The sequence below is a fragment of the Diospyros lotus genome, chromosome 1 (assembly GCF_014633365.1).
Source record: "Diospyros lotus cultivar Yz01 chromosome 1, ASM1463336v1, whole genome shotgun sequence".
NCBI classification, from domain to species: domain Eukaryota; kingdom Viridiplantae; phylum Streptophyta; class Magnoliopsida; order Ericales; family Ebenaceae; genus Diospyros; species Diospyros lotus.
This window is the reverse complement of record NC_068338.1, coordinates 30,074,905-30,201,714: the sequence shown is the minus strand read 5'-3', so window position 1 is coordinate 30,201,714 and position 126,810 is coordinate 30,074,905. Positions and strand designations below refer to the sequence as shown.

Genomic DNA, 126,810 nt, shown 5'->3' with positions numbered 1-126,810 from the left:
ACGAGCTCAATTTGGTGCTTCTTTCTCGGCCGAATACCTTCGGTATTTATAGGTAAAAACGACCCCCACGTGGCCGATTTCCAGCTATTTCTTCCCCTTCACGCCACCAGGATTGTCCTCTGCCATCTCTTGACAAGATTTGGCTGCCAAATGGCCGGATTTTCTGGCCAAAACTCGCGGCTAGACTGCCATTTCTGAGCAATTTTCTGAAAATTGCAGTTTGGCCTCCTAAATTTTTTCCTTTGCATTTTGGCCCCTAACCTCAAGCCCCTGACCTTTCTAATACCCTCACTAAGACCCTCAAGATTAGTACTTCTCATTTCTCCCTTGAAACCTTTGAAAATTTTCCGTTTAGACCTTCCTCGGGCAATTTTAGAAAATTACACTTAGGCCCGATTGATTTATTTGACCTTAAATCCACTCGATTCAACCTGAAAACACTTAAGGGTTGTTCTATACATCGAATACTAGTCCTTGACACTCTCTGTTAACTTTTTGGACGTCGTTTACAGCAATTCGGTAATACGACCTAATTGGCAGTTGTATTTTTGCTGTTCCGAAAACTGTTCTCGATCTCATTTCTTTTATCACTAAAAATCATAATTTTAATTGCTCGTCGATACTATACCATTTTTCTTGGCTATATAGGGTCCGAGGTACTCCCTTTGATTAATTCGGTCGTCCAAAACTGTGTTAGTGTGCCCTATAGTCTTATTTTTCCCCAAATTCCAATTATGCCCTTTATCAAATATCATTTTTATTCTCAAAATTATTCTCGGGTGTTACATCCTCCCCCCCTTAAAGAAATTTCGTCCTCAAAATTTGGTCCGTGATACTTGCTAATGACTCTTAATTGAAATGTCCTAAGTACCACTCATTATCCTTAGCAATTATTCATAGCTTCTATCTCCTTATGATCCGAGCTTACCAGACATGTTTTTATTTTCCAGAATATCCCGTTGTAGCTTTGAACAGGCAGTTACACGAATCCCAAAATAATTCATAACACTTATTATTATTTCCAACTGTGTCCTCGAAATACATTTCATTGACTCCCAACCAACTCTAATGCTAATGCCATGATGACACCGAAATTGATAACATTGAACTTTAACTCATCTACCAAGATGGCACAAAAATTGATAACATTGAATTAACTCGGCATATCTTTGGTCATTGTCGGATGGGTTTCTTCGTCATCTCTTGCCAAGCCAGGGTAAACCTCTTCATTTTCTCTTGTTAGGCAAAAGACTCGTCCGGTACGAGGTCCTGGCGTCATGTTTATCTTTCCGTGTTGATCAATCTTTTGTCTTTTCGGGCATTCACTAGCGTAGTGACCGGGTTGATTGCACGAGTAGCATGTGATCCCCGTTCGATTCCCAATTGGAGGTACATCTTTCTTCTTAGGGCAGTCCTTTTCCTTATGTCCTTTTTTTCCTCATGAAAAACACGTGATATGCCCTTGAGAACAATTTCTTCCTAGGTGTTCTTTATTGCATCGAGGACACGGTTTGCTATCTTTGAAATTTTTTCCTCCTGACTTATGCTATGGGGCTTTCAAATCTCTTTTCTTTTCATCGGATCTTATCAATCCTACACGCAGTAGATTCATCTCGGTGGTCAGAGCCCTATCCAGCGCCTCGTTGTAAGTGTTGATGGTACATGAGCTGAGAACTTGTTGTAGATCCACTTTTAATCCACTCATGAATTTCTGCGCCTTCTGCCTTTCGTCTGTTTCGTACATAGGCATGTATCTGATCAGTTGGGTGAACTTGACATCGTATTGGGTTACTGACATTTCGTTAGTCTGCTTTAAGTTCATGAATTCCCAAGTTCTCTCTTCCTTCCAGCTTTGGGGAAAGTACTTAGCATTGAAAACTTCCTTAAATGCTTCCCAGGTTATCGCCTGAGCTTGTCTCGGCCTTAGATCTTGTGCTGCCTGCCTGGGTGTCCTTTGTAGGGCTCGTTGGGCTGATTGCCACCATCGTGCAGCCTCTTCCTCGAGCATGAATGTAGCGTAGTTAACCTTCTCTTCGTTACTGCACTGCAGATGTTGGAGTAGCTTCTTAGTTTGCTCCATCCAGTACTCGGCTGTACTGGGGTCGTCTCCCGCTTTTCCTCTAAACACCGGGGGTCTTTGCCAGCAATACTGATCCAGCATATGGGGGGTGCGCCTTGGCGGCTCGTTCCTTGTTACATGTGTCAGCACGCCCTCTAAGATCCGCTCTATTCGATCAAGTCTACTCTCACTAGGACCTGATTGCTCTTCTTGTCACCTACTGCTCGCGGCACGATTCATGGAGCGACTACGGTGATTACTCATAGCAGAATTCGCAGAGCGACTATGGCGACTGCTTGTGGCGTGACTCACTGAGCGACCACGATGACTGCTACTACCATTTTCCTCATCTTGCTCATTGAGATCCAGGATTCTTCGAGTCCTCTCCATCTGGAAAAGAAAACATCAACACTTGAACCATAATGATTCTAATACTCGAATCCTCGATAAATACCAAATCATTCTAATACTTGAATCTTAATGATTCATATCACTTACTTACAAACCTAACTTGATAGCTAGATTACGTCACATCAGACTAACCGTTACTGACTGAATCATTCTCTATTTCCACTAGTACCCATGAGTCTCCAATCGGGGTTTTTTGCTAATTCGCTCTGATACCAAATGTAACGCCCCGTTTTCCCACAACGAGCGTTAACTCGAGATTTCGAAATATTTTTTTTTCCAAAATCAAACACAGCATAAATCTCTTGATATTCATGCTCTCATCATAATCATTTCCCGACAATCCCGATCGTACCTTCTCAGTATATTAAAGTTTAATAATAGACTAAGACAGGCATTATCAATCACATCAGCGGAAGCAAGACCGAAACCTCAAATATATACAACTGATAATTCCATTTACATTAACCAAATCAATGTTTCACATGAAAATATCAAAATATTACATAATTTCTGAACATCGTAATCATAGACAAAACCCTACGATGACTAAACATAACAGTTACATCTCGATGACATTCTTTCCCTTGGCGCCACTGCTTTTACCTGGAATGTTTGAATATTCCAGGGACATAGTCCAAATTAGATGCTGAATCATCTAAGTGAGAGTTCAAAAACTTTTTCATGAATGTATGCAAAGTCATGTTCCAAAATCGATAAATCCCACATGCACCAGCGTAAGAGAATCCCACACAACATTTAGCCCTAACCGGGGAAAATGCAATCTCTCTAAAGGCGACACGACCACATCGACCCATTGGCAAACCGATCCTGCTTAAGAGGGACAACCTCGGCATATGAACTTGGGAATCACCCTATTGTCATTGTTAGGCTTTACGCTCCCACTCAAAAGCATTCCAAAATTTAACGCAACCCTAGCCCCAAGAGTGTCACATCAGCATTATCCTCGAAATCGATGTCACCTCGACATTAATGCTATTGCTCAAAGGAACCTGGGGTGGTGTCCACTCGCAGCCCCGCCACTTGAGCCAACAACCGGGATGGTGTCCACTCTCAGCCCCGCCACTTGGGTCCCGTAGGGTGAAGTCCATCTCAGCCCCGTCCCAAATGGGTCACCTAGCATTAATCCTAGGTACGCATCCCGAGTGCTTTTACTCTGGGCTACGTCACAGGTTACCAACCCACGTCCCACATGGACGACACAAAACAAACCAATGCCGAAAAATCATAACATGCATAAAAATCAACATCTCAATGTATGCAATTTACTATACAAAATTCATTGCATGTGTAAATAACTGTTTGGACAACCATAATAAACCAAGTCATAGGGATGAACATTCACAGTAACCATTCACATGTCACTTAAAGTCTTTTCAGGTAGAACCACTCACAAGTCAAAACAAAGTTGGGGGCGAACACTCACCTTGTAACTCAACTTTCTTGAAGAGCGCGAGTCACCTCGATTTGCGTGCCTGACCTTGATTCTTGTGCTCGACGCTCTTATACTTCAATCTCGAGCTTCAACGATACCCTAGTCACCACGTTTATTCAAAATCATATCAATATCTATTTTTCCATTTTTTCCATAATTTCTTCCTAATTTCTTTATATTTCTCCTCAAAAATTCTAATAAATACCTACTCAAGATTTTTCCTCGATAACAATTCATAAATAAATAATTCCTAACTCCCAAAATTTTCTAAGGATTTTCCAATACCTCTTCCTATTTTTCATAAGCCTTATTTACTTTGAAAATTACAAAATGACCATTTTCTCCAATATTTTTCTAAATTTTCTTCCACCATAATTCATAATTTATTTTTCTTAAAATAATAAAAAAAAATTCAAAATTACTTGAGGCCTCACGCGCCCTCACGCGCGGGCGAGTGGCTGACTGGTTTGAACTGGCGCGTGGCAGTCACGCCCCGATCATCTTCTACCTTGAGCCGGTCACCGGCGACTGCTCCGATGGCCCCAAAATCGGTTCCGTTCGAAAGCCCTTGGAGAATCGATCACGATGCCACAAAAATCAGGCCGAAAGGCCACCAGAAAATGGCCCAAATGGCCGGTTATAGGTCCGGCTAGGCGGACCGCCTCAAACCCTCGGCCGAACTCGAAACCCTCTCAAAAGCTCACCAAAATGCTTCAAAACACTCCCAAAATGATCATTGATTCCTAGAGACCAAAAGTCCTCTATCAAAGCTCCAAAAATCGTTCAAGAACAAGTTCGATTTGGTGCTTCTTTCTCGGCCGAATACCTTCGGTATTTATAGGTAAAAACGACCCTCACGTGGCCGATTTTCGGCCATTTCTTCCCATTCACGCCACCAGGACTGTCCTCGGCCATCTCTTGACAAGATTTGGCTTCCAAATGGCCGGATTTTCTGGCCAAAACTCGCGGCCAGACTGTCATCTCTGAGCAATTTTCTGAAAATTGCAGTTTGGCCCCCTGAAATGTTTCCTTTGCATTTTGGCCCCTAATCTCAAGCCCTTGACTTTTCTAATACCCTCACTAAGACCCTCAAGATTAGTACTTCTCATTTCTCCCTTGAAACCTTTGAAAATTTTCCGTTTAGACCTTCCTCGGGCAATTTTAGAAAATTACACTTAGGCCCGATTGATTTATTTGACCTTAAATCCACTCGATTCAACCTGAAACCACTTAAGGGTTGTTCTATACATCGAATAATAGTCCTTGACACTCTCCGTTAACTTTTTGGACGTCGTTTACAGCAATTCGGTAATACGACCTAATTGGCAGCTGTATTTTTGCTGTACCGAAAACTGTTCCCGATCTCATTTCTTTTATCACTAAAAATCATAATTTTAATTGCTCGTTGATACTATACCATTTTCCTTGGCTATCTAGGGTCCGAGGTACTCCATCTGATTAATTCGGTCGTCCAAAGCTGTGTTAGTGTGCCCTATAGTCTTATTTTTCCCAAAATTCCAATTATGCCCTTTATCAAATATCATTTTTATCCTCAAAATTATTCTCGGGTGTTACACTTTAGGCCAAGAAGTTAACGTTTGACCTGTCAATCCCTGAGATGTTTTGGATGCAAGATGTGGTTATCAGAAGTGACACTATATGGCGTATGACTTCTTAAATTCACTACATGTTAGTAATCAGATAGCATTGAAATCTCTTTTAGTATCGATCAACTCCTTGACCCATCACCAGATTCTTTCCATATGCCTATGACGATCCAAGAGTTCCTAAATAGTGACTAGTTGCGGTTTAAGACAATATAAGTGGTATTAAAGTCTTTACTTCAAGTGAATCTATTACGGCTAACGATTATCGTGTGCTATAATCATTCCATTATTTAACGTCACAATTGAGTGAGAGTCATGGAATGATAAATTCACAAACTCAATAATTATGTGTCTGACCTCATCAATATAAATAGATGACACATCAAGAAACTCATTTCCTAATATTTAATTTACCTTGACCAAGGACTATCATGTCACATTAATAGTAAATCACATAAGACGTTCACCCCATCTATTATTGACGAGGGTGACATATCCTATTCTCAACACCTGTCTTCATATACCAATAATACAGAACCACATAAATGAACATCTCTACCTCTCAATTGGATGATTTAGCTCATTAGCAAATCTTGTACACTAATATACAAAACAACCATGCTGGTTCAAGTTCAAAGATCAACACACTATCACAGTCTGACAATAAGATCATTATCCACCATGCCATGTAATATGTCATCAACATCACATTCGGTTGGTTATTCCCCAACAACCACCCACAAGTCTATTAGCAACATCCCATGTCATGTGGTTTGTGACACACCACCATTCCCTCAGCATCCATACTGAACGAGGCAGTAACTCTTATGCTAATTCATACTCGACTAATCGAAGTCCTCATGTAAAGAATTTAAGAATTATGAATAGTTTAAGACATCATATTACCAAAGAATCCTATCATACAATCTCAATACCTTGAAAATAGGATTCTCAAATAGAATATCCAGAAATTCATTCATGTGTTAAATTAGAGAACTCATGAATGATGAAACTTATTTTTTATAAATATATATATATATAAAGATACAATAGATGTGATCAGTTACACACTTGTTAGATGTTATCCAAATCTAGTATTATGGCACATAATACTAAAATACATACTTGAATTATGTATTTTTAAATTAATTTAACCCATTCTCAAGAGTAATGTTCTGTGTAATTGGTATATCTAACACTTATATTGATTAGACACGTAATAAAATACATAAATACATAAGTGTTATATTAAATATCACTTTAAAGTGTTCAAATATCATTTTTTTTATAAATTATTATTTTAAATATGTTTTGCAAAGTTAAAAATTAATAAATAATTATATAATACTAACTTTTTCAAATATAATTAAAAATAAAGCACTAAAATACTAACAAAAAATTAGAGAAAAATTTAAAAATAAATCTACATATAATAAAATTGAAATTTCAAACCAAATGAAAGAATTGAATGCAAATATGATATCACTGTAAAATATAACAAGCTCTCATTTGGTTTGAAGTTTCAATTTTATTATATGTAGATTTTTTTTTAAATTTTCTCTAATTTTCTGTTGATATTTTAATGTTTTATTCTTTAATTATATATGAAAAAAGTTTGTATTATATAATTATTTATTTAATTTATAAGTTTGAAAAATATATTTAAAATAATAATTTATAAAAAATGATATTTGAACACTTTAAAGTGACATTTAATATAAGACTTATATATTTGTGTATTTTATTATGTGTCTAATCAATATAAGTGTTAGATATATCAATTACACATATTATTACTTTTAAAAATGAATTAAATTGATTCGAAAATGCATAGTTCATGAGTGTAATTGAAATAACAAAAAGTTCAACAATTTATATTAAAAAATGTCAAAATAAATGAATTAAATTGACTTAAAATTGCATATTTCAAAATACAATTAAAATAATAAAAAATTCTAGTGTCTAAATAAAAAAAATATAAATATAAAAACAAAAATATGTATTTAGCCAATAATATTTGTACACTTAATTTTGACACCTATAAAGATATAAAATATAAACATTGAGTGTCAATAAAAACATCAAAATTGAGTATTCAATTAACATTTTCGTATAAATAAAATATTTCGATACTAAGAATGAAAATAAGACATTTATTGTCAAAAAAATAAAAATGAGTTGGTCTCATTTGACATCTGTATTGGACTATACGAATCTCAAGGGGCAGCCTTTTTCCAAGAGAATCCAAAAGAAGAAAGAAAGAACGGCGGCGGCTGTACAGAAAACAGCAATTCGATACTCTCAGGCCCCTCTTCTATCGAACGAAAAATCTTTCAAGCCGATCTCCTTTTGCGGCAGCGGAGCCACCTGCCCGCTCGAGCTCGGCGCGTTAAATCCGCCATCCTCCTCCTCTATATAATCCTGGAGATCGACGTGGTGGTGGTGGGACGGCGAGCCCTCGGTGTCCCACTGCTGGTCGGCGTCGAAATTCGATTTCCTCGGCGACGTCTGAACGCTGTCCATCTCTCTCCGGTAAAAGCGGAAGAGGTGCACCGGCGAGGTGTGGTGGGATGGCGTTGCCGGCCGGCTTGACATCGGTGTCACTGAGCCGGACTGCTTGGTCAGCTCCTTGACGTGTTTCTTGGCCGTCCGGTGCCAGTTCCGAAGGGCGGCCGCCACTCTCTCGTTGAATATGGTTGGCTTCATCGTCGAACCCATCTGCTCATATCAAACATCTAATTCAAATTTCAATATTGTTGTTTCCTAGCTAGTTCGAGTTTTATATTTAATCAGGTTTGAATTAACCTGATATTTTGGAGTTAAAATCAATTTAGTCTAAATCCATTAACAGTACCCCCAATTAAAGTATAGGTTCTCTGATAACAAACTATTTTTAATTGGTATAGTGTTCGTACGTTCTTACCTGAGTTACAAGAGCATAGAGAGGGAGAGTGACATAACTGCACAGAATTTCTATCAGAATCCTGAGATCAAATGGCCACCAATCAAAGAAATATTTAGGAGATTTGAATTAATTAATGGTCAAGAAATTAAGAGAGGACGGAGAAATTTAATAATTAATTAAGCTGTACACATACCCCATGGAGATCCTGATGATCACATCATCCAAGTGCTCATGGAAACACGACCGCAGTCCAAATTCAAACTGGAAAACCAAAAAATGCATTATATTTTGCATGAGATTTATATGTTACACAAAAAATATTACTTCAAATGAAAAGTTTGGTGGCTTACGTACCCAAGTCCATGCAAAGAAGGCCAGCTGAAAGGCATTCTGCATCACAGAAATCACATACTTAACGATTTTGAGCACTTGCTTTATTAGAATTGGGTTGTGGCAGTCTTCTTTTTATTTGTATATGTTAATATATATAATAAAGAGACTGTTTTCAACCATTTGAACAATGTAGAAAAGTTTTGACATGATTTTGGGTGGGTACAAACCTGAAAGAGGACGAAGTTGATGAGGTAGAGAATGAGGCTAGGACGGTTGAACCAGAAAAGATCGTCGCGGGGCTGAACCACCGGAACTCCCCTCACCACCTCCCCTCTCTCTATCATTCTCAGCCCCATTTTGCTTATTATCACTTGCAGCTTGGTCCCCACCAGCAGTATGATCTGCAAGAATTAATCGCCAGCCCCAGCTTAATTAATTTGACTTTATTTATTCGAACAACACAGAGGTGCATGTGAAGACAATTAACACACACACACACACACACACACACACATGTGCATATTCAAGCTGCTTACAATTAAGGGGATGAATGGCAGCCAAAAATAGGAGTACAAGCCTGATACCCACAAAAGCGATTACAAGATTTTAGTCAAAAAAAGGCGACCCAAATCATGGATAATTACTGTACTTTAGTTTGAGCTGCTTAGTGCTTACCATGGGTGTTGAGTAGCAGGAATACCATAGCAAACAACCAGATTGGCGGGCTGTCGTAATATACACGCACACACACACCAAGAGAAAAGAAGGTTGTCAGTACAGCACAGATTAATTAAAAGTTTTTCTTAATTTTGTACTGAATTTGCATGCATGCAAGCATGAACGAACGTCTAACTGATTAATTAAGCACTGACCTGATGCCCACCACCACCTTGAAATCCTCCTCCAGTGACCTGTTTATGTACTTCTGGAAGTTGAACTTTGTATGGCTATGAGGTGACAAGTGTGCCTGAATTGACAAAAACAGCATTTTTAATGCATGTATTGAATTCCTTTTCTAGATGCTATTATTGTCACGCTTTCTGTACAAATATTAAATGATAAAGTGAACAATAATGATCTGATTTAGTTTGATATAATAGACATTTGTTGGACTAAGTGGGCGAAATGCTTAATCCAAGTGATCTAACAAAAGTAAAGTACATATTTTACCATGATAAACCCATGGCGGAGGGTGAGGTAATCAACTTTTGGAACCGATCTCACAAATTGCCTGAAGAAGCAGACCTGAAAATTTGAGAACTTAGTGTGAATCCACAGCTAGCTTTAATCAATTAGTTCCACACGGCAATTATTGGGGGAAGGAAAATACAGAAAGGGGCAAGTGAGAATTGAATTTCTGAACTTTAATTTTCTAGAAAGGATAAGAAGGACAGAGTCGTCATTTTGGACTTGGCAAGTCAAATATGGTGCGTTAAGGAAAAGTAGAGGCCCTCCCTTGCGCCAACGTCCCTTTCTCAACCGCCGTTCGAACGCGACCGTTATTTCAAATTTTCCCAAACTTCTAGTTGGTCTCAGCGTTGCGGAGATCAAAATTAGCTCGCTTCCAATCACAAGACCCAGCGTTCCAATCACCTCTGTCAATCTCTAAATAATGGTCGTATTGGGTTGATTTAATACACCTTTGCTAAACTATCATTTGTAATTATTGGGTTGTGACAATTTCTTTCCTTTTTTTTTTTTTACAAAGTTAGTTAGTATTTTGGGTAATAAAGTAAAAACTTTAGTATTGTTGCTAAGGTTTGACTTTACTTAAAACGAGTATTAGAACAGTAACCAAATGGACACCAATTTCCACTCAGTCGGTGTCAATTTGGTTATCGAAATCAAGTGCGGTTCGTTTAATCAACAAATACATTATTTGATACTTGCCCATAAGGAAATTAAAATACGATGCCAAGAATATAAGAGACAGCACAATGAAAGCATTAACTAATTCCAGCCTGTCACATGTGAAGGAGATAGCAGCGTGCCATTAATAATAAAGCTTCCAACTTGCAAACCGAATTGACATAACAAAATTGAATTTGACAGTACATGGTTTGAAAATGGCATTTCTCTAGTAAGAATTTGGGGCGCAATAGTTGCAGAATATGTGATGGCCCAAACAAGAAAACGAAAATATTTCTTATATATTTTGTTTGACGTCGTCGACACTCAGTATTAATGATCAGTTAATCGTCGATATAATTTTGTCTTAAAAGTATCATTTTTGAAGGTATAAAAGTGTCGACACTCAGTATTTCGAGATTTGATTCATACATGGTAATAAATCTAAAGAGAGAGAGAGAAGGGGGATAGAGGAGAGGAGACCTACAATCCAGAGGAGAAGAGGCTTGTTTGTCCAGAAGCTCAAGTGCCTTCTCCCAAATGAAGTGTCTCTTGCAAATCTAAACCTCTCCGGATCTGAAAAATTAATGGAAAACTTTATTTAACCGAAGATTCATAAAAATATTCAAAATTTATATACCATATATATATATATATAAATGTGTCCATTAAAATGACTAATTTGGGTAAAGTTTATTTGTATTTATTAATTTATAATAAAAAGAACTAGCTAGATATATACGTGAACTAACCGTGTGAGAATTGGTATTCGGCTGTTCTTGTCTCTTTTTCCCAGGCCTTCCAACTTCTCATCTGGAACCCAACAACAGTCAATACACACGCCCTTAACTATAAGATATTGTTATTTTTTTTTTTTTTGTAAAGTTAAGGTTAAAGGTGAGGCAGTCTATAAGGAGTTTTTTACTATAATTAATTAAAACAATATCCAATTTGTGATACAATTACTGTCGAAAATGAGTCTACTACAATAGCTTTCCCTAACGTACATAATAATAAATTCTATATATATTGGACACCACGATTAGCTTAATTTTAAGGGTGATTTTGAAAACTGAGATACCTTGGCTCGGCCAAAAGCCATGGTGAAAACGCAGCAAATGACGTGAAAGATGGCCAGCACGAAGATGAAGATGTGAAGCTGGTGAATCCCCTCGGCCGACACGAACGCCACTTTGCCCTGTAAGATTAATCATCGCATTAATTACACGAAATTACATTAATTTCTCAAAAAATGAATCAAAATTTGGTGCTAACTAGTGTAATCACTCACCCTCTCGGCGCATTTGTCCGTGCCAGTCGAGGCCAGAACGCGCCGGAAACTTCCGCCAGGGCTTGAAACAATCGCCTGCAGAAGCTTCCGGCGGTGTCCTTCTCCTTCGCCATTTTTCGTGCTCTCTTCTTCTTGGCTCTTGTCACATGGATGCCACGTGTTCCCCGCGCCCTTTGATATGCATATGTTCGAAATCAGGCTTTGTCCCACTGTTAGCAGCAGCGATATGAATCCCAACAACATAAGCTCTGCAACAAATTAATTAAGCCAAACCCCAAAAGAAATTAGCAACCTTAAATATATATATATATATAGTCTGTGAAAAACTAGAAGAAATTAATACCCGATTTGATCTTCTCAAGCGCTTCGTAAAGGGCTCTCTTATGTTTCCTCCTCAGCCACTGTAAATGGCCAATTAATTAAACAGCAGTTCAAAGCTACGAGAAAGTCCTAGCCATGGCAGATTTATATATACACACACACACACACACACACACACACACACGGACCTTTCCTATAAGATGGATGATGTGCTCGATGAAGATGGAAATCGCAACCAAACAAAAGCAAACAGCAGCGACGGCCCACGTCGGAGTCTGCTCCAAAGACCTTCCTCCGGTACCAGCCGCCATGGAGCTCCGCAGGAATTAGTTAAAATCTCCGACTAAGTCCCCCCAGTCTTGAAGACGACGATGAAGCAGCTCCCTCAGACGGGAAGATAAGAGATTAAACCTCCTATAAACATTCACAGTAACATATTTACACACACACACACATATATATATATATATATATCACGCACACTAGTAGACGAGGAAAGAAGGGAAAAAGAATGACGTTCACGGAAAGGGCAGAAGGGGGCGACTTTGACTTTTTCTGCCGCGTAGGATTTGATCAGATTCGACGGATGGATTGACTGATACAACTTTTTTGACTTTATATAACATTCATGAGCTAATTCTGTATGAAACTATGAATTTCATGTTTTCTCAGGCTACCATTACGTGTTCTTAGTGTTTTTTTTTTTTCTTTTAATGATTTGAATGATCTTCGAGTTTCCCCCGATTATGACTTTTTCCCTTGATATCAAAGGAATGTCCTTATTTAATTCAAACGAAAAAAATAAGGTTATTTATATAATAATATAAATGGTGCCCATTTTAACTTCATTAATTTTAATTATAACGTGATATATATTGAACGCATGTAGTTAGACTAATTAAATTTTAAACTCATATGATTAAATTAGTTCAATTTGAATATAGACTCCCTTAGTTATGAAATGGTATAAAGGCATAAACATTTGAAACTATCAATAAGAGTGTGTTTGATTGTACATATTTATCATAAAAAAAATGTAATTATTATACATTTTTTATAAAAAATAATCAAATACTCTTAACTTTTTTACGAAAAAATATGTATGGTACAAGCATTTAAAGATTTTTTTCTATAAAATTCATTTTTCAAGGGGGTAGGGTGGTTTTTGTTTTCTAGGCAATATTATCTAGAATTAAATTCTAAATAATGCAATCAAACACATCTTAAATGTACTTATGAGTATAGAGGAAATAATTTTTTTTTTTTAAAAACCTAACCAAGGACAAACAATTTTTTTTTGGCTAAAGACATACCCAGCCCCTTCACATTTCACCATTTAACCATTTTACCTCCTTAACTTAAACAAGGACCTATTAGGTCCCTCAACTTCCAATTTTAAACCTATTATGTACCTTAACTATTAATTTTGTAATAGTTGCATACCTTAGTGCAGCAAGCATTGCTGCGTGAGTTGCACATGCCGTCTGATGTGGGGCCCACATTGATCAAGCCAATGGAAGTGTGCCACTTGTCTTGATCTGCAAGAGAGGAAGAAGGCCGGCGACGGCTGATAGCCGCCTGAAACGACAAAGAGATAGGGAGAGCGAGAAATACAGAGAGAGCGATGGATACAAAGAGCAAAAGCGAGAGATATAGAGCGAGAGATACAGAGAGAAAGAACGAAAGATACAGACAGGGAGAGAGGGAGAGCGAGAACGAGAGATATAGAGAGCGAGAGTGAGAGATACAGACAGAGAGATAGCGAGAGATACAGACAGAGAGATAGCGAGAGCGAGAGCGAGAGAGACCCACAAGGAGAAAGCGAGAGAGAGAGAGACAGAGAGAGGAAAAAGACGACCGCGGAAGAGGAAGATGCTATCGTCGCCCCCTGACCCCAATCGACGCCATTGCTCTCTGCCCGCTGCTATCGACGACCCCCAACCTCAATCGACGCCTCGGACGCTGCTGGCGACCATCGACAGAGAGAGCGAGAGCGAGAGAGGCAGCGAGCGGGAGGAGGTCGTCGGAGACAACAAAGAAGAAGGAGGTGATGTGTTGCACGCGCCTCAATCGCGTGTGTAATACACGCGTTGACCCAGGTGTGTGTAAGATTCAAAATTAGAAGTTGAGGGGGCTAATAGCTCTTTGTTTAAGTTAATGTGACAAAATAATTAAATGGTTAAAGGTGAAAGGGCTCGCTATGCCTTTAGCCAAAAAATTTTAGTACATGCATGTATGGCGGTGATATGCTAATTTATGCTTATTAAATGGTGATAAATGTAAGTTACAGGGAACTTGTGCAATTTGAGCGAAAGCAAAAGGCATATGCATGGTAAACAAAGTATATAGTGGGTATAAGTGCAATACCCTAAAATTTTGGGGTAGAAATGTCATCTCAAAAACTTTAAAGTTTCAAATTTTACTCTAGCGTTCTCCTTTCTTTTTTGTCAGGCTGCCCACCATCAACTAGTCATCTCTTGCCCTTTGGCCACCTGGAACCACTTTGTTTCATGTTGGAAACTTCTTGCCATCAGTTGCCTTTTGCCATTTTGCAATTTCCACAGAGGAGGGAAGAGTATTTGGAAAGTTACAGTGTCGTTGCCACCCACCCACGATGGACTAGTTGCCAAACTAGTTTTCACACCCACCGAAAGCTCTTGTTTTCCCTCGTTCACACTCTCGCGCTTGCGGAGAATTTATAATTAATTTAAAATAAATATACATAATTATTTTAAAAAAAAAATATTTTCAATCACTCAAATAAACTAATTACATTTTTTTATTTTTTTGAAAAGATACTTAAACTGAAATAAAATGACAAATTAAAAAAATTAGTTGATAGAGTCAAAACTAGTACAATGGTTATACAGTGTAATTAATTTATTTAAATCGCTGAAAATATTTTTTTAAATGATTAAAAATATGTATATATATTTTAAACATGATTAGTTGTTACAATTTCCTGGGCTTGTGCATCTAAAACTAAAGAAGTCCTTGGCTTTAATAGCAAAATTTGGAGACCCCAACAAGACATCATGCCCCCATCAGTTACCTATGTTATTACTTGTTATTACCGGTTGCTGCCTGACACCTCTATCATTGTTCCTTTTGGGCCAAAACAGGTGGTCGGGCATGAGCTTACAGTAACAAAGAATAGACTTCTGAGATCGATTCTATAACAACCCGTTCCTACCTACGAGCGTTATCGATGAATAATCAATCGAATTACTCATGCACAACACCAAACTAATGAAAAGATAGACTATGTTTTATCGGAAAACGTCATGGGTGGAGACTAAGGTTCGTTATTCCTTTCGATCCACTCGAGGAGTCGGTCCCGAAACATAAAAAGAACCACAGCGGACATGACTCGAAACCCGAGTACGCTTCATCTTTCTTCAGTTCGTCTCACCACAAGGCAAATGTGACTCAGGCACAAAACTAGTATATCAAATATCTACTGAGTACTAGAAATTTATGGGAAGTATCTCTTTGATCTTTTACCTGATCCTAAAACTTGGCTCCACCAACAAGCCACTAACAACTAGAAGTCTACACAATCATATACTAAGTTATACAGATTATAACAAACTGGATACCATTCAGCACCCAACAACATACACATTCACCTACAAGAATATATATACATACCACCACATGAATACATACAAGAGATAATACAATTCACTACATGGGCAACAACGCTAGTCGCCACTTCAACCTTCTGACATCATCCTTGCTTGCATCTCGACTCGCAACATCTACAACACGAGATAAAACCTCATGAGTCATAAAAACTCAGTAAGAGTGCAAATGAATATAAACAAGATAATATATGCAATGCAATGACAAATAAATATGCATGAATGGCGAGGCATCACTGCCCTCTGAACCCACTTGTTCGAGGCACTTACCTCCCATATTACCCCTCGCATGCATCTAGTCTACCTCATGGCCATAGGACTCCACTAGACCACCTATAGAACATGCACAACCAGTACTGCAAACAACATATATTCAACCATATTACCAAACATTTGCAAGGTCGTCGCCCTTGGGGCTATCCTTTACCTAGCTTGAAACCTTATCTCTATCACGGGAGAAAATGCTAACTCGAACTTCAAACTCTTCTAGGATCACCACCTCCTCGGTCGACCCTAGATACAATCACAAAACCCAACAATAAAAATTAAACCAAAATCTATATTTTTGTCATACACCGTAAAATCATCCATCAACGACTTCCAACCAACCCCAATCGAGGGTCTAATCCAATCAACAATTCACATTACATCATCTCATATAATGCAAATAATTAGAAAGAATTAATTATTTCACCTCATCAAATCTGGAAGAGAAAATCGACCAAAGGCTCACACCAACGTCATCTCACGGGACATTTCCTTACGCTTAAAACCCCATTTTAGCCTTGGTACGCTCCTCGAGCTCCAAAATAATATCCAGAGTTTTTTTTATTTTTTACTATTTTTTTCCCTATCTTTCTCCATTTCCATATTTTCTTTTTATTTTATTTTCTTATTATTATTTTTTCTTTTTATTTTTTTCTTTCTTCTCCATTTCTTCTTCTCCCGCGCGCGACCTGCAACTTCTTCCTCAGCGCGACCTACGCAGCAACCACCAGCCTCCACTTGATCTCCGCCTGCACCGCCTCCGATGACGGCCACCAGCTGCCGCGCCACCACCGCCATCGGCTGTCTCCACTGCGAGCAGCCATGGCCGGTCTCCTCTGCGCGCAGCAGCTGCGCGTTGCACGCCCCCTACAGTCGCTGGCCACCGACGCCCTTGGCCTCCTCTTCGATGCCACTGCCGCTTCCCACACATCTAGCCCGCGCGCCTCAGCCCTGCATCGTCTTCGGCCACCGCAACCATGGCCGCTTGCCTCGCTGCTGCTCGTCGATCGGTCACCACCGCCATTCCATGATCGGCCATCTCTCTCGATCCCTGATCTCTCTCTCGCGATCTCGGTTTCTCTCATCCCTCATGGCCAAAAGCTCTGCCTGAGCTCCCTCTTTCTCTGCCTCGGATTCCATTGCTTTTGAGAGAATGGGCAATGCTGGAAGCTTGCCCAGCGCATCCAATGTATATATATATATCACATTTAATCCCCCAAAAATCATTAATTCCACTAGAGAAATTATTAATTACACTTGGGAATTTTTTTTATTGCACTTGGACCCTCCAAGGCATTAAATTGAGTATCCTCAAACCACTAAAAATCTTGTTTTCTTCAAAAATTAATAATCTCGATAAAGTCGATTTCATCCATACACCTGTACGAGACCTTTATTCCACCAAAAAACACTTTAAGGTTGTCTCACTCGTAAAATCAGACCACCCTTAAAGAGAGGTTCCTTACTACCATTCGATACAGACATCTATTTGGGGCTTATATAGAATTTATTTCAGAAATTATTCCCGATCAGACTGCTTTTAGCGTCATTAGTCTCATCTCGAGACACTCATTAATCTCATGCCCTCTTTCTTGGACATCCAAGTCTTGGGGCTTTCCTTGTCATCAATTCAATAAATTTTATTAATTAATTCCTTGAAATCAACTTCCGAACTTCCGAAACCACTCGAAGTCCGTTTAAAATAACTGAAAATTATATCTTTTCCATCACCATGTAATACCGGGTATTACAGGTCCGGCGGATGGTGTCTAGTTGGCACCTGCAAGTACTTCGACCTTCAAGTAAGTAAGATGTTAGAGTGATAGAGTATCAGTAGGCTAGAAATAACATACATTGGCTCTTGATAGAGCTGGTTTATATAGAATGAGGAGAAGTCCTCATTCATGCATGCTTGCATCAGGAGTTAAGGGTGATGGGACTGGATATCCTGCTCTAACGGGCTCTCTGATGGTGGCATAAGGCTGATGGGACTTTCATTAAATGCAGATGAAATTTGTCATTAATGAGGACAAGATCTAGAGTGGATGCAAAAGTGTTACAGGTACAAAGATAATGATGATCATTGCTGACAAGTAAAAAGGGGCCGAAATTAGGCCAAGAGGCCGGTAGAGGTCTTGGGCTTTTATCAAGTCGAGCTCGATCGGGTTAGAACGATTCACAACCCCCCAGGTCGGTTGGTCGCAAAACGAGCATTCGAGCTTGAGGATATGTGGTTAGGTGACGTTTTTCAATCGTCTGTTGCTGGGATGAGGTCGAGATATAATCCCTTGGGTCAAAGTGTTTTGACTGAGATGGTATCTAGACATACTCGGTGTGACATTATGACTCGGTTACTTGAGAGCTTCTTAAGCTTGGCACACTTGGTCAAGCCAGTGATGTCACCAAGTTGTTGAGAGCATCCCCCTATAAGGGTGGCTTTGAAGACGCACAAATTTGCAAGGAGCTCGGAAGGCAGTCTTGTCCATGATTGGTTGTCCATATCTCGGAATCTAGAAAGTCGATGCATGCTCAGAGGATAGTTGGCTCACTACTCGATGCGGGCACTTTGTCAGCACATTAATTGCTTGATAGGTGGTGTGATACGGGGGTTGACTCGGTGACGAATAGTTTCCGGCCATTAGATGATTCTGGCGATTCCTATGAACAATCATCATGACCAATCACCTTTACCAGTAGTTATGTTCTTATTTTGCCACCCAACCTCATATGTATGCATCGCTTCCTTTCCTCAAATTAATTTTCTAATTTTGCTTACATATATAACATGCGTCCTCCAATTTTTTAACGAATCTTTTCAATTTTTAGCCTAACTTATTTAGATTTCTCATGAATTTCTTCATCATTCCAAATTTTCAATTAGATGTAATCGAATCCAAACAATTTTTAACTCAAATTTGGCTAATTCTTACATTCTCCAGTGGTTTAGTTAGTGACTTTCTTTGATTTATTCCATCGACTTTGTAACACCCTATGTTGATATAAAAAAGGGTATTATTATCTGAAAGTCTAATTAGGGGGGAAAACCGATCTCCTCCAGGACTAGGCGGGTGGAGTTTGGACACCTAGATCATAAAAAAAAGAAGAAGGTATTATTAATTATTTTTATTTTCTATATAATTATACTACAAAAATACTAATAATTTACCTAAAAATAAGATAAAAAGACACGAAGCGTGAAAGATCAAACCTATCTAAATATTTCAAATAAGGACAATATAACCAAATCATAAGAAAGGTAAATCCATGCAGTGGCTAAATTACATAATATAACATAAAGAAATCATCTTGAGTTTGGTAAATGACCAAATTATCCTTACTTACTAAAATGATATAAATGCTATCAGAATTTGTTATATTGTTGTATTTTTTGTTATATTGTATTGTTATTATATATAGTTTTGTTGTATTAGATTGTTTTGTTATATTGTGCAATGTCAATGCCAGATTTGTAATTAGAGGATGAATTAATTCTAGGGTATCTAAGGCTGAGATCTGATTAATGAACAGATCGATGAGGCTATTATCTCCTTCTTATTTCCTTCTCGTTTCTTTATTGTTTGATATGGTATCAAAGCAAAAATTGAAACCCTAGGCTCGTCTCTTCCATCCGTCGACCTTTTGTTGATCCTTTAGCCTTATCTTGGGTTTTCTTTTGACGTCGAGAGCCCTAGGAATTTTCATCGATTCGATTCGTGAGGCTCTTTCGAAGGTCTTTTGTTGGTCTTCCATTGATTCGTTCAAGTTTATCTTGTTTTGAGATTCTTCTTATGGCAGCGAGTATATCTGATTCGAATCCTGCGTCAATGAGCAACTCCGTCATTGACGATAGATCCAGTTCGTATTTTCTTCACCATTTTGACAACCCTGGGTTGGTTCTGGTTTCTGAACCATTAACTGGAGAAAATTATGTATCGTGGAGTCGCGCAATGATGATTGCTCTGTCCATGAAGAATAAGCTCGATTTTATCAATGGTGACATTCCACAACTTACAGGTGATATTTCATTTATTAATGCTTGGATTAGAAACAACAACATTGTTATTGTTAGTCTTGTGTGCCATAATGCTAGATTTGGATGACATCTAGTGGGCTTGTTTTAATGCATTAATTGTGTTTTTGTATAAATTTATAAAAAAATAAAGTTTTCTTCATTCATATTTTCTCCAATCAATTATATGAGTGAGTTCCTAGATCTTGTGTGTGAGAATCTTATTCTCAAGTTGATGAAACTGTGTGATAGGATTCTCTGGTAATATAACTTCTTAAACTATTCTTAGTTCTTAGATTCTTTGGATAGGGACTCCGATTATTCGAGTATGGACTAGCACTCAGGTTACTATCTCGTTTAGTATGGGGATACTGATGGGAGGATGGTGTGTCACGAGCTATATGACATAAAATGTCACTAGTAAACTTGTTGGTGGTCATTGGGGAACAATCAGTCGAATGTGACGCCGATGACTGACCATATAGCATGGTTGATAATGGTCATGTCATTAGGTTGCGATGATATATTGATTCTTAGATTTAAACCGGCATGGTTGTTTTATGTATTAGTGTGTGGGATTTGTTAATCAGCCAAACCATCCAATTGGGAGGTAAAAACGTTCATCTATGTGGTTTCGTATTATTGGTATATGGGGACGGGTGTTTGGAATAGGTTTCATTGCCCTTGTTAGTATTTGATTGGGGTAAACGTCCTATGTGATATACTATTGATGTGATAGGACAGTCCTTGACCAGGGCAAATTGAAAATCAGGAAATGTGTTTCTTGAGGTGTCATTTAGTCACATTAATGAGGTCTGACACATAGTTGCTGAGCTTATGAGTTTGTCACTCTATGGCTATCGCTCAGTTAAGATATTAAGTGATGAAAGGTTATAGCACATGGTAATCGTCAACTATAATAGGTTCACTTGAAGTGAGATTTCACTGTCACCTATATTGTCTTGAACCACTACTAGGCGTTTTTCAAGAACTCTCAGAATATTGTTGGGATTTGGAGAAATTCCGGTGATAGATCAAGGGGTTGATCGATACCGAAAAGAGTTTCAATGTGTTGCGTTTGGTATCGATATCATATAACCGAAATGTCTCTAAAATTAATTGGTCAAAAGTTGACCATTAGCTCCAATATGCCAATAGTGCATAGTTGAAATGCATAGTGTATAGTGCATAGTAACCTTGAATTATTGAATTGCATTATTGGAGGTGGGGGAGGGCTGCGAACATTAGAGAGAAATTCAATTCGGGGAGGGAGAGGAAGAAAATGGAAGGAAAGGGGAATTGTTTAAAAAAAAAGAAAAAAGGTAGAGCCCTTTGCCTCTTCTTTGATTCTCTCTCTATGATTTTCTCACGTAGTTCTTCTCTTTTTCTTTATGTTTCCTTTGAATAGTCATATAAATTATACGTGTAATTGTTACGCGTATAATTTTGAGTTACGGGCATCGGTGATACACAGATCATCTGTGTTTAGCACAAGAAAAGGTGATCAGGATGATACCCTACTGCATATTACATGTGGACCGACTAGGGCCACCACATCTTGAGGTGGACTTTGTCTCAATACAAAAATTGATTCTGTATTTCATCTCTACATTGGGTAACAAGTATGCATTTATTTATGTATTCAATTGTTGAATATGCGTGTTGTTTAAATACCCAAACCATGTATAGTGTGTATATTATATTCCGCTACGTGTATCTGATATACAGTAAAAAAATTATTTTTATCTATACTATCGTACTAGTAATTCCCTTAAGTTATATCATGGATTCTTAATTCTGTTTTGAAAGATATTTATAAAAATGTTATTTACTATGAATCGACATATGACATGTGGATTAATCTTAAAGAAAAATATCAACAAAAGTAATGGACCTAGGATTTTTCAGTTAAGATGTGAATTGATGAATCTAAATCAGGGGAATTTATCTGTCAGTGCCTATTTTACTAAACTAAAGACCATTTGGGATAAATTAGGTAACTTTAGACCTATGTGTACATGTCAAAATGTTCTTATGGGGGAAATAGAGCACTGGTGACTACACTCTCACCCTGCAATTAAAACACAAAACAAAACACAATAAAAATTTTATATTTTATTTATTTATTTAGGCGAGAGGTTTATACTCGTCAGTGTACGAGTGCAGTTGTAGTTCAAATTTAAATTTATACTTTATGGATAAGTCCAGGTCGTCCACTGAGAGATTTATTTATGGCAAAAGAAAAAAAGAATGTCACACACACGCACACGCATTTAGATGGATTGATAACATGATTTTTTATGAATTTTTTAGATAACAAATACTAGAAAATAAAGCAAGACAGAAGTTGAAATAAATACTAAACGTGAGAATATGAAATTGGAAAGTACTTGAGTTAAGACAATTTCAGTGCCAACCCGTTGATTCCCAAATATTAGCATAAAAGATTAGCAACATTAATTTAATTTCAGATATGAGGATTTGTTATTAAATGCAATTAAAGATAATGATAGCTCTAGTTTAAGTAATCCCCATACATGATATGCGGGATTCTAATTTAAGAAACTACCATAAATTCAATTACAATTAATACACAAAACAACTAAATTAATCATCCGGGTTTGGGTATGATAGCGTTTTCAGTTCTAGTAACTCTCATGCGTGACATGAAAGCTCTAAGTTAGGCTTATGCTCCAATCCAAACCTAGTGATTTTTCAATAATCAAAACACACTCATATTGAAGTTTAAACCAATGTTACTCATTTAAAGCGTAGCTTTCTTTGGGAATCATTGGCGTTGGACACTGTTCTTGCCTTAACCCAAGATTAGATTTAGCTACTCATCTCTATTAAATTAATTGACAGCAATTTAAATGACATAATTTAAATAACAGAATTTAAATGACATGAATTAAAATAGAAGAAACTAACCGGCCATTTAGGCGGTAGATAATTAAAATACAAGAATTAAAATTGCAAGAATTTAAAGGCATAAACTAACCGTCCATTTAGGCGGTGAACAATTAAATGACAAGAATGAAAATTGCAGAAATTTAAAGGCACAAATTAACCGGCCATTTAGGCGGTGAATAATAAAGTAATAATAAATGACATAAGAATTTAAAAGAAGAAAGAAAGGAAGTAAGATCACAAGAGATAATACTAAAGAAAAGGGGAAAGAACAAGAACAATTCTCAAAGAGAGAATTATAAGGAAACAACTAAACTTTGATTCAAGAATAATAATCACACTTACAAATGCAATCAAGTGATCTATTTATAGGCCACAAGATGTAATACAAACCACACAATTTCAATTATTCAACTAGACATAATTATATCTAATGGGCACTCACACACTTAAAGTTAAATGGATTTTAGTTATAATACACACCTAATATTAAATGGATTTTAGCTAAAATACATACCTAATAAAGCACTCATAAAGTTAAATGGATTTTAGCTATAATATCCACCTAATAGTTAAATGAATTTTAGCTAAAAAACACACCTAATAAAGCTCTAACATAAAAAATAAAAATAGATTTCTATAAATTGGTTTTTAATCTTTATTAGGATTAAAAATAATTCTTGGGCCTTCTCCAAATAATATCTTCCATGGGTTGCTCAAATTGGGCCTTAATTCTTCATGGGCTTGAATTCTTCATGGACTTGAATTCTTCATGGACTTTAATTTTTCATGAGCTTGATTTCTTCATGGGTTTGATTTCTTCATGGATTTGAATTCTTCATGGACTTTAAGTCTTCATGGGCTTGATTTCTTCATGCCTAAAAAAATAATAATAATAATACTTTAATGTTATTAATAAATTATTATATATATGTATTACACATGGCACATATATATATATTATATTATATTATATATATATATATATTACATGTATGCATATAATGATGTATATGTATTATATATAATTTTATATATTATTATTATTATTATTATTAAATTTTACTTTAAAATTTCATTTCATTCATTTTTCAATTTAAACTTGCATATAACCATAAAATATATATTAATATCTAATTTAAACTATTTTTAAGATCAAAAGAAGGGTATAATTATAACAAAATTTTTATAAAATTAACCACTAATCAACTGGTAGATCACTATCAACTGGAATGTGTAATGTCTTTTCTAATGGGGTTAAATGATTTGTTTTCTCAAGTTAGAGATCAATTGCTTCTCATGGACCCTATCCCACCAATTAACAAGGTCTTTGCCTTAATTTCTCAAGAAGAAAAACATAAAAGTGTTGTGAATTATTTGGTTGGACGACAATCAGATAAAATGACTGATAATGATATCTTAGAGAAGGTCCTTGGACGACAATCTATCCACTTATTTGGTTGGGGGCGATCTCTTAGTACTTTCGGGACAACATGCACTAGTGAGGAGTTCATTCATCCAACCTACAAACAATTGATTGAAGATTTGAACCAATATAAGTGTAAGCACCCCCGCCCGGATATCTCAACCGCTCGGTCTATCCGAACGAAAGCGCTTACATAGAGGAAAGAGAAATAGACAAAAAACAAAAATGCCCTAGCATGTATACATACGAAAAATACAACAGCAGAAGCAAAACAATATACATGCACGCCCACAAGTACCCTGCTAGAACAGCAGTCAAGGAGTATATAAAAATATACAGACACTTGTGCCAACAAATAAAAGATACAAGGAACAACTAGGCATAATCAAAACTCCTAACAAAACATCAGAGAAGACGGGGGCAACAAACTGTACACCCTACCGACATGGCTGGCTGCTAGGTGGCGCGGTCCTCGCCCTCGACTTTTGCTTTACCCTTACCTGGAATGATGGAAAGCAAGGTGAGTCGCAAGACTCAGCAAGTTTATATGAAAAGGAAGGCTATAAATGAAACAGAAGAGGAGATCATCCCAAATATAAACCCACATGTACACACAAGCCATGTGACGCAACAACGCAACAGTGTCGCATAAGAAAAGCACATACCGATCCTTGGGGCCCACATAAAACACCTGGCACCCAAGTCTCATACCAACCTGCCGCTGCCCTGAAAGACAACATAGATCTCCAACAAACCTATGGGCACTGTCCCGGGTCGGTACTCCCGTCACCCGTATCACTGCCAATACTCCCGACAGCCGAGCCATAGGCTTCCTCGGAACGGTACTCCCGTCCGAGAACTAAATACTACCAGTAACCATGCAATGCATATAAAATGCAATGGCGTAATGAGCATCAACGTGATACAAGACGCTCATACATCCAGGCATCAGGCCACGCTCTGCCAATATAGTAAATCACACGCGATGCATATGCCCATGCTGGATGCAACTTGACCAAGCTAGAATGTCCATGATCAAGCATAACCAAAACATGATAAATCCCAGCATGCAGCCTGTACCCATGTACATATCAAACCATGCTACAAGAATAAAATGATACCAGATCATACTATAATCACGTAACGGCAGAGCCAGTCAACAGTGCTTGGCACCGGTCAATGGTCAATGACCAGGAGATACCATCTGACGGCCTAAGATAGACCGTACGATAGTCACTCCGTCACCGAACAGCCGATTCTTACCCCCACTGCACAACCGCTCTAGCCAATAAATAACCAAAAATCCATATTAATACCCAAACAGCTAAGAACCTAGCCTCGGATGAGTACGACATCATTCTCATAGGCTTGGGGGTGGCACAAACCCCCGTAGGCAACCAACGAATAAAACCCTCGAGACCGGTTTAATAAATTAAATTTTAAAACACACCGTTTTAAATTCCATAATTTATTAACAGCCAAAATCAACGAAGGGAGGTCAAATAAATTGACATCAAAAAAATCGACAATGAGGGTATAAAGAACTTGCCTTTTCGAAGATAGTCTTAGGCTCGCTTTGACCAAACGCGGTCAAAGTTATACAAACTGCAATATTCCAATTATTGACAAAATTAATAAAATTGGGCTCCAAATAAAATTTTGACCGCAGAAAATATTAATTACTAGCTTAGGAACATACCTGGAATATTAAATCAGGGATTAAACGGGATTTTATCAGAATTTTGAAGCCCAAATTCCTCAATTTCACGCCGGGAGCTCACTGAAATTTTCTGTAAAATTTTTACTGTTTGCCTTCTCAAATTCACGCCCGAAATCGAGCTAAAATTCGGCCTTAAATTGGCCAAAATGAGTGGCCAGAATGCGGCCACGTGGCAGCGCTGGGGCGGCCACCGCCTCCTAACGAAACGACGTCGTTTTGATGTCTAGGGGCTGAATTAAATCAGCCAAAATCCTCAGCCTCGCGCGCCTGCCCGCAGATTCGAAGCTGCGTCCACCGCGCGACCCCTCGCACCCGCACGCTCACCTTAACCTATATGGGATTTAAGTTATATTTAAGGTGACTTTTTCCCTCTTTCGCGATTCACGCCAGCACCCCTAACTTTCCATTAATTACACTAACACCCACTTAATTAATCACATTAACACCCGAAATTTCTGAAAATCTCACAATTGAATTTATTTTAATTTTTCTCTAATTCCAGAAATTCCTAAATAACAAAATTAATTATCTTAATTTCTTATTTCCTTAAAATCACATAATTTAATTTTATTTAATAACCACAAATTATTTTAATATTTCTTTTAAATCAAATACCCTTAAATTAAATTAAATTGCTATTTACGGGGCGTTACAATAAGTCTCCTTTTCTAGAGCTTTAGAGACATAAACATGCTACGACAAGTTTTGATTGAGAAAAATATTATACCTCCTCCGTCTACTTCACATGTACCATCGGATCATAGTTCAGAACGATCCTGCCTCAATCCATCCTGCCTTGACCCATCCAGCTCTAACCCTTCCTTCCATTCTCCTGAACAACAGTTTGGCGACTAGATTTAATAATTTGTTTATGTTTTTTTTTTCAATAATGTTTGAACTTTTTAGATGATTTTATGATTTTTATACTTATTTTGTGACTTTATGACTTTTTATGTGCGTATATGTTTGCACTAGATTGTAATAGATGTTACAACAATTGAAATTTTAAATATAAAATTTTAGCTTTGTCCACACATAATATGTTTTTTAGCCACACATATGGAAATTATCATCTCATACGGGAATTATTTTTTATAGTATTGCCTACATATAATTTGTTTGTGGGTACATTATATTTTTTTTACCCACATATTCAAAATCTTTTTATATTATTACCCACATATAATATTTTTTTTACCTACATATAACGTTTTTACCCACACATATAAAAATTATTTTTAATATTATTACCCACACATAATCTTAACTTTACCTACACATAAACAAATACACTTGTCATGTCACATAATCATCCAATTAAAGCCATATCATCAGCCACATCATTAGCCACATCATCAGCGACGTCACAATTACAACTTCCTAACATAAAATTATCTACACATACAGAAATATTTACCTATACATATATGTGTGGGTAATATATTAAGTTTTACCCACACATCAATATATATGTGGGTAAAACTTATTTTCTAATCCCCCTTTACCCACACATCTAGACATTTTTCTTATGTGTAAAGAAAAATTATAGTTGACACATAAGGTAATTTTTACCTACATTTACGTGTGTGGGTAAATCCCTCTAATTCTTGTAGTGAATCTCGATTGATAATTCTACACCATATAATATAAGTATTTATTAGTTGTCTATCCCAATGTGACATCATCACAATGTGACATCTTTATTGTGAATGTTGTTAGTTTAGGATAAATAGAGTTTAAATAAGTTACAACTCATTTTGAATCACCAAATAAAATTTAAGAAAGAAAATAACCATTCAGTTTATGGAGCAAATTCATCATTATTTTAAAATAAATAATTTATCAGAGCCCTTAAAACTTTACAAATATCATTACTTTTTTCTTCTAATAAATCATATTTCTATTTAGTGTTTAATGTTTAAGTTTAAGAACAAAACTCTATATAAATGTTAGAGTTTCGTAGCGAGTTGGACCAATGACAATTATAAAATAATTTTTAAAAAAAAAATACTACAAATTTTCATATTATTTAACAAATATTACACTTTTTAAAACTATTTAACATATTACTATAATTTTTTCAACTAAGCAATCCATGTCGTAATGCAAGTGCTAACTAAGAATTTGGGTGAACAAAATTTGTCAATGTTGTCAATGTGCTATTGTCAACGACGAGTTTTGTTTATTTCAAGTTTTTTCTTTAATCATTGTTTAAATAACCTTCTCACCACATAAGACTCTATTAGTAATGATATCTAGAATGTCAATACCAGGTTAAGTATAGAACATTTAATATAATGCAAAACGTAAGACAAGAAATATTACTATTGTTGCTAGTAATTTATTTCAAGATTCACTATTCTCATAGTAGTGATATTCGAAATTTTTATGTAAAACGAAAAAGATGTAAGGAGATGATGGTTAGAGGCAATAATACCAATAGTGAATGTAAATCGTGGTCTAAGCCAAGCCAAACAAGAAAATTGGGGACAATTGAAACTTGCTATTAGCAATGGCAAGTTTGAGAGAAACAAGTTATTGGGAGTAACGTGTTTTGCTTGTCGTAGATATTGCTAGTGAGCTTGTATGGCTCACTCAATTGTTACTTGAATTTCATTTTAATTCTACCAATGCTGCCCTTCTTTTCTGTGATAGTCGAGCAACAGTTCATGATATTTTATATTTTACTTTTGTATTTAGTTTTGATGATAAAGAACATCAAATGGTTTTATACTCTAAATCAAAGTATATGAGTTGGAAATAAAAATCAATTTCAGGTGTTTTGTTAGAATGAAAATCAAATGATTTATAATTTTCTATAGATGGAGATTTGCACAAATAAGTATTATGATAAAATCTCCTAAATGATTTTTTAAATATTAGTTTTGAATCGTTGGTCAAAACAAAGTTGAAATTTTCCAAAAGCAAAAGACCAACTAAAATATATTCTCTTTATGGATTGATATTTTTGTCTTTGACATGATTTTAATGATGAAATTCAATTATATTTTATGTTGGAATTACTTTACTAATTTTCATTCATTTGGTGCTCTAAATTTTTTTTACATGATTTATTAAAATTCAAAATTAATTTCATCATACAATTAAATATCAAAAATCTTGTTATAAATTTCTTGATAACAATTGAAATATTATGTCTCTATTTGATCAAAATTGTTGAATGAAAATTAAATCTAATGTCCAAATATCTTGTCATAAATTTCTTATGACATTTTGGAATATTATGTTTTTAATTGATTGAAAAATATTGAATGAAAATTAGTTTCACGAATCTAATGCCAAAAATCTTATGATAAATTTCTTAATGCCATTTGGTATATTATGTTTTTTTTTTTTTTAGTTTATTTGGTTAAAAAATGTTGTATTAAAAATATTTTGAAAGAGCAAAAAATTTAAACTCCCCCAAGGAATCAAGCCCAGGCCACCACCAAACCCAAGCAGCTAAAGGTGCATGTACTACCACTCCTTTTACGTCTTCCCATATTTTTTTAAGTGCGCAAACTAATATATATAAGCAATATGTCGACTAAATGCTTTGAATCTGTAGACTAATTCATTGTCATCTGTCGACTAATGCCTTCAATCTGTCGACTAACAATAGCTATATATAAACTCAATCTGTCAACCGATTTAAGTTATCTATCAACCTATTAATTTGTAGAAAACTTTCAACGGCTAGTTTTTCAAATTCTAACGATTTAAAACGGCTAGTTTTCTTTTAAAGCTCTTGGAATGTCTATAAGTACAAATCAATGATGATCTAGAAAAGGTTAATGGATTAGAATGAAGTGATTTGAGTTTACATCTTATACTCATTTATATTTATATTGATTGTGCTTTATTTTTCTCTCTTCAAGGTTTTGATTTTAATTTGTATCAATTCATTCAAACCTTGTTTGTATTTTAAGAGATCTTGTAATTAAAAGATTTATCGCTTAGATCTTCTCTTTATTATTCAATTCTTATATTTCATAATTTGTATAGCTAAAGGGTCTACTTTTATAAGTAGAAGGTTGATTTTCTAACAAGTGTGCTAGATAGCCTACTTTAAGTGTAGGAGATTGTATATCCTAGTCTTGGGCTAAATGGTCTATTTGGGTTCAAGTAAAAGGTTTTAGTGAATTGATTTAAAATCCTTACTGAGAAACTAAAATAGTGAATTAGGCTTGGTTTAAGCCGAATCACTATAAATCATTTGCTTTATATTTGTCACTTTATATATTTTATGTTTTAAATCACTAAAATCTAAATTAGATCCAAAAAAAATTCAAGGTCTATCATATTTTTTAAATTACCCAATTCAACCTCCTCTTGAGTGTATGCCATAGAATTTTAAACCTATCAGTTCCCATTGCCACTAATCCCATCTTTCATAAGTGCTCAAAACACATTGAGTTGAATTGTCACTTTGTTCATGAAAAAAATACTGCTATAGTACTATTAAGTTGATGCGTATAAGCACTCAACATCAGCTTGCCGATATGCTTACTAAACCTTTGCCTCCACTCAACTATTTCCACTTTTATCCAAGATGGTTGTCCTTGACATACATGATCCATCTTGAGGGGGAGTATCATAATTTGTTATATTGTTGTATTTTTGTTATATTGTACTGTTATCATATAGTTTTGGTTTGTATTGTTATATTGTGTATTGTCAGTGGTATTTTTGTAATTAAATGATGAATTAGTTCTAAGGTATTTAAGGCTAAGATCTGATTAATGAAGAGATCAATGTGGCTATTATCTCCTTCTCGTTTTTATACTATTTGATAAATACCTTCAACCAAAAAAATTTAATAATAAATCTTATCTGTTCCTTTACTATCTTCAAGAGTGTCTGAAAATGTTAAATATACCAAATTAAATGTTAAATCATTTAGTAAAGGTTCAAAAAAATATAACAGGCACTTATAGACATGACCACACAAGACATGTTAACACTAAAAGTCAAGTTATTTTTTCTTTTTCAACCTTTCACATTTAAGTTGAGATATAATAATATTAAATTTATCCAAATGAAATGACAACAAACCTTAGGTGTCAGTCACTATCAAATGCATATCAAGGGTCATGTGAGCATGGATAATTATCCCATTGCAATGGTATGTACATAATTTTTGCATCCTAAGCATATCATCACATATGTAAGCAAAATGAAAAAGTATTTTAGGGGAAGATCTTTTTTTTTTTTTGAATTTTTGTCTTATTATTTGTATGTGAAGACAAATATTTCAAATTTAAATATCACAAAAGTTCTGCGTGTGATTATTTATTTTCCATACCTATATTATTATATTCATATTTATTTATTATTATTTATTATTTATTATATTAATTTATCTATTTTTTAAAAAAATTGAACTTACCACCCATCTACTATTGTTGCCTAGCACTTTGCACTGGTTAATTTCCTTTTTCTATCATGTGTCTCTCACTCGTAAAAGAATTCTTTTGGTCTTGGATTTTTTTTTGTCTCTTTGTCTTCTTCTTTCCCTCTTTTACTTTATCATGCCCTCAGAAATGGTTGAAATTTCATAGATCTGGTTGAGACTTTTTGAGTCAGCGAGTTAAAATTTCTAGTGAACCTCAATTTTTCCATCAAATCTCACTAAAATATCCTCTTTTTTTTTTCTAGTGTAGCTTGAGTGTTCTTGCTATCTAGAACAATAAAAATACTTATATTCGACCAAATCACACTAAAATGACTTGATTTCTTTCTAAAAACCCTAAAGTGTTTGGCTATGGCGATGCCACTTTTATACACTATACTATATCTGACAGCCCAATCTCCCAAATTAATTCGACCAATGAAAGGCTAAGAATTTGCAAGAGGTAGTACTTATTCATATTGTGGTTAATTAGTGTGCAGGGAATTCGCTTTTTTGAGAACTTTGAATTCTTACTTTGACTTTTAGGTTTTATCTTAAATTATCATGTACCCTCTATCTCTTTTAAGATTATGCCTAAGCTCCCTCCCTTTCTTTAAGTTATTAGCTTGGTGTTTCTTAAAAATTGCATTTTAGTCCTTGTCAGCATTTTAGTTCCTCTACAACCCTCTAAATTTGCAGATTCTCTTGTTTGGCTTTGTTTTAATTTACAGTTTTGAATTTCTTTTATAAAAAATTACCACGATGCCATTATATATATATATATATACATTTCAAAAATTTGTGAAAACTTTTCTAGTACATGTTTCTGACTTCAAGATCTTACTTATTTGTGATCTTAAATTGGTGTCGGAAGCACCAACATGTTCTCTTCCATGTCATATTTGAGTATCATAAAATGGTTTGATCTGATTGATTCATACTCGTATTCTTGAAATTTTAGGTTAAAGTGACTTACTCAAATTATTTGTCATGTCTTGGACAACTTTTTTGAAATCTTCCAAACTTGATTATTTCCAATTTGGTGGCCACTTGTGAAATCTAGAAGCACCAACGTGTTCTCCATCATGCTTACTTCAGAACCCATCTAGATCTTTTGATTCATTTCAACCCAAAGCTCATTAATTTGGATTTTATTCTGTTTTTAAAGTTGACTATTCAACCAACTTATTGTGGATTTTAACCATTTTCATACTCAAAAAACTTTTAATCTACTTTATGATTTTCCAATGGACTTGAATTACACAAATTTGCCAAACCTTGTATTAGCCTTAACCTAATTTGATTCAATTTGATCAAATTTTTTGCTCAAAGTCAACTCCTTTCAACGTGGTGGAAATGCTTATTTGAGCAATTTTTAAGAATTAATTTTGCTTAGCTCCTATTTTTTTTATAAATTCGCTTTTAGCTCTCTTAAATTCCTATCGAATCCTGCTAATTTCTCAAATATTGTCAAGTCTCAATTTTTCAATTAAATCAATATATCTTTTTTTTTTTGAGAAATTAATATAAATATAAAATAAACCCAAAAAAATTGATTAGACATGAGTACCCATCTTATTACCAGCATCCATTTATTCTAATGGAATGGCGACATATATAGATTAAGTATATATATTACTTTATATGTACTAACATAAACAATATATATACATTGCTTTTCAAGTGTTGTAATTTAGGCTTTGTACGTTGTACCACAATATTACCCACCTAACACCAGGTGGCTCAAAAATGATGGAACATACATTTTGATTGTCGATCACTGAAAATAATTAATTTATTAAATTAAATTAAATTAGGAACCAATTAATTAAAGAGAACAGATACTATGAACGACCAAAATTCAACTATTGACTTGCACTGGATGGATTCAGTACTAGTACGGACGCCTAAATGATGACGTGGTTGATCGAGGCACTTGCCGGAAACGTGAAGAAACGGACACAGACAGTACGTACGGACGGCCACCGGAAGCAGTCAATCTTTGCGACATAATTTGCATCCGCATGTCTTACCCTCCCTCTGTCATATTTTAATTATTAATTAATTTTAACACTTAATAAGTAACAGTTGCTTGAGCTCTGGGGCGGAGCCGATGTAGGCAAGTGAGGGCCTTGGCCTGTCATTAATTTGGCCTACACTCATGCCCAAATATAAAATCAAAACCCTCTCTTCTCCTTCTCTCGCTCAAGCTGTCGCCGCCTGCCCCCCTAGCCTCTGTCCTTCTCCTTCTCTCGCTCTTGCTAGCTACCGGTTGCGGACTTCCTTTCTGTCGCTCTCACTCACTCTGGCCTCTGTCCGGTGACTCAGACCATCCGACCATCGCTGAGGTGAGGTTTCTGACTCGCTCCGCTCGCCCTCCCCTCGTCTCCTCAGTCTATGATCGCTCTTTCTCGCCTTGCTCAGTCCGTCACCGTCAATCACTTTTGCTTGCTAGTTGCTGCCTCTCTTCGGGCCTCTGGCTCCATCGCTCGCCGGCGTCACCACCTCGGCCTCGCCCTCACCAGCTCGCCCCTTAAGGCTCTGGCCCTCCGTCGCTGATTGCTCGCTGGAGCTGGACGGTGCCTGCCTTTTCGACTCCAGCTCTCTCTCCCTCTTACTTAATCAGCGAGCAGTAAGGCCTCACCAATTTTTGTCTCAAAAAGGTTTTTTTTTTTTTGAATTAAAGTGTTAATTAAATTATGTTAATTTTTTGTATATTTATATTATTATATTATTATATTTTTAATTTTTCTTTAATAAATTTTGCCCTCACTAAAAAATATTGCTGGCTGCGCCCCTGCTTGAGCTCCAAGTTATGGATCCGTTAGGCTCTCTATTTCCATAGTATTATTATTAGTTTGATCAAGTAATTAAGAAGCCATTGTTAATATAAATTGATAAAGTCAAGTGGTTGATAATTTTACAGTTATTTTGTCAACTTTTTAGCCCCTGGAGGCCAAATATCGCCAGCTATGACGAGGTGGGAGGAGATAATAAAAAAAGAATTAACTGAGTGTCTCGAATTGTGCCATTAATTAGGTCAATTATTAAGAAGAATAGAAAGTTATTTTAAACATGTTATGTCATTTTAATAACTGTTTATGATATTAAAACCACACGATAGTAAGGGTCATTGTGTTTAGTCAATCACTCGTTCCGTAAGATGATTGTAGAGTCTTTTTTATTGTTTATCATGATAGTAAGTATCTCTTCTGTATATAAAATAATTTTAATTTGTGATGACTTCTATCGATAATTTTGTACCATATAATATAAGTATTTATTGTTTGTCTATCACAATATGATATCATCATTGTGAATGTTGTCGGTTTATGATAAGTAGAATTTAAAAAATTACAACTACTCTTGAATAACCTAATAAAATTTAAGTAAGAAAAGAACCATTAATTTGAGCAAATTCATCATTATTTCAAAATAAATAATTTATCAGAATGCTTAAAATTTTACAAATATCATTATTTTTTTTTCTGATAAATCATATTTCTATTTAGTGTTTAATGTTTAACTTTAAGAACAAAATTCTATATGAATGTTAGCGTTTAGTAGCGAGTTGGACTAATGAAAATTATAAGATGATTTTTTTAAAAAAAAAAACTACAACTTTTCATATTTTTTAATAAATATTACACTTTTTAAAATTATTTAACATGTTACTATAATTTTTCCAACTAGGCAACCCGTGTCGGAATGCAAGTGCTAACTAATAATTTCGGTGAGCAAAATTTGTCACTATCATGCGCTATTGTCAACGACAAGTTTTGCTTATCTCAAGTTTTTCTTTAATTTTTGTTTAAATAACTTTCTCTGTGTTAATAAAGATATCTAGTGAGTCAATAACAGGTTAAGTATGGAAGCATTTAATATAATGCAAAACAAAAGAGAAGAAATATTACTATTGTTGCTAGTAATTTATTTCATGATTCGCTACTCTCATAGTAGTGATATTCGAAATTTTTACGTATAACAAAAAAGATATAAGGAGATGATGGTCAGAGGCAATAATACTAATAGTGGATGTAAATGGTGGTCTAAGCCAAGCAAAAAAAGAAAATTAGGGACAATTGGAACTTGCTGTTGGCAATGGAAAGTTTGAGAAAAGCAAGTTATTAAGAATAATGTGTTTTGCTCGTCGTAGATATTGCTAGTGAGATTGTATGGCTCACTCACTTGTTGCTAGAATTTCATTTTAATTATACTAATGTTTCCTTTCTTTTTTGTGATAATCAAGTGGCAGTTCATGATATCTTATATTTTACTCTTGTATTTAGTTTTGATGATGAAGAATATCAAATGGTTTTATACTCTAAATCAAAATATATGATTTGAAAACAAAATCAATTTCAAGTTATTTGTTAAAATGAAAATCAAATGATCTATAATTTTCTATAAATAGAGATTTGCACAAATAAGTATAATGATGAAATCTCCTAAATGATTTTTCAAATATTAGTTTTGAACCGTTGGTTAAAATAAAGCTAAAACTTTTCAAAGACAAAAAAAACCAACTAGAATATGTATTCTCTTTATAGATTGATATTTTTGTCTTTGACATGATTTTAATGATGAAATTCAATTATATTTTATGATGAAATTACTTTATTAATTTTCATTCACTTGGTGCTCTAAATTTATTTTATATGATTTATTAAGCACCAAAATTAATTTTATCATACAATTAAATATCAAAAATCTTGTTATAAATTTTTTGATAACAATTGAAATATTATGTCTCCATTTGATCAAAATTGTTGAATGAAAATTAATCCAGTATCAAAATGTCTTGTGATAAATTTCTTATGACATTTTAGAATATTATGTTTTTAATTGATTAAAAAATGTTGAATGAAAATTAATTTCAACAATCTAATGCCAAAAATCTTATGATAAATTTTTTGATCGCATTTGATATATTATGTTTTTTTTTTTACTTTATTTGATTAAAAATATTGTATTAAAAATATTTTCAAAGAACACAAAATTTAAATTCTCTCAAGGAATCAAACCCAGGCCACCACCATACCCAAGCACCTCAAGGTGCATGCATTGCCACTCTTCTTGCGCCTTCCCTTATTTTTTTAAGCATGCAAACTAATATATATAAACAATCTGTCAATTAATTCATTATCATCAGTCAACTAACCTCTGTATCTGTCAACTAATGCTTTCAATCTATCGATTAACAATAGCTATAAACTTAATTTGTCGACCGATTTAAGTCATATGTCGATCAATTAATTTGTAGAAAACTTTCAATGGCTAGTTTTTCAAACTTTAACGGCTCAAAACAATTAGTTTTCTCTTGAAACTCTTGAAATATTTATAAATACAAATCAATAATGATCTAGAAGAAGCTAATGGATGGGAATAAAGTGATTTGAGTTTACATCTTATACTCATTTGTATTTATATTGATTGTGTTTCATTTTTATCTTTTCAAGACTTTGATTTTAATTTGTATAAATTTATTCAAACATTGTTTGTATTTTGAGAGATCTTATAACTAAGAAATATCTCTTATATCATCTCTTTATTATTCAATTCTTATATTTCCTATAGTTTGTATAGATAAAGGGCTACTTTTGTAAGTAGGAGGCTGATTTCCTACTAAGTGTGCTAAAAGGCCTACCACCTACCTTAAGTGTATGAGGTTGTATATCCTAATCTTGGACTAGAAGAGTTACTTGGGTTCAAGTAGGAGATTTTAGTGAATTGGTTTAAAATCATTAATGAGAAAGTAAGGTAGTGGATTAGGCTTGATTTAAGCCGAACCACTATAAATCATTTGTGACATTTATCTTTCTTGTTTTACATTCTTTAAGGTTTACATTTGTCATTTTATATGTTTTATGTTTTAAATCACTAAAACCTAAATTGGATAAAAAACAAAAATTCAAGTTTTATTATATTTTTTAAATGATCCAATTTACCTCCCTTAGGTATGTGCTATAGAATTTTAAACCTATCAATTCACATTGCCACTAATCCTATCTTCCATGGGCGCACAAAACACATTGAGTTGGATTGTCACTTTGTTTGTGAAAAGATTACTGCTAGTACTATTAAGTTGATGCTTATAAGCACTTAGCATCAGCATGTCGATATGTTTACTAAACTTTTGCCTGTCGCTCAACTATTTTCACTTTTATCTAAGATGGTCGTCCTTGACATACATGGTCCATCTTGAGTGGGAGTATCAGAATTTTTTATATTGTTGTATTTTTATTACATTGTATTGTTGGGATTATTGCTCTCGCATGGTCTCCTGTTACTCGTGTCCTTGATTTCAGCAAATGAGGTAAATCGTAGGTGGAGACTTTGCCTCACTACGCACTCATGACCTATTGATACGAATTTCAGCTTATCATGGCCTAACCACTCAACATGTACCTTGAATCCTATTGTATTATTATCATATAGTTTTGTTGTATTGATTTGTTTTGTTATCTTGTTTACTGTCAATGGTATTTTTATAATTAGATGATGAATTAATTATAGAGTATTTAAAGGCTGAGATCTGATTAATGAAAAAGTCGATGAGGCTATTATCTCATTCTCGTTTTTTTATTGTTTGATAAATGCTTTTAATCAGAAAAATTTAGTAATAAACCTTATCTTTTCCTTTGCTACCTTTATTAGTATCTAAAAATGTTAAATATGTCAAATTAAATGTTAAATCATTTAGTAAAGGTATTGTTTCATATATGACAAATATAACAATTTCTCATCATGTACATGACCACATAAGGCAGATTAACACTAAAAGTTAAGTTTTTTTTCTTTTTCTACCTTTCACATTTAAGTTGGGATATAATAATATTAAATTTATCCAAATGAAATGACAACCAATCTTAGGTGTCAGTTACTATCAAATGCATATCAAGGGTCATGTCAGCGTGGATAATTATCCCTGTATGTACCTAATTTTTGCATCCTAAGCATATCATCACATATGTAAGCAAAATGAATTAAGTATTTTAGGGGAAGACCCGTTTCTTGGATATTTGTCTTATTATTTGTGTATGAAGACAGATATTTCAAATCTAAATATTACAAAAATTTCACATGTGATTATTTATTTTTTAGATCTATATTATTATTATATTCATATTTATTTATTATTACTTATTATCTATTATATTAATTTATTATTTTTTTAAAAAAATTGAACTTACCACCCATCTTGTTATTGTTGCCTAGAACTTTGCACTAGTTATCTTTCTTTTTTCATCATCTACCTCATATTCATAGGAGAATTCTTCTGGTTTTGGATTTTTTTTTTTTTCTTTTATTTCCTTCTTTTACTTTACCCGATCCTTAGAAATGGTTGAAGCTTCATGGATCTAGTCAAGACTCCTTTGAGTCAGCCAATTAAAATTTCTAGTAAACCCCAATTTCTCCATCAAATCTCACTAAACTATCCTTTTTTTTTCTAGTGCCAATCGAGTGTTCTTACTACCTAGAATAAAAAACTTTTTTATATTTGACCAAATCACACTAAAATGACTTGATTTTTTTCTGAAAACTCTAAAGTGATTGGCTATGGTGATTCACCTTCATACACTATCTCTGACAACCCAACTTCCCAAATTCGACCAATGAACGGCTAAGAATTTGCAAGATGTAAGTAGGGTACTCAGTGCCTTCTTCGTATTATGGCTGGTTAGTGTGTAGGGAATTCACTTTTTGAGAATTTTGAATTCTTGCTTCGACTTCCAAGTCTTTTTCTTAAATTATTATGTACCCTCTACCTCTTTTAAGATTATGGCTAAGGGCCTGTTTGTTGTAGTTTAAAAGTTGTAACTTTTAGCTTCTAACTTCAAAAAAGTGGGTATGTAGTGTTTGTTTTAACTTTTAGAATTCTAACTTATAATTTCTACTAACTTATAGAAGGGGTAGAAGCTGGCTTTTTCAAAGCTGGGGTACCTCAGTTTCTACAACTTCTGATTAAACAGTTACATTTTTTTGACAATTTTACCCCTATTTTTAACAAAGAATTACTCTTTTGTCCACACAATCAATGGTCTCTCTTCTCTACTGCCATCTCCATTTTCAAATCTCTTTTTCTCACTTGCCATCTCCCTTTCTCTCTATACATTAATTAATTTTTTTATAACACTTGAAACTTATACATATACACTAATTAATTTTTAAATTATCATTCTATAACTATTAAGAGTATTATGGACAATTATACAAAAATAAGTTATTTTACAGCTTATGATATCAAACACCACAACTGTTTAACTACAACTTCTGAGAAACTATAATTTCTTTAATTATACTGCAACAAACGGGGCCTAAGCCCCCTCACTTTCTTTAAGTTATTAACTTGGTGCTTCTTAAAAATTGCATTTTAGTCCTTCCCAGCATTTTAGTTCCTCTACAACCCTCCATATTTGCAGATTCCCTTGCTTAGCTTTGTTTTAATTTACAGTTTTGAATTTCCTTTATTGAAAATTACCATGATGCTATTATATATATATACACTTCATATACATATATGTATATATATATATTTCAAAAATTTGTGAAAACTTTTTGAGTACTAGATCTTTCTGACTTCAAGATCTTACTTATTTGTGGTCTTAAATTGGTGTCGGAAGCACCAACATATTCTCTTCCATGCCATCGTTGAGTGTCATAAAAAGGTTTGATCTTCCTTGTCATGTCTTAGGCAACTTTTCTGGAATCTTCCAAGCTTGATTATTTCCAATTTGATGGTCACTTGTGAAATCTAGAAATACCAACTAATTGTCCATCATGCTTACTTCAAAACCCATCTAGATCTTTTGATTCATTTCAATCCAAGCTCATTTGAATTTTTTTTTGCTTTTAAAGTAAGATATTCGACCAATTCATTGCGTATTTTAACCATTTTCAAACTCAAAAAACTTTTAATCTACTCTATGATTTTCCAACCTATTTTGATTCAATTTGATCAAATTTTTTACTCAAAGTCAACTCTTTTGAACTTAATGGAAATGCTTATTTGAGCAATTTTTAAGAATTTTGCTTAGGTCTTATTTCTTTATAAATTTACTTTTAGTTCTCTTAAATTTCTTTCCAATCCTGCTAATTTCTCAATTATTGTCAAGTCTCAATTTTTCAATTAAATTTATATATCTAATATTTTTTGAGAAATTAATATAAAAATAAACCCAAAAAATGATTAAATTGATTAGACATGAGTATCCACCTTACCAGACATTTGTAGTGACTACCAAAAGTTTTGTCACGAAAATATAGCATTTGTGAAGGCCAGACTTATCACTAAAATCTACACTTTTAGTGACGATAAAATATTTTGTCACAAAAATATAGCATTTGTAAAGGCCAGAATTGTCACTCAAATCTACACTTTTAGTGACAGGCGGATCATGTTATCACAAATAATTTCATTTGTAATTGCCATTGTCGTCACTAAGAGAAAGGCTTTAGTGATGGCTAAGACTGGTCGTCAATAAAATAAAAGTTTTAGTGACGACAATTTAGTGAGGGTCATCTTGTGTTGTCACTAATAATTTAAAACAATAGTGAGGACTATATTGTGTTTGATACTAAAAGTGACATTTTTAGTGACAGCTACATTTAATCGTCACTAATATGGATACTTTAGTGACAACTAGAAATGCCACAAAAAAATCTTTTTTAGTGACGACCACATATGGTTGTCACTAATGAGTTAATTTTAGTGATGACCAACTTTATTGTCACTAATTATATTAGTGATGAGGGCATTAGTGTCGACTTGTGACAATCTATCTGTCCGTCACTAATACTTTTAATGATAATTTTTTGAACTTTTAATGATGACCCTGACCTTTACTAAAAATCTTATTTCTTGTAGTGTTAATATGTACTAACATAAACAATATATATACATTGCTTTTCAAGTGTTGTAATTTAGGCTTTGTACATTGTAACATAATATTACCACCAACACCAGGTGGCTCAAAAATGATGGAAGATACATTTTCATTATCGATCACTGAATATAATTAATTTATTACATTAAATTAAATTAGAAACCAATTAATTAAAGAGAACAGAATCCTATGAACAACCAAAATTGGGTAAATCACATTAAATTTTGCTGTGTTTTTTTTCTTTTAATCACTAAACTTTAATTCTTTACAATGTGATTATAAAAGTTTAAAAAAAATTACAATGTGGTTATATATAAGATTTTCTAGCTATTCTATAGTCGGAATGGATGACATAGCATTCATATGACACTGATGTTGCAAATAATAAAAAGTGCATATGGATTGTATAATAATAACTAATCAAAATGTGTCACGTGTCAAGCCCATCAAACCTATTCTCCCCCCCCCTTTCTCTCCCCGTTTAGCCAATCGATACATGCTTAAGATCACTGTGATTGAGACATTGGCGGTGACTGGAGGTGAAGCAGTTAGAGGCGACGAAAATGAAGCAGCAAACGACCAGAGGCAGATGTGGCCACGAAGCAATTGGAGGAGTTGATGGCAACACAGGTGAACGGTGACCAGAATCGTTGCTAACTGCAAATGACTACAGAGGCGAAAACAACTGCATTGGAGGTAACCGGAGGTGAAGCAATCAAAGGCGACGGAGGTGAAGCAGTAGGCAACCGAAGGTGGAGGCGACCGTGAAGCAGTTGGAGGCGTTGATGGTGGTGCAAGTGAACGACGACGGATGAGGCAACATCTGCATCGAAGGCGATCGGTGGTGACTGCAACAGCGACATGTGCGAAGGCGACAAACGACGAGTGTAGCAGGTGCGGCAGGCAGGGGCGGATGTAGGGGGGCTGGCACGGGCTGAAACCCGTGCCAACCCCAACTAAACAGTAATTTTACTATATATATATATATAAATCCAGCAGCCAAGCCCCCTTTTCCCACAACAACCCATCTCCCTTCCTACAACTAAACTTTAATTTATATATATATATGTTTATATATAAACCAACCAGCTCAGCCCCCAACTAAACATTATTATATAAATTTATTATATTAATTTTTTTAATTTTCAACCCCTGTGCTCTAAATTCCTGGATCCTCCCCTGATGGCACGAGACGAGAATAGGGAGAAAGGGAGAGAAAGAGAAAGAGGGGGGTGAGGGAGAATGGGTTTGACATATGGCACGTTTTGATTTATTGTTATTGCACAATCAACATGTAATTTTATTATTTGTCACATCTGAGTGCCACATCACCCACTCTAACTAGTTATAGGTTAGTCGAAAAATCTTATATATAATCATATTATAAAATATTTTAAATTTTTATGATCACATTATAAATAATTAAAATTTTGTGAGCAAAATAAAAAATACACTATATTTAGCGTGCTTTACCCACCAAAATTCAACCATTGACGTGCACTGGACGGATTAAATTAGTACTAGTACGGACGCCCAAATGATGGCGTGGTTGATCGAGGCACTTGCCGGAAACGTGAAGGAACGGGCAATTCTCGTGTCACACTTACGCAAACAGTACGTACGTACGTGTTGCACCCAAAACATAACGAAATCATCGGAAGGCCACCGGAAGCAGTCAATCTTTGCCACCGCATGTCTTACCCTCACTCTGTGATATTTTAACTATTAATTAATTATTATAACACTTAATACGTTAGAGCTCCAAGTTATGGATCCGTTAGGCTGTCTATTTCCATAATATTATTATTAGTTTAATCAAGTGGTTGATAATTTTACAGTTGTTTTGTCAACTTTTTAGCCCCTGGAGGCCAAATATCGCCAGCAATGACGAGGTGGGAGGAGAGAATCAAATAATAATTAACTGAGTGTCTCGATTTGTGCCATTAATTAGGTCAATTATTAAGAATAATATAAAGTTATTTCAAACATATTATGTCATTTTAATGACTACTTGTGTGATTTTTGTGAAATTAAACTCACACGATCGTAAGGATCATTGTATTTAGTCAATCACTTATTACGTAAGATGATCGTAGTCTTTTTTATTATTTATCGTGATAGTTATTATCTTCTCTGTATATAAAATAATTTTAGTTTACGATAATCTCGATCGATAATTCTACATCAAATAATATAAGTATTTATTAGTTGTCTATCACAATATGACATCATCATTGTGAATGTTGTCGAATTAGAATAAGTAGAGTTTAAATAAATTACAACTCCTCTTGAATAACCTAATAAAATTTAAGAAAGAAAATAACCATTCATTTTATGGAGCAAATTCATCATTATTTCAAAATAAATAATTTATCAGAGTGCATAAAACTTTACAAATATCATTACTTTTTTCTTCTAATAAATCATATTTCTATTTAGTGTTTAATATTTATGTAATATTCCGAATTTTGGAGATAAATGATTATGGGGTATTTGGAGATTTAAAAATAATAATAATAATAATAATAATAATAATAATAATAATAATAATAATAATTTATATTGTTTGAGGAAATAGGAAATTAAGGGTAATTAATTATTTTATTTGAAAATAATTAATAATTATTAAAATTTACTATGTGAAGTATGTATTATATGTTAAAACTAAATAAAATAATAACATAGCAATTGGGAAATTGGAGGTGGTAGCCGAGGATAAGCATGCATGAGAATATATTAATAGTATATGTGGTCCATATAAATGAGTATATTAGCAAGTAGAAGTTAAAAGGGAACAAAATTAAAATGAAAAGGCTGTCGAATTGAAAATGTGCGTGTGTGTATATATTATATAAATATATATATATATATATATATAACAAGAGGCTGCTGGAATTTTCCAGCAAGGAAGCGCCACTTGGGGCGCCGTTTCACGCAAGAGAAATGGCAGCCTTGGCTGCAACGTGGCCGCTTCTCGGCCCTACTTTTTTTGTGGCCTTAATGCCACTTAATTAGGTTATAAATTGGTTGTCTTGGACAGCAAGCAGCGGCTATTAAAGGCTTAATTGGAAGGTGCTATGAGGAGGAAGAAAGGAGGTGCTCGGCAGCGAGAAAATGGGAGGAAAGTGAGGGAATTAAAGGGTTTTTGAGGTTATTTGGTGTTTAAAATTTTCAGGTAAGTGGGTAAAATTAATATTAGTATTATATGTTCAAATTACAGCTTTTATACGGTTAAATTATGAATTTTATGCCATTAGATTTAATTAAATTAAGCTTCCATGTTATTGCTTCTTATAGAACGTTTTACTTCGCAGCGGGAGTGCGAGAGAAACTAGGATCGGCTATTTACAGGCAAGCTCCTAACCCTCTCCTCGCGTTATTTATTTCCCACGAAAATTTTCGAGGTTTCTTGTACTCTAAACCCTCCCTCACATGACTCGGTTCTATGCATAAATAATAATAATCCGCGTAGTAACCACTTTATGACTTTTATTTTATTAATGAGTTTATTGTTAATGGGATAAGCTAAGTAAGGATGTCGTGGCGTCTTTCATTTCAACCGTCACGGAACTTCGTATCGCTCTGCTTTTCTTGGGAATGATGTCGTACCCATTGGACTAGGTTCTTAGAAAAGTTGTTTATGGTTTAGTAGGGTTTTATTAATAATTTATTATGTATGTTGAGATGGCTTTATGTGAATAAAAAGTAACAAGAATGGTATCACGATGTTATGAGGATATGCATATGAAGAGTTATGAGTATGGAGAAATGTTATGCAAGATTAAGCTGGGAAGATATAAGCTTAATAGTGTCAGTAAGTGTGTCTAAGGGTATGGGTACAAAGCCACTGACTGTTGACCGTGGGTCGTGGCAGTTGATGGCTGGATGTATGGGCGCCAGTCATCAGTTGTTACGATAAGCGCTAGACGGCCAGAAGAGCTGGTACTCCAGATTCCCGCATTGGTTTGTGCATTTCATGATGTGTGTGCTACAAAGGGCTAGGTTGCATTCACGTGGGGACATACTTTGTGTGTGACGGGATGTGTGAACATTTGCATGACCCGGTTGGTCTAAGAGCCAATTTGGGTACCCTAGATGAGCATATGCATTTAGAGCATGTCGCATGTGTGAATTCTTATGTGTGGGCGTAGCAGGGCCTGATGCTTGGTTTATGGGGGCCTTGTCATCACATTTATGCTACGGAAGCCCTTGCATTTCTTATGTGTTGCATTGCATGGTTCTAATGTTACTGTTATTCTGGACGGGAGTACCGTGCCAGGTGTCGGGAGTACCGACTCATGTGAGCTTCGGCTCGGCTTAGATATTAGCTCGGGGTTGGCCCAAGGGAAGACCAAGATCGCGGAAGTACATGATTATGTGATGTATGACATGATGAACACATGAGAATATGATGGGAATCAGGAAAAGTATGTAACAAGTATCAGGAAAAGACAAAAGTTGAATGTCAGGAAAAGCCGACCATGTCAGGAAAAGGCTGGTCTAAGAGAATGATGATATGGTAGCCTATGTTAGGCTACAACAGGTTTGTATGTGGGACCCGGGTGCCAATGTTTGACTTATGTGGGCCCCTGGTTCCTTATGTGCAGTTTATTTTATGTTATGCATGTAGAAGTAAGGTACGTATAGCTCATGACATGGCGTGATTTCATTGACATGAATTGCATAGGGTGTCATGGGAAGAGTCCTATCCTAAACCCGTAACCTTTCTTTCTAGAGCTTGCTGAGTCTCGCGACTCATGTTGTTTTACATCATTCCAAGTCAGCGTATCCTGAGATCGCAGGTGTGTTCATCGGGGTTTGGGTCCAGACCGTCAAGTCATGGTAGCCAGTGCAGAGCTCTCCCAAAACTAGATCCTGGGTGTCATCGTGTCTTAATAAGGTTAATGTTTATGTTTTCAGAGTTTGTCGCATGTTATGTAAGCCCAGGTGGGGCCCAAGTGATGAATGGTTGTAAAGATTATGATGAGATGTTATAATAAAGAAAAATTATGATTTCAAAAAGGGTTATGTGTGTGTTGTAGGTGCGTCATTGTTCGATATCATTTTTATAATGACCCTCTCACGAATCCTCTATCCGCGGTAGGAGCTCCGGGAGGCGGGCCGTTACAATTTAAGTTTAAGAACAAAACTCTATATAAATGTTAGCGTTTAGTAGCGAGTTGGACCAATGACAATTATAAAATAATTTTTTTTAAAAAAAAATACTACAAATTTTCATATTATTTAACAAATATTACACTTTTTAAAACTATTCAACATGTTACTATAATTTTTCCAACTAAGCATTCTATGTCGGAATGAAAGTGCTAACTAAGAATTTGGGTGAACAAAATTTGTCATTGTCGTCAATGTGCTAATAAAGATGGACTTCAATTTTTCGGATGTAATATTATTTTATGAAATTTTTATACTATCAAACACACTCTAAAGAGTGGTTTACACCAAGCAAAACAAGAAAATTGAGAACAATTGGAACTTGCTATTAGCAATGGCAAGTTCGAGAGAGAACAAATTATTGGGAGTAATGTGTTTTGCTCCCCGTAGATATTGCATGGAACCCTGTTAAGATACGTAGTGGTATGTTAAATAGTTTGGGAAATTATAATTTTTTTTTTTAAAAAAAAAACTCAACAGTAAGTGGGAAAAATTAGAAATCCCTGTGTTTAGAGAAACAAATGAGTGGGTTTTCTGGTCAGCCCAGCCCAATTGTATATTAAATGGGCTGAAAAAGAAAGTTCACTGGGCCCTTAGTTAAGCTGTTCCCGCTCTCCAAAATCGTTGGGCTTTTTCCATTCCATTCCATTCACCTTCGTCTTCTGAACGACAGAACGAGAAAGAACCCAATCAGAGCGCTTTGGCCGATCGGTACTGCGATATTAAGAGGCTTTTTGGGCTATTTTTTTTTTGTCAGCAGCTTTTAATCAATTGAGCTTTTAAGTTGTATAAAATTTAAAAATTATATAGCATTTAAGCTGCTAATGTAATTGGATAAATATCCTTTTAAACTATTAGTTATGTGTTTAGTTTAAAATAATTGATAAGTTATCAAAACTTGACAAAAATACGAAAATAGATATGCTATTGAATAATACAAATAAAATATATAAAAATATTAATTTTTAATAAAAATAAATTATAAATTGATGTTTAAATTTTTATTATTATATGTTGATAAATTATATTTAATTATTAAAAATATATTAATATAATATTTTATTAAAATTAATATATTGTGTTATATATATAATATATAGTCAAGGGTGGCTGGAGAAGGAGATGGGCGGCGGCGACAACTGATCTGCAAGTAGGAGGCAATGATTGACATGATAAAAAGGAAGAGATCCGACGACGCAATGATGGAGGTAGGGGCCGATTTGCTATGAAAGTGGTGTTGCTGCGATGTCGGCAATGGAGAAGGCGGAGAAGGAGATGGGAGAAAGAGTTGTAAATGTGTGAAATGTATAAAGATAAATAAGTAATTTAATCAATTAACGAAAAAAGTTTATAATAATATTTTAACAAAACCAAGGGGGTTACCAAAGGTTGGTGAAGGAGTTTTTAAATTTAATAGTATTTAAACTGTTGAATGTTGCTCAACACTTTAAAAATTAAGTTACATAACTTATAAATTAAATCAATAACTTATAAAGCGATCAAACCGATAAGTCAAACACCTTCTAATTGCTATGGAAGTTCTGGCGATCCAATTTTCGGGTACCAATTCATCCTCCTTTTGTTTGAATTTCGTTCATCCTCCTCTTGTTTGAATTTACACGAAATGTCCATTTCCCCATCTTCTTTAACCTAACTGTTGAATTTAGGTTCCTTTCATTGTTTAAAAGGACATTTCATTCGTAATTCTTTGTGATTCTTTCATTCTTTCGTAATTCCTTATGTAAAGCGCCGCTGCCACTGTTCACCTTTACAAGTTCTTAGAGCTCCCAAATTGATACGTTGAATCGGAGTTAAATTTGAGTTGCGACAATGTCTAGTGAATGCCTTCCCTACAAAGTGCTCCTCACCTTCCATACCCCACGAGCATTACTCTCCACAGGTCGAGAAGAGTCATCATTCAAAAATATTAAGGCATGAGTTAAGACAATGTTCCCTTGGGAAGGTGACACCATGAGCGACTACTAGTGGAGCAATCTGATCTGATCCACCTTGGGAGAGAAAATAAAAGGAAATTTATTTATTTACAATTATAATCTTTTTCCATGATTGAACAATTAAATATGATAGTAGGATTTCATTGGGTGAAATAGAAAATTTAGATTTATTGTACGACACAAAATAATAGACAATAAAACAAGTAAAATATCAAAATAGTTAAGAACTTAATTCTTTAGCTGGTGATGATGCAAGTATATACCCTATGTTGAATAGAAATTGGCAATTCAAGTAGTTGGAAGTTTGGGGGTGGGGCCATGACCCTTAAGCCCTTAAAATTAAGGCTTGGCTATTAATTAGTGGATGAAATTAAATAGGTGATTAAGAAAGATTGAAAAGGTTGGTGACTGGTGAGAGATCTTTAAATTAAATATATTATGAGTTATAAAAGTTTTACAAATTAAGATAAAGCCATAAATATAAGTAATTGACAAATTAGAATTTATGTTGTTAGGTGTGACATGCACTTGTTATTGTTGACATTCTTATAATTAATTATGAGCTACTTTTTTGCGTTGTTTTTAAGGCACAAAAGTAAAATTATAATTCTTATAAAAATTATTAATTATATATATGTATATACAATGTTAACCTGAAAAAAGAAAAAATGGGATCTACGTAGGGATGATATTGATACTAGTATTATTATTATTATTATATTATATAATTAAGGCACAAAGAAATCAGCTGGAAAGAGCAAACAAAAATGCAAAGTTTTGGAAAATTAATTAGAATCTAGACGTGGTGACATAACTCATGAAGAAGATGAAGCCATTGGGACGCCAGGCCCAAAGCCGACACAGGACACCAACAATATTGTTGTCTACTGAATCAAAGTATATATATATATATATATATATATATAATACAATTAAAACACTGCTGAAGCTAGAGAGGGAGAGACCCACGTCTCCCAGCATTATTAGGGGCATGTCGACCCACTCGTTTACATGTCATTGGAGCTGGGGAAATTCATGAAAAATACTACTAAAATAATACAATTAATTATGAGTCATTCTAATAGATGTTTTCTTCTTATATATGCAGAGACCATTGATTAAAGTCTTTACCATTTTACAAAATCTCTATTTGAAATTTCATACGATATATTAATCATTTCAAATTTGATATATGACCGAAGAAACTGATCTGAATGAGTAAATCAATCCTTCCCCATCTTTGATGGGCGTGGTGCCGAATGATGAGATGAGATGGGCGAGTAACCATGGACCCATCTGGTTAGTGTGCCTCAAAAATGACGAATGATTCTTCTTCTGACGAACGGTTTTATGCTCTTCTTTTTTCTCTTTTATCATGGACTTTGTGATGGCACTCATGGAGGATATACCGATATATATATCTAGTATCATAGTAAGGTCGAACAATCAAATAGCTAGGTTTAGAGACCAACAATTTCATTCACGTTGTCTGATCAGAAGTTATTTCATAATTTCCAAACATCGATACATGGAGGAGAAACTACAGTTGCTTCAATGTCTGGAGCTAACTAGGACATCCAATTCAATGTCTGGGGCACAACTAGAAGACATCAGCACCTGCTCGTCTTTGCTTGGCCACAGAAAGGGGGCAAGATGGGGTAACTTTATAGCTATCATCAAACCCATTCAGCTCATTTGGTTGTTGTTGTTGCCCTATCTAGCTAGCTATATGGCCCCACTGATTAAACCCAACTCATATACTACCCCCCATCAAGTAAGAGATGGAGATGTGATAGCCCATTCTTAAATTCCAACCTTATGACCATTGTTTTAGGGTTAGCAGTATCTTCCGCAAAACATCGACCATTAGTATTTGACCCCTTCTGTTGGTTTCTCTTGGCTGAAACTTTCCGAAAGCAACCGTCAAAACGTGCTTGAGATACCCCCATTTGCAAGCTTGTAATCATGGGATCCGATTTGTCTCCCTCGACAGGACCCACTGGGTTGGTCAAGTTACAAACTTGGTTGAAAAACTAGCTGGGAGTTAGGGTAATTATATATTTTTGCTCTTTATTATATTTATTTATAGCACATTTGATGATCTTGTGCTTACTACTAGACATTCTGCTCAAATTTTTCGTTTTGAAAAAGCTTCTCATCCTCGTAGAAATTAGTCCATTTGATTGACACAATCTTTTGCACAGCTAAGAATAATAATATCATATAGGATTTATATGTAACAGACGATCTTTTGAGAGAAACGATAAAAAGGAGAAAGGAAACCCCCCCAGAAACAGATTTAAAAGACACAATGATCAGTAGAGCCAAACTTTAGGGTGGCTTTCTTACCAAGATCAACTCAACCTAAATCGAACAAAATTGAGAAACAGTTTTACAGAAGTGATTTTGTCGGTCCAAATCCATGATCATCCCAACGAGGAACATTAGTGGAGGGGATAATAATAATAATAATAATAGAATTTAAGAAACCTCGTTTCGATGCCACAAACAAGACAAGGACAATGATAAAAAGAAAGTAAGTCTACACTGTAATTTGAGAATGAGGTGTCCGTGAACAGTTGTTCATAATAACGTGTCATACTCCTATACATAGATATGGACACACATTTGCCCAGAGAGATCCATCTAAAAGAACAAGAGTGCGAAATGGAAAAAGAGTCTTATGTGGTTGTCAAGGAGTGAGTGATGGGTGGCAGAAGAAAAGTTGCCGGCGTAACTCTCGAGGGTTTTCCCTTCAATACGACTTGTTCCCATCTCTCTCTCTACTGCCTCTTTCTCTCACTATATGTATATATGTTGTTGCATACGTCTCTGTATATATGTATCCAGCGTTGAGGGAGAGAGAGAAAGAAAGACCCCAAGACGGGCTGTGACTTTAATAAAGTGAGGGCCTCTATTATTTTAAGGCACGACAAATGGTGGTGTGACATCTCAGTACTGGTAAGATAGCTTTCTTCTTTCTTCTTTTCCATTGCCGAGACAAACAAGATTTCCTTTCCTTACATGCATAGCCCACGTACGTCTGCCTTGAAACCAGTGAAAAAGAAGAAGAATGTCACCAAAGACGCCGTAAAAAACAAAAAAGAAACAAAAACAGTAAATTGGGTAACGATCATTGTTAGCCCCTCCCGTAATTTAAGAACCACCAATTCATTTGTCAAACCCAGATTGAATTTGAGTTCGATTCAACTCCAATCAAGTCTCTCTCTCTCTCTCTCTCTCTCTGTCTTCTTTTGACTGTGTGGGATTGGCTTACAATGATTTGTTATTTATCTAAAATTTATGTTGTTTGATTTAAGTTGATTGTCGACACAAAAAATCTAAGTGGGGTTCAACTGCAACCAATTAAAATTTAATGAAACTTCAGAGGACCGAACAGTTACCCAGAATGAAATACACCAGATATTGTGGTGGCTGAACCAATTGATTTATTAGTGTAATAAAGTGGGAGTCAGTTTGAGGTCTCAATTTTTGCAGACCAAGCAATAAACAGGTGGGGCCATGGCTTTTGATGCCTGGCCATTAGCCAGTGGCCTCATCTTAGCAATCCCAATTAGGTGAATAGGACCAGTGGCCCATCCTGGCTTGCTGGTAGTGGCTAAAATACAATCATGGCCAGCTTATTCTTTAACTGTTCATCCGCTCGCTGTCTCCTACCCCAGCATTGCCCTTTGCCTTGCCAAGCTGAAATTCTAGTTGTCTTCCCATATCTGTGTATATTCCCAGCAAACTGATATTTATACAGATTTTTAAGTAAAAATATCTTTAAAAAATGACATAATGATATTATTTTTAACACCGTAATTCATATTGATGGGGATTTGTTATGATCTTTAATGAACCCACCATTTCTTTAAAAATTCCTGTCCACGTCAGATACAGTACTCACGGATGCACATATAAATAAGAAAAAATAACGTTCTTTACATAGTTTTTTTTTCACTGTTTATTATGATAAGTTTTGTCAAACAAAGGTGGAGGTAGCATTTTGCATTATTTACGATTTTAATAAAGTATATATCATAACATTTTGTATGAAAACTATAATGTATAAATTTTGTTCGTGTGGCAGTCAGTCATATCCGAACAGCTGCATCTGTCTTTTTCTATAGAATTGGAAATCGGAATTTCTTAACCAAAGGGTTGTGACCAATTAAGTCAAGTCAAATGAGTCAATCCTGGAGTATATTTGTTGGTTGCTAGCTTAGGTTAAATTTAAAGAGTTAAAAAGAGACTTTGGAACTCCCAACAATTAAATAAATTCTATTGGGTATATATATTATTCAAATGTTCATGGCTGCTATGAGATGCAACGACAGATTGGATGTTGATTTTGTTAGTTTTTAATAAAAAAAATCTCCAAATCTTTGAGACGAGAATAAACACACTCAAATTGAGCTTAATTAGTGAACTACCAAGCTTTGAATTTAAAGAGTTTGGTTAAACTATAATAATAATTAAAAAATTATCATTATGGTAATATATTATTTAAATGAATGTTGTAGTGAAATTAACAAGGAGACAGATGGTGGTAGCTAGACATGGTTTGTTGGGTGTTGTTGAAGTACTAATTTGTCATATGTGTGATTGATTAGGCAATGGAAAGGTCTTTGCTTATTCCTCCCACTTGCTTTCCATTTCCAACACAAAGAACAAGAAAGAGGGTGCAAGGATGGTAAAATATCTAAATCATGCCATGCGTCCACATTTTATGTTTACTTGACAACAGTGCTCTGTCCTCCAGCCAAGCAAAGGGTAGGAAAAGGAATAAAAAAAATAAAAAAAGTAAAGAAGAGAAAGAAACTCCACGGGCGCTGTCCCTTTTGGAGCCCCAAAATGATTGATCCCTCTTGTTCTCAGCGTATTGAAAAGGATTCTAATTTCCATATACGTAACGTAATTGACTTTTTAATAATAATAATAAAGATACTCTTTGTTCATAATAACATAGAAAATTTCTATGTCTAGGATAAGGTGCATTAAATATATTTATTTATTTTTATGTATAAATACTTTTTGAGAGAGGTGTTTATTAAAACGAGCAAGATAAGTTTATATCAAAATAGAGTTAAAATACTTTTTGAATCAAGATATGAAATGATCAAAATAAAACTGTAAAATATTTTAAGATTTATATTAGACTGTTTGTTAAATTTTTTAGAATTCATTAATAATTGTATTTTTTCTTTTTATATGTTTGTTAATGCATGTGATAAGCACTAATGTAAATTTTTTTATTTTTATCAAAATATCTCTATTACCAAATTAATTCAAAATTGTTTAATATCAACAAGTTTGTCACCAAATTCATTCATATGATAATTGTTCGTTTACCTTACCTATCTTTAAGGTCAATCAAAATTTAACAAATAATGAGTGAGACTTCATCTAGTGGTCAAGCAGAAAAGATCATGAATACAATAGGATAGATTTATAGGTTTCTTATGACTAAATAAACTTAATAGCACCCAACTCCATGGAATGAACCTGTTCTCACTTAGATGGCATTATGGAAAATAATAATAACAATAAGATAGTGCGACAAAAACCTACTCCAAACAAATCGTGAAAAGCCCTATTTCTCAATAATAGATATCCATTGGGAAAATCATCACGCACAATTTGAGAACCAACACAAGAAAAAATTTAGGTAGAGAGATGAAAGAGATGAGGCTCGAGTTCGCCTATTCTCAGGCACGCAAAGACACCGATCATGGCTGTAGAAACAACGACCACGAGACACAAATGGCTTATTGCTGACTAAGTCGCCCTGCTAGGATTTAGGATATTATGTGCTTGATTTTCTCACAAAACATCGTCATGGCCATGTAAAATAAAGAGAAAGATAATTGTTAATTTTCCCTAAATCGATTCAACTGGCCAACAAACGAAACCAACAACCAAGCCGAGAAATCAAATCAAAATAAATCAATCGCACCAAGAACACGACACACAATAGTACACACGATATATGTGTTCAGATCTGTAAATAGATCCTAACCACAGTAGAGATTTTCGCTTTTAGTCAATCCATTATATCAAAAGATTACAAAGTGATTACATCGATTCAACAAATAACAAAACAATTACAATATTACATTAGAAACCAAAAAACAAATACAAGAATGCATCAACACTGAGCAAACACCGTACTCACCACTGTCTCTTGATCTTACCTCCCATGACAAAGCGATTTACACTGGAGATAAAGCAATCCAATAGAAGTTCTTATCAATCAAAGGATTCACGAGTTTGTGTCTCCTTGCCTTGCACCAATTAGGGTTTCTTTGATTGTAACGATGAAAAGTGATGATTGGGTTCTGATAGCAGCCTTATATATCAAGACAAAATGACTGTAAGCCACACGATCAACGTTTAAGATGAGATCAATGGCTAATATAAGAGACGATCAAATAATAGAATAATGACATGTAAATGAAGATGAAATTAAGGCCAAATGACATTCACATAAAATGCAACATTTATCATGTAATTTTGAATCATTTATTACAACAATAGTGATCTTTGAGATAGAGTTCATTTGTGAGTGTGTACACACACACACACACACGTGTGTGTGCGCGCACGCGAAGAGGGCCTTTGATTTTTTTGTTGAGAAATCATCGACCCTCCAATTACTATTTCAATGAGACAGACAATCATCATTTACAAAGAAAGGCAACAACCCTCTCAAATTCCCAACTCTCCCAAGTGTGTAGATTGAAAGAAAGATAAACAATGAACAATAATAAAAACAAAAGAAAAGAAGATGAACAGGTGAATGACATATCACGGGTGAGGTTTTATACAAAGATATATACATAATTTATATTTATCTATAAAATATTAGATAAGTTTATTTAAATGGGAGATCAAATAAATTTATCTGTAAAGGATAAGATAAGAAGTCAAGTAATGATTTTTTTAAGAATGATCAAATAAATTTAACAAATACAATAGAAATGACAGAAATCTATAATGATTCACATATCCTGAATTTTTCACTTTATATCTTGATTAACAAATATTCTCTTAATAGTTAATATTAAAATAAATATATTTTTCAACATAAGTGTAAATCAGAAAAAAAAAATAAGAAGGTGCATTTAATGCCTTCATTAATATAAATTTTTTTATTATAAAAATATTGTTTAAACACTCCAAGAGAGTGATTGACCGTCAAATAAAATTTTTAATGCTACTACTTACCTTCAAGAAATAATAATATTATTTGATTTTAATAAACCTTGTCAAGATGCAGGTTAGGATGTGCCTAAGTACATAAAATAGAGAAACCTTTTATATAAGGTTTATTTATTATCATCTAAAAAATAATCCCTGGGTAACGTTAAATGTGTATGGTTTTTAAATTGAAAATAATTTTAAATACAGATAAATTAGAGTTAAAAATGAAATATATATTTATTATTATAAATTAAAGAGTGTGGTTAACAAACATTATGGGATAATCTTTTGTTTTGTGTATTTATTTATTATTATTATGTCACACGTACTGTATAAGTGGGACCAACATTTAAAGAATAAAATAAATACTTAAAAGTTAAATTAAAGCATTCATTTAAAAGGATAAAAATGAAAAGACGAAGCGGGGAAATTGAGGCTGAGAGGAGTGTGGTGTGGTGAAGAAGGATTTTGTGTCATTCGATTGCATCTGCATGGCAGTAATCTACGTGGTGATTGGTGGGGCCCTGCGATGATCCAACGTACTATTTTGCATGATGCATTGATGACGATGCACATCACTAGCAACACAACATTTTTAAAACAAAAAAACTTGGTGTCTGTGGCTCCCATGGCCTTGGCTTGGCTCCCAGAGAGAGAGAGAGAGATAGAGAGAGAGAGAGAGAGAGACAGCTCGTGCGGTACCACTGTGTCACAGTCAGTCCCGGCACCGAAAAAAGTGGACGCTCGAGTGGCAGAGCCGTAATTTGGGGGCAACAACGAGGGCATTTGGGGTCGAGATTAACGAGGCGTATAAGAGAGAGAGAGAGAGCGAGCAATCAAGGCAGCGCCAAAGGCGCAGGCCTTCCCTTCCTTCCAATCCTTAATCCCCAATCCCCATTGTATCACTTTCTCTGCAAACATTTGCCCTCTACTTCCCTCTCCCCCACCACGCGCTCCACGGCGCGTCATACCCACTTCCACATAGTTACTTCAGTTCAGCTCATTAATTAATTTTGCCCACTTATATATATATATATATTGTTAGTTGGTATGTGATAATTGGGTTTGTTGGTCTATATATATATATTTGTTTTTGTTTTAGAATTGTGATTTTGTCATTAGTGAAGTGAAGTGGGCATTTTGATTTGACGTGGGATTTTGAGCGTGGGTTTTGAATGAATGAGAAGAGCAGCAGGCAGCAGCAGCAGGAACCAGAGAGAGAGTGAGTGATAAGACTTGACTCTCGTCAGAGAGACAGATGCATAAAAGCAGGGGAGGGGAGAGAGAAAGAGAGCTGGTTCTCTTGCAATTGTTGGGCGCAGGCTCTCCGTCCTTAACACGCCCACGATTGTTGCTGCCAAAACCCAAGGGGACCCATCTACATTGACAACTCTCTCTCTTCTTTATCTCTCTCAATATATAAATCCTTTGGTATATATATATTATTTTTATGAATGGTCTCGATCTTTTTCGTATTTATCATACTGGTTATGCATATTGATTTGTTTCTGTATAAGCCAATATTGGCAAGAAGACCATACAGAAGGATAGGTGACGCCTTAAGGTTTTATGGCTTGGTTTGTTTCTGTTTGTTGGAAACATGGAATTAATAGGACGTGGAATTGGGATATTCTTGTATTTTCTGTTTTTTTTTTTTTTAATTTTGCATTCAAGGGAAACTTGGCCTCAGTATACGGGGGAAATTTACTATTGATTTAGGAAGGAATGATTTTTGGAGGAAATGAGAAAAGAAATGGTAAAAGTAAGGCAAGGGAAAGTAAAGAAAAGGAGTGTGGTTTCTGTACTGTATTGGCCTGTCCCCCACACCCAACACAGTTCTCTCTCTCTCTCTCTCTCACCAAAAGGGGCACTAGCACATTGGCTTTTTCTGCCTTTTGTTTCTGTGCACTTGCTATTCAATTGTCTATGTCTTCCGCTTCTGCTCCCTCTTCTCAGAACTGCAAATGGGGGAGGAATCATACTTTGAATTTCTTGTTATTATTTGATTCCTTCACTTTTCTTCTCATCTTTTAGCCTTCTCCTCTCCCCTCCTCTCCTCTCCTCTCCTCGCCTCTTCTGGGTATCCCTCCAAACATGACTTTCTTCTTGCTTCCTGTTCCAATTTCTCTCCTCTTCTTCCTTCGTGGGCACACCCTTTAAATATCATGTAACTCTGCCCATGATTTGACTTCGTTTCCAATTTTCTATTGCTCGTTTTTTCCTCTTGCTTTAAGGATACTCTTCAAGAGCCACTTGATTGCTGCCTTCCTAACTTTAATTTTGCTTCCTCATTGCTTTTCTCTTTCTTTTCTGGTTGGTGGTTGGTTTTACTGTTTTAATTGGTGCTTCTTTACTGATAGAGTGGCACGCCCTGGGGTTTTCATGGACATTGATCTGAACCATGCGGTGACGGAGGTGGAGAAGAATGCATGCGAAAATGGCGGCTGCTTCTCCTCTTCAACTTCCTCCTACTCTTCCAATAACTCCTCATCAGCTGCTTCTTCTTCAACTTATATGGAGCTTTGGCATGCTTGTGCTGGCCCTCTCACCACCATGCCCAAGAAAGGGAATGTGGTTGTCTATTTCCCACAAGGTCATTTGGAACAGGCTGCCTCTTCCTTGCCTTTCCCACCCATGGAAATGCCTAATTTTGATCTCCAACCCCAAATCTTCTGCAGGGTTGCGGATGTTCAACTTCTGGTGAGTCCTGGGTTTTTACCTTTTACATTGAATTCTTTGGCTTTTCCCTCAAAACCTTAATCTTCGCTTTGATATAGCCCTGATGTTTATAAATCACCTGAAACAGGCTAATAAGGACAGTGATGAGGTGTATACGCAACTGACTCTTCTTCCTCTATCAAAGGTATGCCTGCTGATTAGTAGGATTGCCTTTTTATTTGTCAATTCTTGCTTTTGAACAATTATTTCATATATGTGGGAAAATTTTCTAATCTTTTACCTCAATTTGGTTTTTGGCTCCTTTTTGGTTGAGGCTGCGTAAATGCTTTTGTATTCTGTTCTTTTTGGCCCGCTTGATTCCTAGTTTTGTGTTTAATTTTGCTGTTGGAGTTTCCTTTCAATCTACAAGTTAGCTTAAACTCGTCACTTGATTTTCTCATTTTCTGGTATGATGTAGTTGGAAGTTATAAGTTTAGAGAGAAAGGGCCATGGCGAGTTGGGACTGGATGAGGGGGGTGTGACACCCACAAAAACACCACACATGTTCTGCAAGACACTTACAGCCTCGGACACAAGCACCCATGGCGGATTCTCTGTTCCTCGCCGAGCTGCTGAAGACTGTTTCCCTAGGCTGGTGTGATTTCTTGCCTTCTCGTGTCTGTTTTTAAGTGAGCTTGCTGGGAAATTCATGTGACACTCGGTGCTGTGGTTTCTGTTGTAGGACTACAAACAGCAAAGACCTTCTCAAGAGCTTGTTGCGAGGGACTTGCATGGAGTGGAATGGAGGTTTCGCCACATTTACAGGGGTAATTGATGGAATCTTAACTGTGGTTCACAGAATGGGCTCGCTAGAATGCTAATTTTTGTTATATTGGAGAGAAGAACCAACAGGTTTTGAGTGCCAATTTTCAGGTCAGCCACGTCGGCACCTCCTCACTACCGGATGGAGTATTTTTGTGAGCCAAAAGAATCTTGCTACTGGTGACGCCGTTCTTTTCTTGAGGTACATAGATTTGTTTGAATGCCGAGGGTTCTCAGATCTGTAGAGTGAAGCTAGCTGTGACAAGAAAACAAATTTTGGCTAATTGGAAAAGAATAAGTTACTAATTGAATGCTAGCGAAAAGGAAGAAACATTTTCATTTGGTGTTCAAATGCCTTGGACAATTCTCTGATCTAAAAAATTGAGGCTGTAAATTTGATGCATAATGATCTTTGTAGGGGCGAAGGTGGGGAACTGAGGTTGGGAATTAGAAGAGCTGTTCGACCAAAAAATGGCCTTCCTGATTCAATCCTTGGTAACCATAGCTATCAGAATGTTCTTGCTCTGGTGACCGAAGCTGTATCAACAAAAAGCACATTTCATGTTTTCTATAGCCCAAGGTATTACCATTTATCATCTAGTCCCCCAAACTTTATTTATTTATTTATGAATAGTTGCTCTTGTTTTTACTGAAGCTATTATTAATCCATTTACTAAAGGAATTCCCGTATTCTCAGACCCTATGAGGTCAACAGAACTGTAACTTTGTCAGTTTAACTTCATGTGATATCTTATCATTCTTATCTTTAATTAGGACAGCTATAAAAGCTGTCAAATGATTGGCAGAGAGCTTGTTCAGCGATTGGTCACCGTGCAATTTTTGAACCATGTTGTCACAAGGCCGTTGAGGCTGATTGTACAACTTGTTAAAATGAAAATGAAACAAAGATTATGTGATGCCTATTTGTCATTACATTTGGATGCAATTAATGGGGTTTTAGAAAGAGACGAAAAGCCATGAACGAAAATTCCAATCAACTTTTCAGCCTCAAATAAGTAAAATTAAAATAAGAGAAGCAAAGTTCCTGTTTTTTTTTATTAATTTATAAGACATGCTATGTTAACTCCTAATGATAGGCTGCTTAGCAGCTCATTGCTTATGATCCAGGGAGGTGGTGTCATGAGTGTAAAATTTTTTAGGTTTGGCCACAAATTATGACCTTGTTTCATAATCGGTTTGGTTATGATGTGGTGTTGATTATATGATGGCAGTTTGTAAGCATTTGTCCTAGTCATGTTTTTAAATTAACAGAAAATAACAGTAAGTCGCCACTTTGTTATCCGTTATATAGAACACCCTTTTTAGGCTAGAATGGCATTGACATGATGACATTGGAGGGGACAGACTGGTGTCCCCCTATAATTCCAGCCAATAGTATCTCAACAGGTAGTCATTACTCATGTTAAAAACTGGCATCCTTTTCATTTGAATTCTTTGTTTGTACCAAAGAAAGAAAATGAAAACTTGTTACTGGAATACAACAGTTGAAACTTATTTGTTTCGGGGAAGCTCGGCAAAAAATCAGCAGGGCTAGGTGAAAGAACAAGGCCTGCTTGGAAGGGGTCACTTGAAGGGGGTCCTGCGGAAGGATGGCTCCAGACGAAGAAGGGTCTTTGGGTGTGAGAAGTAGCGGAAAGCTCTTTTGAAGAGTCTTTGATTGGTCCAGGTCTTTTGATCTGCAAGATAGAAGATAGTCAGAAGGCACGCAAGGATTTCTCTTGCGTGGGCCCTTTGATACCTAAGTCAGACATGGTCATGTTGCTGAAGGATACAGGTGCAATGCAGATGAGTGTCGGATGGTGTTTCTCAAAGAGCGGAAGGTCTTTGGAAGAGTATGTGTCGAAGAGTCGAGGAGAGGTCTTTGGAGTCCAAAAGAAGGATCTAGAAGACAAGAGATCAGGGGGTATTTATACCCTTTGAGGGACTGGGACACATGACAGGTCAGGATACGTGGCACAACCCTTTGAGTAAGGATGTCTAGCTGTCCTTGGGTTAGGCTTCGGGAAGACCTTGGTGGGCCAAGGCTTCGGGGAAGCTAGTCCCCGAAGGGTCTTCGGAAGGCTGCCCAGGTCCTTTGAATGAGGAAACCTCGCGGAGGGTATGTTACAATAAAACTATTAGAAAGAAACATGTTAGTGAAAAACTCTTTAACTGATCAAAGACTGATTATGGGGCATTATGGAGCTATTATATTCTCGTTACTTTTTTTACTTCACATGTTCATCATAAATGACCAGTCATAATTGGAACAAATACGTGTTATGAGATTTGGGATGATGAGAAGACTTTCTGCATTTGGGGGACTAATATGTGCCAGTATTCTAAACCTTGGGTTGGCTGTGGGATTTGAGTTAGACTTTTGCCTGACCTGGTATTGTGGTAAGAACTGGGTAGTACTCTAAAGTTGAGCCTATTAGGGAGGGAATGACTTATTAGTTGTTTGAATTCAACAGCTAAGGACCTGTTCATTGGAATTTTCATTTTCAGCTTCACTATTTTGACAACAAAAATAGTAAAATAACATTTGACTGCTCATTTTTTGTTTTAAAATAACATTTGACTGCCCCTCCCACACTCCTTACCACTGGCCACTCATTTCGGTGTCGCCTCACTAGTCAAAGAAACTCCCAAATCTGGCAGTCTCGCTGATATCAGAAAGACGCAGATGTGAGGAGTGAGATTAATGCAGCATCGCTGCTGCACACATGCAGCCGAAGAAGGAGACTCACAAAACAGTGAGGGTGAGGAGGAGAGCTTTCCATCACCATTTCCTCTGCCGTTGTCGATTGCAGAAGGGTTGGGGGGGGGGGGGGGGGGAAGAGAGAGAGAGAGAGAGAGAGAAGCATATCTGGTGGACAGATTGAAGAAGATGATGCAAATCAACAGCCACACCCTTGCAACCACCGAAGAAGGAGCCAAAACCAGAAGTCCAATGGTGAAGGAGAAGACGCTGACAAAGGCATTGATTTTCCACACTCACACTGCGGCCCGCTATTCTTGAGAGAGATACCCAGACGTTTTCAAACCAGCTACAGGGAAGCTTGTCGCTGCCTCGCTGACTGAGAGAGAAGGCTGGAGGAGTCGCTAGTGACCTCCAGCGTCTCCTCTAATCACTGGCAATGTTGGGGGTAAGTTAGAAAATAAAAAATAATAATAGAATACAAAACCAAAAATGAAGACAAAGTTGTCAAACAACATGCTAAGTATTCATTTTTTTGAATGGAAAGAAACACTGAACCAAAAAAAAAAAAGTTGAAAATGAAAACTCAGAACTAAAAACAGAAAATTAAAAGCTTTGTCAAACAAGCCCTAAGAGATGGAGATTTGTGATTGGCATTTAGTATGTAGTCAATACCTGACAAATGAAGATGGCGGATGATTGGCACAAGGGCAAATGATTGATTTAGAACCAGAAGAATTTCTCCAGTTTCGGGCTGTTTTGATTTTTGAATATTATTTAAGAGACGACTGTTGAAGCTCACTAACTGGAAATATCATACTGGATTTTATTGAAAGTGCAGGATTTTATACGACTAACTTTCACATGTATGGCAATAAATTGCTTCCTCTTTTGTAGGCTTTGAAGTTTTTGTACATTGGGCTTTTAGAATACATACGTTTTTGACTCCTGAAGCTGACTTTTTTCTTTCTTCATTTCTCTGTTTCTTTTTTTTTTTTTTTAATGATTTTGTGAAAATTATTCAGACAAAATAGCCCTTAAGGACATGTATCATGGTGTAGAGACAAGGGTCAGAACATGCGGAGGGGATACTGAACCATTTACAACTACAATAGGACGGCATCATGGTTCTGCACTAAGTCCATACTTATTTGGCCTAGTAATGGATGAACTCACTAAAGATATTTAGACAGATGTGCCATGGTGTATGCTATTTGCAGACGACATAGTGTTGGTGGATGAAACAAAAGAAGGAGTGAACACTAAGCTTGAGTTGTGGAGAAACAATTTAGAATCTAAGGGATTTAAATTAAGTAGAAAGAAAACAGAATATATGGAATGCAAATTTAGTAAAAATGCAAAAGTGGATGATGTTATATTAAAATTAGAAGACCAAATCTTACAAAGAAAAGACCATTTTCGATATTTGGGATCAGTGATTCAAAAAGATGGAGAAATCCACGAGGATGTCGCACATAGAATTAAGATAGGTTGGCTAAAATGGAGAAATGCATCGGGGGTGTTATGTGATGGTAAAATCCCATTAAAATTGAAAGGAAAATTTTATAGGACAGCTATAAGACCAGTCTTGCTGTATGGCTCAGAATGTTGGGCTGTCAAATACCAGCATGAGCAAAAGACGAGTGTAGCGGAGATGAGGATGTTAAGATGGATGTGCGGACATACAAGAAAAGATAAAATTAGAAATGAAGTTATTCGTAATAAGGTAGGAGTAGTGCCAATCGAGGAGAAGATGAGAGAAACTAGACTAAGATGGTTTGATCATGTGAGAAGGAGACTAAGAGACGCTCCTGTGAGGAGAGTTGATGAAATGGAACAATTAGTCACAAAAAGAGGTAGAGGTAGACCCAAGAAGACTTTGGGAGAGACATTAAAATTTGATATGAAATATATGGATCTAAATGAGGATATGACAAAAAACAGAAATATATGGAAGTCTAGAATTCATGTAGCCGACCCCACATAGTGGGATAAAGGCTGGATATGTTGTTGTTGTTGTTGTTTGTGAAAATTATCTATGGAGTTGTGTGCCATGGAACTAGATCATCAATCACCATATACTTCTACTCTTATTATTACACTGGTTTTCCCAGATCCTTTTTTTTTATATTATTGTTATATTATATTTATGATTGGTGTTATTACTTGACAAGATCATCATTATTGCGGATATTAAAGTGATCAGGTAATCATCTTTAGGCATGCAGCTTTGCAACCAAAAATTTTGTGCCATCCATGCAATCTATCAAACTCTTGCTCCATGAAGAGCTTTCTGAATGACATCTTGATGGAGATCTAGAGTTATTATTTAGAACTTCTATGATTGTAGTTGTGTTAGGGTTTTCTGGATGTTCAAGATTTTTTCATATATTTTATCAAGATGTAGTTCAGCTTTATTAGGACTTCTAATAGATTGTGTTGTAGAATTTAACTGTTGTTATGTTACTATTAGATAGTTGTAGTTTTAGAAGAGTTCTAGGTGTTTTAAGAGTTATATTACATGGTAGAATTTAATCCGTATTAGCTTGTCATATTAGGTAGTGGTAGTTTTAGAAAGAGTTTGTGTTTTAGGAGTTTCATCGAACCTAAAATTATGATTTTAAACATGAATAAAACTTGAATTTTTGCTGCTTCGTTTATCCTGATTTATTCTCTTATCTGCTTCTTAGTCTCTTCTTCTCCAGTCACCTTCTCCTTATTCTGTCTCCTCTAGTTCTTCTCTTTGTCATCCCTGGTTTCTTCTCACTCTTTTTCTTTTTTGATTTCCTCCTCTTTTCTCCTCTCCTTCTTAGAATTAGTTAATAAATTAGTTTTTTTTTTACACAACTAGCATCAGATTTGAGATTTTTACTAAAGTAGCCTCGAATGGGTTCCGATCTTGGACCAAGAGAGACCCACCAATCTAATTGGCAGGTCTAAAAAATATTAACTACTGCAAACCAAAGCAAACCCACCAATGCAACTGGCTTTGAAAACCTGCCAGCTACACTGGAGGGGTTGCCTTTTTTATACCAAACTCTTTGCATTTTTTGGTAAGTGTTGGCAAAGAGAAACTAGAGAGACCCACCATTTAGATTGGCAGGTCTCTCTCACCCTAGGCTCAGGTAACATCCAAAGCTATTATTGGTAAATATCTCAAATCCGATGCTAGGTTTGTAAAAAACACAAAAAATAATGTTAATTTAATAATAAAAAAAGACTACTCTTCTTATATGGTTCTACTTCACACTAAAATGTTGTGACATAATAACAGTTTGATTGCCAAATATATGGTGATGCCATAACAGGTATGGATAGCATAAACCTAAATCTTGTATCACATTAAGAATTTGGTACAGGTGCTTCATTTTTTGTTTGAGATAAAATAAGAAACTTCATATTTGTTCATACTTCTGGAATGCAGGGCCAGTCATGCAGACTTTGTTGTACCCTATCAAAAATACATAAAAAGCTTCACCAATCAGATACCTATTGGTACCAGATTCAAAATGAAATTCGATGCAGACGATTCTCCTGAGAGAAGGTCTATATAATTAGATAAATTTGTACTATTTTGCTTATCAGTCACGTGGACTGACAAGAATTTAAATTTATGCCTCTTTTGCAGGTGCAGTGGTGTAGTGATTGGAATATCTGATTTGGATCCCTACAGGTGGCCTAACTCCAAATGGAGATGCTTGATGGTATATTTTTCAAACTTATATGTCATACTATGCTCTTATGTATCACGAGTTTAACATATTTCCTACAATAATTATACCAACATCTTATTCCCTATGTGGTTCGTTGTTCTAGTTTCTTGGTCTTTTACATTATGAATAGGGTATGTGGTTCATTGTTCTACTTTCTTGGTCTTTTACATGTTGAATAGGGTGTCACCAGTTCAGCAGACTCTCCTCTTTGAGAGGGTTGAGGGAGGGTCGTATTTTTATATTCTTTTGAAAGAGGTTGTATCCACAATTCGAACCCGTGACCTTCTAGTTGCAAAAGGGATAACCTTACCATTGTCACAAAGGACCTTTTACATGTTGAATATGCCATAAATTTTTCTTCTAAGATTTTATGATAACTTCATTTTCATTTGCTGAGGGTTGGGTGCATGTGCATGTTTTATATAGTTCTGGTGAGGTTTTGAGGGACAATTTCCTTTTATTAACTGGATATTAAGGACTTATTTTGCCGATCATACTTTCTATGCAAAAAATACAGTTACATTACATCCTGTTAACTTGCGTAAATTAAGTTTGAAAGACACCCTTTGTGGATGCTGATTTCTCTCTCTCTCTCTATATATATATATATATATATATGTATATATATAGATATAGATATACGTATACAGATACATATGCATGTAGGCATATATCTAGAGACTGCCAATATGCTGTAGTTGTGAGCCATCCATCTCTGTGGAATTTGGTTTAGCAGATATTTTCTCCAGATGGTCTGACCAAAAGAACTGTCATCACATTCAGATATTCTGTACATTGATGAATCTTGTATAATAACAGAACTGCAATTAATTGAGTTCTTTTTAGTAATTGGGCTTCACATTTCTAATACGAAAACCTCTTGTCATCCAATATATGATCTAACAGGTAAGATGGGATGAAGATATTGTAAGTGATAATCAAGACCGAGTTTCTCCATGGGAGATTGATCCTTCTGTTTCTCTCCCACCGTTGAGCATCCAGTCCTCACCAAAGCTAAAGAAACTGCGGACAGGTCCGCAGGCAACCCCACCTGATAACCCCATTGCTGGTACCAACTTTCTCATCAAATTTGTAATGTCATACCTAGTGTTATACACACCCAACTCACGCATCTTATTGGACATTTTTCTTGCAGGAATGGGTGGGTTATTGGACTTTGAGGAGTCTGTAAGATCCTCTAAGGTCTTGCAAGGTCAAGAAAATACAGGTTTATTATCACCTCTCCGTGGGCGTGATAAAGTTAACCACTCACTGGATTTTGATATGCAATCTTTTGCACGTCAAAGTCTTGCATCAGCTGGAAAAGGGAAGGCAAATTTTATTGAGGTTATGAAGAGCCAGCATCCGACAACTTATAGTACAGACTTTATGGAATCCAGTCAATTTCCAAAGGTCTTGGAAGGCCAAGAAATATGCTCATTGAGATCCCTGGCAGGGAAAACCAATTTCAACCTTAATGCTTGGGCAAGGCCCGACCTTAGTTGCAACTTTTTCAATATTTTTCAGAGACCCAAGCCTAATTTCTATCCTCTAGGTTCTGAAGGCATCAGAAATGTCTACTTTCCTTACAATGACATCTACAAAGCTGGACAAGATCCTATGATACTTTCTCACATGACAAACTTCCCAAGTGAGAGCGTTCCATTTATTGGGTCTCCAATTCAAAATGGGGTTCTTAGGGATGAAATAAGGAAGCCAAATCTTCCAAATGAGCCATCACATGGGAAGATAGCTGGTATTCCTGCTTCAGAGGCAAATTTTAAAAGCACAAAAGATGACATGTCGAATGGCACTTTGGCTGGTTGTAAATTATTTGGTTTTTCCTTAACTGGAGAAACTCCTATGCCAAACATGCAAAGTGCCAATAAGCGGAGCTGTACAAAGGTAAGCTTTAGTAATTACTGTACATCAATGTGTTTTTCCTCAACTACCTCAAACAATAAATACTGGCTGCAGGTGCACAAACAAGGCAACTTGGTGGGAAGGGCGATTGATCTTTCAAGATTAAGTAGTTATAATGATCTTCTGATTGAGCTGGAGAGACTCTTCAGTATGGAAGGCCTTCTACGAGATCCTGAGAAGGGATGGCGGATCTTGTATACTGACAGTGAGAATGACATGATGGTTGTCGGGGATGATCCATGGCCGTAAGTGACTCTTTCAGTTACTTGAAATGCTATTTATTTTGTCTTTTAGCCTAATGTCCACATTCATTGAATTAATTTGATGATAGTGGAATGCTCGGTGGTTCCAAAAAGGAAAATACGAAAAAAATAAATTAATGCTTTGTTGTTTATACAATTTTTTATGTTATAGGGTACTGGAATTCTAGAAAAAAGCAAGAAACAGCTGCCCTTCAATTCTGTTTACCGCATATAGGCCTTATCTTGGCATGAATGCATTATTACTGCAAAATAATAGGAGTATTGTATTCTGCCCTAAACTAATGTGAAAATGGAGTAAAGGAAAAGAACTAGAAGAAGAACCAGGAAAATTATACCATTAAAATTACTGGATCATAGCCATTGTTATTACTTTTATCTGTATATCTGTATAAAAAAGTGTTAGAAAACTGGAAGTCTTACTAGTGTTGTTAGAGAAAACCAGAGTTGGAAGTATTGCTAAGAGGCACGATGAAGCTTCTTGAAGACACAGTTGGAGCCTCCCACTGTGCACGGGATCCAACAACTCTTATCTCAAGGGTTCAACTTACCTTGGATTCGATCCTGTTCCCTACAGTTTTGCACCAACCGACGGGAACCAAGTACTTCTCAACCTCAGATCTAGATGGCTAATATATAATAGTGCATGTATAGATATTTTCATTGTGAATGTTCTAATATTTGAAGGCAAATCTTTCTGACTTCTTAATTCATGAATATCTTTTGGGATGCCTTCCTAATTTGTAAATGTCTTTTGGAGTTCCTAGTTAATGTGTAACTTCTCTAGTTAATGTATGTCTTTTGGGTGACCAAGCCTATTGGATTTCCAATTCATTAATTTAAATTAATGTACTTAGTTTAAATCATTTTCCAACTGAAGGAAATGATGAGGAAACCAGGGAATGGTTCTATCCTCCCATCAGTTCAGCTTTGTGTTTCCCTTTTTCATTGCAATGAGAAGGGATAATTGTTTTGAAATATAGATATCCATTTTTTAACCGAATCTCTGAAAAACTTATTGAGCGAAGTTAATTGGAAGGTTTTGTCTATTAACTAACGAACTTTTGTAAGAATACAGAACAATTGAGAAGCATATGCCATTTATAGCCAAGACCAATATTTATAAACTTGGAAAATGCTTTATATATCTAGATCAAATACATTGAGTTGCATGTGGAACCTTTCTTTGAAAGGTGGAATCATTGTTGCTTCTACTAGGTTTAGGGCAGAATATTAGACCAGTCAAAAGATCAATTGCTACTTTTTCTCCCTTCCTAATGCTTTAATGTTACTCTTTAATAATAATACAAAAATCTTCTGTTGGTTTTACCTCGCATTGGTGTTTTATATTACTCTTGAGCTTATGATGCTTATATGAAGTTTCTGATGTTTTATATCACTCCTGAATTTCTGATGCTTAATATTGGCCTTCTGTTAGTTTTGCCTCACATTTATGTTTTATTTTTATATCCTTTCCATTTCCATATAATTCCTTCCTCATTTGGTTAAAAACTTCCCCTCTATCCACCTTTTTGCTATTTCTATGAAACTTCATTATTGCTTTGAGATTCAAATGGGATGTGGTTGAATCAAAATATTTGAACTTCAAGCGTCACAATACAACTAGGACCTGCTTATCGTAATGTGTTTGAATGGTTCGTTGCAACCTTGTTTGCAGTGAGTTCTGCAATGTGGTGTCCAAGATCCATATCTACACCCAAGAAGAAGTGGAGAAAATGACAATTGGAATGATCAGTGATGACACTCAAAGTTGTTTGGAGGAAGCACCTGGAGGACTGGATGTGTCGAAGTCCTCGTCTGTCGGCCAGCCGGATTCTCCTTCAACTGTAATTCCGATCTGAGGTTGGACTTGTATTATGTTTGCTTATAGGTTCAACTTTTGCACCCTTGCCTCTTGTTTAAGTACATCCTTTTCAGTTTAAGTGCAACCCTATTTGCAACTTTGTTCCCTTCTCCGTGGAACATGTTAGTCATCAAGACTAGTAAACTTCTGTTTCCTTTATCATTGTAATGTAATAATATACCAGTGAACTTCTTCCTATAAGCATTCTGTCAAGTATTCGTTTACAGATGGTTGGCATTCATGTGCGTTTTTTGATGCTTAAGGTTATGACATCCTCGCAAATGCAGTTCCTCTTCGGCTTTCAGGTGACATTAAACAAACAATTGCCTCCAGCTCCCCCTATATTTTATATTTTATCTGGCCTAGGAAAAGAATCTGAAAGAAACCAGACTTCCTGATGGGAATGACTTGGAACACTGCAGCTTTTCTTATTGAGTCCCCTGCTTCTTTTATCACTTGGAATGACAAAACCGGGGCAGACTGGAGATCCAAGTTTCATACCATGTGTTTTACCAAAAATCATGAATCTAAACATGAACATGGTTTGTCTCTTGTTCAGTTTGTGATGAATCATGAAAGGAAGTTCTACTTCTCACCCTTCACTAATGGGGGTCTAAAACTCTTTTGACCTCACCATTGGTTCAAGCTCGAAGCTTTAGCAGAGTCACTGAAACAAAGGCGAACTCTTATTATTTATAAACTTGTTGGTTAAAACAAAAGTTCAAATTTCAGAAGGAAATATACAACAATACTGCCGCCCAACAGAGCAACTGCGAGACAACCATTGATATCATCAGCAAGAAGTCATTGATCCTTGAACAGTGCACGGCCGATGATCAGTCTTCTGATTTCGCTAGTCCCAGCTCCGATCTCGTATAATTTGGCGTCCCGTAGAAGACGACCCGTCGGGTACTCGTTTACGTATCCGTTGCCGCCTAGACACTGGATAGCCTGCATGGATTCAGAAGCATAAAAACACATTCACCAACAGATATAACAAGCTTACATCTCAATTTGTCTGGCAGCACTACTTTCGATTCCCAAATCCGAACTCCCTAGGAAAATAAAGGTGGAGAGGATCAAGTGAAGAGTCTAGCCAACCTCCATTAGAACAAAGATATAGCGGTATCTGAAGTTACGACCTTCAAGTTATGATGAATAACTAGAGAGTATCAGTGTTGCACGCTTAAACAGTCCTGGCCCTTCAGATAAATGTGGTGAGCCTGAAGTGGGAATCTAGGTCACTATCCGGAAAACAGAATGTTCTGAGCCTTACAACAGTAGCAAAGCAGCTGATCCATGTGTACCAGAGGCGTCCTAAAACTAAGGAGGACCAGTTTCCTTGAAGGACTCGTTTCCTTGTCTGCTTGACTTGCTGTTATTTGGTCATTTTCTGAAACTCAATAAGTTAATTTCCTATTGGTTGGTTCTCCTTATTTGGGTATTTCCTAAAACTAAATAGGAATAGTTAATTTCCTATTTAGTTTAGTCTCCTTATTGGGTTTATTTCCCAAATCTCTGTGTCAGGATTATTTTAAACACCCTCTAGTTTGTTAAAGTTTGATAAGCAATAAAATTATTTTCCAGCACTTGGTACAAGAGATGGTGGGGTTCTCTCTAACAAGCCTAAGTTCCACCATAGGTAGGAAGGGGAGAAGACCTAACAAGGCATCTCTTTCTTGCAAGGGAATAAGCTAATGCCCTCATTAATCACCCTTGAACTTGATCCCTTAACACGGTGTCGCCGCCTATATTTATGGATGAGATACAGTTTAAGGAGATCAGAAAAAACAGACTTTTGAAGAGTTTAAGAAAATTTTAGAGAGATGAACAGAAGGAAGTTTGGCTTTTATTCACCTGAAGGGCAACTTGGGTGGCTCTTTCAGCTGCAGTAAGTATAACTCCAGAACAATCCTGAAAGAAAGGGACAAAAAAATGAATACGAGATTCACCCATGTCAACGTTATAGACCCCACCATGACTACACAAGTACGTGCGACAATTTCTCATCATATCTTATGAAAACCCAAATCAACGACACATGATATTCAGTAATGTGAACATATTCATGAATCCTCTGGCACTTTTTTAGAGAATATTTCTTAGCCAAAATTATCCATCATTAAGCTTACAAGTTAATAATGAGTAACATAGGTGGAATGCTATGTATGGTAGAAAAACATGTGCTAGTGTCGATAGAAAATATTGGGGCAAAAAAAATAAGGGGCCTGTCTACATAATGCGACTACTATTCCAATGAGCAGATTTTAATGTATGACATTTTTGTTTTACAGCCATATTAGAACAAACTCTGCAACTCACAAGGTTCGAGTTTCAAGAGAAAGAACAAGCAGAAAGGTAACTTATATAATGTTATGCTTGCAACTCAATTCAACAAAGTGTTTCCTGATCACTTGGAATTGGCTACGGCAATCCTATGCGGCCATTTATTTATGTATTTTGCCTCCCTTACCAGAGCACTTGTTAATCTTCATTCTGCAAGTTCAAACCATCTTGGATATTTTTTCTCATCTTACAGAATTAAATGGCTGCATCATCTCACAATTTCATTCGTTAGCAACCCCTGCCCCTTGGTTTCACTATTAATCCATCTTAGAATCCTCTCATCAACACAGTTTGCTGAAATACCAGTTCCAACAGATCCCGAACCTATACTCACATAACCCATTTGGTCTGGACTTCAGATTCACCTCAAACAGAAAAGAAATAACAGCAAGCACACAACTGGAGAATGACATTATGCAACACCTTTGGGTCAACTCTTCCACTGTCACAGTCCCTTGCAACAGAATACACATAAGATCTGGACAAAAAATGAGAATGTTTAGTATCAGTAACATAAAAATAAGATTGAAAAAAAAATAAAAAGAATGTTCCCAAATCAGATTTTTGATGGATGCATCTGATTAACTAGTCAGTAAGGTTGTATTCAGTCACAAAAAAATTAACTTAATAAATAATAGAAGAATTGCACCCTGCTATGGTAATCTTTTACCTGGAAGACTGCAGAGCAGTATACATGTCAGCAATTTTCCCCTATATATGCCAGTCCACAGCACATGGGATAAGTTTTCAATAGATATCATTGAGAACATTAGGAAGACAGCTATCTTACTAGTAACAAACCTGCATAAACTGGAATTCACCAATTGGGCGCCCAAACTGTTCCCGCTGCCGTACATAAGGAACAACAACATCAAGACATGCTTGCATTATTCCAAGGGGTCCACCAGATAAAACTAGCCTCTCCAAATCTAGCCCCGACATCATAACATAAACTCCTGATACAAAAGAACTTGTGTTCTCAGAAGTGTATGTGTAAACAGGAACTTAATTTTGAACATATGTAATCCTCTGAGATCGTTGTAACCCATGCACAACATCCGTTCACTAGCAGGCAGTTCAACTTCAGAAGGTTAAAAAAATAATACTCATCCCTCTTTCAGGTTCCCCTTCATGCATGGTCAATTCAATCACTAAACCTCCTGGTGAGGATGGATTTCAACATCTTCATGAGGGTTTATGGTATTCAGAAAATGTTTTATAGATGTGCATATTATTCAAGTATAGCAGCTAGTAACAACTCATTTTAGGCCATCTATTGCAACACAAAAGAAATTCCTTGGTTCAAAAGCAAGCTTCTCTCCAGCTCTAACTGTTTTGCCGAGACAATTAGGCACTGAATGTGGGACTCTAAAGGCAACATGCATGTAGCCACTTGTTATCAAGTATAAGATGACAGCACATTGTCCAAATGATCAGTGCTCATGGAGAGGGAATTAGGGAAATATCAACATTAAAAGCCCAACAGCATCATATGTACCTTTTCCTTCTTTCCCAAGAACATTTTCTTCAGGAACAAAGCAATTTTCAAATACAAGCTCACATCTGCAATGTTGTTGGTCAGCTCCAGTTCAGAAAATCAAAAGGAGATGATCTCAAAATAGATGAATATTTTTAAAGCAATGCAGCCATACGTATCACTTCCTCGCATCCCAAGTTTGTCTAATTTCTGGGCAGTACTGAATCTGCGATGTCAGCAACACAAACGAAAGGTGATTTCAGAGTGTTTTCCTGATTCTATTTTCCACTTTAATGTTGTTGCATGTAACTATTCCAAAGATTTGTACAAATGACATAACAAACAAAACTGAACTATTTCGATGTCATGTGATGACTAGAAGATCCATTTTTATATGTTTTCTGTTTTATAAAGCAAGTTAAATATATTTCAAAATGATGATGACATAGAACATGGTGGGAGACTATTAGCAATGATATGAATTATAAGGGCCTTACAGAAAATATAGCCATAGATAGAAATGAGTGGCAAGCTAGAAATCACGTAACCGTGTGGATAAGTAGCCTAATAGATAATGCCGTACTGTCTGTATAGATCCATGGGTGCGCCTATAACTTTCTATTTAAAAAAAAAGTCCTAAAAAGTGAACCATTTCTTGACAACAGAAGTGCATGCTGGTGGGCTTATCTTAGGGATACACATACGACTTTAGATTAGTTGACAGCCAAATCTCTCTGGCTCACATAACCTAAAGCCACACAGCAAACCCAGAATAATATGTATCATTGATGCCTTTTGATAAGATTCTTTATTACTAAACTTTCATTTTCTATGATTTCACTAACCATTTTTAGTTCAGAGTACAGTACAGTCAATATCGACCTTATTTTGAATTGGAAACAACCAGTAAACTCTTGCCTTATACTTCACTACTATCAACATATTTCCGTACCCTGGCATTCCTTTCTCGATGATAAATGCAGTGATTCCTTTGGAGCCAGCAGAAACATCTGTTTTTGCATAAACAACCTGATAATTTGGAAGACTGATAGTGAGAAGCAAAAAGAAATTTTGTACAGAGGAAAGATGAGAAGTACATAAACAGGAACAGCAATCAGAACAATAGGACCAACTATTATGTCAACAACAGAGGAATTAAAGAATGATGTTTTTGCCAAAGTGAAAATAAATCATCAGCTCTCCTTATGAGACTATTGGACAAAGCTTCACAATAAAGGATATAAAATGAATTTTGAAGCAGGAAATATAATATCTTTCCAGAAAAATAGCTACTGAGTAAATGACAGATCATCAGTAAATAATGAAGTATGACCTAAAAATTAGAATATGCTTTGCTTCTCCATATGCATCTTAACTTGTAGAACTACCATAGAAGATGGGCAACAGAAAAAACTTACTTATTCTCTTTGATAGAAATAACATGCACATTTTGCTGGGAAAGTATATGTTTAAAGAATTCTTTCAGAACATTTTGCCTTCTCTTAAACCAAAATGAAATGTCCTAGTATTTAACTTTTTGCTACAGATGGGATTTGCCAGTTCTATAAGATTTCTAAATCAATAGCAAATAAAATACAGCTAAAACAGCATGGGTGTTAGCAAAAGATGAAAGTCTCCCAGTGATTGAAACACAAAAATTTTGCTGCCTGACTTAAGAACACTTTTCCCCCTCAAAGTCATCACAGAGTAGATTGGAGGAAGTAGATTCCTCCAAACAGTCACAAACATATAAGCATTAACATTCATACACATGCATACTTTAGAAAAATTCTGGCAGAAGTACCAGTGTCTGAGCAATTGGACCATTAGTGCACCACATCTTGTTCCCATTTAAAAGATAACCTCCATCAACATGGTCAGCTTTACATTTCATGCTAACAACATCAGAGCCAGCTGTAAATGCAAAACAGTAATTTGGGTTACATAAAAAATCACAAAATGTTTGGCATCTTTTATTTACTTGTCTTCTGAAGAAATCTATAACTATTTAATGAATATACAACATAAGCTGATAGATATTTCAAATATATTACCATTTGGTTCACTCATTGCAAGAGCTCCAACATGCTCCCCAGTAATTAACTTCAAACCAAGTTAGAGAAATAGTTAGAATTAAATTGATGCATGTACTGCAAGAAAAACACATGGAAAAAGAAAAGAAAAAAAAAGACTCAGAAAAGGTTTTTAAGGTGTCAAATAGGGAAAATGACAATAACATACACTTTATCCACCAAAGGGTCACTCACTAAAATTTGAGTGTCCTATTATGTCAAGCCAAGTCAAATGACTATCCTATTCTACCTCACATGATGATAATTAATTTATACAGGGAGATCATTCAATCGCATGTAGTTGAGTTATCTAAGTAGAATTTCTTCCAAAAATATAATTGAATAGTAGTGTTGCAATACATTGGTGGCATCTTGTTCTGATGTTCCATGGTCAACAGACCAAAGTCCTTTTCCAATCACATTGAATTGAATGACATAAAGTGCTGTATTCCTAGTATATCAAGATTTAACACTGCAGGCCGCTCTATGCAATCCCCTCCCTCAACCCAAAGAAAAAGACAAAGAGGAACTTGAACTGCTTCCAGGGACGGTAGAGCTTATATAATGACTTGGATCAATAGCAGATTTGTGTTTAACCTGCTTTGTGACCCTTTATAAAACCAAGACAATAGAGAAGAAACATGGAGAAAAGGAGACTAGGATTCAAGATAATTAAGAAACTTATCACCAAGTGATCACATTACTTTCAGTTTGTTAAAGGGAAAGAAACTTTATCCAAAATTACCAGACTACTTGGCCACAAACATTAACTTTTTATTGGAAGGTAAACTGAGTTGGAAAAATCCAAATTCAAATGTTTTTCACTGTTTTTCTTGAACCCTAAAGGATATTGTTCCAGACTCATTGCCTTAACCAGTTCAAAATTATGTATGAGGCTACAAAAAATGACAACATGCAATATTAAGATGCTTTTCTGCTAGTTCTTTCTATGGTCTTGGGCTATTCTGACTTGTCCAGTAAAATTTGGAAATAAGCCCATAATTAAACCAAGGTGCTATATAGGATATGATAAGAAGGCATTCTCAATTGCATGGATGTTAGGGTATTCTCCACAACATCTGATCACAACTTACAAATGACCAAAACGCTTCAAGGGATTTTGGTCCCATGGTGCTTAAATACATTTAACCATGACCTTCACCATATTGCATGCTTCTAAAAGAGTAATCCGCTCTCTACTTTCCAAAACACAGTTTGCTAGGATACCCATCATAAATGCCAAATCATTATAAAATATGAAACCTCAACTGCTGAAGGAGCTGAAGCAATTTAGCAGGAAAAGTACTTGAACAAGAACTAATGTAACACAACAATCACAGAGGAAGAATTTTTTTGACAATGCAAATTCATCTCAAGCATAAAGCAAGGTTCCACCAAGAATAAATTTGCCAACAGAAAATAATATCCACTTGTGTCATAAGATGATCCATTGATATTACTATCTAAATTTGGTATAAGAATGGGAACAAAAATAAACATGCAATATGGTAAGAAAAATTAGTAGAGCCACCTATATTCTATCAAAAACCAGGATATCTATAAAATTAACTGGAACCCCTGGGGAGGAGGATTAAGAATTAGAATGGGAAGTAAACCTTTGGCAAGTATTTCTCCTTCTGAGCGGGAGTTCCATTTCTCACCTACAAAACAGTAATACATAATTAGACTTGTTTAAAACAGTAGCATATCATCAAAATAATCTTATATTGCAATGAACACATACATACATATAGGTATGTATATCACTAATAAACGTTGTCTTTGATCTCTTACCAACTGATTAATACATAGGTTAGAGTGGGCACCATAGGACAGGCCAACAGATCCTGAAGCACGACTAATTTCTTCCATGGCTATGCAGTGGTATAAATAACCAAGGCCAAGTCCTCCATATTCCTCTAGAGAAAGTCCACGAGTTAAATTTCTATATACTGAGGGCATGCAGACAAATCAACATGATGTGAACTCTATAAAGGATTGCAAATAAAGTAGTAGTCCTACATCAAGAAAGAGTAAGATTATCAAGGAGAAAGAGGGGAGAAAGAGAAGGTGAAGTTTCCATCACATAAGGACTAACAGAAGTACAAGGAGAACAAAGGAGTGTCACTATTATGAAATTTTATGTAAAGCATCAATGAAGCTGACCACCTCTCTCTAGGCTATAAGATTAGCCTCATCATCATCATTAATCAAGAAAATTAAAAACTTTCTAATAAGGTACAGAAACTTTGTATGCACCATGGTGCTTAGGAAGACCATTAAATTTAGGGAATCACCAATAACTGAGAATTACTTATAACCAGTAGAAATGTTCCTTTAAGTCTCTGCTAAAAGACTCTTACGTCTACATAGTAAACACAGAACTTACAAATTCTTCCTCTAGCCATTTGAACTTGTCTATAACAACTAATGGTGGAGGAAAAGCTTCCATCAATTGAAACGGAGTCTCGGGCTAGGTTTTGAACATGCTAAAGAAAGATTATTGCATCATCAGAATTTTAAACAAGTATTATTGCATCAAGAAACAAACATGATGAGGAGGTTCAGGGGCATATTTTCTTTTTTCTTAATCTACAGCTTGCTAATAACAGAGGATTGGAATCAAACCAAATACCAAATACCAAATACCTCTTTGTGAAGCCAAAATTGCCTATTCACCCATCTGATAATTCCATTTCGGATTGATCCAAGATATCTGAATTGATCATTTCTTGGTATGATTTGATTTTCAAGTTTTACCATAACACTATCAGCACTTATAATTTTACTGAAAATGTAGCAAAATTAGGCCTTTTTCAAGAGTTGAAAGCTTGAACCAGAAAGGTTAAGATTTTGGGTAATATTCTAGGCTCATAAGTGAATAGTACCCATTAGCAGCAGTCTATGGATTGTTTTGGCTTTCTTTGGATACTAGGTCAATTATGGAAGACTTGGAGCTTAAAGCATGAGGTTTCTAAAACTACATTAAAGATGAATCAGGTCCATTTCTGAGGCTTCCCTTTTTTTCCCTTTTCTGGCCATTAGGAACGGGAGGGCCAAATGGGCATCAAACACCCGCTTGTTCATTTAGGTCGTCGTGGGGTGCCATTGATTTTCCAGATGATCTTGGCCTTAGTGTTCAAGACTGAGATTTAAAATATTGCAGCTGCAGAAAATTTAAAATAAGAATAAAGAAGAGAAGGAGTTCAGGAATCATCCCTAGTGTATCATTGTCATCATGGCTAAGGTTAGCATTGCATCAAAAGTCAATTCAATTCACAAAGCTTTACTCTAGGACATACAATCACTAGAATTAGAAGCATTACATGGACTTTCAAGGACTCCTACACCAGCAAAAACTTGGACTTGTAAGGACTAAGGAGGAAGTTGGCCTTTAACTTCCAAACCACCAATATAAAAATTGACCTGTATTGTGACCCATGAAGAACTGCTACATATGTTGAGCAATTCGGCAAATTATAAAATATCCTTACTCGCAAAAGCAAGAAAATGAAATCAAAATTGATAAGAACAAAGCATCTTAAGCCTCAAATAAGTGGAAATAAGACTCTTCTAAGCATAGTAGTATTTTGATCATGCTAAAAGCTCAAGCAAATCTCTTATGATAAGAATTTCTACCCGGAGCAGTAATTCCATGGAGATTAAAGTCACCCATTAGCTTCCACAAATTAATCTCCTGGAAAGAAACCACAGACAGAAGTTAAATTTTGAAAAACCATCGATGTGGTTTACAATTGAGGCAGATAGTCGCACACCTCTGGGAAATAATTTGTTCTGTCTATCTTTGATGCACGAGGAGCAATATTTTCTTGGGCAAATTGTGCAACACTTTCTTTAAACTGTGAATATCCACCCCCCCCCCCAAAAAATATATATATATATATATAATAAATAAATAACACAATAATTGGTCAGTAGATAAGAATAAATTGCAGGCAGTTAGTGTAAAAAGAAATTAAAAATCAGTTTAAAAAGGGAAACAATGTCAACTCGAGAATTAACTTTTTGGCTGCATTAGGAACTTGTCAGAGCAATTTAACCTTATTAGGTGTTAAGTCTCAATGGCCTGCCCTACAGCAGCGAACAAACACTTTCATAGTGCAATATCACGAGTTTGTCCAAATTCTAGAAACATAGATAATCTGTTTAGGTGACTATTAACATTTTTTGAGCAGAAGGTCGTCAACCAACGATAATAAAGCTAGATAGATAAGGAAATCAAATACACAAAAAGGGGAATGTTACAGCCTCAGACAAGCTTCTTCCATACATGTCTCAGTTAAAGTCAGTATGATTACTATTATTTTCTTAATATGTGTTATTAGTTATTCCATTTTTTACTGGACAAATTGATCCGTACATGATTATCGGTAAAATCTACCGATAAAATCTTATAGCCCAGTCGATTCAGATTTTACATCAAAAACCACGTCACCAGCGGAGACCCATGTTTGTATGCTCACTGGCCAATCCCTCCTTGATTTCAGATCTTAATCTAAAGCCCTACACGGGGAAAAAAATAGTCTTATACATGCTTTGGAGTAAGTAAATTTACAGCTGACACCCCCTCCTTCAGAAAATTGTTCTCTGAAATCCTTACACTCCATGTGCAAGTACAAGCACAAAGTATATAACTCTAGAACAAAAACCCAATTCAGAAACGGGATTATTGAGAAATGGCAATAATTGATAAACCACAAATCTTATGTCTGCACGGGGAGAAGGGAAGTAGAGACCTGCATCTGGGTATCTTCGAAGAGTAGAGAAGTTGAAAAAACAGCGCGGTGTGCCCCTTTTCTGGACACTGCACCCATAAACGATCTCACCGAGCACAGTCTTTGCATCGTTCCTATCTGGTTTTCTGAGAAGCAAAAAAATAGGGAGAGCTCCGAGCGTGGAAGAGAGGCTAACCGGAAGATAGAGCGAATTTTAGAATCTTCGGCCAGCCTTTTACACAGCAAAATATAATTTAAATAAAAAACATATGTAAATTCGTCCGATATAATTGATTCATTGAACCCTGATGGCAAGATAAATTGAATTTTAGTTTATGTAAATTATAAAAATGATACAATTTTTTTAAGTTGCTAAATTATAAAAAATAATTTTTATAAATTTATTTTATATAAAAATAAATTAATTAATTCACGTGTTATTCTTAAATTAATTTATACATAAACGATCTCAATACTCGTGTTCTCGATTACGTCAAATGAGATAAATCGTGAGTTGAGTCCTTAGTCCATCGTGAGTTGTGTCTTTAACCCTTACGCAAGACAATAATTGAACTCACAATTCACTGAATTGACGCAAATATTATAAAAATTATAAAAAAATAATTTTCATATAAATCTTCATGTTTTGTCGCATTCTATTTGAGAGCATTATTCATAAGATGGCTCAACAATACAACCGTGGCACCACTATTACACCAAGGCTCAAGGTCATATAGTAGTACTAGGTAAAGATTAAAGTACAAATTATGTTTAAATTATCTCAAATTAAACTAAATCTTAAATTTATCACAAATAAAATAAATTTTTAAATCTCACTTTAAACATTCAATTTCTTTATCATAATAAGACCTGGGTGCCTTTAGTTAACTCAACAATCAGATTTTTTTGACAAAATTATATTTTTTTTTATAAAAACATTATCACTTTGTTATTTTTTAAAATAAGAAAAATTATAAGAAAATTATCTTTTTCATATATTATTATATTTTGTATGCGTTATATTTTAATTTTAATTTTTTGTTATAATAATAAAAAATATAATTTTGTTAATGAAATAGTAAGATTGTTATTATGATATTGATGTATTTGTGAAATTACATATGTGATCATGTACTGAGTTATAAAATTATTTTTAAATTTTATTTAAAACAATATTTTGGGACAACGTATCATTGTTTTTAATTATTTTAAAAAGAATTTTGCTAATAAATACCCTAATTATGTCAACAAATCCTATTAAAAATTAAAATGACAACAGAGAAAGTGCAATTTGGTGAAATTTATCCTGATAAATATTCCCACTACGGCGTCGTTTTGGTTAAATTCAGCTGGAGCTGCTTCACTTGTCTCTGTAATACCGCCTCCGAAGAAGCATTTGAACTTCGAGCAGCGTCCAAAGGCGGCTAATAGCCGAGTTCGACGAGAGCCTCCGTGTGCCGCGGAAGGGACCTTCTCTTCAGCGCCTGATTCGACGGAACCCTAATTCTGCCATCATGGACGGCGGAGGAGGAGAACATGGCTCATCGGCTCCGCCGAAGCCCTCGAAATTCGCGGTGTACCAGAATCCCGCTCTCTCCGCCGCCTTGACCGCTGGCAGTTTCCGCCCCTCCAAATCCACTTTTATCTGCATCCTTTCTCTCTCCACCGCTTCCGCCTTTGCGCTCCTTGGCATCATTATCAGGTACGGCACACACACGACGAACCATAGAGGGCGTGTTTTTGTGTCTGCACTTGACTGACTACACCCCATGGCTAGGGTTTGTCAGAATTTCTGCACGCCGTTGAACTAAATTGACGGGTTCCTCCATTCTTAATTGTCTGTACTACATAGTAAATTGACTTGGACAGAATACTAATTCTTCATTTATAGTGTGGTTCAATTTGAGGAACTAAGGCCGACAAGTCATTCTTCCGACTTCTGAGCGTTCTGTTCATCATTTCTATTTCATTTTGGATATATTAAAATGATTTTTAATGTTATTCTGGTTTGGTTTTTCAGTTGAATGATAATGAACGAACGGAACAATTTTATAATGGTGGTTTCTTTCCATGTAATTGCATTTGATTTTATAATGTGGTTTATTTCCTTGTAATTGCATTTAGTATTTTCTTTTTTTCAAGTTGGCTGGGTGGGTGGGTTTGGGGATTTACTTTCCCAATTTTTTTGCCGCTCAAGATTAAGTTGCCTACTCAGAATTTCTTCCACCCCATGCCTTAGCTGACAAATCACAACTTGAAGATTGCTTCAATTTGCCCCCTTTTTTAATCTCTGTCTAATTGGTTTATTGTGAATGTTGAAGGGAAAATGGCATTATTGAAAGCTTCAAACGTAGGTTTATTTCCAGTTATGTTGCTTGTAAGTCACCCAACTTCAATTGGTTCTCATCAATTGGTCTAAATTCTCCTCTCTGATTGTGGTATTTGTTTCTTTTAATAAAGATGTACTGTCTTGTGCATTTTTCTTCAGATTTATTTGAGAAAGCAATACAGATCTTGTTGTGGTCAGTTTTTCTTGGAACCATACTTGCTCTTGTGAAAGCCATTTCGTTATGGAGAGCAAGAAATGCTGCAGGTATGGTAGTTATGTCTCATTCCAAAGGAACGAAGGAGCAAACCCATCTTACAAACCGACAACTAGGGCTCTTAGGAGTAAGGCCAAAGGTTGAGAAGGCTGCAACACAACCTTTAAAGAAACTTCCTAAGACCAAATTCAACTCAACATCTCCGTCAGATGTCCTTGTTCCACTTCATCAGCCAGTCACCAGTTCCAACAGATCATCCCAACTCAGTGGTGGTAAAACAAACACCGGTAGTGGAAGCAAGACCCATTCTTTGAGCACCCCATCCAAACCTTCTGGTTCTCCATCTCTGTTATATCTTGTACCTACAGCTGCTTCACAATTGCCTTCTACTCAGACTTCACTGGGGTTTGATCATTTGGTTTCAACCCCGTGGTCATCTAAACGAACTTCAGTTAATAAAGAGATAGCTACAGAGGAAGAGCTCGAACAATTTTTGGCCGATGTTGGTGAAAAAATTTCTGAATCAGCTGGAAAATTGGCAACTCCACTCCCCACCATTAATAGCTTTGGTATGACCAGCCCTAATACAATTGGCAGTTCATCTAACACCTCTGGAACTGCAAGAAGTACACCACTGAGGCCGGTCAGAATGTCTCCTGGTTCCCAGAAATTCAGCACTCCTCCCAAGAAAGGGGAAGGAGACCTTCCTCCGCCCATGTCTATGGAAGAGTCAATTGAAGCTTTTCAGCATTTAGGCATCTATCCTCAGATCGAGTGGTGGCGAGATTGCCTCAGGCAGTGGTTTTCTTCAGTTCTGCTAAATCCTCTACTAAATAAAATTGAAACCAGTCACACGCAGGTTTGGCATTGTAGCATCACATTATCATCCATAGTTCTCATCATATGCACTTATTTTTTGCATTTTGTTAAAATTTTGTCAATGCTACTTTTTCATTTGATATTACTGCCCATCCTATCCAAATGACATGGTATTTTTGACATTGGGTTCAATGTGAGACTTGGTAGCTTGTTATTCCCAATTTGGTGCCAATGTTTATATTTGGTGTCATGTGTAAATTGGAAGTGTGGAATATGCGGAAAGGTCTCACAAAAAAAAAAAAAAAAATGGAACTTATCAAATAAAAAAAGAAAGAAAGATATAGTTGATATGTTTACAGGATTTTTAGCTGAAATTGGAACCAAGCATGCTGTTGACAGTAAGGGGAAAAGAACTAAAGCATAAACTGTCATACAACTTATACCTGGACATATGGATTAAATAGTTGAACCCTTAGGAGAGCTTAGTGGCATCTAAGGGAAATATGAGTAGATGAACTTCTAAAGGAAATGTGGCAAGTCCCTTATACCTTTTTGTGCCACAATTTTCTGTTTTTCTTCTTAAATTGTGGCCTGTGCATAGCGTGTTCACACACACACACACACACAGAGACACTTACCATTTATGCCTCTACAGAAGTAAAATTTTATGATACGTATATGCGTGTGCAATTGCAGGAAAGGTTTGCTGCCACCTCCTGCTTCATTTATAACATGGCTGCAATGCATGCGTATTCAATATTTTCTGTATTTCACGCACACATTCGTGCTACCTCATATATTTTATATTACTAAATCTATTTCATTTCTTTGCACCTTTTATTAGGACAAAGTGAAAGATCAAATATATAAGGCCCACACGTACACTGCTTATATTACCTATGATGTACTTTATACTTAGCTTGATGTGCCTTGTCAAGAACTGTCTGTCACAATTCCTTCTGGTTCGGCACCTGGTCGTGCTTATCAACCTTGGATCCTCACTAAGAGCCTATCTAACTACGATATTTAGTTGAATAGTCAAACTAGCATCATAGGTAGCTTTTCTAGGAGGCATTACTCTCACAATCATCAGACTAAAAGCCTCTATCAAATGCCACTTGTTGGCCCTCAACTTGTTTGACACAGTGGAAAATAAAGGTTTGCACGGTATGAAGAATGTGAATGGAACTTCAAAGGAAGTTCAAGTACAAATTGGCCACAATAACAGTTCTAGCTAAGCCTTAGGGATCAAGAGTGTTTGTGCCTGTTGGAATGTTCATAGGATAGAGATAGAATGTTGCTATGTCTTGGGAAAACTATTCACCATGGTTGGTTAAGTTGACAATGAATGAATGAATGTGTCTCTATATTGGATGCTAGATCCATGTAACGTAGTGAATAAGTTTCAGGAATCAAGATGTTGGTCCTTTGACTAGTAAGAAATTTTCTCTTAGTCAAGCTTATGTTCAAGGTATGTATAAAAAGGAGGAGAAGAATTATTACCCATATGGCAAATGATTTGAGATTGAAGTGGAAAAAGAAGTCTATAGATATAACTCAAAATATTCCAGAGAAGTGCTCACCAGGTAAGTATTGTAAAGCCACATGGCAGGTGAGATGAAGAATTTATCTTCAAAGATTAAAGTGTTTATCCATTAACGGAATATTAGGATATGTTGGGGTGATTGTCGAGGTGTGCATGCATATATGTATATGTAGGAATATGCATATAATTAATGTTAGGGGAAAAAAAAGGAAACCAAGTTGATGGGATTTTACCCTGAGCATGTGTGGGATACATATTAAGATGGGAATCATGGGATATGTCATGTCCCTAGGGTTCATGACTGGTTTAAGATGTAATTAGAAGGAATTTGGAAGTTAGATCGGAAGAGATGGGAGGAAGTTAGGGAGAACAAAACAGTGAGGGAAAGAAAAGGGAAAGAAAGAGAGAGATTAGAGAGAAATTGGAGGGAGATTGAGAGAATGCAAGAGAGGGAAATAAGAGATTTCAATTCATCAATTCAAGCATATCCAATAAACTCCTAACAGCAGCCTTATATAGGCATCATTGACTTCTAACAGCCTAACTACTTGCTAACAATATATCCTAACAGTTATTATAAATCTATTACAAGATTACCCCCCTTTTATTATATTCCTATTACAACATTGACCCTCCTATACTCCTAGGTACATGACAGGATACACATAACATTTATATGTCATTAATGTGAGGTTAGTGGCAGTGGGCTCTATATATTGGATCTTTCACTTTGTCCTAGTAAAAAGTGTAAAGAAAGCAAACAAATAACATTAAAATATGTACGAGTGTGAGTGTGTGGAAGTGATATATGATAAACTTTGAATACACATGCAATGTAGCCACGTTGCAAATGATTAGGAGGTGACATTGAACCTTTCTTGCAATCATCCACGCCTATATCAGTATATGTAATAATGAAAATTTACTTTTGCAGCGGAGGCATAATTATAAATAGTGAATTAGTGTGAATTGCAGTGCAAAAAAGTTGAGGAAGGGATTGACTAAAATTTCAAGCAAGCAACAGCCCCAACTTGCTGTCACGACCCAAGGGGACTTGGAAGGGAAATACTATACTTAGTTACAATTGTTTGTTAGGAGATGCTATTAATTCTGTTGAAGTGCACATGAGTGCTGTTTCTAGAATATGCTTTTAGTTAGTTGCTAGTGATGCCTATAAAAGGCTACTTGTAGGAGGATGGGGATTATGTTGATGAATGAATTGAATTCAGTTTTCTCTCTTAATTCTCCTATCTCTCGTCTCCCTCAATTCTCTCTGTTTCAGTTTTGCCTTTCCCTCCCTTTCTGCTTTCTCTTTCCCGTATTCTTACCAAATTCCTTCTTAAACCCTAGCCAAACCCTAGGATTGTCACACTTGCTTGGGGTTTGAATGGCCAGGTGGCCTTATAATCACCCAATTTGGGTGAGTCACAATCTTACAATTTTCCCAACGTAGGAGGTGTTAAAGTGAATAAACATGCAAGCAACAACTCATCTTTTCCTTCGAAGTTTAAGGCATGAGGTGTGCATGCTATGGGGAGTATAAATAAGTGTAAATGGGTTATGCATGTTTTAAGAAGGTTGGAAATTGAGATAGCAAAGAAAATTGAGACAGGGAGATGAAATAGAGAAAGATATAAAAGGGAGAGGAGAGAGTCTTGTGAGCGGCAGTGAAGAGAAGGAGGAGAAGAAAAAAAGGAAGAAAGAGGAGAGAAACTAGCACACCAAGTCTTTTGATGCTAAGGTGTTCATTGTTAATTTGGAAAAATGTGTGAAAATAGCATGATTTATAATGTTCATCTTAAGCATGAGGTTCGTGAAGCATGTGTTTAATTGTTAAAAATGCATTAAAATTAAATATTTAAATATATTTACATGTCACAGGTAGTTTTGCTTGGCTTGAAAAGGGATACCATTCAGTTGAGTCAGGGAAGGCTGACAATGAGCACACCGCTCATCTGTGGTCACAAGATCGACTTTAGCTTAGTGAATGGGTGTATTAGTTAAGAAGTTAACCTGGATTTAACTGGACATGGAAAGGATTGCGTTTATGCTCATACATATTATATATCAATATTTTACACCCCTTACTGAGTAGCAATACTCGTTAGGGCATATTCAACATGCCCCATAATGCCTTGATTTCCAAGGGAAAGGAGAAAATTGAAGGATAATGAAGATGGAAGAAAAAAATATAGAAGCACTATTTTATTGTAGTTTTAATGTAGGGTTTGTTTCTATATATATACCTAAGTGATTGTGTATAATTATGTGTATGTGTATAGGTATGGTTTTTATTAGTTAACTAGAAGCTTCAAGTTTGTAGCATGGTTATATATGTTTATGATTCTGCATGTGCAAGGATTAAGCAATTCATGAACATTGGATATAAATTAGAGTAGCTAATATGGTTGATGTGGCATTAGTAAGATAGCCCCCAAAAGAATGCTTCCTTAACATATTATATAAACTATTTCCTCAAGGAGGAGATAAGTTGCCGATTATGTATTGGTTGGGAAATTGAAGATTAGTGGTGGAATTGAATGCAAATAGGCGATTAAGTAGTTATTGAGGTGATGTTACAAAATAATAAATGTAATAATTAGGTTCGATCCTTATGCTTCCAAAAATAAAGTTTGTCACATTTAATTGTTTTAAGGAGATTAAAGATGAAATTTAGGGTGCAACCCACTAGAGGTTAAAGTTAACTGTGAACTTAACCCTTTAGAATGGTAGAGATCTGGTTTTTGTAATTTTCTGACTTGTTGAATATATAATACCTGTATCACATCAGACAAGTTTCATTTGATTTCAGTCTATATGCATATTTGAGAAATGTGTGCAAGCGGTAGTTGATATGTTTGTAGAAATATGTGTAAGGCAGGTGTGAGCCTGAGACTGAGTCTGAGTTTCATGGAAAGTAAAATTAAGACACGATCATAAACAATATTTCCCTTTCTATGCCTGTTTGTTCAAAATATCTCATCTTTATAGGTAATGCAAGCAGCTGCTAAACTTGGTATCTCAATTACAATCAGTAAAGTAGGAAGTGACTTATCAACTACAGGAACTACTGTTACTCTTTCTCCAATTGAGAGACCTAATGATTGGCAACCATCATTTACGCCTGATGAAGACAATCTTCTTCATCAAATACGTGCTACCCTTGTGCAAGCTCTAGATGCTTCTATGTGTAAGTCACTTTTCTTTATCATTTATTTTGTTTTAGATTTGTTAATGAATACTTACATATGTTTCAGATGATTTCATACACGTTTTACAGCAAAGTTGGCTCTAGGCAACCTGCAAATGTCTTCACAACAGAGCTCTGTGATCCCTATTATACAGGAATGCATTGATGCTATTACTGAACACCAGAGGCTCCATTCCTTGATGAAAGGAGAATGGGCTAAGGGTCTGCTGCCTCAAAGCAGTGTCCGGGCAGATTATACCGTACAAAGGATTCAGGGTATTTATATTTCTTATCTGTTTTATGTTTCTTTGATTGTTTTGCATGTAAAATAATCATCTGGTGTATACCTCTCAGAGAGCAGGCAGAGCTTTTGAAGTGACCATGGTAGATTTAATTAACCTTAAATAATCCACTTTCCAAATCTTCACAGAGCTTGCTGAAGGAACCTGCTTGAAGAACTATGAGTACCTAGGAAATGGGGAGGTTTTCGACAAAAAGAACAAGAAGTGGACACTTGAGCTCCCAACAGATTCTCACTTGCTGTTATATCTCTTTTGTGCTTTCCTAGAACACCCAAAGTGGATGCTGCATGTAGATCCTACATCTTACACTGGAGCGCAGTCTAGCAAGAATCCTTTGTTTTTGGGTGTTCTGCCTCCAAAAGAAAGGTTCCCTGAAAAGTATGTAGCTGTCATATCTGGTGTCCCATCTGTGCTTCATCCAGGAGCTAGTGTATTGGCTGTTGGGAGGCAAACTCCTCCAATCTTTGCCTTATACTGGGATAAGAAGGCACATTTCTCTCTACAGGCAAGTATAAATAAAAGGATTTCTTACTTTCTCCAAGTACACACAGTTCATGTAGCATGTTGGTGATGTCATATTGCTTGCTTATTACTGCTAAAAACTGTGACATAAAATGCTAATTACATAACAACACGATTTTTTGACAAAGACTTATTTAAATGTACCTCAAATTTTCTAATTTAAATATAAATTTGTTCATGAATTTTTTTTTAGTCTTTCTTTATTCTTTCAAGTGTTGAAAATTGAATACATACAATGTTAGTTTAGTAAAATAGAAGTGTTAATGATGTCGTGGTGAGATATTCAGATCAATTGTTTATAAATTGTTATTCTTATATAAGATCAGTTCAGTATTTGGACTGAATGATTAAAAAGAAGGTAAGGTTACTTAGGATGTTGTTTATAGAATTGAGCTAGGATGGTTAAATGAGTATTGATGATAAGGCCATCTTTGTTCTACAGCTTGAATGTTGGGTAGTGAAGTACCAATAAATGCAAACTGCGAATGTACTTCAGATGATGATGTTAAACTGGTTGCGTGGTGGCCATACAATAAAGTACTTATGAGGTGGGTAGATAAAATAAAGAAGTTTGCAGTAAAAAGGTAAAATTCATGTAATCAAGAGCCAACCCATCTTGCGGGATTAAGCCTTGGCACTGTTGTTGTTATTCTTTCAGGAAATTCCCTCTCTCTCTCTCTCTCCCCACTTGTGTGCCAAGCAGTTCCTTGTCATGTTTCTTTCTTTCTTTTTTCCTTTTGGTGGGGGAGGCCCAGGAGGGGGTAGTTCATGGTTGTTGGGGATGGGATAGTTCTCATTAGCTTAATCTCATCTTGAAACAGGAATAACTTCATGGGATGTATCAAGTCATTGGGTGTATTTTGGTGGCTTCTGACAAGCATTCCTTTTCTTTCCTTTTTTTTTTTTGGGGGGGGGGGGGGGGTGTGAACTTGGGTCATTTTGGCTGCGTTAAGGGGAAACTTGGGTCATTTTGCCATAGAGAGACTAAATAAATGAGATGTTGCCTGTACAAATGAAGTTGGATGGGTATTGCAGATTTTGTTTTTGGATTTACACGTGATTCAATGATTTGCGGATTCCAATATGAACAAAGTAAGTTTTGGCATATGGGTGGCTGTGGCATATTAAAGTATCACTGTTATAGACAGAAAGCTAGTAAGTGTGATGTTATAAGAAAAGATTTAAGTGAAAAAATCATGGCATCATGCAACTGATGGTTCAATTTTCTTATTACTTCGATAGTACTTGGGTTAAATACCTCTGAAAGCTCAGGGTCCTTTTCCTTTTTACATGCTTTGACAAATTAATAACCTTGCTTTCAAATTCTCTCTCTCGCAGACTATTCTGAATTTTTTCACTATACTGATTCCCACCATGCCCTCAGATTAATACTCAGAAGAGTTGATGGATTTAACACCATTCATGGTTCTTGTTTCAGGGAAGAACAGCACTATGGGATTCTATCTTGCTTCTGTGCCACAGGATTAAGGTCTCATATGGAGGTGTTGTGCGGGGCTTGCACCTTGGTTCTTCAGCCTTGGGCATTCTTTCAGTTCTTGATCCAGAGCCTGAAGACTGAGAAACTTATGAGGCATACTTTGACGATCCAAAATTAAGCAATGAGCGATTATTCAGCCAATGATGCATGAATATATTGCCATATCAAGCAGCCATATTCCTTGTGTTGACGGCTCAATTTATTCATGACAGCCAGTTTAACTAATTTCATCCAGCATGAAGCTTGCTAAAATGTTTTCACCTTCGGAGATGCCATTCTGAACTTTGATGAGGTGAAAGTTACCATCGGAAAATTAGGGTTTTTTTTTTTTTGTTGGGGGGGGGAGTGAAGAACCGATAGCCCCTGAATTTGGATGCTACTTCCATTATGATTGTAGTGTACTGGATGGTTCTTCAGCGGAATCTTTGCGGCAACAATTTTGTTAAACTGTCCGATCTTGCTGCCGGAAATGCATGGAATTTATATGGAACCTTCCTTTTGCTTTTTTGTGAAAACGTCTGTGTTTAGGGAAATGCTGCGCAAATACTACATTAACTTTTAATAACCTTGCAAAGATGGGGAATTTCATGCATTGAGGGGACTGGTTTTTATGGCATTCTTAACTGCTGGATTCCATTGGTTGTTTGAAAGCTTTGCCTATTACCAAACAGAACAACTTAAATGACTAATGGGACATGAACATGGGATGAGTTATTTGGACTTACAAATTCATTATTTGGTTAAATACATTTGGAAGTATTATAAGGATTTAGGTTTAGATTTTATCCTGATAATCCCTATTTGGATCCAACAAATAGAAAGATTTGAAAAGATGTTATTTGAAATCTTTCTACGAAACACAATCTGTAGTAGAGTAATTTCTTTAAATGTATTTGCACCTAGGTCCTTGTAAAATAATATAAGACATTAATATGACTTGCATTTCTCATTTCAATCACTAAAAATTCATTTTGCATTTATTTGTTATTTAAAAAGGATAAGTCTGAATATCTTTTTTTTTTTGGGTATAGAGAAAATTACAAAAAGATATTCATAATAAGGGATATAAAAAAAGTTTAAACCCGTGATATATTTTCATATGAATATATATATATATATATTTATTAGTTTTTGAAAAGTTGAGCCGAACTTGGGCTGGACAACTTCCATAGCATTCTTTCCAACATAAGGCCCATTTAAGGCCCATCTCTCTCCCTTACTTTTCTTGGCGAAAGGGAAAAGGAAAACCGAAGTTCAAATACATCGTCCCGATCGAGACCTAGGTTCTGCTCTGTGCTCCGAAATTTCTCAGAATCACACTGCCGATCGAATCAAACCAAATCTCAACCCAAGATGAACGTAAGTTTCAGATTCAGGATTGCTCTTCGACAACTCTCATTGATTCTTTCGCACCTATACTTACATGTATACACATTCTTGGTTGTATGTGCAGTTCGACTCTAATCAATCTCAACACGGCTCATTGATCTCTGAAGCAGCATCAGAAAGAACACTGTATGCCTCCCCATTCTATAAATATATACACACATACATGTTTCTGCCCTTCATTTTTCTGTTTAATGTGTTTTCTTTTCAGTCGCTCTAGAATTGGGTGCCTTGTGTCTTGGATTTACCTGTCCGGCGGCAGGGAATTATTTTGAGTTGTAAACATGATGGTTGCAATAGAAATGATTCTTACAAAAAAGCTTCGCCTGCTTGTTCTATGTAAAAAGGAGATTGGAAGGGTAGTAAAATCGATTATACATTTTAATGGATAACCAACCTAGAAATGAAATCTTGACAAAATATATTCATTTTCTTCTAATTTTAACCCAACCAAAAAATCAAACAGTTCCAGCTTCAGTTTGTCCATTTGTGTTCCTATTTTTCTTCCGAACTTACAACTCCCAAACTTCCCTTAAAGATATTTTAGATCTGTATGTTAATTATGAATTCTAGGATTATATCGATAATAGGAATGATATTATGGTACGCCATAGCCCTTGAGACATTTACTTGCAAGAATGCATGTAAATGTGGACACCTGAAACATGTAACTTGCACCCTTTTAATAGAAAACCCTGAACTATAGGGCCGAGGCTTCTCATTTGGATGCCTGCAAAGTCCTTGAAAAACTTAATGCTTGAATCGTCTAATATGGAGGTATGAGTGCTGGCCTAGCATCTGAAAGGATGCCATGGGGTTTGCCTCAACCAACAGAGGGCGTTGAAGAAAAAGAAGAGGATGATCTGAGACAGGGGTGGAGGGGGAAGAGAGAAGGAGAATCTTCTTGGTTATTGTTAGTTAAGCACTTCCCCTTGAGGAGGTTAAACCTATGTGTCTCTTTGCCAGCCCCTATTTTCCTTCCAGTTTGGTCCTTGTGTGTTCTGATACAAATTCAAAAGAAGGAACCTATTCTTTATTTTATTAATGGCGTCAGCCACTATTTACCTCTCAGATACGCCCATCATTGTGTGAGAGAAGGGACTTATCTTGGCATCATAGTACCTGTTGCAAGGAGAAGTCCCATTTTAAACTTTGGGATCAATGGGCTATGTGTCTTGTTGCAGAATGAAGATGGGATGGAACATATTTCATTCACGTTGGAGGTAATTAAGTTAAGAAGTAGTACAACAGGTTATGTCTAATCAAGGGCACAAGATGCTTCTTTTTGCTTCAAGTAGGAGAGATGGCATCATGGGAATGGGGTCCATTTAGCTGCTGCAGAAAATATGAACTGAACCATTCAGAACCCACGAGGCCAAAACAGGGTGAAGAGAACTGTTGTTTCTTCTTTTGAGCAACCTAATTCCGTGGCTTAAATGCTTGATTCAATTTTGTTGGGAACAATCGCATCAGAGGCCCAGGGGAGAGTTCACCAATCAATTTGGTTGGTTAATTGTGATGGGGCATTTTAAAAAAGAGTTGTGAACAGAGAGGAAAATCAATAAATGGAAGGATAGAAAAACTATTCTGTCTCGGTACTGCTATAAGAAATGTTTGGAAACAATAACTTGTATGAAAAGATCAGCATCTTGTTTCCCGCTTTATCAATAATGCAATTGCTATATTTGGTTATAAAGTGAAACAATTCTATAATCTACATGTTCTTCCTTTGTCCTTTTGGAATTTAAAAAGCGATAAAAGAACTAATATATTTTTAATCCATATGCCACATCCCAAATGTCTGACTTGTGTTGCCCCCAAATGGGACTGGGACCCCACTAGGGTGCAACAAGCTTCAAAAAGTAACAAATCATATTAACATGCATAGCTTATACATAATAACTAAACTGAACTAACCAGGTGTCAGATAATGTGAGCGGAAACACCTCATGTATTAATGAACTGAACTAAGAGTCGATACAAATTGTCAAACTGAATCATTGTCTCAATAATACTTGATGGATAATGAATTTCTAATCAAGGTATCGTCATCCTCAAAATGAATAATCAATGACAAAAGTGTAAATGATGTCCCATAATAGTGACTATATCCAGGAGTGTGACTTCATAGATATCACCAGAAAAATAGGTGTTGTGCCCTACCATGATTACTGCAATCAATAATTTGGACCTACAAATATGAAAAGTGGTAATAATAGAAAAGTATTGATGTAGTGAGTTGATAGCTTGTTTTATGGTGTGATTTGTGCATATGCATGTTCTGTCCATTCATTCTCAAACTTGATGATTTAATCTGTGTATATTAAAATCATCTCAAATCATACCAAGGAAAAATCATAAAACAGGAAATGAGTATTCTATTATATTTTTTAGATTTTGTTATCAGTGTGTATTAATAATGAGAGGGAGGGAGGGAGGGGGAGATATGACAGAGAGCACATTGTTAGAAAGCACATTGTCATTGTGCTTGAGATATGACAGAGATGAGAGAGATAGAGACATATATATATATATATACATACACACACACACACTGATTGAGAGATTGGGGAAGATTGATACAAGGAGATTGCTGTATTGTTGTGTATTAGGGCTTCGTGAGTGAGGGATGGAGATGGAAGCAAGAGGTTGATGCATGTGCACACAAAAGGCCCCCCAGTCCCATTAAGGGGCAACGTAGTCATGGCACATTCGGGTCATGGCACCATACTTTGTTGATGAATGTATTAGTTCTGAACTTACATATTTATAGATTTAGAGTTTGTAAGTTCTGAATGGACTAATGCTTCACAACCAAACAAGGTATTACATGCCATGTTAAGCACTGAATTTTGAGAAGTTGTTTAGGCAGATTGTTGAGGGGCTGGATACATACTGCCAAAGAGATTTTCAGCAGCTATTATTTTACGTTGTTGGTTGTTAACTATTAAGTATTACACGATTACTGTGGATGCAGGTATCCATACGTTACTGGTACCTCAGTAATTGGCCTCAAATACAAGGATGGTATTCTCATGGCAGCTGATATGGGAGGTAATTCCTTAATCAATATATGTATATCTCTATTGGATTGAGTTGATTTTCCTTGGTATTAATATTATGGGAATCTATCTGAAGTGCATGGGTGGTTGTTCTGTCATGGACTTTTTTTGTTGGGGGATGGGGGGCTTAAGATACAGAGAACAGCTAATCTGCTGAAAGTTTAGATCATTAAGTTTTGGTGATTTGCAAAAAGTTTTCATTGTATAGAGGGAGCATCAATAACTTTTTGCACTTCTGTTGAGGCTAAGGGAGGAGTACACAGTGTAAATTTGACAATTTTATATAATGTTATTTTGTTAAGTTTATATAATGTTATTTTGTGTCAGGTTCCTATGGTTCTACCCTGCGCTACAAGAGTGTGGAACGGTTGAAACCTGTTGGGAAGCACTCTCTGCTTGGTGCAAGTGGAGAAATTAGTGACTTCCAGGAGATTTTGCGCTACCTTGATGAGCTTATGTAAGATTTAGATAGTATATACATATGGTGGTCCTTCTGTGTTGTTGGTTGTAGCTTCTTTTGCTGACTCTTTGTTTTTGTGTTTTGCTTGAGCAGCTTGTATGACAATATGTGGGATGATGGGAACTCAATGGGGCCTAAAGAAGTGCATAACTATTTGACTCGGGTGATGTACAATCGTCGCAACAAGTTTAATCCATTATGGAATTCACTTGTACTTGGAGGAGTAAAAAATGGACACAAGTATCTTGGAATGGTAATCCTCATTTAGTTCATTTTCTTGATGCTTAAGGAGAAGCTTTCTGCTGTCCATGATATTCAATAACTTGTTCTGATAAATGTGAACCAGGTAAGTATGATTGGGGTTCATTTTGAGGATAATCATATTGCAACTGGATTTGGGAATCACCTTGCAAGGCCTCTTCTCCGTGATGAATGGCATGAAAACTTGAGTTTTGAAGATGGTGTCAAGTTACTGGAGAAATGCATGCGTGTACTCCTCTACCGTGATAGGTCAGCCGTTAACAAGCTTCAGGTATGTTACTCTTTATGTCAGATGGTGTTAAGTTATTGGAGATTTGCTTCTAGTGATCTATGTGACTTAACTGTTTCCACATCATAATTTTCATGGTTACTTCTTGAGATGCTATCAGGTCCTTCATGAGTTTTTCCCCCTTTCAAAAAGGTTTCTGAGAGGTTACTGAGATTGCTGATTTTGGAAATGTAACTCAAAACAAAATCATATATTTTTCATTGAATTATACCATGGATATCACTTCAAGAATTTTAGGATGATTTCTCTATCCATCCTAGTTTTGTCAACAAGAAGAAGAATCAAAAGCCCTAATCCTAGTTTTGTCAAATTTGTTGCATTCATGGATGCCTTGGGATGTAGAGGATTGCAGATACACTTAAATGGTTTATTTTTTTTCTCATGTAGTCTCTGTGAAAGTTCAATTCAACTGTTGATGCATGTTTGGTTTTGTTGTGAAATTCTTGTCACAAGAATTATTTTTTGTAAAAAGTGCTTTTTATTTGCTGCTTCTGCTCCATAGAAGAAGGTTCAAGTTCCTTAGTATCCTCCAAAGCAGAAAAAAAACTTTTGTTATCATATATAATCACATTTTGCTATTGGCTAAACACCATAAAAGATGTACAAAGGCACTTTTATCCATACAGTGCTTTTTGGTGCATCAACGGCATGGCTAAACAGGTTACTAATGCTTTGTTCACCTGGTATTGCTTTCTTAATGTCTCTCCAACCTCAAAACAAGTTTGTAGTTTTGCACTTTGCCATATTGCTATTCTAATTACACTGCTTTAAGAATAAATTAGTTTTAGCATGGAATGAGTTGCATCTTGGTCCTGAGCTTTAAGCCGAGGCATGATTTGTCAATCACTTTTAACTGGACCTTTCAATCACTATTATTTGCATGTGCAGCAGGATCTGAATCCTCCAATGACATGGGCTATAGTCTAATGCATTTGGTTTATGTTACATAGTGTGCCATTGGGGTCCATCCCTTATATAATGCATTTTGTTTGGTTTATGTTACATAGTGTGCCATTTTGGTCCATACGTTTCACTAGTATTTTGCTTGTCTTTAAGCCGAGGCATGGTTTGTCAATCACTTTTAACTGGATCTTTCAATCAGTGTGCCATTGGGGTCCATACCTTTCACTAGTATTTTGCTTGTCTTTTATCTATTTATTATTATTATTTTTTATGGGGGGGGGGGGAGATATGGTGTATGCTTCCTCACTGTTACTATAGTACACGGGCATTTGGAAATGGATAATGTTTTTTTGGGCCGAAAGCGGGGTGCTGAGGAGGTGAAGTCTTTACCCCTCCTTGCTTTCTGTAGGGGTGCCAAGGGGACACAAAACAAGGAGGGGTAAAAAGGGGATTTCCCTTGACACCCCTCTGTGGGACAGAATAACATTGTCGTTTGGAAATTTGCTGCATTGTAAAGTAATTTTCTTTTTCAACTGTGTTGTAGCTTCCTCTTAATATCAAATCGAAACAAATTTAATGGTATGGAAGGCATTTTCCTTTTCATATTGAAGTGAAATATTGTGCTCAAAGTTGTTATAGCAAATGTATTTTGCGCGATTATGATAGTGGGATGCTACTTAACTTGCAATGGTGGAAAGAAAGAGGGAATATGGAGTAATTCTCTAGCAACCATTAAGGTTCTGAACATTCTCCTACCTAACACCGTGGTACCTCAAAATTGCAGATAGCAAAAATCACAGAAGAAGGAACGACAATTTATCCGCCCTATGCATTGAAGACTTTCTGGAACTTTGGGGCGTTTGAGAATCCTACTGCGGGTGCTGTAGGATCTTGGTAGTGCCGAAACAAATGCAGTGCCAGAGAGTTGCTGAATCTGAACTTGTCCTGAATATTGACCTTTGATTCAGTAACATGTTTAATATTTACTTAATGTGTAACTTGAATTCTGTTGAATTACCTGGAGCTCGTATGCTTTGTTCCCATATGATTGGAAGTGACAAGTGATACTGTTGAAACCATCTTTTCTTTTTAATTGGGAAATGGCCTGTTATCTTCTTCTTCCTCTTCCTCTTCCTCTTCTTTTGCTAAAGTAAAATATAACGGCCCTGGAACACCTTCTTCCCATCAAATTCTTAGACTCTATGACAATATGAAAAGTGTATTATAAAATCTTTATACAGAATTGACAGAGTTTATGAATGATTGGACATTAAAACATAGAACAAGTGTGAAAGTAACTTTAGAACGGTTCCTTAATGATTATATCAAACCGGAAGATGAGTCCGCAGCTGTGATGCGGATAGAAAATAACAACCGAGCTATGGCAAATCCTATGGGAACACTTCCCACTCTCTTCTTCCACCTTCAAGTTTTGCCTCAGCTCATCTTACCTGCCAGGAAGTTCCACTTACAGTTATTCAGAAAGCAAGCATCAATGGTGAAGAAAACACCCACCTGTTTGGACACATTTAGGCAGCAGCAAAGAAGCTTCACTATGCAGGGGAGATGATACCGGCGGCACCTAGTAATCTCTCAGAAATATGGTTTCACATATATCCATGGCCGCCGTCGGCATCATCTCTCCTGCGTAGCCAACCTTTCAGAGCATCTCAGCCATTGCCAGCCGGCGCCTTATGTACTGCAACTACAACTGGTGACATTCATTCATTTCACACGCACGCACGCGCACACACACACACACATATATATATAGCAGTAGCAGTTTAGGCTGCCTATAATAATAATAATGGCACCTGTACTGTATGATCCAGCCGCCACCGTTTTAATTCAATTTTCTTTCCATCCAAACAGTCTCTAACAGATGGCGGCGTCTGATTGAACTCCCGGTATGTGGCTGTCACTGCTCCTACGTTAATTCAATCCATGATGGGATCATTTTCGTGGCTGGCTGACGAAACTTACCTTATCTCAGCTAGTTCGTTCCTAACCATGTGGACGAATGCTGGTGAGACTATCTCAGATGATTAATTCCCTTCTCTTTTAATTAGTTGAAGTTTACTGTTTCAACCAATTGAGTTAATTAATATTTTTGCGGAAGGAAGGAGGAATTGGGAGATTCATATAAATGGATGAATCCGAAAAGGGCTGGGCTGCCGACCCTCTGATGGTGCCAATTTTTGTCCAAATATATTAAATAATAGTCTTCACTCTTGCTGAGATGGCATTGAGGCTTCTCTCTTTCACCTTGTAGGTTTTCCAAACAAAAAGCCCAACAATCAGGTTAAAAAATAATCTGCCTGCCGCCTGCTGCCTCCAGCCTGGTGCCTGCTGGCCACCACCAATCACTATGGTTTTGCTGCGCGCGCGCATACATATACGTCTCATCTAAATCACTAGTCTATGTTACGTAAGACTAGGCACGTTACCAGATTGTACCCATGTCAGGTCAGACACACCATTTGTCGTCGGTATTCATATGCATGCAATGGGTGTCAGAGCTAGCTAGTTATCCTTTTTTTTTTATTATTAATACATAATTTTTTATTTTTTTGATTGTCATACCATCGCAGCTGTCTCGCTGTTTGACCTCATGATTTTAGCAAAAAAAGTAAATCAGAGAATCTAAAAGATAGATTTTGACCCTTAGCACAATAGTAAACACGAGGGTAGCAAGCATTTTTCATTTTCAAATTCGCGCATTGTCTGCTAAACTATCTCCTGAGCAAAACTCGAATACGGAACTTGGGGCCCAAAGAATAACACCCTAGCGATTCTTCCTTTGTCAGTTGATCTATGCCCTGAAGACGTACATAAATATTTATAATTAATCAAATGAACTATAAAACAACATTGAGCTAAGTAAAACAAAAGATGAAACATGCTAATGACTTATAGTTAAGGCTTGAAAATGGGATAAAATATAAGAATATAAAGAAAAAATAACTTTGTATACATGTATTTTGACCTTATGAATAATGAAATTCACGACTAACAGTTGACATTTAAAAATATGTCTATTCCTCGTTGTTCATGTGAGATAAATAGTACAAGCAAAAACTATCTTCTTTGCCTTGCATTGCCAAGACATCCCTCGTGCATTTTTTTTAAGCCATTTCAATTCACTGGTTAGAGAAGACATGAATTTTCGGATGCCAATCCAAGATTTGATACTTTCCCAAATCTCTGAATTGACCGAACAATTAAAGAAGATATGCTGGATCGATTCATCAAAAGCCCCACAAAGGCCATATCTTTTATCCATGTTTAGAAAGTACAGTTTATCTCTAGTGAGAAGTTTTGTCTTCACTGCTAGCCACAAAATAAATGCATGCTTGGGAATAATTAACGAGTTCCACACAACATTAGCCCATACTTTCTTCTCGCATTTTGGACGGAAATAGTCATAAACTTTAGAAAAATAGAGAGTACCTCCTTCATCCCAACTTGATAGTAGTTGGATTGCTGCCAACACAGACCCTTCATTATGGTAAAGAAAATCTCGTAGAGAGAAAATTTTGTTTAAGTAATGACGAGTCCCCTTTTCTTGGTAACCATTCCCAAATTGAGCCTTCATTAAAATAAACATAGTTGAGCCACCTGACCCAAAGCTAATTCTTCTTTTGGTGGTTGTTCCATAAGACTTTGATAAGAATGACCAAATTCTAGCTCTTTAAATCTTTCAAACCAAGGCCACCATCTAATTTAAGTAGACAAATATCCTACCATGCAACCAACGAGTGATTAGAATTCCACAAAAAAGCTCTGCATATTCGAATAATTTTATCTATAACAAAAGCAGGAACCAACAATATCGAGAGCCAAAAACATTCCACCCCTTGGAGAATAGACTTTATTAGCTTTGTCTTACCTAGATAAGACATTGACGCACACTTCCAAGAATTAATGTAAGCAGCGAGCTTATCAATAATTGGAGCATAGTGCATAACTTTTAACCTTTCAGCTGCTAAAGGGATGCCCAAGTAACGAAACGGCATGACCCCTCTTTGACAAATTAGCCACTGACATAATTCTCAAGCTCGTGGCCCTCTAAACCAACAATAAACATGTTAGATTTCAAGTCGTTTACATATAAACCAGACTTAGTGCCAAAGTTTGCCAGACACTCCATAACAATTTCAATTGAAAGGACATCGCCTCTAGCCATCAACATTAAATCATCGGCAAAAGCTAAATGTATGATTTTTAACCTGTCACACTTAAGGTGGTAGTTGAAATCTAAATCTCTTGTAGCAATTTTCAGCTACCTAGAGAAATATTTCAAGCATAAGACAAATAAGAACGAGGATAGGGGATCTCTTTGCGCCTTAATCACCTCTTACCCTTAAAAAAATCTCAAAGGCTGCCATTGATAACGAGGGAGTATGAAGGAGAAGTCACACATTCCATGAGGCACATAATAAATCTGTTAGAAAATTCCATACCAGTAAGAATGCTCTTGAGAAAAGACCAGTTTACAGTCATAGACTTTCCTAACGACTCTCTTTAATCAGACATGGACTCTCTTTAGTCTTAAAAGAAAAATTTTGATACGAGTTAATTAGTTATTCACAATTGTGACTTTCCCTTCTCGGTGATCTTCTCCTGCCTCCTCTTATCTGTCTCTCAATAACCAAACAGAATCTGTCATCTCATGGGAAGGGAAGGAGACACAAACGAGAGGGTGCATGGGCTTTCTTGTTTGCTCACAATGTGGGCTTTCCCTTTTGTTGTTAAGATAGTGGGCTTTTTCTTTCTTTCTAGCTCTTAACAGCAACAACATGGATCCTTATAGAACTAAAAAATCAAAGGTTTTTAAATATATGGGTAAGATAATAGTTAAGATTTACTATTTTTTTATGTCGTATTCTTGTATCTATGTCTCCTATTTTTGACACACACACACATCCTCGTATTCTTAAATTCAAAAAATTGACAAATCCAACCTCTAAATATATATATATATATATATATATATTCGTATTTGACATTCCAAGACAAAGTAACATAGTCCCTAAGTGTTTTTTGGTTCACATACATGGTAGAAGATTTTTACTTTAAACACTTTTTATTATGTTAAAATGTTTATTATTTTCATAAAGTAGAAACACTTTTAATTTTTATTATATTTATAATTTTATAAATATAAAAAAATATATATAGAAATAACATTACCCAATATGAATTAAGAAACTGTTGATGGGAGTAATGTACTAAATGAACAAGAAAAGAGATAATTAATGATAAAAGTCATGAACATTAACACTCAAGGTCAATAAGTCTCAATTAATTGATTTTATGTTATTTAATTAGATCGTTTTAGGCTATATGGAAGGAACATTTAAAACTTTCCGAATCATAAATCCTAAATCATAAATCTTCCAAATCAAGTTTCTAATTAAGAGGCCTTGGTCTCGTCTTAGCCTTGTTCTATTTCATATCCTCTAAGATGTTTGTATAGAAAAAATGAAAATCACAAGATCTAAGCGAATCTTTATCTTAAAGTGAAAATAATGTTTTTTATATGAAGAGTTAATTCGAGTAACTAAAACATTATTTTTATCCCTCACTAATACTTCGAATTGGAAGAAAAAAATGACTTTTTGGTTACTCAACCTAATGAGTCACATTGACCCCTTAGGTCAAATATTAAGATTTAATTGAATTTTTTTCAAAACAATTAAGATAATCTTTCAATATTGTAAATGTATTTCTATATTACATAAATTTTGTGCAACATAGGCAAGCTTAGGAAATTATGATTAACCCCAAGATGGGGTATGGTTAGGTCTGATTGGTTAGCTTAGGAAATTTATGATTAGTCCGGATCTTGGGTCAAGTTAATTTTGATTACCCCTTAAAATAAAATTATAAGATTTAAGTACATCTAATGGAGCAAATTGTAAGAAAATATAAATAATAGGGACCTGAATTGAAATACCATATGATAAATCATGTGGACTATCAATAAAAATAAATAGAAATTTTAAACTTACCAACAATAATAGTATGATATAGAAACTTTAATAATATCAATACTAGTTTTAAATTTTGATTAATATTTTTATCAAAATATAATGTTATAAATATTAAGAACATTAATAAATCTTAAAAATAACTAATAACATTAGCAATATTAATAATAAGTTCAAGGTACAAAACAAAACAAAAGTACAAATACTTTGGGAAGTTTCCTTCCATTCTTTAGATTCTTATCCAAAACAAAAGTGCAAAAACTTTGGGGCCCAATGCATTGTTCTAAAAACTCTTTTTACTTTGAAAATTACAAAAAGAGAAAGAGTTTTACACCATAACCATATATATAGCTAAGGGTGGTGATTAATATTTTATAATAAACATAGAATTAGGAATTTAAAATTTGTCAAACCTTCAAGTAAAAGTGGGTATTTATAATTATTTATATGTATTGAAAAAATAATTTAATGAAGTAAATCAAAATTATAAAGATAAAATTGGTACAATTTTATAAAATTTTAGAATACTCTGGTTTAATATAAATCTACTTTCTCGTTTTTGTTAAATAAAAGAATAAGACTAGGGACCATACATTTTCCTTGTACTTTATTTCTGAGCTTCCAAACACGCTTAATGGCAAAACGTTTCTTCCGTGCTCAGTACATAAAAAGGCAGAGCTTTGCTTGGTTGGAGATAGAAGAGAGGGGGAGAGAGGGAGAGATTCTCTTTTAGCTTTTGCATTGCCATTGTCTGTCCTGCACAAAAGACACTTCTGTTAAAGCAACCCATCCATCTTCCCGGCCCCAAAACAAAAACCAAATCAAACCAAAACAACACCAGCAACAACAAATATCTTCTAGTCCTCTCTGTTAATTTCCTCTCTAAAACCCAAAAGAGAAAAAAAAAAAAAAAAATGCAGTACATCTTCAACATCTATGGCAGCTATGGCCTCCCTCTCTGCCTCTCTGGAATCACCCATCCTCTCACTCTCTCCAAAGAGTTCTTTCTCTCTCTCTCTCTCTATATATATATATATATATTTGTATTATATTGGTTAAAATGTGATGTTGGGATTTTGGGTTGCAGGATGGAGGATCATGATCGCAGAAGGCAGGCCATGAAGAAGAAGAAGAAGAAGAATAAAGCGGCGCCGAGGGGGGGATTCCATGCAGATCATGATGATGAGATGGGTAATATGAGAAGCCATGGCAGAGAGCTTCAAGAGATCAGAGAGCCGGATGTTGAGAGAGGTCTGTCTGATCACTTGTGCTTGCCCTGTACTGCAAAAGCTGCTTAGGAAGGATCCATCGTTTAAATCAATTGTTTTTTTTTTCTCTTCAAGTGTTTCTAGACTTTCTTTTTTTTTTTTGCTTTTATGTGGCTTTGTAATTAATCATTCGGACTTCATCCATCCATGAAGTCATCTGCTTGTTCAAGTAGTTCGTTCCAATGTGATCTTGATTTGGTGGGTTCTTGTTTGGAAAGCCAGAAAATAGGCCAGATTTGGGTTCTTCATCTTCTTCCTTTTTCTGGGGATGGAATTTGAGGAATGGCATGGAATTTGACACGTTTGCTCATCGACCATGAGCCCATTTTCTCTTTGCTGCTGCTGCTATCATATCATAAACTTAAATTGAGTGGAACCCATTTCTGAAAACCAGGAGGGCACTGCATTTATTTTCTGGCTTGACTTTTTCTTTTTCCTTCTCTATTTTCCTGTTTCCCAAACACATAATTAAATAAGCATCATGTTACATTAATTGGTTGACGTCAAAATGGACATTAGAACAGAGAAATGATAAGGGCATCTGAGAAATCTGTTAGTACGATGTTCATAATTTTCACCTTAGAAAAAGAGCATTTCCAGGAAAGTGCAAGAAGCTAACAGCACAGAGTCTCATTAATTAGAGGAGACGAGAGTGATATGCAGTCTGCTCTGCATGTTTAGGTCTAACCATCTACATAATTTGAAAATGATAAGACATTTGGGGGTAAATTTCACTTGTAAATTCCACTAGATTTATTTTTATAACGTCTTGGGATTTAGATTTGGCTTTGTTGAAATTTCATGTAGTTTAAACTTCAACATTAGAGGCTTAATAAAAATGAGTCAGTTTGATCATTTTGTTAATGGCATTAAACTTTAACACAACAAAATGGGCTCTTTACAAAAATATAAAAACTATAGAGAATTCAATGCTCAAAATTTAAATATGGAGGAATTTGTGCAAGAATAACCCAAATTAAAAGAGATGTAGATAAGGAATTTCCTACCGATTGAGGGTTTGAATCTATTTGTAGGGGACAAATAAAAGAAACATTTTGTTGTCTCAACAAATAGATTCGGTTTATCCCAATATCATTCTCCTAATAAATTAAATGATACTTCTATGTAAAGATCCCCCTTTTTTAAAATTTTTTATTACCACTATCCGTTTTGATCTATCTATCTTTTCAACTGAATAGAAACGAAAAGAAAGCGAAGATGCGCATGATTCCACGTCTGATAGATAGGGGAAGGGAAAAGGTGGAAACTAGTTCATATAAACTAAAGAAATGAAAAACATTAAAGATAGTTCTATATCTCCTCTAGTCTCTTTATTATTCAAGATGGGTTAACCCCTTCATCCGTACGAAGCTGGAAATTCTCTCCTCCCTTTCTCATTTCATCTAAATTAAGCAAAAAATTAGATAGAATAGAGTGAGATAATTTAAACTTAAAAATAACTTCCAATATGACTTCAAATATACAAAAATGAGAACTCCTATCGGTGGTCGGACTAAAGATAAAAAGCTATAGTGACCTTGACAATCAGGGTTTAAACCATATGAAGCCATGCATAGATTTCCCTTGCTGAGCTAAATGTGCTTAATTGCTTCATAAGTTCACAATGAAGAAATTAAGCTGGTTGAAGTTGAGTAAAACGTCACTGGCTGGAACTGCAAACTACAAAGCATCTTAGAAAAATAAAAACAAGACCCAAAAGATAATAACAATCTCAATAATAGTCTTTCTAGAGACAGTAATGGGTTTGTAACACGTGGGGATTCCACCAAACAGTGTTATCTTGTGCACTGTGATAATCAGAATCCAGATAAAGTATACATTGAAGAATCAAATCAAATCGAATCAATATATTCTCTCTCTATCTCCTGAGGGGTCTTGGCCAAAGGTGGACGGAGTGTGATTGATGGTCGCAAGTCGGAACTTCCTTGTTTTGGTTAGTTTAGAGCTAAGGACATGGCTCCCATTCACACATCTCGGCCACATAAACGGCAAGATCCAAGTAGGGCACATTAAAAAACCAAAGCAAAGTCTGGATCCAACAACCAATTTCTAGTGATGATCAAAATTATGATTGAAAAGAAAATGGAGTCCATGCCAAGAAGGGGCACTTATTAGAGCCCAAGTTAAGTAAAACTTAAGCTAATGTTGAGGCCTAAATAATTAAAAAAAAAAGTGTTATCAGTGCACATGGCTCTCCTACTCGTGAAGGTTGAGAGATGATTGTATTTGTATGCAACTTTCACTTATTTTTTCTGGGAAAAATATTTTTACAACTTAAACCCGCTGCCTTTTGGTCATGAAGGGGCAATCTCATTGTTGCTACCAAGTCTCAGCCACTATTAAGGCTTAAATATTATCTCAAAAACAAGTTAAGACAAGAAAACAATTCATGGAAGAACCTCCCAGTATCTAACAGAATGATACTGAGATGGGTGGAAATTAATTTTTTTTTTTTGCTTCGATGGATGGAAATTAATTACCATTTCAATCAACTAGTCAGATCTCAGAGAGAGAGAGAGAGAGCGGAAGTACAGATCTCAATTTACACATGATAGACATTAACTACAAAAGAAGTTACCCCTACGGATGCAGCTAACCAAAATGAAGGCCACCTGTCATATACCCATCAAAGTGCAATGACATAAGAAGTTTCAAAAGCAATATGTAAAGTTTTAGCAACAATATAAAGAATTTAAATTGTAAACCACCATACCGACCAATAATTTAAATTTCTAGAGAGGGGTAAACGACCAAACGTTATGTCTGCTCAACACATGCTCCATATGCTAGGCTCTGCTCCATAAGGAAGTTAAACTCATGCAACTATTGTAGATACTCTGTATTCAGGTACCATGTTAAATTACCATATACCTTTCATCTAAAAGATTAAGCTATGAATTAGAGGCCTTCTAATTTAATTAGAATAGTCCTAGAATTCACAAAGAAACATAGCCCATAAAGTGAAAATATAGAAAAGAGATCAGCTAATTACAAAGTTTGTCATTGAAAAACTCATAAGCCTAATGCTTAGGTAGATTCCCCTATAGGCAAGTAATTAAGCCTCCAAATGGAGAAGATTCTCTCTGCTAATTGCAAATTTGCAATAAACTGAAGGCTACTAGAAATACTGCATGATGCAGTGCCATGGTGAGTCCTTCATCTTTGGCCATACCCGCTGGAGTCCTAGAGTAAATGCAAACCATTTAGAAGCCCCGCCTACAGGCCTAGGCAAAGATGTGCCATCTGAATCCTTGAATCTTGAACCATCCAGAAACATTCTTTGACTCAAGCATACACTGAAACATTGTTGGTTCTTAGATACCGGGCACAAGTTGTTCAGCTGGGAGTCTGGGACAAACAAGTGATGTGTATGGAGGTCCAGTGTGGGTCACAGCAGAAGGTTGTAGTGCGAGATTTCTTTACTGAAATGGCATACACAAATATGAAATTCATGATGACATGTAAAGTAAAAGTTGTAGGGAGATTTCTTTACTACATACCATACAGGAATATGCAATTAGTGATCACATGTAAAGTAAAAGTCTGGCATAGTAATGACATGTAAGTTAAGATTCTAAGTCATAGCTAAGCTAACGATATAACAACTTTGTGCTAATAATGAGATCACCATAAATTTAAGCCAATGTAACAAATGCAAGGTACAGATATTCTTATCAAATACCTTACTTTCAATATATTTTGATCATAAGTAGGTAATTCAAGTTATTTTTCACAGCATAAATAAGATAACAGAAACAACAAAATCACAGATGAAAGTGCTAGAGCATAAGTTTCTTGTGATGGTATCAAATAATTCACATTTTTAAGGACAAGTTGGAAAATAATGCCACATTCAGACCATCAGAGCCTGCAATTGAACTCTTTGACCAGACCAAATATAGTAATATTTCTAGATAACAATGTCAGTTGAGCAAGAGTCATCCATCTATGCATCAAAACGTAATATCATAAGTAAGAATGAATCTAATGCTGGTACCTCAAATGATCTTGTCATTTCAGTCCCTCAGGCTGCCCTCAAGTTTATGCAGAAGCTTCCTGTATGTATGACTGTCGACAAGCTCCTTCTCTCGCAATTCCTTCAACAGCTTCACAGCATTTCCATATCTTTGTTGCCTGGAGATCTCATCAAGTACTGTCTGATATGTGATAAAATCAGCAGATCTTTGGTTTTGGGTCATCTCCCACAACAAATTCACTGCCTCATCAACTTCTCCAGCAAGTGCCAGAGAGTTCACAAGGGAATTATATGATTTTTTGCTTGGAACGAACCCTTTTCCCTTCATTTCATTACACAAATTCATGGCATTCTTTGTTCTCCCTTGGGCACATAAACCATGAATCAAATAATCATAGGAATACGAATTTGGCAGGCATTTATAGACCACACCCATTTGATGAAATATTCTGAGGGCATCATTCACGTGAAGTGAAAGGACATATCCTTTTATCATGAAGTTCAATGAGAAAATATCGGGTTCAACACCATCATTCACCATCTGCTTGAAGAGGCATCTAATAGTCTCCATGTACACGTGGTTTATGTAAGAATTGCTTCCCCGACTCAGAAAAGCAGAAAACAGAAGATTGTAGGTTCTAATTGACGGCCTACAATCCAAATTCTTGCTATTTTTCATATGCTTATATACATTGACAGCCTTAGTTAATTTCCGATCTTCTGTAAAGAAGTAGATCATGGTATTATACAGGGCCTCAGAACCAATAAGGGGAACAGAAAGCGCTTGGTTAACAACCTCATCCATCTCCTGGTACATTTTTGCAGTGCCAAGCTTTTTTATTATAACATGGTAGGTGGAAACATCATGCTTGAACCTAGGTTGCTGTGAAGCCCATTTAAACAGCTCCAAGCACACTAGAGGATCTACTTGTAGAGTTATAACATTACATAATTCTTCAGCAATGAATCTTGGTGGAAGTTGGGATACTGCCCGCTGAAACTGGGCTTCATTGAGAACAGGTTTTGAGGCAGATTTAAATCTTTTGTGAATTCTTCGCCGCAAAGAGCGTGAAGGGGGCACCAAGTAAGAATATTTGTGCGCAAAAAACATATCTCTCTGGATAACTGAAATAGGAGTGAATTTGAACCCTGTGTCGGTTTCATTCCAAGTTTCAAGAGATGTAGACCCGAACCGGTCACTAATGAGATGAAAATGGCGAGGGAAAGTAGACCAAGGAGCCGGAAACAAGGATGGGGAATCAGAAAGTATCGACAGAGGATCGATAATTGAAGGCGGTTCCACAGAAACAAGTTGATAATTTATACCGAAGTAACAACGAAACAAACGGCCTCCATTAGAAGATAGCATTTTTAACACACAATCATCAGAAACAATATCTCAATCAATTGAATAAAGTAAAAGAGTGCAGCTGAAGCCTTCGTACTCTTTCTATTTCTCTCTCCCTCGAGGGCCTCGTTCGTCGCATCGTGACTTGGTTTGTGATGGCCGAGGCGACGAAGACCAAGGCGGCGGAGAAGGATGGCGGAGGCGACGGCGACCGGCGGCAACGAAGGCGAGCGAGAGGGATGGCGAGGGAGACAAGCTGAGATTCGAGAAAAATGCTGAAGAAGGGATTGAAGCCCAATCTTGTGTAGAGACGGAAAAAATTCCGTCTCTAACTCTGTCTGATAGACGAATTTCTCGTTAGAGACGGAATTTTTCGTCTCAATTAAAAAAAAAATAAATTCCGCTTAGCATGGTCCTCCCTAAATTTCCGTCAAGCAGCATTGAAATGTATGGAGGAATATGAGCATTTTCAAAATATAAGAATGTGATAACGAATTTAACTTATTTTTAGGAAAAAAATAGTAATTTATCTGTCTTTTAAATAAAAAAAGGTTACAGGTTACAACACAAGTGATTGTGGTAATACATCTATTTGGTTAAGAGTTGAACAGTGACGTTTTGATAAATTTACCAAAAAGATTTTGAATTTGATATTGGAGTAGAAAAGGCAGATTGAATAAAAATGAAGAGATGAGTTTGATAAGATGATGTATTGAAGAGTTAATATTTTTTTTTTTTATAGTTTGAATTCGATCAAACTGAGTCAAATGATGGCTCTAAAAGTAAAATGACCATAAAACCTTCAATAGTCCGTAAATTATGAGTCGTCTATTATTGTGATAAATTATATGTAAAGAAGTATAAAGTTATTTAAAAAAAAATACATAAATTTCTTATCATATAAGATTAAAGTTAATTAATGTGAAATGAAAAGAAAAGATAAATAAATTATTCTTTAACATGTTTTGAAGCTCAATAAAGATTTTTTCTTTTTTTTTTTTTAGCTGAAGGAAGCTCAATAAAGATTTTGAAATCAAACTTCTGTTGGGCATTAATTTGTTTTTATATTAAAAAAAATAAAAGAGGTTTAGTCTTCTTGTTTGAAAAATCAAAAATCCACTTTTAATAAAAACACACACAACAAGAAAAAAAAATGATGACCATTTTTATGGACTTTTTAAAGAATTATTTTTACTATAATTATTTATTGAAAAATAGAGACCAATATAATTTATTTTAACAAACGCTGCTTAAATGCATAATAGTCTTTGACAGAACACAAATACCCTCCACTACTGAACACTGACTGGTATGATTATATTTATCGATTTCGCAGACTAAAATGCCGGTACAATAAGGGGGATTCATAATTATGGTCGATTATCATTCATGATCTATGAACCACCCTGGCCAGAATGGAAAATGGCTATGCACACTCACCATATTCCAATCAGGTTGGCTGAGCTGACGACCAAGATTGGTTGGCCATCTGGCTGGGATCTTAACTAGGACTTAGAGAACTTCGTTTATGCTATTCTGGAAGAAAAAGATACCAACAAAGAAACCTCATTGATCATAGATTGCCAAAATATCTATGCTCAGTGTTCCAAGCAAAATAAATTTGACATAAAAAAGTGCCATTGGAGAAACTAGGATGTGATTTGCTACATAATGGTTCTATAAGTTTAGTTTACCCCAAATAAACATCCAGATATTGAACAAAAACAACGTAGCATTCTTCCCAAATTCAATAATTTGACAACCATTCGGGGACAGATCTCCCTGTTACCCAGCTTTTCAGTCAAGGGCTGATGACCTATTGCACTCCGCTGGAGTATCAGCACTGTGAGATGATGGATCGGCACATTGAATGTCAAACTACTGTTGGAATTTACGGCTGTACGGAAAAATGTCGATTAACAATAGACACTATAATAATGAATTTCAAGAGGAAATATTGCAGGACGAATAAAATATGAGTAAATTACTTGCGTGCTGGTGGAACACACTTTCCTTAATTTCCTTATGATGCGCGTGAAATGAAATTATAACAGACAAAAATAAATGTCTTGATCTACCTGGGAACAAATCACAATTCATTCTCACTCTCCAGATCCGCTTTTGTTGCTGCCTTCTCTGCTTCTAGGAGAACAAATTTTTTAAGCGACTCCACATTTCTTGGCCCTGGTTATACACCAATTTTGTAATGTAATTAGCTCTAGCGAAACAGTGAGTTGTATAATTTGATTAATGAATAGCAACTCTAAGCAATTGTGAACTGTCAAACATCGTGCTCGACTGGGCCCTTGTTTACCTTCAATAATTACCAAATATCATAATCACTTTATATAAACTGCATACAGGGCATGCAAGACAACAGAGCAGTATTGACAGTTGAATTTCAACAGAAAACAAGCAAAGGGGCAAAATCTAGGTCAGCTTGAGATGTATCAGTCTTCTTCTCACACAATTAGTTATGGTTTCTACCTAAAAAATTAGTAGTTAGCGTGAAGTTTTGTTCGTTAGCTTAGTGAACGTCAAAAGATTAAACATCTTTGAGGGTGCCAAACAATGGTTCAGGCCACTCAGCAAATTATAAAAGTCAGTGCTGCATTCATTTGGCTTTGTCTCCGCCCAGAAACAGAAATGAGAGAAATAGAAGCTCCTTCACAGGTTGCTTTCATGGATGTTAGAACTAAGGGTGTGTTTGATTGCAAAAGGTGGAAAAGAAAATAAATTCTAAACTTCCATGGAAAATCAAAACCAACCCCCCCCCCCCCCAAAGAATTGATTTTCCTTGATTTTTGTGGAAAGTATGGCATTTTTGTACTTGGGTGGAAAACAATTCTATGGAAAAAGTTGCCAATCAAACACCAAAAGTTGGAATTTGGTTGGAAAATATTTTTTTCCCCATGTTTGCCATGCCAATCAAACACACCCGTACAAATTCACATCAATAGATTTTTGTCTCTACAGGCTTTTTCGAAGAATGCTTCAGTTTAGTCTTAGGAGTATTCAAGCAAACATTTGTTAAAAGGGGGACTATTATGGCCAAATTTTGGATCATCATCATCATCAACTACACTTTATCCTAACCAAGTTAGGATTGGTGGCATGATATTCATAGTATCAATTGACTTCTAAAAGTTACATAGATAATACAAATCTATGCAAAAGAATAATGTGACAAAATTTTATGCCAGATGTCTTTTCTGATGCACTATTCCTCTAGTGAGGGAATAAGATAAAGTTCTAATGCCATCCTCTAATGGAAAAGCTTCATGAAATGACGGTGAAAAAAGTTAATTGATATGGCCAAATTTTGAAGAGAAGATGAAAATTCCCTGTTCCTTACTAGTTATCAACTTTTATTAATTTCCATGTAATATTTACTAGATGTGGCTTCACAAGATAACAAGCTGAGTCAACAAGGTTAACGATGCAGACATTGAGAACAAGTTTCTGTCCGACCATCCACATATACTTAAGGCAAAGATCAGTAGTATGGAAGGCTTACTGGAAGAGCAAGAAGAATTTGAGAAAGAAATTCAAGTCTTAAAAGACTTAAAGTCATGTTCTTCTATGAGGAGTGTTGAGGAGGAAATCTGCTAGGCATAGTGGAAGACTTTCAATTTGATAGACGAGGGCAACAACTTCTTTCTCGTGGTAGAAGCAGTAGGGAGAAATCTGGGTCATTTATGTCACTGAGACAGAATAGCTGCGGTTTAGTAGTCTAGATTGACCTTAGATCAGTGGTCAGGCTGGTCCATCAGTCACCAGCTGGCTGTTCAAGAATTGGCCGGAGACTCAAGCTGGCTCTCGGACTGCCTGGTTATGCACCCAGGCTTGCTGTTTCCTTCCTCCAGCTCCCAGGTGGTTGCAGTGTAGAATAAGGCTCTTGTTGGCGGTGAACTTGACTTCAGGATCATCATCATCCAAAGAGAAATCAGAGGCAGTTCCAGCTGTCTCACTGCACCTGAGGTGTGAGGGAAATGCCTCCCCAACCTCTTCTGTTATGAAATTCTTTTTTTCTGTTACCTTCTGTTCTTCAGATTGGGTCTCCTAGGGAAGGGTCTGAAAAGTTGAGTTGTGATTTGGTTGATGATCAGTATATTCTCATCATCATCCAGCCCTAGTCATTGGACAGGAGGAGAGCAGTTTCACTTTGAGAGAGAGAGAGAGGGAGAGAGGGGGGGAAGCTGTCCACGAGTTTGTCCTAGTTGCTGGCACTGAAAATTAGAAAGCCTCAATTTTTGCTTACCTCTGGTAGTAGTTGAGCTAGAGTTTTTTGAAAGTGCAGTTGCTTGTGTGAGGACCCAGTTGTCGAGATTTTCTTTAGTTGGGAATAGAGAACCAGGTGTTGTCAGATTGGGTTTTTAAAGAGAATCAAGAAGTAAGGGTGTGAAGTGGAGGCTTTATTTGAGAAAATTAAACATAGAAGGTTGACTAGGGCCTACTCTCGAGAAAGAAGAGTGTTAATGGCAGCTCTAGAAAAGATACGGAGCCGAATGGCTGATCTTTAGTGTCAACTATGAATAAGGGTCATGCAGCTCCTCTTGTGAGGAGGAAAGCAAGAATTCAATGAAAGGTGCAACTGTTATGATCCATTTTCCTTGTACCTAAGAGGGTTGAACAAGCTAATTAAACATTTAAGAGATTAGGACTGTGCTTAGAAAGTGAAAATGTGATCCAGCTTGCTTGCAAGAGACCAAACTAGAAGGTATGACAGCTAGGATGGCAATAGGCACTCACCCCAACCAGTACCCACCAAACCACCCCAAACCTATGAGAAAATTTCTCCAATGGGGTGACAAGAGAAAAATTCCCCACCTGGGGATGGATTTTGGGCACTCTGACTTGCCCCCAACCCAACTGCATGACATTCATAATGTCACTGTGACTTCTACAAGTTATATTGACAATACAAATCCATGGAAAAGAACAATGTGGCAAAATTTGACACCAGGTGCCTTCTTGATGCAACCCTTTAGCAAGGGAATGATGTGATAAAGTTCCCACACCATCTTCATATAAAAAAGTTTCACAATATAGTGGTGAATGAAGATAATTGACATAATCATATTCCATCACAAAGTTGATATTGTTAAACCAACCTGTAAGCATGGAAACCCATGTACATATAATTTTGTTTTTCTATCTACATATATATATATATATATATATACATGTTAGGATTTGTCTAAAACAATAAAATCTTTTTCTTTTATATTATATATACGTTTTTTTCTATGATTTATTTCCATTTTGATTTAGTTTTGGCCTACAAATAGGCTCTTGATGTAACTTTTTAGGCACTTCTGAATATTGAATGAATTGATATTGAATTTCTCCTGGCTATTCTTCTCTTCTAATCTCTTCTCTTTCTTTCCTACTCTCTGCAACTTTTCATTCTGTCCCACATCAAGGTCCCTTTAGTGGATTGACGGTAATCTTAATGTTATTAGGTTTCCTTTCAATAGGTCCAGTGGAGGCTCAATTACCAAAACCATGAGTGGTTTTTTTAATTATAGAGTTCAAAAACCAAATGGATTTTACATTTGAAGGGTGGTCCATTCACGTAGTCTAGACTCAGGGCAAGAGATGTTTCATTGAGATTTGATGTATTCTTCTGTCAGATGAATGGGAGGATGAGGTCCTAGAAATTAGGTTGTCCTGCCTCTATAGTGTTGTGTCCAACCATGTCCCAGGTACTTGAAGGCAGGGTCTCAATCCTGGCCTAGCCATATCTTAGTGTCCGCAATTTTAATTGCAGTATGTGTAGAAGCATCCCTCACACCTTTATCTTGATCTTTTTTTTTTTTTTGAGTTTTATTTTCTTCAAGAAAAAACATGATATAAAATATGGGCCTCTTTGCCACCAAGACAAATGATGAAGAGAGTCAACAAGGGGAATCTCATACTTATTATAAGAGAATGTCAGACCTTGACAAATCTGACAGTGAATTCCAGAGAATTCAGATAATTCTCTAGAGTTAGGGAGATAGAATCACAAGAAAGAGAGGGAATAGAGAGAGAATTGAGAAAGAATTCAGAATGAGTTTGATTCAAAATTCAACATGCCTCCATACAGTTTGAACGATCCTTTATATAGAAAGGATTTCACATGTCTATTCCTGTCAAGGAGAGTTTTATTTACATTAGTGTCCCTTCTAGAATTAACTACATAACTGCCTACCCGTGTGCATGTGACACTCGCCACTTACATGACTTATTCCCCTGCTTGTGACTTATACCATGACAGAGAAGAAGAAAGGAAAGAATCAAAGAGTTCAAGAATTAGTGTTTTCCTAAAATAAGTTCATATTCATAGTTTTTATCCAATCAAGAGTTTGGTTGCCTTGAAATGTTCATAAATTCTTTTACTTTCTTTTCTTGCCTTCATCTCAAAAAGCATATTACCATGGCATAATCACCAAATATGCATGAACAACTAAACCTTTGGCTTAAGTCAATTTCACATCCTTCATCTCTTGATATATTAGGTTCAAACTCAATAGTATCTTATACATTTATATCTGGGTGTGTGCATGCCTTTTCCATAAGTTCGATATCATTGATTCACAGACATTCACATACAAAAGAAGTTCCACTCCTTTACTGTTGTACACTAATATAATAAGAATATATAAGTTCAAATACTAGGAAAGTACCATAACAAAACCAGAGCGTCCACTTACTTACACTTTAAATGCAAAATGTTTTTGAAACAAATGAATGACTTCCAGATTGTATTTGGAAATACTAAGCAAGGCATATCAAAGGAACTCAAAGTTTACCTTGGTACTTTGCAAATTCTTCTCCATTGTAAAAGAGCTTGAATGTAGGATAAGAGTGAATATCAACTTTCTGACATACTGGTTTACTTGTACCACAATCAACTTGTCCAATCTCTATCTCATCCTCCCCTTCCATTGCTTTCCCCAAGTCCTCCCACAATGAGCCCAAATTTTTACTAAGGGAAAGGTATAAATATATGATAGTAAGCAAAAGATTTTAATAAAGATCATTAGGAGAAATTCCAGCCTTGACACAGAATCAATGAAGATGAAGTTAATTACCAGTGTTTACACCAAGGCACACAAAATTGAACAAACCATGCTGTGTCCTTCTCCTTTATCTTAATGAAACAAAGAGAGAAACAAACAAGATAAAAAAACATGTCAACAAGCATTAAAATGGAATGGAAGAAAAGCACATCACTTACATGAAGAAAGAAATTGTAACAGAGAATTTTGAACGTGAGCATTAGCAAAAATTGTTAGAATAAAAGAGAATCAATTCGCATTTTTCTACACTACACAAGCATCTTAGTTATAAGGCTATAGCAAAGGCACACACCTCATGTGTGTCAGCATGCTTAGTCATTTCTAGATCCTTTTATTCTTCACCATTATTCTTCTTCCACTTTTTCTATCCATCAAATAAAAGAACTCATGTATTTAGGGTAAATATAGAATTGACGAAATTGGTGTGGGGGCAGGGTAAATGGGAAATTGTAGCTATATATATATACATTTAAAATTTACCCTTAGAACTATAAAATTTCTCAAAATGAAAGTGCCAAAAAGAGAACATATCGATACTATTGTATAAAGGAGCCATGCTTACTACCAACACCCTAAGAAGGCATAGACAAGGGATTCTAGACTGGTGTTACAACTTATAAGTGTACGAGCAATAGTTAAACGATGGGACACCTTCAGTTTCATTGCCCAGTGCTGCAAGCAGTTTGAAATTTCCTTTAGATATTTCTGGTGTCGAGAGCTGCTGACCTCTGTGAATTGTTTTTGTGTTCTTGGACCAAACTAGACCAAACTAAACTGCTTAGATAGAGATTCATGATCAACTTTTTCCTTTTGTGTTTTGTAGCGCATATGGCGAGAAAGAAATAGGAGACCATATGAGAATTGAAAGAACTCTGCTTTTTATTTTGATGAGTTTCATTTTATCCACCTTGTTTTGTAGTTGAGGGAGGGAACTGCCTTTTACCTGTCTTCCATTGTAAAGTTTTCAGATGATATACTCCTAATAGCTCCTAGTACAAGATCCTCTGATTTCCTACTTATTCTTTGTCTCTACAAAAAGGACATCATCAGTTTGGCGTTCCCTATTTCTTTAAGCTGTGTCTCATTTTTTGTTAACAATTTTACCCTAAAATAACTTACACATACTCTTTTGGATACTTTTATTTTGAGTAACTTGTGATTAGTTAAAAAAATGTACAAGTATACACATTTCAATTATAACTTCCAGAATCCTAATTACCTTAACCCTGTGAACTCCATAGTAACCCTAATCGGATCAATTCTTTTACACAAAGACAGAGAACAAGAATGGTGAAGGGGGGAAAAACTGAAAAAAGCTAGGTGTGTACTATTCAGGAACAAACAATTATGTGCTCATCATCTTTGGTTTAAATTATTTAAACATAAATGTTACCAAAAACTGTTATATAGCCTCAAAAAATGACGAACAACAATAAATATAATAGTGCTATTATTTCACATATTTAGGCCTGGAGATAACAGAATTCCAAAAGTCTTTAGCCAAATCAGGCAAAACGATCGCCGCAATTGAGCACCTACAGTTCACAGAGGAATCATTTGAGCATTGAATGTCGAATATAACCTATTTGTCCAATCATCAGAAGAGCAAATGCCGCAATTAGATGGCCGGTAACTTGTCTTCAATGTGATCACGCATCTAATATGTGCACATCTAATATGTGCAAGTCTAGACAAGACTTTATTACCAGGAATTCAACAATCGGAACATATAAACCTAGATATTGGTAAATATTCGACTTCCGACACCTAGTTGAGTAACAGAACAACACAAGTAAGGAACGGGATCAACAAGAACATAAGAAAAAGAAGACCTAGGGCTTTCAGGACGAGGCGAATTACCTTGTCATTGAAGGTATCAGGTGTCAGGGTTATGACTTCAGCTTCAGCAGTTAACAGATTCGATATAACAAGAAGGGATGATAAAATCACAAGGAGACGGCGGAGGCAGTGGTGGCGGCGGCCTTTCATCGCAAAGTTTCCTCTTCGAGTATCGAATTTTCCGCCTCTCGTCGGAAGCTCCGTGCCGGAGATCGGTCAAAATAACTTGCTCGACGGCTAGCCCTCGTCAAGTTCTCGATTTAACAGCGAATTCCCAGTGAACAATAAAACATATTTGAAACCTTTAAAAAACACGAAAATACAGATTCAAATTTAATATATTATATTAATGGTATAATGCGAACTATTAATTTATAAGTAAAAAATAAAAAATATTAAATAACAATTTATTTGAAGGTACTTAATGGTATTATTTTAGTTTTTATTTTTTAAATAAAATTTAAATTTAGATAAATTTTGGTATAATAGTAAAATTATTCTCTTTAATATTAGAATAAAGTATTTACATATATAATTAAATTAATATTCATTAAAGAAAAATTTAATAATGTGAACAAGAGATGCCATGTAATTCAAGTAAACTCATGCTTAACTCATTATTGTAACAAATTAAACTCGACTTGAATTGTCCATTTATATAAGGGTTAAGTTGAGTTTAACATTTATAATTATAGTATATGGTCCAACTCGACTTGTATTATTTAAGGTCTTAACTTGTCGGACTAACTAAAATTTGATTTCTTGAATAATTTAAAATATAAATAAATTTATTTTAAATTCTTAATTTAATAACTCTATTAATTTCATAGTGTCAATTGATATATTCAAATAATATATATCTCATACATAATTTTATAATTTTTATAAGAAAATTTATATTTCAGACAAAAAAAACCATAATTACCTAAAACAAATTCTAAATATATAAATAAATTTATATTATTTTGAAATATTTTTAATTTTTATAAATTTTAAATACATATAAAAATAATATTATCTTTAAAAGTGGAATTGAAAATTATTAGAAGTTTTAAATTTTCAAACTTTTAACTTATATGCTCTAAATTTTTATTTTACAATTAAAATTTATATTTTAAAAATATTTTTATATATTATATATTAATTAAATAATTTTTTAAAATTATTTTCAAACTATTTTAAAAATAAGTTGATATAGTGGACTTCCGAAACTTAACTTGTGAAGTTTTTGAATTTAGGCCCGAGTCAAAAGCTTGGCAAGTTGAGTCTACGCAAACTCATGGCCGGGTCTTGTTGAACCCAAGCTCGATCATTTCCTTTAATAAGTTGGGTTAACCCAATTTATTAAACAAGAGTCGAACAACAAGCTCAAGCCAAAAAAGGTTGGCTAAGTCAACATATTTGAAATGTCTAAGTTATAAGGGTATTCGGTAGGTCCAAATTAGACCAAACTAGATTGAGATCGGGAGTTTTAGAAATTTTGAATCGAAAATCAGACTAGTGAGAATTGAGACTAGTTTGATATATAATATATATATATTATTTTCAATTTTTGAATATAAAATATTAAAAAATATACATATATATATTTATATATCATCCAAACAATTTAAAAAATAATCTAAATAAGAATTAACATTCAACAATTAACATAATACAAGATTCTAAAATAAGTTAATTAACATCTAACTCCATAAAATAAATTAAACAATCACCAAATTCAACATTTAACTTAAAATTACAAAACAAAATAATAATAAAATACAACATTCAACATTTTTAAACTATAATTAATATCATCTTAGCTACTAATTCAACTAATTTTTTTAGTCTTGGACTGGTCCCAAATTGGAGTGGACCAAACACCCACTAGTCCTTGATCAACTTTTACAAGTTATTTTAATAAGTGAAAATCTAAATTCAAATATTAATGGTGGAATGATGTGAAGACATTTTCTTCACAACCTGTTTGAAACCAATTCAAATAGAGCTAGAATTCTAATTTCATAATTTTAGTGATTTCAATAGAATTAGAATTTTAATTATTTTATTTTAAACAAATTATTAAAAATTAGAATTGAATTCCAATTCTTATATTTGAAACATGATAGGTATGGAATTAAATAACTGGTTTGATCATACAAGAAGAAAAGATAATGTATAACATTAAATAACTAATTTTAATTTTTAAATATTCTCTAATAAAATAAAATAAATTAATTACACATTCTTGTGTTATAGAAAAATTGATTTAATATATCAAATGTCAAAAATAAGATTATATTTCCATCACGTATATAATTGTGACATTTTTTTATTAATAATAAAATAATTAAATCAAGTTATCTTAAATAATGTTTAAAATATGATTTTAACAAGTATTATGTTCACAACTTGTAAGATAAGGATATACAATAAATAAATAAGTAGGGTCTCTAAGAATTTGAATTCTTTTTTTAATGATTCTGACCAACTTTGATCCAAAATCTAATTTCAAAGTTTGAGGGTAAATGGAATTTAAATCCTAACACTTTTTTCATTCCAAACATAAGAATTCATTGAAACTTTAGAATTGGAATTTCAATTCTAAGGGTTTGAAAATTCCAAACAATCTATAAATAATTAAAGCCATATTCAATAATAATAGTAATAATTAATATGAAACTCAAAGTCACATATGATAATAAGAATAATATATAACGCAAGATTATATATAATATGTAACGCAAGGTTCAACTCCCTAGAGGTTACATTTATGATGAAAAGCAATCAAAATCCTGACATTTATTGCCTTGTTGCATTGATTCTCCTTGAAGCGTTTGCTTGCCATATTGATTTTCCTTTCGTTTTTTCAAAAACCATTGTATCATGGAGAACAAGTTAGCACTTGATAAAGAATTGACACTTCTAGAATGTGTGAGTTGAAGAAAGATTGTCTTGTTTAATTTTATTCTCAAATCATCAATTCGACCGCTAATTACAAGAAGGTCAATGAGCTTTTACAAGCTTTTAGGACATTGAGCTTGCCCTCATAACATCTCACCTTTGGTAAGCCATTTACCTTTGCTCACCCCAATGTACATGCAATTGTCAATTGATTCTTGAACCTTAACATCCTAGGATTGATGTTGTTAGTTTTTTTAATGGTTGCTAGCTGCAAGATGCAATTGATCCCAATGCTAGTGTTTTTTAATAATAATTTAGTAAAACAAAAAATTATTATCCACCTTAAAATTTGTGATGTGTAACTCTATACCTAAAAAAAAAATAAAAAAAATTTCAACCTCCCCCTACATAGATTTTTAGATTCGTCCCTATTCTTAAAGCTACTGTGTGTAGGGTGATGCTTATTTTTTGAGCTATGTTGACGCTTCTTAATGTTAATTCTTTGACCTATTATTCTTATGTTAGTGTTTCTTAAAGATTCCAATGATATTGGCTCATTAAATTATAACATTAAGATAATAGGTCAAAGAATAACATGAAGATAACTTTCATGGCAATAACCCGAAGATCATCACCGAGATAACTTGGAGAAGAAACACCACCAATCAACATATATAGCCATAAAAAGCTTCTCCAACATAGCTTGAAGAAGCACCGCCACTAACATTAACTTGAAGAAGGATCAACATTAGGATAATAGCTCAAAGAACCACTAATGCCAGGATTGATATTGTACCACCACCGATGGTTGTTGAAAATTGACAACGAAAAATCGTTGGTAGCTAACTCTTAGAGGAGCATGTTGATCTACCCATCTATCGAAGACAAGTCTTCAACCTTTGAACATCTTTGTAACTTAGCACCTCAACATTTGTGTTGCAAAAAAGTTTTGTTTGACAAGCTCTTGCAATTTAGGCCCCAAATCTTCCTCAACCCCAAGCTGAGTAAGTTGTTGGTTGAGCCTATTAATTTTGGCCTTGAGATAAAGATTGGACAGAAGGATAGCCAGATATAGCATTGGGTTGTTGGATGTTGGGGCTAAGGAATTAGTCCAAGATTGCCTTAATGTTGGGGTGAACAAGGGTGAAGGGTTTGTTAGAGGGCAAGCTTTAACACCATAAAGTGTGCAAAGTTCGCAAGTTTTATCGTAAAGGTATCAACTAGACATTTTGAGAATGTAAGAAGACAATCTTCTTCGATCTTGCTTATCTTAGAAGTGTTGATTTTTTGTTGGCCTTTAATTATTTGGTCTTTATGATTGAGAAATTATAGTGAAGGAAAATCAAGAAGAATTCGACTAAAGGACATGGAGAATTAATGTAACAAGGCAAGAAAATTAATACTAGGACAAAGGTAAATTTTATTGTATACTAGTGGATTTTGTTTGTAAATGGAGTTAGTCTTAGGTTACGCATAATTGTTATTATCAAATTATCTAAATAACTTTAAAGAGATGAATCTAATTTACTTTGAAGAAAAATAGTAAGAAAGGAAAAAAATCTCATATTTATTAATAATATAAAAATGCCTAGAACTAGAAGAGATAAAACAAAATTAACTAAGCAAAACAAAGCAACATGAAAGCATAAAAAAGGCTTCCAAAACTATCAAACTGGAAAGGAATAAAATCCAAAAAAGCTTTATTACGACATAAATAACTTAATCAAAACCCATCACCATTTCGGCGCCTAGACTCATAATCACCATCTCCTCCTTGTGCTCTCCTTCGCCCCGCATCAGCGCTGCATCTTGCGGCGGTAGAATAACAGTCTCTCGTTGAGCTTCCGCGACACGGCGGAGCCTCTCCTCGCTGACCCCAAAGGAGGCAGCGTACTCTGGTCCTCTCATGCTTTGCATAAGCGAGTGCGCGCCCACCAAGAACACCGGTCGGTTCTTGCTTGACGAGGTGGTGAATCCAAAGAACTCAAACGGCCCTGATCGAGACGCTATCTGGCAAAACGGGAAGTATTGTGGCACCCAAAAGACGTCACCCTCGCTCACTCTTGCATTCATCGCCATACTTCCGTTGGGATACACTATTTGAATGCTGCCATTCCCTTTCAGCACCACTCCATACTCCATTGCTCTTGGGTTCAGATGTGGCGCCATAATCGATCCCTGTGCGGATCACAAAACACGCTATAAACATAGATTCAAAAATGATCCGATCGATGAGTGAAATTACACTTGATAAAAATATTATTACCGCTTTGAGTCGGACGAGATGAAGGGCGATCCCGGAGTGGTGGAGGGGGGAGTAATCGGAGCCGTCGATGACGGCGCTGGAGCCATAGTCGTTCTTGAAGTCGGGCTTCCGGTCGTAGATGTTGTATGGGTGGGACGATTTGTCCACCCTATTTTCATAATCATCATCGCCATTGGCTTCCTTCCCGAACGCAGAGGTGAGGAATCCACGCAACGACCATTTTGGTTGCTGCTTTTTCTGGATTATGGTTGCAGCCGCTGCTTCTGGGTCATGAAAGTGGACAATTCTCTTCAGGTGTTGGAGCCTGTCGTGCTGCTTGAGTTCAAGGAACTGGGCCCATGCGCTTTGCGGCTGCTGGGTATTTGAGAGGCGTATGATCGGGCCAGATTCTTGCCTCCTCATCATATCCTTCAACTCTGATATTGACACCTGCATTTAATTAATTATCAGCTTAATTTCATTAGACTAGTCCGAGCACAACTTAAAGATCCTAAATGCAGTATTAAGTTGTCAATTTACTTACATTCAATGCGGTTGACAATGTCTGTGGATCGAACCCAGAAAGGACGGACGTTGGATACCTTCCTCCGCCGAGGAAGAAAGACTGCAGAGATTTGTAGATATGTATATGATTAATTTTTAGGCTTTTACCACTCACTCAAACAAGCATATGATTTTCATCAATATTCATAAATGATGTGTACACACACACACACATGGATATATATACCTGCGTGGTGCCCCATCCCCAACTCTCTGACCTCTCGATACTGCAAACGATATGAAGCCGCTTACTGTCGTTTGTGTTGACCAAGTAGAATGCAGACCCAGCCCGGATCCTATACACATCTCCACTCTTCAAATTCCTATCCACCATCTTATCCTTATGCATCGATCCAACTCTTGCTTCTCCTGTACCAAATTCCAAAATAAGAACTCCATATTTCAGATTACAATTAAACAATGATATATACATACATACATACTTATACAGAGGGGGGGGGGGGGGGGGGGGCGTACCTCGGCGAACGAAGAGGATGAGGTTGGAATCGAGATACTGAGGGATGAAGAGGGAGTTGGGTTCCATGGTGATGAAGCCAATATGCATGGGCCTCTGATCCATCATCCTTCCGCCGGCATTACTACACCTCGTCACTCTCATGTTGCCAGCGTCGGTCTTCACCACCTGCTTCATCTCCTTCAGCAGGAACATATCCGACCCTTCTGCTAATCTCCTCCTCCTCCACCCTCCTACGCCGCCAAATCCGGACACGCCCCCCAAACACATCGCCAGCACCAGCGCCACTAACAACAGAGCTAGCCTTCTTTTTCCCATCTCTCTCTCTCTCTCTCAATTGTATGTATCTTTCTCTCTGTGCGCGCAATGATATTGCAGCAGCAGCTTGGTAATCAATGGCGATTGTGATGCCGAGAGGTGGCTATAAACAGGAAACGGAGAGAGAATGGCGGTGGGGTATGCACGTGTCGATCAGGCAGTGTTGTTTGGCTATGTTGTGGTCTCATGTTATCACCGCGGTTATATCCTTCAGAAATATGCGGTCTAGTTATACACGCAGTTAACTCTTTTTTTTTTAATATTATTTGTACATCAATTTTTAATAATATAATAACAGAACTTTATGTCTAAACAACATTTTTTTTCTTTTTTTTTTCCTTCCTTCTCTTATTTATGAGCTAAAAAAGGTTTTATTACTTTTGCAACGTGGAAATGTGGAATAGAAAAATCTCATTTTATTAAAAAATTAAATAATTTTAATTAATAGATTGTGAGGAGAGAGCATTTAAGAAATTCAAAATTATTTATTTATTATTAAGAATAATTCACTTTCTTCTTGACATGTGTCTCCTAGTGTCCTTCCTCAATTTGAATTCGAAAAAAATTAATAAACTTAAATATTTAGACATTCAAACTCAACGTAAAAAGATTTATTATTAGGATGATCATTTTTGTGTGGCTCTCACCGTTCGTGTCCTTAATTTCGGTAAAGAAAATAAATTCTAAATGCGAAATTTTATCTTATTACGCAAGACAAAGATTGAATTCATGAATTATCGGTGCGAACTTGACATATTACTTAATCGACTGCTCGATTTATGCCCTATGAGCTAAGAAGATTTATTCTTATTCTATACAACAAGTTGAACTCAAGAATCTAAACAACAAATGTCGGTGATTAACTCTAAATATCCTATTTGATCAAATATCAACCTAACTTAGGTAACGACCTCAATCTTCTTACAGGTGACATTCAACTTATTTAAACATTTTACTCTTCTTTCTTTTCTGATTTACTAATTTAAAGGTTGAAGATTAAATTACAAAATTTAATCTTATGTCCTAATTTCGCAAATACTAAGGCCAAGCCCAAGCATGAGGCATGATAATCAACCCAACAATCATCACATTGTTTGTTCCAAATGGATCATATCGAATGTAATGTTATTTTAGTGAAAAAACTTAAAAGATTAATATTACTCTTATATGGGTAGATTATGTATGTATGTTGTAGATAATAATATAAAAAGGGATATATAATTTTGTGTTTATTAATTATGTTAAAGCAATTTTTTGGTTTTTAAAGTATATTATTAATAGATGATCCTCATAATTCCTTTGAAATAGAAATTATATTTATATATAAAGTAGATTTCCGAAATTTAAATAGTAATATTATATAGTTCCTAATGAGTTGGAATAAATATTAGAGAAAAAATGACATCTTATAATTTTGGTATATAAAATAATATGACATTAATGCTTTCACTTAATTTTATGAGTCATTTTGTTTATAATTAGTGACAGTATTATTTTGTATTAAGTTTATATTAATATGTATTAAAAATAAAATAATTGCATGACGTGACACACTACCGGAAAGAAGAAGGAGGGAAAATGCTAGACGTCCCACTTTGTTAACAACTATAAGTGTAAATTACAAATTCGTCTTTTATG

At 35.6% G+C, this 126,810-nt stretch overlaps 10 protein-coding genes and 1 long non-coding RNA gene across 15 annotated transcripts; 4 read left to right on the top strand and 7 right to left on the bottom strand.

The window, feature by feature from the left end:
* Nucleotides 1–1,546: 1,546 nt before the first annotated feature.
* On the bottom strand, nucleotides 1,547–2,161 carry LOC127787388 (uncharacterized). The gene has a single exon (XM_052315445.1). The coding sequence runs from the start codon at nucleotides 2,159–2,161 to the stop codon at nucleotides 1,547–1,549; it is 615 nt and encodes a 204-aa protein (XP_052171405.1).
* Nucleotides 2,162–7,579: 5,418 nt separating this feature from the next.
* Nucleotides 7,580–12,669, bottom strand: LOC127793553 (MLO-like protein 6). The gene is made up of 15 exons (XM_052324308.1): nucleotides 12,417–12,669; nucleotides 12,251–12,308; nucleotides 11,908–12,155; nucleotides 11,698–11,814; nucleotides 11,369–11,429; nucleotides 11,104–11,192; nucleotides 9,939–10,013; nucleotides 9,641–9,735; nucleotides 9,444–9,493; nucleotides 9,305–9,345; nucleotides 8,996–9,169; nucleotides 8,790–8,825; nucleotides 8,629–8,696; nucleotides 8,454–8,514; nucleotides 7,580–8,248 (listed from the first exon to the last, which is right to left on the bottom strand). Exons 1-15 carry the CDS (start codon nucleotides 12,537–12,539, stop codon nucleotides 7,832–7,834), a joined length of 1,713 nt encoding a protein of 570 aa, XP_052180268.1. The 5' UTR covers nucleotides 12,540–12,669; the 3' UTR covers nucleotides 7,580–7,831.
* Nucleotides 12,670–57,463: 44,794 nt separating this feature from the next.
* LOC127798123 (auxin response factor 4-like) lies at nucleotides 57,464–70,015 on the top strand. The gene is made up of 12 exons (XM_052331457.1): nucleotides 57,464–58,519; nucleotides 58,626–58,682; nucleotides 58,956–59,132; nucleotides 59,220–59,304; nucleotides 59,411–59,501; nucleotides 59,718–59,879; nucleotides 65,425–65,544; nucleotides 65,629–65,704; nucleotides 66,620–66,782; nucleotides 66,870–67,618; nucleotides 67,691–67,881; nucleotides 69,575–70,015. Exons 1-12 carry the CDS (start codon nucleotides 58,202–58,204, stop codon nucleotides 69,756–69,758), a joined length of 2,373 nt encoding a protein of 790 aa, XP_052187417.1. The 5' UTR covers nucleotides 57,464–58,201; the 3' UTR covers nucleotides 69,759–70,015.
* Nucleotides 70,016–70,428: 413 nt separating this feature from the next.
* Nucleotides 70,429–80,623, bottom strand: LOC127798129 (isovaleryl-CoA dehydrogenase, mitochondrial). Of its 2 annotated transcripts, XR_008022339.1 has the most exons (16): nucleotides 80,413–80,623; nucleotides 79,432–79,515; nucleotides 79,295–79,352; nucleotides 77,450–77,574; nucleotides 77,272–77,316; nucleotides 75,638–75,686; nucleotides 75,388–75,497; nucleotides 74,536–74,612; nucleotides 73,759–73,809; nucleotides 73,605–73,669; nucleotides 72,908–73,062; nucleotides 72,777–72,817; nucleotides 72,530–72,584; nucleotides 72,234–72,430; nucleotides 71,618–71,674; nucleotides 70,620–70,711 (listed from the first exon to the last, which is right to left on the bottom strand). XR_008022339.1 is itself a non-coding variant. In XM_052331470.1 (15 exons), the coding sequence occupies exons 1-15, from the start codon at nucleotides 80,518–80,520 to the stop codon at nucleotides 70,565–70,567; spliced, it is 1,227 nt and encodes a 408-aa protein (XP_052187430.1). In that variant the 5' UTR covers nucleotides 80,521–80,622; the 3' UTR covers nucleotides 70,429–70,564. The 2 variants fall into 2 exon arrangements, 1 of the variants encoding a protein (XP_052187430.1); XM_052331470.1 differs by lacking the exon at nucleotides 72,234–72,430 and having other exon boundaries at nucleotides 70,429–70,711; nucleotides 80,413–80,622.
* Nucleotides 80,624–81,769: 1,146 nt separating this feature from the next.
* Nucleotides 81,770–91,281, top strand: LOC127812137 (uncharacterized). The gene is made up of 7 exons (XM_052352471.1): nucleotides 81,770–82,093; nucleotides 82,713–82,768; nucleotides 82,880–83,793; nucleotides 88,291–88,489; nucleotides 88,580–88,765; nucleotides 88,920–89,296; nucleotides 90,752–91,281. The coding sequence occupies exons 1-7, from the start codon at nucleotides 81,906–81,908 to the stop codon at nucleotides 90,890–90,892; spliced, it is 2,061 nt and encodes a 686-aa protein (XP_052208431.1). The 5' UTR covers nucleotides 81,770–81,905; the 3' UTR covers nucleotides 90,893–91,281.
* Nucleotides 91,282–92,008: 727 nt separating this feature from the next.
* Nucleotides 92,009–98,288, top strand: LOC127788978 (proteasome subunit beta type-4). The gene is made up of 7 exons (XM_052317704.1): nucleotides 92,009–92,170; nucleotides 92,265–92,326; nucleotides 95,175–95,251; nucleotides 95,587–95,716; nucleotides 95,813–95,972; nucleotides 96,066–96,251; nucleotides 97,957–98,288. The coding sequence occupies exons 1-7, from the start codon at nucleotides 92,165–92,167 to the stop codon at nucleotides 98,068–98,070; spliced, it is 735 nt and encodes a 244-aa protein (XP_052173664.1). The 5' UTR covers nucleotides 92,009–92,164; the 3' UTR covers nucleotides 98,071–98,288.
* LOC127788990 (uncharacterized) lies at nucleotides 97,434–99,161 on the bottom strand. Its single transcript, XR_008020474.1, has 2 exons — nucleotides 98,688–99,161; nucleotides 97,434–98,623 (listed from the first exon to the last, which is right to left on the bottom strand). It is a non-coding gene; the product is annotated as an uncharacterized LOC127788990 (long non-coding RNA).
* A 4,630-nt stretch (nucleotides 99,162–103,791) lies between these two features.
* LOC127790030 (uncharacterized) lies at nucleotides 103,792–104,627 on the top strand. Its single transcript, XM_052319262.1, has 2 exons — nucleotides 103,792–104,165; nucleotides 104,253–104,627. Exons 1-2 carry the CDS (start codon nucleotides 104,080–104,082, stop codon nucleotides 104,461–104,463), a joined length of 297 nt encoding a protein of 98 aa, XP_052175222.1. The 5' UTR covers nucleotides 103,792–104,079; the 3' UTR covers nucleotides 104,464–104,627.
* Nucleotides 104,520–110,171, bottom strand: LOC127790015 (pentatricopeptide repeat-containing protein At2g27800, mitochondrial). Of its 4 annotated transcripts, XM_052319247.1 has the most exons (3): nucleotides 109,876–110,169; nucleotides 108,452–109,629; nucleotides 107,404–107,876 (listed from the first exon to the last, which is right to left on the bottom strand). In XM_052319247.1, exon 2 carries the CDS (start codon nucleotides 109,539–109,541, stop codon nucleotides 108,471–108,473), a length of 1,071 nt encoding a protein of 356 aa, XP_052175207.1. In that variant the 5' UTR covers nucleotides 109,542–109,629; nucleotides 109,876–110,169; the 3' UTR covers nucleotides 107,404–107,876; nucleotides 108,452–108,470. The 4 variants fall into 4 exon arrangements, with proteins under 4 accessions (XP_052175188.1, XP_052175197.1, XP_052175207.1 ...); XM_052319228.1 differs by lacking the exon at nucleotides 107,404–107,876 and adding an exon at nucleotides 104,520–104,882 and having other exon boundaries at nucleotides 108,452–110,171; XM_052319237.1 differs by lacking the exon at nucleotides 107,404–107,876 and adding an exon at nucleotides 105,887–106,113 and having other exon boundaries at nucleotides 108,452–110,171.
* Nucleotides 110,172–111,328: 1,157 nt separating this feature from the next.
* LOC127796810 (protein disulfide isomerase-like 5-1) lies at nucleotides 111,329–118,964 on the bottom strand. Its single transcript, XM_052329230.1, has 5 exons — nucleotides 118,706–118,964; nucleotides 116,858–116,916; nucleotides 116,576–116,751; nucleotides 111,857–111,962; nucleotides 111,329–111,675 (listed from the first exon to the last, which is right to left on the bottom strand). The coding sequence occupies exons 1-4, from the start codon at nucleotides 118,832–118,834 to the stop codon at nucleotides 111,868–111,870; spliced, it is 459 nt and encodes a 152-aa protein (XP_052185190.1). The 5' UTR covers nucleotides 118,835–118,964; the 3' UTR covers nucleotides 111,329–111,675; nucleotides 111,857–111,867.
* A 4,168-nt stretch (nucleotides 118,965–123,132) lies between these two features.
* On the bottom strand, nucleotides 123,133–125,318 carry LOC127788571 (vicilin-like seed storage protein At2g28490). Its single transcript, XM_052317024.1, has 5 exons — nucleotides 124,857–125,318; nucleotides 124,567–124,748; nucleotides 124,360–124,440; nucleotides 123,837–124,265; nucleotides 123,133–123,748 (listed from the first exon to the last, which is right to left on the bottom strand). Exons 1-5 carry the CDS (start codon nucleotides 125,170–125,172, stop codon nucleotides 123,290–123,292), a joined length of 1,467 nt encoding a protein of 488 aa, XP_052172984.1. The 5' UTR covers nucleotides 125,173–125,318; the 3' UTR covers nucleotides 123,133–123,289.
* Nucleotides 125,319–126,810: the final 1,492 nt, after the last annotated feature.

What these genes read in the sequence shown, in the direction of transcription:
- LOC127790015 (XM_052319228.1), bottom strand. Translation starts at nt 109,799, where the DNA reads ATGCTATCTTCTAATGGAGGCCGTTTGTTTCGTTGTTACTTCGGTATA.
- LOC127788978 (XM_052317704.1), top strand. An exon ending in GACACAAGTATCTTGGAATG is followed by an intron (nt 95,973 to 96,065) that starts GTAATCCTCATT and finishes AATGTGAACCAG; the next exon opens with GTAAGTATGATTGGGGTTCA. An exon ending in CAGCCGTTAACAAGCTTCAG is followed by an intron (nt 96,252 to 97,956) that starts GTATGTTACTCT and finishes TCAAAATTGCAG; the next exon opens with ATAGCAAAAATCACAGAAGA.
- LOC127798123 (XM_052331457.1), top strand. Translation starts at nt 58,202, where the DNA reads ATGGACATTGATCTGAACCATGCGGTGACGGAGGTGGAGAAGAATGCA. An exon ending in CTCTTCTTCCTCTATCAAAG is followed by an intron (nt 58,683 to 58,955) that starts GTATGCCTGCTG and finishes GGTATGATGTAG; the next exon opens with TTGGAAGTTATAAGTTTAGA. An exon ending in GACGATTCTCCTGAGAGAAG is followed by an intron (nt 65,545 to 65,628) that starts GTCTATATAATT and finishes CCTCTTTTGCAG; the next exon opens with GTGCAGTGGTGTAGTGATTG.
- LOC127787388 (XM_052315445.1), bottom strand. Translation starts at nt 2,161, where the DNA reads ATGCTGGATCAGTATTGCTGGCAAAGACCCCCGGTGTTTAGAGGAAAA.
- LOC127796810 (XM_052329230.1), bottom strand. Translation starts at nt 118,834, where the DNA reads ATGAAAGGCCGCCGCCACCACTGCCTCCGCCGTCTCCTTGTGATTTTA. An exon ending in CTGATACCTTCAATGACAAG is followed by an intron (nt 116,917 to 118,705) that starts GTAATTCGCCTC and finishes TGTTTCATTAAG; the next exon opens with ATAAAGGAGAAGGACACAGC. An exon ending in AGAATTTGCAAAGTACCAAG is followed by an intron (nt 111,963 to 116,575) that starts GTAAACTTTGAG and finishes GTGTATAACCAG; the next exon opens with GGCCAAGAAATGTGGAGTCG.
- LOC127790030 (XM_052319262.1), top strand. Translation starts at nt 104,080, where the DNA reads ATGCAGTACATCTTCAACATCTATGGCAGCTATGGCCTCCCTCTCTGC. An exon ending in CCTCTCACTCTCTCCAAAGA is followed by an intron (nt 104,166 to 104,252) that starts GTTCTTTCTCTC and finishes TTTGGGTTGCAG; the next exon opens with GATGGAGGATCATGATCGCA.
- LOC127788571 (XM_052317024.1), bottom strand. Translation starts at nt 125,172, where the DNA reads ATGGGAAAAAGAAGGCTAGCTCTGTTGTTAGTGGCGCTGGTGCTGGCG. An exon ending in CATCCTCTTCGTTCGCCGAG is followed by an intron (nt 124,749 to 124,856) that starts GTACGCCCCCCC and finishes AATTTGGTACAG; the next exon opens with GAGAAGCAAGAGTTGGATCG. An exon ending in ATCTCGTCCGACTCAAAGCG is followed by an intron (nt 123,749 to 123,836) that starts GTAATAATATTT and finishes TGATCCGCACAG; the next exon opens with GGATCGATTATGGCGCCACA.
- LOC127798129 (XM_052331470.1), bottom strand. Translation starts at nt 80,520, where the DNA reads ATGCAAAGACTGTGCTCGGTGAGATCGTTTATGGGTGCAGTGTCCAGA. An exon ending in ATCGAGAAAGGAATGCCAGG is followed by an intron (nt 73,810 to 74,535) that starts GTACGGAAATAT and finishes CTGACATCGCAG; the next exon opens with ATTCAGTACTGCCCAGAAAT. An exon ending in TCTTGGGAAAGAAGGAAAAG is followed by an intron (nt 73,063 to 73,604) that starts GTACATATGATG and finishes CTTTTGTATCAG; the next exon opens with GAGTTTATGTTATGATGTCG.
- LOC127793553 (XM_052324308.1), bottom strand. Translation starts at nt 12,539, where the DNA reads ATGGCGGCTGGTACCGGAGGAAGGTCTTTGGAGCAGACTCCGACGTGG. An exon ending in AGCCTCTTCTCCTCTGGATT is followed by an intron (nt 10,014 to 11,103) that starts GTAGGTCTCCTC and finishes TCAAATTTTCAG; the next exon opens with GTCTGCTTCTTCAGGCAATT. An exon ending in CCTTCTTTGCATGGACTTGG is followed by an intron (nt 8,697 to 8,789) that starts GTACGTAAGCCA and finishes TTGGTTTTCCAG; the next exon opens with TTTGAATTTGGACTGCGGTC.
- LOC127812137 (XM_052352471.1), top strand. Translation starts at nt 81,906, where the DNA reads ATGGACGGCGGAGGAGGAGAACATGGCTCATCGGCTCCGCCGAAGCCC. An exon ending in CTCCTTGGCATCATTATCAG is followed by an intron (nt 82,094 to 82,712) that starts GTACGGCACACA and finishes TGAATGTTGAAG; the next exon opens with GGAAAATGGCATTATTGAAA. An exon ending in AGCTCTAGATGCTTCTATGT is followed by an intron (nt 88,490 to 88,579) that starts GTAAGTCACTTT and finishes CACGTTTTACAG; the next exon opens with CAAAGTTGGCTCTAGGCAAC.